This window comes from Denticeps clupeoides, chromosome 15 (genome assembly GCF_900700375.1).
Source record: "Denticeps clupeoides chromosome 15, fDenClu1.1, whole genome shotgun sequence".
NCBI lineage: Eukaryota > Metazoa > Chordata > Actinopteri > Clupeiformes > Denticipitidae > Denticeps > Denticeps clupeoides.
Window position 1 is genome coordinate 21,031,685 of NC_041721.1, and position 140,992 is coordinate 21,172,676.

Genomic DNA, 140,992 nt, shown 5'->3' on the forward strand with positions numbered 1-140,992 from the left:
CTGAAGCTTGCTAGAGAGCGTCTGGATGATCCAGAAGAGGATTGGGAGAATGTCATATGGTCGAATGAAACAGAAATAGAACTTTTTGGTAAAAACTCTACTTGTCGTGTTTGGAGCAGAAAGAATGCTGAGTTGCAGTATGGGGGTGGAAACATCATGCTTTGGGGGCGTTTTTCTGCAAAGGGAGAGTGCTATGAACTGGTGCCAGAGGAACAATCTCCACCTGAACGTCAGCAAGACAAAGGAGTTAATAGTGGACTTTAGTGCCAAGCAGGAGAGGACCTACCAGACCCCTGTCATCAACAGGAGCCCAGTGGAGAGAGTGGACAGCTTCCGTTACCTTGGTCTACATCAAGCAGGACCTGTCATGGTCCTGTCACATCAACACTGTGGTGAAAAAGGCCCGGCAGCATCTTTACCACCTCAGACGCCTGAGAGACTTCAGACTGCCCTCCAAGGTGCTCAGGAACTTCTACTCCTGCACCATAGAGAGCATCCTGACGGGAAACATCTCAACCTGGTTCGGGAACAGCACCATGAAGGACAGACGAGCCCTACAGAGGGTGGTTCCATCAGCCGAACTAATCATCTGTACCAAGCTCCCTGACCTTCAATCTATCTACAGCAAACGGTGCTGCACCAGGGCCAGGAAGATAGTGAAGGACCTCACCCACCCCAACAATGGACTCTTCTCTCTGCTGCGATCAGGGAAGCGCTTTCCCTCCCTGAAGTCCAACACAGAGAGAATGAGGAGGAGTTTCTTCCCGCAGGCTGTCCAAGCTCTCAAAAACAGTACATAAAACTCCAATACACTCCAGCACTTTCACTTTCACCTCCAATCACTCCGGACTCTTTTGCACAAAATCACTTTGCACAAAATCACTTTTCACAAAATCTTTGCGCTTTTTAATTTACTGCTCTTTTTTATTTTAAACATTGTCCTTCACCCTACCAGTTACACATATTTTATGTTAAAGACGTAAAAGTGTAATATTTGGTTATGTTTGCAATATTTGCATATTGGTTCATTGTATACTTGCATCATTTGCAATACTGTGGTCTGTAGTATTCGCAAAAAGCATTTCACTGCATATCATACCGTGTATAACTATGTATGTGACAAATAAAATTTGAATTTGATTTATGAATTCACCCTGTGTTTCATGTTTCACTTCTAATGGCCAGTCATCGAAGGACCCCTACACTCAGAGAGCACAGCAGTGACACCCCCAGAGGCTGTGGAGGTGGACGGTGAAACCACATATAGAGAGAGAGATGCAGTATGGACTGGGGAGGATATGGCCCTGAGGACCATAGCTGGATTCCCGCCAGCAACGTCCTTTGTCTGTGAATACGAATCCCAAGGGGCGTCCTTCCAGCTTCTTGCTCCCATGGGGAGCTGCCACAACTCCCCTAACCTGTAGTGTGCACTTGCCGTTGCCTTCTCATCACTTTCACGTTATTGGCCCCAACTCACATTTCCTCTCCTGGATCCTGCAGCAGTGATAGGGATCCTCACCATGTAAACGTGTCAGGTTATGAAGTTGAAGAGTCCTTCACAATGCAGGTGGCTTTCCAGGTGCGGCATGTGTGGTAAATGTCCGTTACGGAGGGAAGAGATACTACGATGATCTTCTCATCTGTCCTCACTATCCGCTGTAGGGTCTTGCGGTCCGATGCGCTGCAGTTTACAAACCAGACAGTAACGCAGCTGGTCAGAATGCTCTCAATGGTCCCACTATAGAAGGTGGTGAGGATGGGAGGTGGGAGATGAGCTTTCCTCAGCCTCTGCAGGAAGTAGAGACGCTGCTGGGCTTTCTTGGCTATTGAGCTGGTGTTGAAAGTCCAGCAGAGGTTCTCCTCTAGATTAACACCAAAGAACTTTGTGTTCTTGTTAATCTCCACACAAGATTTGTCGATGTTCAGTGGAGAGTGGTCCATCCTTGCTCTTTTGAACACAACAATCATATCTTTTGTTTAGTCCAATTAAAAAACAGATTATTGACCTTAACACCAGTCTGTCAGTTGGACGTCCTCTCTGTACATCGGCGAACTTGATGATGTGGTTGGAACCGTGAGCCAGAAATTTGCATAACCTGAGACAACGACTGGACTGTTGGACAAGGCGTGCACACTGCTCAGTGTGAACACAAAGTGAAAACTGAAGTGATCGTGATACACTGCAGCACAGCACATGGTGACACAACCAAATGTGTCCTCTGCTTTTAACCATCACCCTGAGTGAGCAGTGTGCACCCACGACAACAGCTAGGCCACCACTGCCCCCATTAAGGAATTTTTTTTTTTACACAACGGCGTGGAGGAGCACCTTTTAACCACAGTCCTGACTGGGCCCAGGTGTGTCTCCAGGTGCACCCAATCCTGACAGAGCCCCCCCTCCACGAGCCCCAGTAGTACCATCAGTGGAGTGCCTTGCAGATGTCCTCCCACAAGAGGACCTGGACACTCTGGCTGGCTCCCAGACATGGCCCAGCATGGTGGCAACCGTTTACTGCACCCCCAGTTGGTACTTTCTGCTGGCAGTGCGACCAGCTTCCCTCCCTGCACCGCCTTCTGGGCATGTGCAGCCCCTCCCGCGATGCTGATGACTTGTTCAACGCTGATAACGTCACCATCATCTGTTGTCAGGCTGTAGATAGAACCTGGCTGACCTTGAAACAGGTGTAGAAGCAAAGTCAGTGCTCACCATCACAATGTCTTGAACCCTCGAAGACCGTGATGGTGCACAGTCCGTCATGATGGAAGTCGCCATGATGGAAGTGAGACTCCATATGCTCTCGGTAGTGGGGTTTCACATCTCTCACCCTGCACCAGACAGCATAGGCAGCTGCTTTGTAGACGCTCAAATTGCCGGTTGTGGACTGTTAACAGTCCCTCATGTCGCTCTGGAAAGTAAGGTCGTCCAGCTTGTTCTCCAGTGACTGAACAATAGCCGGCAGGATATTGGGCACTGGGGTGTGGTGCCCCCCGGTGTTTCTCAGTTTTCCAGCGCGGGTGAGCGTTGCGTCAAAATGATGAAAACGTTCATGTGGTTCACATCAGAACTTGACGAAAGATCAATCCCATTTACATGTGTATGGTCAGGTCTATGTGTGTGTGTGTTCAAAATTTCCTTGGCCCAAGTTATCATGTTTAATTCTTTATGATGAATAATAGATTGATTTTCCAGCAAATATTTGGTGAAATTACAGTAACCACATCTCCTATGACCACACCAAGATGTGATGTTGGGTGTAGTTTGATTATGGTGGGCTTTACTCTCTTTTTCTTTTTTCTTATTTGTCACCTATTTGGACACACAATGACATATTTACAGTCTGCCAGTAGGCGTTTTGAATGTGGTGCCACTGAGGTCCCCACACACTGCTCCCTGGGCGCCTGTCATGGCTGCCCACACCTCACCAAGGGTTAAATACAGAGGACACATTTCACTGTGTGCTGTGCTGTGCTGCAGTGTTTCTCAATGACAAAAAAAGACAAAATCACTTTCACTTCACTTTCTCCAAAGCATCACTCTGAAAAAAGAAAAGTCGGTTTTCTCATCCTTCTCCTCTCTATACTACTCTCCATTAACTCATGTACAAATGGACTTCCCTGATCCTTTTTTTCCTGCTGGGATGAGGATTTGAGTTCATTTGGTTTAATCTGCTCTGTCCACGTAGGGGGAAAGTAAACTAATTTCTCACAAGCAACCCTCAGATTATAGGGTTTAAAATAAAACAAATGCAACACATCCAGCAAACATACTGCACTGTACTGGCTGACCACCGGATATTGAGGATTTCATTCGACCTTCTACCACCACAGTGTCGTCATGCCAGCTAATTCCGTCATTCGACATGCAGTCAGGCCTGATATGGAGAGTGGTTCTCAGATGGGAAAACACAGATGAAGTCATCTCTCTGGGGACACTTAATGAAATTGTGTGCAGCCTCAACCCTGAAGCTCCTGAAGACTGATCCCATCCCCCAGTCCGCTCTGTTCAACCCGTCTACTGTCCAACAGGCTGCAGGCTAATCTTCATGTTCATTGTCATATGTGCTTTAGCACAGGAATAGCACAGACACAATGTCACCTGTGCATGTGGCCCTGAATAACCGCTGCTGTCAAGGCATACGTCATCCTAGATGTGTGTGTATGTGTGGGTGCGTGTGCTGGGGAGGTCAGTGAGAAGAGAAGCTTTATTTCATATTGTTGGATTGTTGGAGATCAAGGTGTGTGTGTGTGTGTGTGTGTGTGTGTGCATATCGAGGTCATTGAGTCAGGTCGCACTAATCCCACTTTCTGCAGCCATACGGTCAGTTGTGTTTGCAGAGTTGGCATTAAGGTGAAGTGATTGTCATTGTGATTCCCGGCAGCACACGGTAACAAAACACTGAATTTAACCATCACCCTCAGTGAGCAGTGGGCACCATGACAGGCGCCTGTGGAGCAGTGTGTGGGGACGGGACATTCATCAAGGGGACCTCAGTGGCACATTGGTGGATCGGGCCAGCAACCTTCCAATTACAGGTTCACTTCCTTACTCGCTAAGACACCACTGCCCCAGACCTCCACTGTCAAGTTTGTACAGCACATCAAGACGCAGGCAAGGTTTGGGGATGTGGAGATGACGTCCCTGCTATTTGGCCTTCAATTCCCCCCAAAATTGGTGTATTGCATTTGAAGTCTTTTCTAAAAAAAAAAAAAAAAAGGTAGACCTCTCTCTCTCTCTCTCTATATATATATATGTGTGTGTGTGTGTGTGTGTGTGTGTGTGTCAGATGATGCACATGTCATGCTCCATAGAGTAATATGATATCAGATGGACATGGATTTACAGGACAGTGCTTTAGTTCCTCAGAGAGTTTCAGATGTCTATGAAAAGAGCCCACAGTCTACAACAGCAGATCAGCTTCTGCTCCCTTGGTTACCAGATGAGAAGACAATTTGAGATTTGGTCTTATTATACAATTATTAAATACTTGATTGCTGCTATAGCACAGGCACACACACAGGACCAGGAAGGAGGCAGTTAACATGGCTCATAGGCTTCAGAGTGCTGCAGTGGCTCACTCAGGTCACACATGTCCCCAACGTGCCCTTTTCCATGGACATTAAGTACGTGCGGTATCTTACACACCATTCAAGAAAATTACATGTTGTCCCTGTTTAGTGTACAAAGATATATATATATTTTTAATTTAAGTTTAGTTTGATTTGAGTGTAATTTTACTAAATTCATATTTATGTAAGATTTCTTTAGATTTTTATAAATGCACTATGGTGGGTCTGCTTGACACTGTATTCTGTACATAACCTCTCTTGAATCTTGAAATGTCTGGAGTTCTCATCTGTGGGATGAAAGATTATGCAAATTAGGGTCACAGCTAGCTGTTTGGTGCATGGTGAGGACTGCATAGGTGTGGGTTATGGGTGTGGGTTTGCACAGGATTAAAACTATGTGACAAATTATGACACCAGTTCGGTCCCTCCAGGGCTTCTGCTGACAGGTTGAGGTGCACAATGCTGAGGCCCAGGTTGGGGCATCCATGCCGGGCTTCTGCCTTCAGCAACCTGGGTCCCTCGTACCAAGCATCTGGAACCCCACTGAGCCTCCAGGGTTTCCTCTTTGTCCTCCTGAAACTCCTTTATGTTCTGCCAGTGTCTTTTATTTAAAATGTATTCACCACCTGAAATGAGTTTTTGCAGGATGGGGTGTCTGAATTTGGTGACAACGAGACATGTTAAAAAAACATGCATTGAATAATGAACTGTGTGTGTGTTAATGTCACGGTGCAGTTAAAATGAAAGCAGATGAAATTAGGCATTAACAGCAGACACATTTAACCATGTGATAAAAAATATCTATATGTTTCTGTCAGAGTTATACGTCATTCCAATATGTATCCAGTTCTATTCCCTGGTATTCTGGTATGTTAGATGTGTTGAAAACCTGACTAAGAAGAGTGTGTGTGTGTGTGTGTGTGTGTGTGTGTGTGTGTGTGTGTGTGTGTGTGTGTGTGTGTGTGTGTACATGTGTGTTTGGAAGCATGCATGAGTGTTTGTGTCTGTGTGTGTGTGTGAGTGTGTGTGTACATGTGTGTTTGGATGCGTGCATGAGTGTGTTTTTGAGTGTGAAGGTAGTGAAGCAACATAAACACACATTTACACATTTCTACAGGCCTGTGCAGAGTCTGCGTTGGTTCTTTTCTTGCACCTGGCTGTTACAACACTTTGAGGTTCATAGAGGACAGTCCTGTATTTTGAGAATCAGCATGCTGTATTATAGCAGATTCTTGTAAATTGAATGTAATTGTTAAGACCTTGTCAGTTATTGTGTGTAATAAACCAGGTAGTTTCACTGCTCTAATAATGGATAGTAAAGTGTTGTGGTCAGGAGTGGAGATTGGGACAGAAGGATGGACTGAGAGGGGAGACACTGAGGTAGAGCAAACTGGCAGGAAACAGCCAAGCCACTGATGGAGGTTGCAGTGGATGATGAAGATCCTGAGGAAGAGTGTACAGTGTTTTACATCTACATTTACCAGACGCCCCCATCCAATCAGTAGTGACTGGGACAGTCCCCCTGGAGACACTCAGGGGTAAGTGTCTTGCTCAGGGACACAATGGTAGTAAGTGGGATTTGAACCTGGACGTAGCTTCTATATTTTAGTAACATCTCCCACTGCATCCACAAAGACATATGACCATCATTCCACCCTTTTATCATCTCCTGGTCTTCTGTTGTCAATTAGATTATCAATCTTTTTTTTATTTCACAAAATGTGTAATGATCTGCTTTGTAATAGAATATCAAACCCTCTTTCACTATCTCATCATATATGTAGCTTTTCTATGGAGACAAGATGATCTGACTCTCTGGTCTTCAGGCAGGTCCGTTTCTCACGGAACACTAACTGTAACCCAAAGATGCAGATTCTTTTGGATGATAAAATGTAAATACACACAAATTTAGCATTTCCTGTCCCTCTGCCCCAGGAACGTCTCCTACATGTCCACGTGACTGCTGGAAATGTCCCTGTGTGATGTCTGGATGAAACATCAACCAAGCACCCAGAAATGAGCTTGTGACCTTATGGATGCGGCCAGTGTGTGTGTGTGTGTGTGTGTGTGAGAAGGAGACACCACCTTTGGAGACATCCTTCTCCTGCATGAGACGATGGAGCAGAAGATGTCAAATCTCCGCGTATATCTTCTGACAGTATGAGACGTTAGAGGAGAAAGATTGATGGTTCGTGGCTGTATTTATTAGAAGGGGCGGGGCCTCGCGTCCAGCCCCGCCCCCCGGCGCTCATTCATTCCGCAGCTGGGCACGGCGCGGTGCTGAAGCGGTGCTGAAGCGGTGCTGAAGCGGTGCTGAAGCGGTGCTGAAGCGGTGCTGAAGCTGGCGAGATCTGCGCAGTGAAGCCTGGACAGCCTGGAGAAGCGGGCAGCGGAGCGATGGAGGCGTTTTTTGACGAGGTGAGGAGGTTTTGTAGAAACGCGGCGCAGTTTCTGCTGGAATGCATCACATAATCGATAAGAGCCGTTTATTCCGAGGAGGTGGCTGCACCTTGGATTACGCTCGTTTTTCCGGGAGAGGGTGGAGGTGTCATGTCGTGCGGTGGGTGGAGGGGAATCCAGCGCAGTCAGCCGCAGCCTTCCTCTGCGCTGCGGACAGCGAGCCTGGACAAATATGATGATGATGATGATGATAAATGCAACGACGTCTGAAGACAGACACTGCGTGCATGAAGTCTGTGTGTGTGTGTGTGTGTGTGTGTGTGTGTGTGTGTGTGTGTGTGTGTACTTGGCCCCATTTGTGAGTCCTGTGTGCTGCAGGCCTCACCCACCCATCACCTGAGGGTCTTTTGCTGTATTTATGTTGCTTCACTACCTTCACACTCAAAAACACACTCATGCATGCATCCAAACACACACACACACACACACACTCATGCATGCTTCCAAACACACACACACTCATGCACGCATCCAAACACACGTTTACACACACACACACACACACACTCATGCACGAATACAAACACACATTTACACACACACACTCATGCATGCATCCAAACACACATGTACACACACACACACACACACTCATGCACAAATACAAACACACATTTACACACACATTCATGCATGCATCCAACCACACGTTTACACACATACACACTCATGCACGCATCCAAACACACATGTACACACACACACACTCATGCACGAATACAAACACACATTTACACACACACACTCATGCATGCATCCAAACACACATGTACACACACACACACACACTCATGCACAAATACAAACACACATTTACACACACACTCATGCATGCATCCAACCACACGTTTACACACATACACACTCATGCACGCATCCAAACACACATGTACACACACACTCATGCATGCATACAAACACACGTTTACACAAACACACACTCATGCATGCATCCAACCACATGTTTACACACATACACACTCATGCACGCATCCAAACACAAGTTTACACACACACACACACACACACACACACACACACACACACACACACACACACACACACACACACTCACATATGCATCCAAACACACATGTACACACACACTCATGCACACATCCAAACACATGTACACACACTCATGCACGCATCCAAACACGTTTACACACACACACACACACACACACACACACACACACACACACACACACACACACACTCATGCACGCATCCAAACACACGTTTACACACACACACACACGAACGCATCCAAACACACATGTACACACACACTAATGCACACATATGCACACCTACAGACGGTTCATGCTCTTACATGGGGCATCTCCTTTCAGGACACCTTTTGAGTGTTTGGTCCTGGTAAAAGGGGGCGTGTAGAAAGTTCCAGTCAGGCTGGTATGAACATGTGGACACTGTCTCACATCCTTGTAGTGGTGGTTGTCTGACAGTTGTCTTCCCTGGGATCCTCGTGGTGCCTGTCTGTGGGACAGTGGCATTGACTGTTTGGGTCATCATGACTCAACACTCTACACCTCCTCGCTCCCCCTGGCAACAGTAGAGTGAAATTCTGACTTGACTTGGCTGGGTCCTAGTGCCCACTACAGCATAGATCAAGGCATGGGCCATCTGTAATGGACAGCTGAGAGGAAGGTTATGAGGGCCGTTTAGGAAATATTTCTGACTTTTGTTACACAAACACACACACATTCACACAGGAAACTGACAATCATGCATTTATACTACTGAATACTCACACACACACACACACACACACACACACACACACATATATATGAAACGCTCACACAGATACAGGTGAAATACTCTTTTGCAGCAACAGAGCAGCCACACACACTCACTAAGTCACAATAAACAATTACCAGGAGGGGAGGTATAGTACTACTCTACAGTTATGAGTCTGTGTGTGTGTCTATGTGTTTCGCGTGAGTAGTTGCTCTGTGCTGATTGTGTGGAGCTGCCACTGGAGATGTTTGACCTATTTTCCATTTCCAGTGACTCTCAGCTCATTGCCAGCAGGAAAACTGCATCACTTTCACAGACATTGTGAGGAAGCTCTTTCAGTTCTATGGGGGGGACTGAAACCCAACTGCTTTTTAGATGGAATTAGGATTGCATTAGTATTGCCTGTAATATATGGAATCAGATTTGTGGCAAAATTTTGAAACAAAACGTTCCTAATATCAAACGAAAATATGACGTTGAAATGTAAAATATTTTTATTCATTTTCATTTTTACTTGTGAGACTTTCAGTTCCGCTGCTCGTTTTTACAATTTCACTGCTGGTTTTTCAGCTCTGCCCCACTTTTGGAACTCTATCACTGCAGCATCAGCTATTAGCTATCACATATGGATCATATCATAATCAGTGCATTTAATACAATAGTCACAATTAGTTAATCGTGCAGTTGATCGTGTGCACAAATCTCATTCCATATATGATCACAAATGGCTGTTACTGCTGTGCATGTGCATCTCGCAGTGATAGGGAATTATAGCCAATAGTGAAAATGAAAAAAAGCGAGATGTAAGCAAAAACATACGCTGTCGTTTCAAAATGTTGGCACAAATCTGATTCCATATTAATATACATTGATCATGAAAAGTGTCTCTATGTTAACAAATGTATACTGTAGATATGCATTTAAATAAGTGTAAAGGGTTAACAAGGTTAGCGGCCAACATCACACTTCTTCCTCTTGTAAGTCGCTTTGGATAAAAGCGTCTGCTAAATAAAGTAAAGTAAAGTAAAGTACTTCTTAAGTTACCACCTATCTACATGTTTGAGAGGAGGAACTAACTACCCATACTGCCATTGTGTTGGTGTGTAAGTACTTGTGATGACTTCCAGTAAAAAGGGAGGGGTCTGAAGACCTAACTGAATGCTCTCACACAGCCACATTTTGTCAATACTTTACATGCCCAGTTGTAGACCATGGGTGGGTCCAGTGAGTACACACTCATCACGTCCATCTTGACCCCCCTCTCAAGGCAGCTTTTGATTACCGAATCGTTGTCAGAGCCTTAGTGGAACGTTAAGAATGTGTCACGCCGTTCATCTTAGAAAGTTTTAGGAAGAAATAGAAGATCAATCATTTGATCAATCATAGCAGCTGCTATGTTACACAGCGTCGGGGTTACACAGCGTCGGGCGTTACACAGCGTCGGGCGTTACACAGCGTCGGGCGCTACACAGCGTCGGGCGCTACACAGCGTCGGGCGCTACACAGCGTTGGGCGTTACACAGCGTTGGGTGTTACACAGCGGTGGGCGGTACATGGCGTAATGCATTACACAGCGGTGGGCGTTACACAGTGGTGGGCGTTACACAGTGGTGGGGGTTACACAGCGTCGAGTGTTCCACAGCGTCGGGTGTTCCACAGCGTCGGGTGTTACACGGCGTTGGGCGTTCCACAGCGACGGGCGGTACATGGCGTAATGCATTACACAGCGGTGGGCGTTACACAGCGGTGGGCGTTACACAGCGGTGGGGGTTACACAGCGTCGGGTGTTACACGGCGTTGGGCGTTCCACAGCGACGGGCGGTACATGGCGTAATGCATTACACAGCATCGGGCGTTACACAGCGGCGTACATTACACAGCGTCAGGCTCTTTTTACTCTTAGCACAAAATATCTGCTGTTTTTACTTTTTTTGCTTTATACATTGATTTTCACTCATTTGCACACCTTCATCCTACCTGTTACACATATTTTATGTTAAAGATAACTGTGACAGGCGTTACAAAGTGTCACATAGTGTCTGGCATTAAACAGCGACAGACGTTAAACAGCAACGGGGGTTAAAGAGCGGCACGTGTTACACAGTGAGGTGCGTTACACAGGTGCGTTAATACACAGTATTGGACGTTACACAACGATGGCCATTACACACCGTCGGGCATTAAACAACGACAGGCATTACACAGCGACTGGCATTACATGCCGACTGGCATTACACAGCGTTGGGCATTAAACAGCAATGGCCGTTACAGAGTATCAGGCAATACACAGTGTGGGGTGTTCCACAGCACGGCCATTAAACAGCGACGGGCATTACACAGTGACTTGTGTTAAACAATGACGGGCGTTAAACAGCGACAGTCATTAAACAGCGTGTTACACAGCAAGGGACGTTACACAGCAAGGGGCGTTACACAGTGACGGGTGTTACACAACAATGGCTGGTTACACAGTGACTGGTGTTTAACCACGATAGGCGTTATACAGCGAAACGAACCAGAGGGCCACCACCATCATAACGATCTTCAAATTGACCTGTAGCATTTTAATGGACATGCAATGTACACCACACTAGACCAGTATCTCCAAACATGGACAGATGCTCTATACTGGACTTTCCCACCTTTACAATTGCGTTACTTTTTCTCTTCTTGGACAAATCATCACAAACCCTGCACTGACACCATTTGCAGGCTCACTCTACACTGGAAGGGGGTCCCACTCTGTATCACTCCTTGTCAAAGCCAATTGAGACATACTATATATGATTTTTTTGGCTATATAAGAAATAAATGTTGTTGTTGTTACACAGTGTCTGGTGTTACACATTATGAGATTAGAGACTGGACATTGCAGGGTTATGCAAAATGTATGGTGGTTGGCTGAATTGGCATTTGTTTTTGCAATCACATTGGAGGGATGGACAAATTACAAAAGTAGGGCAACAGTGATCGATCTTGTCTCTCCTTCAAAATTGATGTGGTCTTCCAGTAACTTCACTTACCTGCTGGAATCGGGGTCAGGATCTATGCTTCTGAAACCAAAGGGCAGAGTTTACATCACTGCACTCAGCTTTGTAGACATCTACGTCTGGACTACTGCCTGTCCCAGGAAGTTCTACAGTAGTCACCACAGCCACATAGACCCCTCTCATGTCCATCTGTCACCATTGGCCCCTAGGCATATCTGTCATTCCCAGAGGCAGGGTGTAGAGTTCTTGAAGTTCCACTTTGCTTTTCCGGGAGAATTCTTGCCGGGATTGCAAAATTCCTGACCTTGACTTCATTTGTGCTCCTGCTGCTGGAGCCATTTTCCCGATTCACTTCCATATTGTTGAATTTAAGAGCTTTTCAAGTGAAAGAAATTCTTACTTACTTACTTATTGCTTACTGGTTGAACTTTTGTCAAGAAATTAAGCATTACAATTTAATTAGATAAATGAAAAATGTTAATAAGCAAACCGTGGCCTCGTTGTGTGAGTTTATTCAGGATTATTTTATTGTAATCTGGGATAAGCGACCATGGACTAATTAGTCCCCTACTCAGTGCTGATGGGATGGCAGAGCAGAATCTGTTATCCGTGTCATTAGGATGGGCTGTAGATATGTTCTGGAGCTACATGCTTATTCTAATCTTCACCCAGTAAGGAGAGAAAAACTTTTCTGACCCAGTTACAGCCACTTCTGGTATGGATCATTGGTGTGAATTAAACCCCAAGTCTCTGCGGGGGACATACAGCATGAAAGATGGACATAATTCACAAATTTCTCACCTCATGGTTAAAGCAGCAGATGCGAGGAGCGTGGGATTATTGGAGCCCTGACACATTCACTACGTTCCACTGTGTGGAGGAGAATGAGGGTTAACACACACTCATACACACTCACAGAGCGTATCCCACCATGTGAACCATATGTTGCTCTCCGCATTATCAGCAGCAGGAGCCCAATGACCTTTAATTTGGCTGACTGTCTCCCGTCCAGATGCAGGTCTGGTACAGGAAGGATCATGTGACTAAGTTCATTTCTTCTACATGACCAAATGAAAATCATAAGGAAGCAGGAGGCATCTGAAAGTGGGACACAGTGCCAGTGAAAGTTATTTATAGCAGATCTGCAGAACAGCTAGTAGTCACTCACACTCCATTCTCTCTCTCTCTCTCTCTCTCTGTGATTGTACATTTGTTCCTTAGTCTTTAATTTAATACATTTCTGTTACCATTTTGTTTCTAATTTCAAATGAAAGTCCTCTTCGCCCATCAGTCAGTCATCCTTCCCTCCATCTTTAATGCTCCAGCCACCTCTGAGCAGGGTCCTGTTTTCCTAGTTCTGTCACGGGATGGATGCTGAACGTATCGCTTAACTAACGTACAAAGAGGTTGACATCACTATCAGTACAGGTCAGAGGGAGCAGGACATACAGCACGATGACCCCACTGAGACATGATACCAACAGGGCCGCTTCATCCACGAAACAGCAGGTGCACACGTTCCGGATTCTCATCCACATTCTCTCTACGTGCACGATTACCTTCTGCAGAAGTGTATAATACACCCAAAAACCATACAAGAACTGCAGTACGCTGTGTTTCTTCAGATGCTGTTGTAAGGATGGACATCACGGGAGCCTGCTTTTGTGTTGCATAACAGCTGTCTGCAGGGGGAGGTGTGGCATTCCTGTGTCGACGGTTGTGGGTGAAGATTCGGCACCCCTGTTTTACATGCCTTTTGTCTGACGGCAACGTGTGAAGTATCAGCCGTCAGGACCGCCCACCCTCTTTGTCTTCCCCAAATTGGTGACATCAGAAACAACAGGTTCTGATTGGTCAGTGACAACTTCCTGTAGGCCAGTGACAACCAGGGGTATAAAGGTCTGCTCACATGTGGAAAAGGGACTCTGAGCTTTCTTGCTCAGGGGGTTTTCCATCGGAAGCCGGAAGGCTTCTGAGCCTTTCTCTCCCCCTCTTTTTCTCTTCTCCCTCTTTACTCTTTCTTTTTTACATTCAATATTCACATGTAACTACAATAATTATTTACCGGTGTTAATAAATTAGAAACTGTTCATTTTTAACCTATTGTGCCATGCCTCTTTCTGCCAGGTAACATCAAATTGGAGTGGTTGAATACAGTGCTTTGAGTGGAGTGAGAAAGTTTTTCTACACACTCTCTTCTCCCACACCACATGGTCTTTTTTACACTGTCTGTGCTCAATGGTGGCTGATGGGAAGGCATTTTATCCTGTCAGTTATCCTCTGATTGTCTTTGGTTCTTCTCACGTAGAGAAACATATGAACATTTATGATGGGCTCCACCAGCTCTCACCTTTCATCTTCATCTATTTCTTTTTATCTGCTGCAAGAAGTGAGGCCATATTTCTGCAAAAAAAAGAATGGGGGGCTTTAGGTAAACAGCCTAAAGACCCCCATCACACAGCACAAAGATGATAAAAGCAGATGCAAGATTCTAACAAATGAAACACTGAATAGTTGATGACTGAGTGATGTCCACAAAAATACTTTTTTAATACGTAGGCATACTTTGAGGGGAGAGCTGAACTAGTTAGGAGAGATCCCACTCTGGTCTGTTTACCGCTTGATTCAGCTAACCACTGCTCACCTAGTAAACCCACCCAAAAAGTCACAGTTGCAGGTGGAAGCAGAACTTTTCCTTATAGAAAACTTGTTACGTTACGTTTCATCCCAGGGTGTCAGGACGCTGGTGGCGAACGGTGTGGCAGGGAAAGGACACAGGACACATGTGCACGACTTTAAGTAGAAAGGGGTTTACTTTTAACAAAAGCACGACATACTGAAAAACAGGCAAATACATGGTAAATAATTCAATGTCCCGGCGAGGACTAGACACAACAGGAATCCCTACATACAAGCAACAACAGGTGAATACAATTTGGATAAGAGCAGAACCCAACAGCATAAAAAAACTCACAGTACCCCAAACCGTGTTTTACCGGTAGTAAACAAAAATCTTAACATCTTTTATATTTTACATTCTTCTTTTGACTTGATGACAGCTTTGCACATTCTTGACGTTCTCTCAGTCAGCCTCATTAGGTTGTCATCTAGAATGGTTCAATATAATTCCATATGTCCTTCTTCATAGTTTGTAGGTCGTCAGTAGTCATTAAAGAAAATAGCAGAGTGAGAAGGGGTGTCCAAACTTTTGACTTGTACTCTACATTGTAAAAAGTGCTGTACAGATATAAATTGACTACAGAATAAATTGTCTGAAGCAGCTACATGCCTCTCTCTCACCTGTAAGAATGAGGACAGCTGTTACAGATGTGTGTGTGCGTGTGCATATGGCTGTTACAGATGCATGTGTGTGTGTGTGTGTGGTTTTTGGTGAGGTTGTGGAGGACCAAATTTTGATGAGGTTGTGGGGGACCGGGTTTTTGGTGAGGTTGTGGAGGGTTTTAGTGAGGTTAATTTAACTGGAGGTTAGACAGACAATGATGTGTGAGTGTGTGTTTGTGTGTGTGTGTGTGTGTGTGTGTGGCCAGCTGGCTTTTGTTTTGGCATATGCCGCTGCATCCCCAGAGTGGGTGCACTGGTCTCTTTTGTGGACAGTAGCTGTGCTGGGAGGAATGGACCATCTGGCTTTTAACAGGCATGTTCTCCTAGTAAAAACACACATACGCACTGTGTACAATCCCCTCACACGTAAATGTCTCCTCACACTTAAAATATATAGTCAAACACACATTTGCGGCTTTGTCTTTTTCAGAAAGGGTTGGAACTATTGATATGTGAAGTGAAGTGATTGTCACATGTGATACACAGCAGCACAGCACACGGTGCACACAGTGAAATTTGTCCTCTGCATTTAACCCATCACCCTGAGTGAGCAGTGGGCAGCCATGACAGGCGCCCGGGGAGCAGTGTGTGGGGATGGTGCTTTGCTCAGTGGCACCTCAGTGGCACCTTGGCGGGTCAGGATTCGAACCGGCAACCTTCTGATTACGAGGCCACTTCCTTAACCGCTAGGCCACCACTGCCCCCCGCTAGGCCACCACTGCCCCGCCGCTGTGTACAGACATGTGTACAGACATTAGGGCTGGTCGATATGGCAAAAAAAGGTATCACAATATAATTTTGATTAAGACACAAGAAAGAATAAATAGTGTATTAAAATTTGTAACCAAATAGAAAACAAAGCCCAGTTCTTTAGTAAATGAATTGTGCTTCATAGGCTCACATTGTCACCGCAACAAGGGTTATTATCCAGACATTTTACATGGGAAATGGGCTTTTCCTTATGGAAATATGTGTTTTTTAGCAGCTTCAGTGTGTAGGATATAATAAACCCCAGTGATGTGCATGGTGGGGGATCATGGGGGAATAATAGGGAAAGACCAGATGAGAGGCGAGATGCTACAAACAAATTGAGTGTGAAACCCTGAAACCTGAAACACGTCCAGGTCCAAACTCTTTAAGAGCAGATGTGAAGTGATTGTCACATGTGATACACAGCAGCACGGTGCACACAGGGAAATTAGTCCTCTGCATTTAACCCATGACCCTGAGTGAGCAGTGGGCACCATGACAGGCGCCCGGGGAGCAGTGTGTGGGGACGGTGCTTTGCTCAGTGGCACCTTAGCGGATCGGGATTCAAACAGTCCTTGCTTAGCTGAAACTCTTGTTTCCTCTCCATGTTGGGGCAGCACATGGATGTCAGAAGGGCTTCAGTTAAGGTGTCCGATAATGGTGTGAAATTAAACGCTGGTCTAGATAATTGTCAAAATGCGTAATATCAGCTCCCAGGTCCTGACCAGACCAATTATTGGTCGATTGCTAGTTTAAATCTGTTAGCTGTAGAATGCACATGTGCGTTAAGATGGTTTTTAAGTCATGGTGTTGCATGTGTGTTGCTGGGTATATGTATGTGTGTGCTGTATTGATGTTTAACACAGTGCTTGTGTTGCAGGGTGCACGTGTTTGGGTTCGAGAAAAGGAACAGCTGATACCGTCAACTGTCAACTCCTGTGGAGACGGAACCCTCGTTCTTACTACTGACTATGGAGAGGTAGGAAGCACACACCATCACACTACCACACAGCACATGGTTTGTCACTGAGAAACTACATGAATCTCTTAATTTGTATAAAGTGTTAGATGAGGTCTGTCATGACATTATCTGGGTGATTAGGCCTTTTTCACAGTAAGGATAGAAAAAGCAGGATGGGATGACTTTCATGTGATTGCACAGATGTATTTGACATCAGACCTGACAGGTAAATCAGAGCCAGACTCTGGTCAAGAACTAAAGACTCTCATTTCCCAAGAACATGAACCAGAAGATCACAATGTCACAGGTTCAAAACCCCACTTACTACCACTGTCTCTGTAATCAGCGCTACTTAATTTCATTACAAAACTATTGTAATTTGTTACAGTTACTGGGGGAAAAGGATGTAATTAACTTAAATTTGTTACTTGTAAATTTGTTTATATCTTAATACTGTAAACAAATGAATGCTGATATGTTTAATGTTTAATGTGGTGTAGCAGGAACCATGGAACAAATCAGTGTAGCTATAACGATTGTTGATGAGTTGCTGGTCCTGACATGGAACCTATTTGTTCGAATATTGGAGCTGGACTGTTCCCGCGCTGTATCCTGCTACAAAAAGCCATCACTATAAAGTATAAAGATGTTAGAAAAATAAATAAATAAATAAATAAGCATTATATTTATTGCTTTTGACCTTTGCGTTGTGATACGATGCGGCTCTGAAACCTGAAAGAGGTTGAATACGGCAGTGATTATAAACTGACTACAGCAGTTTAATTCAACTCATATTACCGTGACACAATGTGGTAGGTGGTCTGCTGGAGAAATATGTTCCTGCCAGGTGTATTTTACCAGGATGGACATGAGATGGGTGGAGGAATCATAAAGCTCCTCATATTATTCAGTACTTTTGAATGTGAGATATTTGATTCAGCAGTAGTTTCTAACTGTATGGTCATTACGAAGTCTGATTATGTGTTGCCTCTTATTATAATGTCATCAAATGTAATGATATCACAATCTTGGAGTGAGGGTGGATTTGCAGACATGCTGATCTGGCTGGGGTCAGTGGTTCTGACTCACGCTGGCGGGAGGAGGTGGATTGGTAGCCGGTGTGGCTCGAGAGTGAGAGTTGAGGTGAGGTGGGCTGAGGTGTGAGTGTGTGAGAGAGTACACAAGGGTCGCATCATGATTTCAGTCCATTCAGGAGGGGTGTGCACGGAGAATAATCTGACAGAGCGAAGTTAAAAGCCGGTAATTTGCTCCGTCTGATTCGGTAGGCAGAGAGAAGAAATGGGGCACAGGATAGGGTCTTTAGCAGATAACTCATCAGTCAAATGTGGCACGCAGAAAACGGCAGAAAATGCAGAATGCAATCCCACAGACAGGGGTAATAGAGTAACGCATGGTCTAGGGGCAAACAGGGTCGATATCAGGAAGGCGGTCAGGATATTGGCAGTAGCACAGAACCATGAAGAACCATGAACAAGTGACATCATCCTGGAATGCCTCCAGGATCACTGGCCCTCAAGGGCTGAGCACCTCCGTTGAGGACACAACCACTTCTGTGACGCCCAGGGGCTGGATGCACACAGGCGGCGCTCATGTGCCTGATGAACAGGTCCTGATCGCTCCCACCTGAGGCTGAGGACATGGCTGCGGCACTAATGTGGACATTGCCCTAACCTTGTAGTGTTGGTTTTGTTCCTGTATTGGCCTCCCACAACCATGCATATATTCACACACATACAGACAGCAAGTCCAGAGTTTTCATGTGGGTGTTGAGTTCAGTCAGGCAGCTCTGCAGTTTACTGTCCTACTTCTGCTCTCCTGCATCTCATGTTCATGAATATTCACATCCTCTCTCACCCAAAACTCAGCCACTGCTGTGGGTTCCATTAAGCATATGTCTTACAAATGCAAGTTAAATTAGCAGATCAACATTGCGTTTAATGCTGCGTACTTGTCACTCATTCTGGCATGGATCGAACCCTGGCAGAGAACTGGGGATGAAGACAAACATGGCAGTTCTGGCCGAGTTTCAGGAGAAGGAATAGTAATTCCACTGTTCCACTGGTAGTCTTGTGAAACGGAATCTTTAGAAATACACTGGATTCGGGAGAAATCAGCAGGTCAGGTGGCCGTGTGAATTTGGATCTTTAGAGATGTAACTGTGCGCTGGATTCAGGTGAAATCAGCAGGTCAGGTGGTCGTGTGAATTTGGATCTTTAGAGATGTAACTCTGCTCTGGATTCAAGGGAAATCAGCAGGTCAGGTGGTCGTGTGAAATGAGATCTTTAGAGATGTAACTCTGCTCTGGATTCAGGTGAACTCAGCAGGTCAGGTGGTCGTGTGAATTTGGATCTTTAGAGATGTAACAGTGCACTGGATATGGGTGAACTCAGCAGGTCAGGTGGTCGTGTGAATTTGGATCTTTAGAGATGTAACTGTGCTCTGGATTCAGGTGAACTCAGCAGGTCAGGTGGTCGTGTGAATTTGGATCTTTAGAGATGTAACAGTGCGCTGGATTCAGGTGAAATCAGCAGGTCAGGTGGTCGTGTGAATTTGGATCTTTAGAGATGTAACTGTGCTCTGGATTCGGGTGAAATCAGCAGGTCAGGTGGTCGTGTGAATTTGGATCTTTAGAGATGTAACAGTGCGCTGGATTCAGGTGAACTCAGCAGGTCAGGTGGTCGTGTGAATTTGGATCTTTAGAGATGTAACAGTGCGCTGGATTCAGGTGAAACGGGATCTTTAGAGATGTAACAGTGCACTGGATTCAGGTGAAATCAGCAGGTCAGGTGGTCGTGTGAATTTGGATCTTTAGAGATGTAACAGTGCACTGGATTCAGGTGAAATCAGCAGGTCAGGTGGTCGTGTGAATTTGGATCTTTAGAGATGTAACAGTGTGCTGGATTCAGGTGAAATCAGCAGGTCAGGTGGTCGTGTGAATTTGGATCTTTAGAGATGTAACTGTGCGCTGGATTCGGGTGAAATCAGCAGGTCAGGTGGTCGTGTGAATTTGGATCTTTAGAGATGTAACAGTGCGCTGGATTCAGGGGAAACAGGATCTTTAGAGATGTAACTGTGCTCTGGATTCAGGTGAACTCAGCAGGTCAGGTGGTCGTGTGAATTTGGATCTTTAGAGATGTAACTGTGCTCTGGATTCGGGTGAAATCAGCAGGTCAGGTGGTCGTGTGAATTTGGATCTTTAGAGATGTAACAGTGCGCTGGATTCAGGTGAAACGGGATCTTTAGAGATGTAACAGTGCGCTGGATTCAGGGGAAACAGGATCTTTAGAGATGTAACTGTGCGCTGGATTCAGGTGAAATCAGCAGGTCAGGTGGTCATGTGAATTTGGATCTTTAGAGATGTAACTGTGCTCTGGATTCGGGTGAAATCAGCAGGTCAGGTGGTCGTGTGAATTTGGATCTTTAGAGATGTAACAGTGCGCTGGATTCAGGTGAAATCAGCAGGTCAGGTGGTCGTGTGAATTTGGATCTTTAGAGATGTAACAGTGCACTGGATTCAGGTGAAATCAGCAGGTCAGGTGGTCGTGTGAATTTGGATCTTTAGAGATGTAACAGTGCGCTGGATTCAGGTGAAACGGGATCTTTAGAGATGTAACAGTGCGCTGGATTCAGGTGAAATCAGCAGGTCAGGTGGTCGTGTGAATTTGGATCTTTAGAGATGTAACTGTGCTCTGGATTCGGGTGAAATCAGCAGGTCAGGTGGTCGTGTGAATTTGGATCTTTAGAGATGTAACAGTGCGCTGGATTCAGGTGAAACGGGATCTTTAGAGATGTAACAGTGCGCTGGATTCAGGTGAAATCAGCAGGTCAGGTGGTCGTGTGAATTTGGATCTTTAGAGATGTAACTGTGCTCTGGATTTGGGTGAAATCAGCAGGTCAGGTGGTCGTGTGAATTTGGATCTTTAGAGATGTAACTGTGCTCTGGATTCAGGTGAAACAGGATCTTTACAGATCTGACTCTGCTCTGGATTCAGGTGAACTCAGCAGGTCAGGTGGTCGTGTGAATTTGGATCTTTAGAGATGTAACTGTGCTCTGGATTCAGGTGAAACGGGATCTTTAGAGATGTAACAGTGCGCTGGATTCAGGTGAAATCAGCAGGTCAGGTGGTCGTGTGAATTTGGATCTTTAGAGATGTAACAGTGCGCTGGATTCAGGTGAAATCAGCAGGTCAGGTGGTCGTGTGAAACAGGATGTTTAGAAGTCATCCCCAGAATCCTTGCTGGTCCAAGTACTGCTGAGGCATCCATGCTGACATCTTCCCCCACCCACTCATACTTGCTCTTGTCACTGAGGAGAATGAATAATTCAGTGCTTCCCTAGTATGTGCATGACCTACTTCCAGTGCTGGTTTTGATTGGGCCAAAGTGTGTGAGCTGGACAGGGTTCTCCACAGTGCTAAATGGAACCAGTGATGGGTGTAGGAAGGAACTGTAGATGGTGAGAGAGCAGAGGTTTGAGGTGGATGAGATGTTCCATAGCCAGTCATAGGATCTGGCCAGTCAACAGGGGATCAGGGGATGATGCAAACACTCAATAGGGATAATGGAGCTGGTGGGTTCATTCTCCCCCAGTCTTCAGATATGGCTCTTTATCCAAAACTTCATTTTTGAATGGAGGATCTTAGAGACAATTTAAAAAATGCACACACACTGTGCCTCTGCAGTGACTCTGACATGTTTCCATGGAAACGATCATCCAGTTATGGACTAAGCCTGTATTGTGTGTGATTGGCTAATCTCATTTACAGCATTTACAGCATTTCAAGTATGGATTTATGAGCAAGTGCCCAGCTCCAGAACACAGTTAAAAGGGAGCAACATTAAAAAACGTAATAAAATAACAGTGGTTCTGAAACATTTTCAGTTCAACATCTTGAAAATGTTCAAGATCCTTTGACTTTGATCTTTGGTGATGGCATCAGCCATACACTGCTGGAACTGCACATTTGTTAAACGTTGTGGAGAAGCTACATTATAAAATAAAATATCCAATGCCTGTCTGCAATTTTATGTACGGTTATCTCTGCGAGGATGCATCTCACATCCACCAGTGGTGGCCTAGCGGTTAAAGCCACTGTTATCAACAGGAGCCCAGTGGAGAGAGTGGACAGTATCCTGTCATGGTCCTGTCACATCAACACCGTGGTGAAAAAGGCCCGGCAGCATCTTTACCACCTTAGACGCCTGAGAGACTTCAGACTGCCCTCCAAGGTGCTCAGGAACTTCTACTCCTGCACCATTGAGAGCATCCTGATGGGAAATAACTCAACCTGGTTCAGGAACAGCACCATGCAGGACAGGCGAGCCCCACAGAGGGTGGTTCCATCAGCTGAACGAATCATCTGTACCAAGCTCCCTGACCTTCTATCTATCTACAGCAAACGTTGCTGTACCAGGGCCAGGAAGATAGTGAAGGACCTCAGCCACCCCAACAATGGACTCTTCTCTCTGCTGCGATCAGGGAAGCGCTTTCACTCCCTGAAGTCCAACACAGAGAGAATGAGGAGGAGCTTCTTCCCGCAGGCTGTCCGAGCTCTCAACAACAACAGTACATAGTTCCAAAGCAGAAGACACATTTTGTTGTGTCACCGTGTGCTGTGCTGCAGTTTATCACAATGACAATCACTTCACTTTCACTTTTTCACTTTCACATCACGTGTGTGTGTGTGTCAGGATTGCCTGCAGCTGGGCTCCACACCTGACTCAAATCCTGACGCCCCATAAATGCCGGAAGTTTCCGCCCCTTCTGGGTCTCTGGCATTTTCGTGAACTCTCTGCACGAACTTGACCTTGTTTAGTTTTATGTGTTTTGAGTTCTGGCAATCGCCACACGCCTACGGGTTTGTTTCAGTTCTTGATTTATGTTTACTGTTACTGTTTTCGGCCACCGCGCCATTGTTTCTTTGTATTTCGTTATTGTTTGTTAAAATAAAACCCCTTCCCAGTATGTCAAACCTCTGCGCTTCCTTCCCCCGTAAGTCCGTAGTCGTGACAGAATGCCAGAGACCCACCCAAAAGCGCAGAGGTAGAAAGCAGAGGAGAAGAGACGCCGCGAGGGGCGCAGCACGGCGTGGCGAACGCGGACGGCAGGGGAGAGACGCGCCGCCCGTTCTGGTGGAGCGTTTTCTCCCCGAGAAGCCGTGGTACGCGGCGCCGAGTGATGACGTCACCCCCGGGAAACTCCGCGAAACCCGGAAGCGACAACGTCAGCGGGTGAGTGGGCGGAGCGAGGACGTTGGCGTCGGCAGCAGCGAGGAAGTGACTTGGGCAGCGAGCGCAGAAGATGCGACCCCCACGATCTTCGGCATGTCGAGCCAAGAACTCTGCGCTCTGCTGGCAAGGCTCCCCGTGGACTGGGACGACACGGACGACGACGAGAGCACGGGAGACGAGAGTTGGGCTCCGCCCATCGCGCCAGTCTGCGATCGTCGCAAGGTCCGTGGGGACCCACGTCACTTCCAGGGGGGTGAGAAGCGACAAAGGCGGCGTTCCTCCAGTGAGGAGGTGGGCAGCCTCCAGCCCGAATGGCCAGAGTACTGCCCATGGGAGCTTATCGCGCCATGGGTCCAGGATGTCCGCAGGGTGGACGACCCTTGGAGTCACCGGTGGGAGGACACGGATGACGAAAGCGATGATGACGTGGATTTTCGGTGGGCGGTCATTGCCGGGATGGCTCCGCCCAGCGTGTGCGTCCGAGATCATCGCGGCGTCCGTGATGACCCATGTGACTTCCGGGGGTACGAGGTGGACACGGACGACGACCAGGATGACGCCGTTTGGGCAGTCGGTGCCGGGATGGCTCCGCCCATCGCGCCCATCCAGGATCGTCACGAGGTCCGTGGAGACCCACGTCCCTCCCAGCAGTGTGAGGAAAGCTGGTGGAAGAGGGCGACGGGAGGTCGCCAGCCAGCAACTGCGCTGCCGGGACTGCCTCGCAGGGAATCCTCCATTCCTGCTCCAGTCGCCGACCCGCCTTCCCTCTGCCCGGACGTTCCCCAGCGAAATGGCAGCGCAGCACCAGCGCCCACACCTGCTGAAGAAGACGTCCACCCCCCTCCACACCACACACCTACCACCATCTCCAGCGACGTGCCCAGCCCCGTGTGGGACAGCCCAATTGTCCCAGGACCCTTCAGTGGGGCAGCAGACACTGATAAGACCACCACCATCCTCTCGTGTCTGCTTGGGTCAGCATGGGGCTGGAGCGCAGCCCTCTGGCAGCAGGGAGAGACAGACAGCAGTTTTCGGGACTTCCAGCAGAGACTGAGGGCGGAGTTTGATCGGCCAGAGCCTGAGCCAGGGATCGAACTCTGCCCCTCCACCACATCCAGCGCCAGTCAGGATCCGGGGCAAGAAGACCCAGCACTGGCGGGCGACGAGAAGGTCGCGCCTCCCGAGATCCTGGCTGTGCCCCCTGAGGAGGTCCCGGAGTGCTCAGAGAGGGAACTAGACGACCCTCTCTTCTGTCTGTCTCTGTCTGTGTGTGTGTGCGTGGCATATGTGTCCGTATGTCGCCCCCACTTCCCCTCTTTGTGTCCACCAGATGGCGACCCAGCCGCGGAGCCGAACCCCAGGGAGGAGGTTCCTGACCCGAATGTGCTGGTCCAAGGCGAGGTGGACAAGCCCCAAGGTACCCCTAAGTCCAGCCGGGGGGGGTGCTCCCCCAAAGAATTTTTTGGGGGGGTGCAGTTCGGGTTGGGGACTCCTCCTGAGGGGAGGGGAGGTGGGGAAGCGATGGAGCTGGGTCCTCCGGTAGCCAGTGAGGAGGGCGGGCCAGGCATGGGCCTGCGTCTGCCTCCAGAGGGGTGGAGCGCCATAGAGCCCCCGGGTAGGCATGAGGACCCAGCTGGGACAGACAGGAAGAGGGCCTGCTTGTCCCAACGGACGCAGAAGGGGCTAGCCGGATGGTCTGGCAATGCCCCCCCCTTGGCACCAGGGCCGTGCAGCGAGAGGGGCTGCATAGTCCCAGAAGGCACCAGCCTGGGGTGCCTGGAACAGTCGCCGGAGGCTCTGGGACAGTCTCCCTGCGCGGTGCAGGGGGTGACACAAGAAGTGTCAGAGGGGACGTGTGGAGACAGGGCCCACACATACCCAGATGGATCGGCCCTGATTATTGTGTGCAGGTACGAGAGTCCGGGGCCGCCAAGCGGGACCACGCCGGGGAGCCAGGCCGAGGGTCCGGGGCCGCCATGCGGGACCACGCCGGGGAGCCAGGCCGAGGGTCCGGGGCCGCCATGCGGGACCACGCCGGGGAGCCAGGCCGAGGGTCCGGGGCCGCCATGTGGGACCACGCCGGGGAGCCAGGCCGAGGGTCCGGGGCCGCCATGCGGGACCACGCCGGGGAGCCAGGCCGAGGGTCCGGGGCCGCCAAGCGGGACCACGGCGGGGAGCCAGGCCGAGGGTCCGGGGCCGCCACGCCTGACCACGCCGGGGAGCCAGGCCGAGGGACCGGGGCCGCCACGCCTGACCACGCCGGGGAGCCAGCCCGAGGGACCGGGGCCGCCACGCCTGACCACGCCGGGGAGCCAGCCCGAGGGACCGGGGCCGCCACGCCTGACCACGCCGGGGAGCCAGCCCGAGGGACCGTGTCCTCCAAGGGGAGGATACAGCAGGGCAGGAGCCCTGTGGTTGCCGCCGTCCGCCCCGCCGCCTCCACTGATGGTACTGTTGGGGCTCCGAGGACGTAGCCCTTGGAGGGGGGGCTCTGTCAGGATTGCCTGCAGCTGGGCTCCACACCTGACTCAAATCCTGACGCCCCATAAATGCCGGAAGTTTACGCCCCTTCTGGGTCTCTGGCATTTTCGTGAACTCTCTGCACGAACTTGACCTGGTTTAGTTTTATGTGTTTTGAGTTCTGGCAATCGCCACACGCCTACGGGTTTGTTTCAGTTCTTGATTTATGTTAAACTGTTTTCGGCCACCGCGCCATTGTTTCTTTGTATTTCGTTATTGTTTGTTAAAATAAAACCCCTTCCCAGTATGTCAAACCTCTGCGCTTCCTTCCCCCGTAAGTCTGTAGTCGTGACAGTGTGTGTGTGTGTGTGTGTGTGTGTGTTGTGTACATATGTATCTCTTAAGATGTACAGTGATATACGTATATACACATATTGCACTTGAGAAAAACACTATGGAGTACTGGATGTGTGTGTTTGTGTGGTCAGTTGCTGTAGAGCCTGACAGCGGTTGGAAGAAAAGACCTTCTGAATCTCTCTGTCCCACATCGTGGTGCTGCAGCCTGCCACTGAAGGAGCTGCTCAGTGCTTTCAGGGTCTCCTGCATGGGGTGGGAGATGTTGTCCAGCAGGGATGACAGCTTAGCCACCATTCTCCTCACTCACCACCTCCACTGGTGCACAGAGCTGTTTTAACTGCATGAATTAATTAGATTTAAATATTAATTAATTAGTAACATTGATACTAATGAATCACATTTGGAGAGAAAGGATAAAGTATGTATATATATGCACCTTGTTACCTGTATCCCTAATCACAATGAATATTGTCTTCAAACTTCAAACACAGTTCAATGTTCTGCAGTGGTTAATAGTGACTGTGGTTATAGCGAATGCAAAATCTACAAATTTCTTACATTTTTTAGCAGTGTTTGTGAATGCAAAATGACTGTAAATGGGAGTGACTGGGAGACCGCCCCTCAGCTCAGCTGTCAGGTCAGGAGGTCATGAGACATTTCACACATCACTGCTGCTCTCCTAACAGCCTTCAGATTCATTTCACCCCGAGATTCTTAAAAGATTTAATGTCGGACATCACACAGGACAAGAGAAAAAAGAGAGGAGGGACTGGTCTCTCCGATTCGATAACGATTATCAATGCCTCGATATCCATGCACCACGATTTATGTTAATACATACATACATGGTCAGATGATGTTTTCAAATAGAAGAGTTCAGGTTCTTTTCCAAGATGGTGGCCTGTAACCACTAGTCACATTCCAAAATGTCGAATTTCACTGCAGTGCCAGAATATAAAGAAATCCAACGCTGGTGTTATTCTGACATCTTAGTTCAAAACAGAATTCTTACAGAATTCAAAATTTGGGAGAAAATCTAAAGCGCTTTCAGACCGAACGCAGCAGTGCCGTGGGGCTCAGCACTCCCTGCAAGATGATAATATCATGTTGTAGATCTCTGGAAACCACGGGAAAGATAAGTTTTCCCTCCATTCCCGCTTCCTGTGTGTGTTTCAAACTGGCAGATAGAAAACTCGCCCACTTGGATTCTATAGGTCGCGCAAAAATGTGTCACGGCCGCCCGCCGGGTGTGGAACTCCCACCTGGAGCGGCGCTGTAGATCAGGCCGCCACAGTCACTACCGGAACTACTTTTTAACGAGATGGTTTATACCACCGCCAGAAAATCACCAAGCAACGTCATTATGATATAATCGATTATATTCTGCACTGCACAGATGCAATATCATATCGTAATATAGTCTGCATCGTGATGCATTGATTATAACAGTGGTGAGGTGATGATAATTTAAGTGATGGTCAATTGTCAGCTTTCTTGGTGGTCAGGTCATGTGATGTATGTTGCTGAACTGTATTTAAATATAACACCACATTTTGAAGTTTAGTTTATTTGTGTGTGCTGCGCTCGTAGACTTTAGAAAACGGCGCCCATTTGTTTGATTTCTTCTCAAGAAGCTGCGCATGCGTCAAAAGGTCCTTGCACCCTGACTGAGTCCAAAACTGTCATACTCGTTTTTTCAAATTCGTCATTTGGTGGCTCTCCATTGTCAAAAACACCCCTCAAAATATTTGCTACGGATACGAAAAATGCAGAAAATCAAACTATCCGAATACATTTTTATGACGGACGGAAGTTGCAGAGACTGCAAACGTATACAACGTGAGGTCGTATTTATACGACATATGTATAAAACGAAGAATATAGGCTACAGCTAGTTTCTGTGACATACACGCATGCACGCAGCCACGCACACACATCACATGTCTGAGCACCTGTCAACAATGAGAAAACAATTCGCACCGTACTTTAAAGAGGATTATCGCTCTTTTGCGTGGGTTCAAGATCTGTTTGTGTGCACAGCAAACGAGCTATCAATTGATATGCAGGAACAGCTTATTGAGCTGAAGAGTGACAGAAGACTGAAGGAACTCTTTAGCTCCGGCCCTCTTTCATCATTCTGGGCAGCATCGATGCAGGAATATCCTGAACTCTGTGACGTCGCTTTTAAGATTCTCCTTCCTTTCGCATCCACATATTTGTGTGAGGCAGGATTCTCAAAAATGATGCACTCAAAACTAAATACCTCAATTGTGCACAAATCTAAGCAAGGTGGTGTTTTGAACTGCAACTACAATGAACCATTTTTTGGGGGGTGAGAACCCCTGGATTATACAAATAATTTCACATAGAACTTAAATGCAGAGAACACATTGTTGTGTCAATGTGTGCTGTGCTGTTTCACAATGACAAAATCATCATCTGTTTCACAATGACAAAAGTAATTGATAACAGGGGCAGTAGTGGCCTAGCGGTTAAGGAAGTGGCCCCGTAATCAGAAGGTTGCTGGTTGGATTCCTGATCCACACTGCTCCCCGGGCAACCTGTTATGGCTGCCCACTGCTCACAAAAGGTGATGGTTAAAAGCAGAGGACACATTTTGCTGTGTGCATCGTGTGCAGTCTGCAGTGTTTCACAATGACAATCACTTCACAATAAAATAAAATAAAATAAATAGGTTCTGGTCATGTATCAATCCCACCTAAAATGGAGAAAATTTGACTCAACCTTTCTGCTGTGTATCTGTGTGAGCCACACTAAGCATGAGAAGAGCAGAGAATTGTCTCAGGAAATTGTGGAAAAGCAACTACCTCAAGATGCAACATAATCAATAAGTTTACGAGACATGGCTAACCTCCCTGCACGTGGACTGAGGATAATGATGAAAGACTCCAAGTGTTGAATGAACCAGCCCCAATCAAATTCTAAACAAATTCAGCTCAAGCCATCCATCAATATCTGAAAAGAAGGAAATCTATGGCAGGAAACCCAGGAGGAAGCCAACTCTTTCAAAGAAAAATAAAAAAGACAGACTGGAGTTTGCTAAAAATGTACTTGAGGAAGCCAAAATCCCTCTGGGAGAACATCTTGTGGGCAGATGAGACCATTCTACTGGAACGAGGACTACAAAGAAAAGGACTACAGTGTCTACAGTCAAACATGGTGGAGGTTTAATGATGAATGTTTTGGCAATGTTTTGCTGCCTCTGGCACTGGGTCCTTCATGCAAGGCATCATGAAATCTGTCAGGATTTGGGGGTGCAATGCAGTTCAATTTTCAAAGCTGAAGAGAAAATCGGAGACCCCTTGAGTAGGTTGCAGGTATCACAAGCTTGCTGATGGTTAAAGGAAATAGGCGTTGCCTGACTTAATAATTTGATGTGTTCCTGATGCCCTGATTGTGTGCACTTGTTGTAAAGTGTAGAAATGTATCCTCATTGTGTCTAGCCCTTGTGAAAAAAAGTCTTTTGTGTTGTTCTAATGCACATAAAGGAAATAAACATGTGCATACCAACATTTTTGTAAATGCAACTCTCTCTGAGGCCCCGTCCACACAAGAATGGTTTTCCCCAAAACTGTTAAATTTCTGTCTGATCTGGCCTAGCGTCCACATGGAGAAGGCATTTTAAGGCTCCCTCTGAATCACTCAGTAAACTGATCCAGGTGAGTGGGTCACTTGAGTCAGTAACGTTTCCGGCCAGAGGAACTGCCGAATGCACTGGTGCAAATAAACTGTAAACATGAACGTTAACCGCAGTACGTTCGCGTGAAACCACTTTTGTGCTGCACAAGCCATAGAAAAAATGAGTTTCAGAGCAAAGCAAATTGCATTTATAATGAAACGACAAGGTTGCAGAACCACAACGTGTTCTGGAAATAAGATGTGAGACCGGGGCGTTACATCTCCACTTACAGGTGTGGATGGGGAGTTCGGGCCATTCCATGCATCTTTTTATGGACGGTGTTACGTCCCTGGGTGCTCTGTGCCAGAAAGTAGTTATATTTTGTGTGTTGTGTGTGGAGGAATGTCTGATTGCTGGATCTGCCCACGGCCTGGTGGCTAATCTGCTACTGCCAGCACAAGAAGAGGCCTGAAACAGGAAGTCGAGTGTGTTTGTTCTTGTATCTAGTGTTGTATTTGTATGTGCGTGGAACCTCCTCTGTTCGTGTGTATGTAGTTTTATATAGTTGTGTATGTTTGGTTGAGGGGTTTATGGTGGTGTACATAGCACTACTTGGTTTTGGTGCACTTTTGTGCACTTTGATTTGGTTTTGTTCACATTCATTCGCCCCAAAAACCCGTTTTACAGAAAATTGTTCTTTTGTAGAAAGAGAAAATGTATGTTTTCTATAAGCATTCCAGTGTTGACTGTAGTAGTAGCTTTTTTCCATTGCTCCGTAGTCCAGTGCTGACATCACACATCAAAGGCTATCTGCTATTCGCCCCCACAGCAGCACCTTAAAATCTCCCTGGAAAATCTCTCTGTCCGTCACTTTACGCAACCTTGGGGAGTTTGGACAATTCTCTCCTACTCTTCTCACATTTCTAAAGTCTCTCGCTCATGTTGTTTCCTCCTCTACAACATTAGGAGGATTTTTTTCAACAGCTATTCAGATACTTGTTCAATCTCTGGTCATCTCCAAACAGCTGCATCTCTAAAGCTCCTCATACGCAAGATAAAAACCTTCCTGTTTAGAAAATACTTCAACGAAACAGAGCTCTTACCTAGACTTTCTATAAAAAAAACGATCTACAAATGGGGAATTTCAATGATTTAAACCACTTATATAAGAGACTTTGGATAAGAGCTTTTGCCAAGTGATGTCTTTTGCACGTGACCCAATCACCAGTTTACCAGCGATCCTTCAGGAACATCCCTCAAGAGCTGCACTTATACAGTTATGTCTGTCTTACCACCACAATTCACTCCTAGTCAGTCACTCAGATTCTTACAGTCGCCCATTTTTTGCTGCTCCCAATTTTTCAACATTATTAGTAAGTGTTATATATCTGCTTAATATCTGTCATTGATGTTCAGTTCACCTTTCTGTGGCGCTGTAACGGCCATGGTGTCGTCACTGCTGAGCAGGGCTCCATAGACAGAGAAGAGACGCCACTGGAGGAGGCGGTGAACCTTACCCTCAGACCATGGATGTGACAGGTGCCAGTGTGGAATCATAGGATCCCTGTGTCTTCCGAGCTGTGTCCTTAACTTCCCGTTTGGTCCTCAGTTATTTAAATAAATAATCTGCTCCAGATTATTGGTTGCTGTATTTAGAACCCTGTGATTTGTCCAGAACGCCCCCTGCAGTACAGTAAAATACCCACAGCAGAGAGTAGAGATGAGTTGCCATGGAAACCACATATCTCAAACATGACTGTCGCCTGAAATGACACCGTGCCTGGCTCGCCTGTGACTGTGTGAAAGAGAGACTGCGGTTGTGTGACTGATATAAATCTGTGTGTTTGAGAAATGAGAGTGTGTGTGTGTGTGTGTGTGTGTGTGTGTGTGCGTGTGTGTGCAGATCATGTCTTACTGGTGACTTATGATTAATGGACTGAAATGGCCTTGAATGTTACACACACATGTACATGCACTCAGTGCGATTGTGAGACATGATCGTTTCCTCTGGTCCCCTCTTCCCTGACTCGTTGCCCTGGTAACAGAAGACACGTGAGGATGAAGAGCTGTTGGAAGAGCAGTCTCTTCAGATCTACATTGCCCTGGTTTTACTGCAGTCTAATCATCTGACTGACATACATATGAAGGTGTTCAAGCAAAATCTCATTTCACTAAAAAGGTCTTGTATTACACTGATGTGCTCAATTATCTAGTAAATAGAAGAAACTAACTACTGAATCCACTCACATTCCCTACTGGATCCGGTATCTTTATTTTTATTTAAGTGAAGTAATTGTCATTGCATAGCACACACAGTGAAATGTGTCCTCTGCATTTAACCCATCACCCTTGGTGAGCAGTGGGCAGCCATGACAGGCCCCCAGGGAGCAGTGTGTGGGGACGGTGCTTTGCTCAGTGGCACCTTGGTGGATCGGGATCTCTGAATGTGTCATATATTTATTACAGAATGATATTTGCAGAATGATGGATTGTTCATATAAGCAGGTCACCTGAAACTATTCACTCTTAAACATAATAAAATCTCTGTTCTTCATGAAAATAGCTGTAACTTGATCTGTGACTTGAACCTGTGAAAATAATTCAAAATAATTGCATCATAACATTTTTGAAATGATGAATGCTCAGGAAGAACAAACACATGATTTATCATTTAATTTGGTGAGATGAGGAACAAATCAAAATATCTAGACAGTTAAAAGATGACAAACAAGATTCCACAAGATTTGGGTTCATATGAGTATGACGAGGATAACTTCTGAGTAAAAACAGAAGAAATCTATGAACATGTCATAAATTAACTCACACATTAATCTTATTATCGAGTCTCCTCTGTCTCGTAAGAGTTTGATGTTTCTGTGGCTAGTCTAGAAAAACTGGAACTGAACTCACACCATCTCCCTCAGGTGTTGTACCTGCAGCAGGCGGAGGTGGACAGGAACAGGGTCTACCCCATGGACCAGAGCAGCATCAGTGGGGTGGAGGACATGTCCACCCTTGCAGAGCTGCACGAGGCTGCCATCATGCACAACCTGCACCTTCGCTACCAGAAGGACCTGATTTACGTAAGATTCCCCCTCATTCCTCTGCCCCTTCCTGTCTCTTCCCAGTCCATCTTGTCCTGCTAGTCTTTCATTTGAATTCTATTTATCAATAAGCATCAGCATATTTTCAGATAGAAGTCATATATGATTCAACAGAGAAATCTTTTGGCATTTATGAGTTTTGTAAATTATTCAAAATTTGAATTTGCTTTATACTCTTTCTCTCCTCTCATCGTAGACTAATATTGGCTCGATTCTGGCTGCGGTGAACCCCTATAAGATGATTCCGGGCCTGTATGACATGTCCGCGGTGGAGCTGTACAGTCAGCACCATCTGGGGGAGCTGCCACCGCACATCTTCGCCGTGGCCAATGAGTGCTACCGCTGTCTGTGGAAACGGCATGACAGCCAGTGTGTTCTCATAAGGTCAGACGTCCTAGTGGAACTTCCATGACATAACATTCAATGATGCGTAATGCGGAGCAGAAGGTGCTTTCTGAAAAAATCAATCATTCTAGAAGCACAAACATATTATTATACACTTCTGAACAAAATCTGACAAGGTGGTGGGCAGTAACCAGGTTGTAAATAGAGGTTCCAAATGCAAGAAGGGGAACCATGATGTTGCCATGGAGCTCAGATGAGTATGGGCTAAAAGAGTGACGTGTAACCCAGTCTACTTAACCAACTGCACAGTCTGCAGCGCCACTGTTCCTCACCCCAGACCAGGATGGAGCCTCCTCCTCTGTGCTACATGGCATCTCCTTCAGGACCGCACAGGTTAAACTTTGTTTTGCACCGGTATAGACAGCCTGTTAGAACCCCCTTGAAATTTGGGGGTTTACCACTTTTTTTTATAAATGTAAAATGATTTATAATTTTGAGTGAAGTGAAGGTGAAGTGGTTGTCATTGTAAAACACTGCAGCACAGCACGCGGTGATACGGTGAAATGTAGGTGTGACCTCCATTTATGAGGCCAGGTTCGATGTGTCAGATCTGGTTGCTGAATATTAAGACATACCTGTTGTGTGCTTGTGTGTCTAGTGGAGAGAGTGGCGCGGGTAAAACCGAGAGTACGAAGCTGCTGCTGCAGTTTCTCTCAGTAATGAGTCAGAATGCAGCTGGAACTCCACCCACCGAGCGGAGCACCAGAGTGGAGCAGGCCATCGTCCAGAGCAGGTACAGACATCTCACACATCTTATACATACACTCCCAACAACAAAATATATAACCAAATATTTATACATCTGCGTGGTACATGTCAGACCCATATAACATAAACTCTCATATACCAGTACATTTTTAACAACCTGTTCTCTCCAGCCCCATCATGGAAGCATTCGGGAACGCCAAGACGGTTTATAACAACAACTCCAGCCGCTTTGGGAAATTCATCCTGCTGCACTTCTCTCAGAGCGGAAACATTCATGGGGGCTGCATTGTGGACTGTATCCTTCCAACTTACACTCCTGCACAAAGCACCTCTGAGTTTCGTACTGATGATCTTTAACTTCTCTCCCAGATCTACTGGAGAAGGTAAACGGGAAATGAGGGCCGACCAGGAATCATACATTTTCGACTCTTTTTCACTTTGACTGGGCTGTATGAAAGCAGTCTTCTACTGTAACTGTAATCAGTATTCCACCTTTCCCCATGTTATCAGCACTAATCAGTATAATATTTTATCATATTTTTATCAAAAAGATTTTATATGGGAGGGAAGTTTGTAAGAAAGAGCACAAGGTCCCAGGTTCAAACCCCACTTACTACCATTGTGTGTCCCTTAGCAGGAAACTTAACCCTGAGTGTCTCCAGGGGGACTGTCCTTGTCACTACAGGTTGTAAGGTGCTCTGGACAAGGGCATCTGGTAAATCGTTAATTTTGGTCACCTTGTCGTTAATTTCTAAGATATTTCAAAACCTGTCTATTCCGCTTGTGCCACATATATTTAATAAATACATTTTTAATATATAATAAAGAGAGATTATGAGTGTCTTGAAAAAAAAATACATCAGTGTTGTATGGGCTCATGTTATGTAGAAACTTTATGGATTAATTGCTTGTCTGTATTAATATAATGGAATACATTATTGCCAAATGGAAAGAAGTGAAATGTCTTCTAGTAGAATTGGCCTGGAATTGGAAGTGAATGAGTCAAGTCCTCAAAAGTGAGATTGTCATGCTGGGGAGACAGAGGACCCAAGCACAACTGTTTAAACACAAATCAGGTTTCACGTTTAAAAGAGCAGGTTAACTGTATAATCAGGTGAGTTAGGACTCACATCAGGCCAGACCTGTGATGGCTGAATATTGGGAGGCGTGACAAAGTAATGTTAAATTGCTCACATTATTATTTAAGGTAATAAATCTTAATTTGATGTTTATTGAAAGCACAATGTCCATGTCCACATTAATGTTGCAGCACCTACTGGGTGCTGCATGCTCTCTTTTAATGGGTCCTGATCACTCCTGCTTAATTACTATCAGCTTGTGTGATCAGGACCCATGAATCAGGCGCACCAGCTCCCGCTGTGTGAGCCCATAAATGCACTTTGAAAATTTACACACTTTGTATTGTCATCAGAATCGTGTGGTGCGCCAGAACCCAGGAGAGAGAAATTACCACATCTTCTATGCACTGCTGGCTGGAGCTGAGAAATCCCACCAAGGTTAACACAGCACACACACACACACAATGTGTCATTTAACATTTACCATGTTCAGAGGAACTTACATGGCTGTACGTGTGTTTCCTGCAGAGCAGTACTGCCTGTCGGACCCACCTGAGATGTTTCACTACCTGAGTCAGTCTGGTTGTGTGAAGGACCGGAGCCTGGATGATAAACAGCTGTTTGATAGTGTCATGGTACGACAGACGGGCACTATACAAACACACGCAGACAGACACACACATCAACAATATATCTACGTGCATGTCTGATGTGCAGGAGGCGTTGAAGGTGATGGAGTTCACTGAGGAGGAGATCAGAGACATGTTCAAGCTACTGTCTGGGGTCCTGCAGCTGGGAAATGTTGAGTTCATGACAGCAGGAGGAGCACAAATCACCACCAAGCAAGGTATGTGTGTGTCTGTATAGATATGTGTGTCTAGATTTGTGCATTTGTGAGTGTGTGTGTTTGTATATGTGTCAATGTATGTGTGTGTGTTTGTGTTGACCTTTTCTTCCTCTCCCAGTTGTCAGTAATGTGAGTGACCTACTGGGCCTGGACTCTTTCCAGTTGTCTGAAGTTCTGACCCAGAGATCCATGATCCTAAGAGGAGAAGAGATCTGCTCACCACTGACAGTTGAACAGGTACATACACACACACACACACACACACACACACTCACACACAGAGTCATATATACACACACATAGATCATTGTTCTCCTGCCCATTCTGCAGGCGATTGACTCCCGAGACTCAGTTGCCATGGCGCTGTACTCTCAGTGTTTCTCCTGGATCATCATGCGCATCAATCAAAAGATCCGGGGGAGGGACAACTTCAAATCTATTGGAATCCTGGACATCTTTGGCTTTGAGAACTTTGAGGTGAGGCCATCACATTTGAAAAGTTTGGGCAGGGTGAGCAGTAGTCTGCTGACCCACTGAAATTGAAATTTCTATACAGTTGAGACAGGAATTATTAGCCCCCCAGGAACATTGTGGAACATTTTCCTAATCTTCTTCTCGGTCTTCTGGTTCATAGGCGAGTGTCTTAACCACTAGGGTACTACCACCCAGGAAACTAGCTGTGAGATTTTGGGGCGCGTGTGGTTGACGTTGGTACGGGTGCAATGTTATATACATCTGAATATACATGACTGATGATTTTGTGCGATTGGCGTGCCACCCGAAACGGTCCATGAAAGGGGGGAGAAAGTCCATAAGGACAAGCGGCGACTGTTCTGCACTGACGGCTTCAGGCCTTGGCCAAAGCACGGCCCATCCGTGCACCGCATCCTGTCTGCCTTCCACAGCGCCCGCCGCTCCGGTCAGTCTCCGGCACGCCCCTCTGGGAAGTCGGCTCCCTGGATCTCAGCGGGGCGGGGTGTTCTGTTCGGGTCATTCTGTCAAGATGGCTGGACATGGTGAGGAAGGACGACGCATACCCACAACGTCAGGAGACAGGGGTATAATGCATAGTAGATAAGACCAGGGAACATCACCAGACAATGACCTGACGGAGAACAGACACGAACAGTGCAGCTTTATACTATTATACACATGTTATAACAATCAGGAAACATAACACAGGACTAACATGAAACTCCGGACCCGGAGTATCCCCTGCCGGACTGGATCATGACCAACCGGATCAACCAAGCTTAAACATCTGTTGCTGTTTACTTTACTTTAAATAAAGTTCTTATAAGATGTGCTGTCTGTGATTGGCTAGATAGATAAAATAGATTTTTAGCATGAGAAATTGGAGGCATGGCATGAGAGCAAATGAAGACGGTCACATGCTTGTGTCTCATGCTCATTGCGTGAGAGTTGGCAGTCCTGCTCCAGAGAGGAAAATAATCAGATGTCAAACAAGGAGACCCAGACATCTGCCAAGAGGTAAAGAGATTTGAGTTTTGGTCTGAGAATATGCAAAAATCTCCTCGTAGTAGACTTAGGTCGTCACTGGGTCTTCCAACAAGACAATGACCCAAAGCCTACATAAAAATTTCTTCAACATGTCCTCAAGGATACCAAAGTCACGATCCTGGAGTGACCTGCACAGAGCCCAGACCTCCATCCTACTGAGAATCTGTGGCAGGTGCTCAAAGTGAAATACCATGCTCGGAAACCATGCAATTTGGACCAGCTAGAAGAATTTGCAATGGATGCATGGGGCACAATCCTTCAGGATAGCTGTGCCATCCTAGTAAAGCACCAGATTAGTGTCAGTTGTGGTTCAGACAGGTTATACTACTGACTATTAATATCCAGGGGGGTTAATAATTTTAAATTTCAAATTTTTGTCCTAATTAGTGGACATTGTTATTTATACAGTATTTTAATCCAAAAATAACAAACACTTGTTGTTAATGGTCATGGTGAAATCAGGAGTGTTGTCTAACAACCATGAGCACAAAGACACACACAGACACAGTTCTAACATCACCTGTCTTGTGGTTTTTGCCGTAAAGAGTGTGGCTCTAATCATTTTTTTTATCCTTATCTGTACACATCGATCCTATTCATTCAAGTTTATGACCATTTTAAAATTCCAAACTGTCAACAATATTGCATTTTGCTGTGTGTGTGTGTGTGTGTGTGTGTGTGTGTGTGTGTGGGACAGGTCAACCGCTTTGAACAGTTCAACATTAACTATGCCAATGAAAAGCTTCAGGAGTACTTCAACAAACACATCTTCTCCCTGGAACAGCTTGAATACAACAGGTATTGTGCTTATATGTTGGTGCATGGATGCATGTGGAAAGGCAAATAACTTTTAATAGTTTACCAGATGTCCTTATTCAGAGCGAGTTACACTCAGTAGTTACATGGACAGTCCCCCCCTGGAGAAACTCAGGGTTAAATGTCTTGCTTAGGGACACAATGGTTGTAAGTGGGGGTTGAACCCTTAGTGGTGATCTAGCAGGTAAGGAAGTGGACTCTTTGGTAGCGTCCCCACACACTGCTCCCCGGACACCTTTCATGGCTGCCTGCTGCTCACTAAGGTGATGGTTAAAAGCAGAAGACACATTTCGTTGTGTGTCATCATATGCTGCACTGTTTCACAATGACAATCTTTCATTTAAAACCTGTAACTTCTAGTTCTTACCCATTAGGCTACTAGCACCTTATATAGGCTGCCATGAGCATATTTTCCTATACATATGCAATTTACGGTTAATAAAACTAAGATTTAAGGTTTTTTAAAGAATTTGTACAGGAAAAACACTCAGAGAACTGGTTTATGTGTCAAATAGTATATTTCACACACTGCTACATCCCACAGCCCGGGGTGTGAGCAACTGTAATGTGTCTCATTGTCTTTCTCTCTGTCTCTCTGTCTCTCTCTCTTGTAGGGAAGGTATCCAGTGGGAGGCCATAGACTGGATGGATAATGCTGAGTGTTTAGATCTGATTGAGAAGGTGCTGTCCCATTCTGACCACCAATTTGACCTGTAATATCAAAATATCTTATACAAGATCTTTGGATTTGAATTCAGAAACTAGGAATGCTGGCGCTGATCAATGAGGAGAGCCGTTTTCCCAAAGGCACCGACTTCACCCTCCTGGAGAAACTACACAGCCGGCACTCAGTGAGTTTCATTTACACACACACACACACACACACACACACACACACACACACAGTTCCCTTTAAAAATTAGACTTTTCCACATTTAATGTGACCTACAATCTGTACAATAACTGAACTAGGGGACAAACTATTACAAGACACCTCATCAAAACCACACGGTGAGATCTCTAGCAGACCTCCCGAACACAGACTGAGGTCTCCTTTTAAATTGTGTGCCCGCCAATCATACAGCAGCGGGCGGGACTGGTAGAGAGGAAGCCCCGCCCACTACAGCAAACACACACACACCAAAAATTAAGAGCGACATACACAAAGGTGGAAACATATGGTCAGAGGACACCGCAATGTAACAAGGGTGTGAGGGTTCAGAGATGGTCTTTTCTGTCTGTTCCCTATGTGTGGAAGTAGGGCAGCCATGATTCTTTCTGTTTGCAGTTCTAACACTGCATCACTTCCGATCTTGTGTGGTGGCTGCTCCAGATGGACTGCAGTAGTCAGCAGTAGTACATCCACCAGCCGCTCATCCTTGTGAATGAGCCAAAACACATTTTACACATGCTTAAATTAACATTACACATGTGTTAAATTAATACACACACACACATGCTTTGGATGTAGATGCAGTCTGAACAATGATAATATGTAATGGATGTTGTTTCTCTCGGCAGACAAATCCTTACTATGTCAAGCCCAGACTTGCTGAGTATCAGTTTGGCATCAAACACTATGCAGGAGAGGTAAAAGCCTTGTGTGTGTGTGTGCGTGTGTGTGTGTGTGTGTTAAGAATGAATGGAAGGCCATCTGGCTAGATTGTTTTTTATAGCTGACATCTGAAGTGTTTCTGTCTCTGTCTTCTGTCAGGTGTTGTATGATGTGAGGGGAATTTTGGAGAAGAACAGAGACACATTCAGAGATGATATCCTCAATATGCTCAAAGACAGCAGGTAAAAAAACACACACACACACACACACACACAATTAATGAAAACAACATGTCTGTGTGTGCATTAATATCTGTACATGTATGTGTGTTTCCCAGGCTGGATTTTATCTACGATCTGTTTGAACAAGTGAGCAGCAGGAACAGTGAAGAGACCCTAAAGATGGGTACTGCCCGCAAAAAACCCACAGTCAGCTCACAATTCAGGGTGAGAAACACACACACACAACCTTCTGAATTAATATACACAGCGTGCACACACAAAAAACATAACCGTTCCTGTTAACATAGGTGTTCCTGATATTGAGTTGTTTGGCATGCTGTGTAAAATGGTCCTGATTAATTCTCCTGTCTTACAGGACTCATTACATTCCCTAATGGCAACCCTGAGTGTGTCCAACCCTTTCTTCGTGCGGTGTATAAAACCAAACATGGAAAAGGTGGGTGTGTGGGTGTTGAAGTAGAAATCTGAACTTTTTGGAAGAGAGTTGAGTTGCATTTGCAGTTCAGCACATGGACCAGTAGAGGCATGATGTACATTCAGGTGCTGAATCTGTCCTCCCCAGAACCACACCGTGTTTGACCCAGACGTTGTTCTGAACCAGCTGTGCTATTCAGGCATGTTGGAGACTGTGAAGATTCGCCGTGCAGGATTCCCCGTTAGGCGGACCTTCAAGGATTTCTTCATAAGGTGGACAGCCATACACACGCACACAGTTTGGTATTTTTTGTAGATATGATGAGTGTGTGAATGGATGCCTGTGTGTATGTGCATTTTTTGCAGGTATAAGATCATTTTGAAGGATAAGGTAGCTGCTACTGGAGATGACAGGAAGAAGAGTTCAGACCTGCTTATGTTGTATGACAGAATTAAGAGAGAGTGGCAACTAGGAAAAACCAAGGTCAGAGAATTCACACACTCAGGCACTCACACAACACATACACTTAACTAACTGGCCATAACCTAATGAATTTTGCCTCTAGAATAGTCATGATACATTGAGGCATGGACTCTAGTAGACCTCTGAAGGGACGCTTTTTTTGCTTCTTCCCATAGTGCATCTGGCAGTCTTGTGAGCAATTCACACACTGTTCACATCCACATGTTGTAAAAAATTTTGACTCTGGAGAGTTTTACTTTTAGACTTGACTGCACCTTTTTTTGAACAGTGGATTATGGTATTTTAATTTCACGTTTAGAGCGGTAGGTGGGCATCAGGGGTAGAGATCAAGTACAGATCAAGTCTTATTTGAAGGATCAAACTTTCTGTGTCCATCTGGGTAACCATGTGTCTTCCTCTGCTCCCCCTCCCTGTGGAGACAGTGGTGGCCTAGTGTGTAAGGATGTGTCCCCATAATCAGAAGGTTGGTGTTTCAATGCCGAACCACCAAGGTGCCACTGAGCACAGCACACGCTGCTCCCCGGGCTACCTGTCATGTTGCCCACTGCTCACCAAGGGTGATGGGTTAAATGCAGAGGACACATTTCATTGTGTGCAGTGTGTGTTGTGCTGTGACAATCACTTCACTTTCACTTTTTCTGAATGGTGTCCCCCAGGGCTCAGTTTTACGTTCTTTTCTTTTTCTTAAATACCTACTCCTACTTGGGTCTATACTTCAGAAGCATGGTATAGATTTCCACCTCTATGCAGATGACTGCCAGATCAATTTCCCTCTATATCACCTTTACTAAAATATCTTGAAGACTTAAGGGGCCTGGCTGTTCTATATCTTTTTTAAATGTAATGATGATAAACAGAGGTAATGGTGTTTTGGTGTTACACTGAGACCTCCAACCTAGAGTTAGGCTCTTTGGCTCAATATATTAGGCCTACAGTCTCTAATTTGGGGATGAAAGTGGATGCTGAGACAAATTAAGACTGTGATCAAATCTAGCTTCTTCCAGTTCAGAGAGTTGAGTAAAATCAAGCCAATTCTTTCTAAGCAGCATTTTGAGTTCATTACCACCTGGATTGATTAGTGCAATGCGCTTTATATGGGGGTTGGTGTGTCCTGTATCACCCAGCTTTAAACGGTGCAAAAGCGACTTTTTACTGGCACATGAAAACATGACCACATCTTACCGGTTTTATCCACGCGTCATACTTTTTACTGTTAGGATTCACTTTACAATTGTTTTATTTGCTTTTAAGGCTCTGAATGGTTTTGCCCCTCGAGGGTCAACTGGTCATTTTCTGGGGGTGTGTGCACGTGCACCTGCAAGAAAGTGTCCTGCATTTGGGGTTGAGAACATTGGCAACCCTAGTCCTAGGACTGAATGTTAAAGTGCTTTATAAAAATAAATGGTAAAATGTGATTCATCAAATTAAGAAAACTATCCATAAGATGGACCAGACCGGTCCGGAGCTATACTACACAGACACAACTAGCAAGGTCTTACTATCAGTAGTTTTTCTTTGAACCACTTTCGGTCCTGAACACTACAGTTTGATAACAACCTACAAGAACTGCAGTGTTGGTGGCCCTTATTTCACCGGTGTCTGGATCTGTATGTTTCAGGTGTTTATGAAGGAATCTCTGGAACAGAGGTTGGAGAAGGACAGGGATGAGGTGCGGCGCAAAGCTGGGCTGATCATTCGGGCGTACCTGCTCAGATACAGTGCCAGGTACTGATGTCTGCTTGTAAATGTTGAAAATGTATACAGGAATTTTATGTTCTTGTGTTGTTGTTGTTTATGTGGTTTACAGAAAGGCGTATAAGAAAGCCAGAGCTGGAATCATCACCATCCAGAAGAATTACCGTGCCTATTTCTGGAGATGCTCATTTCTACAGAAACGCTCAGCCACACTGGTGCTCCAAAAGCACTGGCGTGGACAGCGGGCCAGGATCAAGTACGGCAATCTCCAGAAAGAGAAGGACAAAAGGAAGCAGCAGCCAGGGGGCCCTAGTACACAGGGAGGAGAGGAAAAGGCAGCTGGAGGTTCTGCATCTCAGGTAAAGTCAACTTTGAGAGCAGTGGTGAACCGCCGGTGATGTTCATATTTATTCATTAGAATCCAGCTGATCCTAAGCAACGTCATGCAGCAGCTATCAGCTGTTCAGACTGCCAAGGTAGAATTGACTTTGCTATGATGTTGCACATCACTGTGGGGAATACCTGGGTTCTTTTGCATATTTATGAGGTAAGGAAACGAGGTGCCACACACTGCTCCCTTGGTGCATTTCATGGCCGCTCACTGAGGGTGATTGGTTAAAAGCAGAGGACACATTTCATTGTGCCACAGTGTGCTGTGCTGTGTTTCATCCTGTCACAGCGGCAGCAGGAGAAATAGGATGCAGTCAAACAAAAAAAACTTACTTAAAACAATACATGTCAGACAGGGTACAGACATAAAATGACCTGATGCCCACGAGATACGAAGCATTTCTAATCCTTCGTCCTGTGTCTCACTCCTCAGGCTACCAGCAGCAGTGAAGATGAAAGTCGTCAGATGGAGGAGATTCTGAGGCTGGAGCTGGAGATTGAGCGCCTGCAGAAGCAGCGCGAGGATGGTGTGTCTCAGCTGTGTGAGAGCTCCAGACAGGCGCTGCGCTTGCGCCGCGATGCGGAGATCCTGCGGCTGAAGAAAGAGGCTTCACGCGCCGCCACCCAGTTCCTTGACCTCCAGGACTTCAACGCCAGTGATGGGGCCGCTATCCCTCCGCCAGGCCCTCCGCTGCCTCCCGCATCTTCCACCGCCACGGCTGCAACCTCCGCAGCCGGCCCAAAGACAGCCGAAGAAGAGGTGGACGAGGGTTTCCATGCCGACGACGAGTGCATCCCTCTGCCCGACTTTCCACCACCAGCTGAGGTACCTATCGACCACGAAATCTTTTCTAATGTCCCACCCCCTCCAGCAGCTTTTGCAGAGGGCATGGTAGCACCCCCTGTCCCTGATGGAGGTCCTCCAGGAGCTCCTGCACCACCACCACCCCCTCCTCCTCTCCCTGGGGAGCCAAAAGCAGAGCAACCTCCGGCCATCGATACAGAAGAGGCCGATCGCAGCAGCAGGCTTACAGCAGCAGAGTCACTGCCCGACACGGAAGAGCCCATCTACAGCATGCCAGCGGACACCGAGTCCGACTACGACCAGGACGAGATGGAGGAGGCGCAGGGAGGGGGGGCAGATGCCACCAGCACTGCCGCGGAGGAGGAGCAGCGCAAATCCACCTGTACCAATGCCAGCCTTGACTCCTACAGGGGGAGTTCAGATTCAGTGAGTACAGAAACACAAAAACACAGAAAAGATCCTACAGCACCAGTGAACCATCCTACAGAGGCTATAGGTGCAATTTCTGTTTTTTTTTATCGATTACGATCCTGTGTGGCACTTTAGCCTCATAAACAGCTACTTACATGAGACCTCCTTGAAGGGGTTTGTTGCTGCCCCTGTCATGGCTGCCCGCTGCTTACCAAGGATAAATTATGGATAAATACAGAGGACACATTTCGTTGTGTGCACTGTGTGCTGTGCTGCAGTGTATCACAATGACAATCACTTCACTCTCACTTCACTTCCTTAAAATGAGGTATCTATGTCCTGAGGACACAGAAAGACTTTAAACAGTTGGGGGTTCTGGATTCTGCACGTTAGTGGTGTTGAGTAGGTCAACGTAAGACCCCTTGGCTTTGTGATGGGGCACAAATGAAAATTTCCCTGTTGTTGCATGGTAGCAGCAGCTCTTTAATTATTTAATATAATTAAAGCAGGAGTCCTGATACAGGACGGTATTATGAGATATATTATTTTTTACTGTTCTTCCATTTTTCATTCTGTCTGCAGTACGTGGAAAGTGATGATGAGCATGATGGCTACGTGGACACAGATGAAGAAGTTTCCAATGGCAAGGTCACCCTACTGAATGGCAACAGCCCTTTGTATTTCCACAGCTATCTTTACATGAAAGGTGCATCTACATATCTGTCTCTGCTACGTATGTGAAAATGCATTGGCACAAAATATAGTTTACTCGTTACACACAAAACCTTTTAAAATTGGTCTTGTCTTGGTCTTGACTATTTGATCTCGGTCTTGTCTTGGTCTCGACGCTATTTGGTCTCGTTCTTGTCTTTGTCTTGACTATTTGGTCTCGGTCTTGTCTCGTTCTAAACTTTGGAGCGACTGATAGCCAGTGTGGGGGTGGGGTTGTACATCATCTACATTCACAGTCACTTTTTGGAAAAATTGGTCAGGTATCTGGAGAGAAAGCACCATAAAAAGTTAACTACAAGTTTGTTGACCAGCTCTACTTTTTTTGTCATCAACCCCCTAAAACTGACCAAAAAGTCATGTATGCACGCATATTACAGTAGTTTGTTCAGGGGGAGATATTTAGTTTTTGCAAGCAGCTAGCTCACTACTACAGAGCCTCTAAAGTATGAAATATCCAGTTATCTTTTGTGCACATGTTTCTGTACCATGGTCTGTGGGCACAAGTTGAGGACAGCTTCTATAAAATAGCCAGAGGTAGAAAGAGTACTGAAAAATGTAATTAAGTAAAAGTATCTTTACTTTGCTTAAATTCTACTCAAGTAAAACTAAAAGTACTCATCTAAAATCTACTTAAGTAAAAAATTACTTAGTTAGTTACTTTCAACAGCACTAGTCATTATTATTGAACATTTAGGCGGTATAATGTGCAAACTATGTTCAGACCACCCCATAAAAGTTGTAGTTGTATGATCCAACTTAAACTACAACTTAAATTACAATAAAAAGAGAAAGTAAAGTATCCTTCAACAATTCCATATTAACAAACTGTGCTTTTTGTTCTTTCTATAGCAAACCGTTTTTACTGACAAATGAGCACACTGACTGCAGATATAAGAAATGAAATAAAGCGCCCTGCCCCACAGAATACTACAGCATTAGACTGTAAAGCTCTTGTTCAGACAGAGCAATGTTATGTATGGAAAGTGCATCCGGAACGTATTCACAGCACATCACATTTTCCACATTATGTGGTTATGTTGCAACCTCCTGTTTTTTTTCAACACACGACAAGCCATAATGACAAAGTTAAAATGTTTAACTTTAATTAAAAATAAAAAACTGAGAAAGCACAGGTACATAACTATTCACATCCTTTGCCAATGAATTGAGTTCAGTAGCATTCTGTTCCCCTGATCATCCTTGAGATGTTTCTGCAGCTTCATTGGAGTCCACCGGTGACGTGATTTGGAAATGCACACACCTGCCTATATAAGGTCCCGCCGTCGACAGTTCATGTCAGAGCACAAACCAAGCAAGAAGTCAAAGGAATTGTCTGTAAACCTCCGAGACAGGATTATCTTAAGGCACAAATCTGGAGGAGGTTACAGAAAAAAATCTGCTGCTTTGAAGGTCCCAATGAGCACAGTGGCCACCATCATCCATAATTGGAAGAAGTTCAATACCACCAAGACTCTACCTAGAGCTGGCCTGCCACCTAAACTGGGCCTTTGTTGGGGTGGTGACCAAGAATTTGATGTTCACTCTGTCAGAGCTCAAGATTGGACAGTTGAGAAACATTTAGAAGGACAACCTTAGTAAAAAGCACATGGCACATGGAGTTTGCCAAAAGTCACCTGAAGGACTCTGAGACCATGAGAGACAAAACTCTTCTTGGGACACTAGCCAGGATAGAGGGAGAGATAACTGCAGCAATGTACAGAGACATCCTGGATGAAAACCTGCTCCAGAGCGCCCTTGATGGTTCATATTTCAGCAGGACAATGACCCTAAGAACAGACAGCCAAGGTATCAAAGGATTGGCTTCAGGACAACTCTGAATGTCCTTGAGTGATCCAGCCAGAGCCCAGACATGAATCCATTTGAACATCTCTGGAGAGATTTTAAAATGGCTGTGCACCAACACTTCCCATCTTTCAGAGGTGCTGCAAAGAGTAATGGGCCAGACTGGCCAAGGATAGGTGTGGCATCATATTCAAAAAGACTTGCTAAAGGTGCATCAACAAATTATTGAGCAAAGGCTGTGAATAGATGTTTTAATGTTGTTAGTGGATTATTATCCTCTGTTTATGTACTATGAGTACAGTTTTGGCCTTTTGTGACCTGTACATGTATCTTTGTGTGGTTTGAACCTTAGCTGGTCTGATGATTCCCTGGCGTCGGCGCTGGTGTGTGCTGAAGGACGAGACATTCATGTGGTTCCGCTCCAAGCAGGAGTCTCTGAAGTCCGGCTGGCTTTATAAGAAGGGCGGAGGTCTATCCACGCTGTCCCGCAGGAACTGGAAGATGCGATGGTTTGTGCTACGTGACTCCAAGCTGATGTACTTTGAAAATGACAGCGAAGAGAAGCTGAAGGGCACCATTGATATCCGCTCAGCCAAGTATGAAATCTTATCTTTTCTGTCTCGGTTCTCCTGGCGTCTCACATGATTCTCAGAGTTCTGATCTACAGTGCGTGTTGTGCTGTTGTCAGGGAGATAGTGGACAACCACGAGAAGGAGAACGCACTGAACATTGTGACTGATGAGAGGACGTACCAGGTGTTTGCTGAATCACCAGAAGATGCCAGGTAGGATTGGCTCATGATTGGCACACTTGTCATCCCATCACATCTAAAGCTTTTCTCTCTATCCCTTTTAGTGGCTGGTTTAATGTGTTGAGTCGGGTGCACAGTGCCAGTCCAGAGCAACTGTTGGACATGTCCCATGAGCAGGCCAATCCCAAGAATGCAGTGGTGAGAGTCAGTGTTGGATCTGCATTTGTTGACCAAACATAGAGTTCCTCTGACTTCTACTCCTCCTACTTTTCTTGCAGGGCACCTTGGATGTTGGGCTGATAGACTCTGTCTGCGCCTCAGACAATCCTGACCGGTAAGAGAGTCAGTATTAGAATCATCTTGACCGTGTCCTCTTTATTTGGCCCAGTAGAATATGGTTGGAGATCTAATAACAGGTTTATGGACATATTTACTATCTAGAAGAATCTAAATCAATAATTGCAGAGTATGCAATGTCAAAAACAGGTATGTCAAATGTTCATTTAAAAGCATTGGGTTCTGTGCACACAGAGAAATACAGGTACACACAGGGTACAATATTAAACCTCCTGGTACAAAACTGTTCCTTTCAGTTGATTGTACCTCAAAAGGTCAGGACAGGTCCTTTGCGATACCATGTTGTACCTTTAAAAGAACATGATTTGGGAAAGTACATTGTTGTACCTATTAACCTGCACCACATGGAAATAATCCCAATTAACCCCAATGTACCAAGAAAAATGCTTGTAAATTGCCAGATTTCAGCTGCCCAATAGTGGATCTGACCAATTTTTCCAAAAGTGACTGATGTTCGTAATGAAAGTAATTTTTTCACAGAAGCATAACACAACTAAGGACATAGCAGTGAATAGCTCAGTGTACTAAGAATCTGTGCCTGTGAGTGGAAGGTTGCAGGTTCGAGCCCAGCCTCCACACGTCTGTGGCTCCTTATGCAAGATCTTTAACCCCCAGCTCCCTGGGCAACACAATAAGTGTGCTGCAGACCACTACATCATACGTATATGTAAATATGATTTTAAATTACAGTCTTCACAGGTACACAACTGTGCCTTAAATGGTACAGATGACTGAAGTACAAAAAAAGTATTTGCGGGGATAGGTACATTATTGTTCTTCATAAGGGTACTGCCCCAGCGACAAGCATTTGTACCCATATAGGTACACAGTGGTACACCGTTTCTGTGTGTTTGTGTGTGTGTGTTCAATCAGAAATGGACAGCAACATTTTTAATTTATATTGCAGCGATAAATACAGATACATTATTATTTTAGTTATGTCCTGCCTGGCTGAATAAAATGAATCGTTTGTTTTTGTTGCTTTTTGTCCCCCATTGTGACCACAGGCCCAACTCATTTGTGATAATCACTGCAAACCGTGTCATCCACTGCAACTCAGACTTGCCTGAGGAGATGCACCACTGGATCAGCCTGCTGCAGAAGCCCAGGGGAGATACAAGGAGTGATGGGCAGGACTTCCTGGTCAGAGGTAAGGTCATACTGGATGACGGAATAAAATGAGTTATGTACTGGAAACACCCATTCTTTTATAGAAATATGCGACACACAATGTATACACAATGCACACAATTCTATACACTATTGTACAACAATCACCCCCGAATGCCATGAAAAGAAACAATAACTGGAACAATTCTAGTTCTGTAGAAGTCTGAGATGTTTTATAGTAACAGACTAAGGATGCATGTTGTATGTTTTAAGCAGAGTAGGTTTGAATAAAAAATATGATTGTATACTGCTGAGACCTTTAGGACCAGGGATAAGGACAAATGAGCTGCTTATACTAATCCTCACATCCTCTTTGACCTTAGAAGCGATATGTAGTGTAATTTGTAGAAATCTTGAATGTAGTAATCCATACACAATCCATAGTTTGCATGTTGCAGGTAAATAAGTTTGCATGTCTTGATTTACATTGTCTGTCAGGCTGGCTGCATAAGGAGATGAAGACGGGAACCAAGAGTACCTCCCTGAAGCTGAAGAAGCGCTGGTTTGTCCTGACCAACAACTCTCTGGATTACTTCAAATCCTCAGAGCGCAGCGCTTCCAAGATGGGCACACTGGTACTCAACAGTCTATGTTCTGTGGTTCAGCCAGAGGAGAAGGTCTTCAAGGACACTGGTGAGTCCAGAGACACCTCTGAGCTGGGCTTGCTGAGCGCCCTCTACAGGACTCCTGCAGTTTAAAGCTGGGCAATATATACCACATACTAAACATATCATTGTATGTCCAACTCCAAGTGTCCTGTTCAGTATAAATCCCAAATTAAAATCATCAGGCTGCACGGTAGTGGTTATCTCTGTGGCTTTTACATTTTTGTAAAGAAATGTTCTTCATTTTTTATCAACATCAAATCATAAAATACTCTCTTTTTGATATCCTTCAGGCTACTGGAACATTATTGTACATGGAAGGAAACACTCGTACCGCCTCTACACCAAGATTCAGAATGAGGCCATGAGGTGGACTTCAGCCATCCAGGGCGTCATCGACAACAAGGTTCCCATTGAAACCCCAACCTTGCAGCTCATTCGTGACATCAAGGTACTTCCCTCTGATGCAAATCTGACAATCTGATAGGGTTGGTGTAATAAAATATAGATGCAGCAGCACATTGAATGATATTCTGGCTCATTACTCTCACTGATTCGTGTACCTTGTTGACCTCTGACCTCTGTGCAGGAGAGTAGTGTGAACTCTGAAGCAGTCGAGCAGATGTACCGAAGAAACCCCATCCTCAGATATACCCAGCACCCACTTCATTCACCCCTCCTGCCCCTGCCATATGGAGAAATCACAGACAGTCGTAAGTGAAAGGTCAAGGGTCACCGTAAATCAAGCCTAACCGTACTTCTTTTTTCTGTGCCCTATGGAATTGAACATTAATTTCAGCTCTTTTTTCATTCTTAGTCCTTTACTCTCCCTCTCTCTACGTCCCTCTCTTTGACATTTGTAGATGTTTAGGCTTCGTTTAGCTTTGTTAGCTTCAGCCGGATTCACCTGATTTAATGAGACTGATTAGCAGGGCTGACCTGGGATTCTGATGCTTTGCTGTCTGTTTATCTTCATTTCTCTACTACAGTTCAAAAGGAGAAGGGCTACACCAGCCTCCAGGATGAGGCTGTGAAGATCTTTAACTCCCTGCAGGAAATGGAGACTGTTTCTGACCCTATGCCCATCATCCAGGGCATCCTGCAGACATGCCAGGACCTTCGCCCGCTCCGTGATGAGGTCTACTGCCAGGTCATCAAACAAACCAATCACGTGCCTCAGCCCAATAGCCCAGGAAACAGTGCTCACTGGCATCTGCTCACCTGCATGAGCTGCACCTTCCTGCCCAGCAGAGCCATTCTACGCTACCTCCGTTTTCACCTCAAACGGTATCTTCACCCTCCACGTCTCAGGGGTGCTTCCTGAAACTGAATGAGGACACATGGGTCTGTTTTTTCGTCTACATGATGTGTTTAGGCCTTCTTCTTATTTCTGTCATCTGTCAGGATTTCTCAGCGATTCCCAGCCACAGAGACAGAGAAGTATTCCCAGTTCATTGGGGAGTCCCTAAAGAAGACCAAATCCAGAGAGTATGTGCCATCTCAGGAGGAGATTGCTGCCCTGATGCTGAGGCAGGAGATGACTACCACGGTCTACTGCCATGGAGGAGGTTCCTGCAAGATTTCCATAAACTCACACACAACAGCTGGAGAGGTAAAGCAGTCTCACAAGTATTCCCCAAAACTTCCCAAAGCCGTATACATGATGAGACAGACCTATTTTCTGGGTGTGTAGGTGGTCGAGAAGCTGATCCGAGGCCTGGCGATGGAGGACAGCAGGAACATGTTCTCCTTGTTTGAGCACAACAGGACCACTGACCGTGCAGTTGAGAGCCGCGTTATTGTGGCGGATGTTCTTGCCAAGTTTGAGAGGTAAAACGTGCCTATAACAGTGCAGACAGATCCTTCAATGAATTTACAACATGAAATAAGATCGCAAGCATTGCTCATTTGCTGATATGCCAGCCGTTGTGGCAAACGTTTGGTTTGCTGTTGTGTTTAAAGGTTGTCAGGCACTAAGGATGAGGAGGAGGAAGGACCCTGGCGCCTCTACTTCAAACTCTACTGCTTCCTAGATGTAGAGAGTATGCCCAAAGAGGGCGTGGAGTTTGCCTTCATGTTTGAGCAGGCGAGTTGTAGAAATGAACACTGACCAGACCGTAAGGTTCTGAGATCTGTGCAGTCATCTTTCTTCTATTTGACTTTGTCAGGCTCACGAGAGTTTGATCAGCGGACATTTTCCTGCCCCTGAGGAGACTCTGCAGCACCTGGCAGCGTTGCGCCTGCAATATCTCCATGGTGATGCCAGTCCACGCCTCAGCTGGAACCTGGCTGGTGTGTACCCTGTGGGGCGCCTACGCACGCGAATACTGCAGTCCACCAAAGGAGGCGTAGCTGGTGCTGCCGGGGGAGGAGTGGGAGTCTCCGGCGGAGTCGGAGCAGGACACACATTGGAGCGGAGGAGGACGAGCTTCCTGGACGGAACGTTGCGTCGAAGCTTTAAAACGGGCTCCCTGAAGAAGCAACGTGTGGAGGAGGAACAGATGCTGGAGATGTTTGTGAAGGAGGAAATGTCAGCTACCAGGACCAGTGTGCTGGAGAAATGGCCAAGGCTGCAAGGGATACCCCAGCACCAGGCCATGCTTAGTTACATGACCATCATGAAAGAGTGGCCTGGGTATGGATCTACGCTGTTTGATGTGGAGGTGAGGGTGGAAAAAACTCTGTAGGGTTAGTATTGGCCTGGAGATAGTCCAGGCAGGTCGCCATGTGTCTTTTTATAAGCAGTAGCTTCCCTCTGGCCACTCTACCATACAGGCCTGATTGGTGGATTGCTGCAGAGGTGGTTGTCCTTCTAGAAGGTTCTCCTCTGTCCACAGAGGACCTAAGGATCTCTTACAGAGTGACCATTGGGTTCTTTGTCACCTTCCTGTCTAAGGCCCTTCACAGAAAAGGATGTGAATACTTATGTACATTTACTTTCTCTCTCTCTCTTTTTTTTTTTTTTTTTTTATAAATTTGCCAAAACCTCAAGTGAACTTTTTAACGTTGGCATTATGGGTTGTTTTGTGTAGAATTCTGATAAAAAAAAAAGATTTGTTCCATTTTGGAATAAGGCTGTAATATAACATTATGTGGAAAAAGTGATGCACTATATGGATGCACTGTACTTGGATTATAAAATGTAACACTTGGCTGACATGTAGTGGTGATATCAGTCAGGATTTTAAATCTGCTTAAATCCACCATCTGTAAAAGAATGGCATGCTTGCTCCTCTGCAGTGTAAAGAGGGTGGGTTCCCCCATGACCTGTGGCTGGGTGTGAGCGCAGAGAACGTCTCGGTGTACAAGAGGGGAGATCCCAAACCGCTGGAGACCTTCCAGTATGAGCACATTGTCTTTTTTGGAGCACCACAGGCCACCACCTACAAGATTACCGTGGATGAGAGAGAGATGTTCTTCGAGACCCCACTGGTATTCTCATGTCCTTCTTTTTAAAAAATACTCTGCTCCCCGGGCGCCTGTCATGGCTGCCCACTGCTCACCAAGGGTGATGGGTTAAATGCAGAGGACACATTTCATAGTCATGAATTACATTAACCACGACCGCACATCTTTTTTTACTTTGATTGTTCTTGTTTTTGACAGATAACGTTCCTAAATGGCAGTTTTTATATTCATAATTGATTTTAATATCTGTATTTATATTATAAATAGTGACTGATCGGTGTGTTTCTTCTTCAGGTTGGAGAGATCACAAAAATCATGAAGGCTTACATCAACATGATTGTGAAGAAACGCTGCAGCCTCATGTCTGTTTCCAGTTGCGGTAGTGCCTGGGTCAGGTGATTAACATGGGCCAATCGCCTTCTGTCTGGAGAAACAGAAGTGGACACATCCACCAGCTGCCCATTTGATGTTTAAAAGGGCGCCGGAATAGAAACATGCACAACCTTATCCTCCTTTTAAAATGCCATGGAACTGTTCCTGCTAGAAATCTGAGTCTCCCTGTTACTAGCACCAATGTGACCCCATGTACTGCCAGTTTTCTGACCAAACACGCCACCATTCCTCGCTCTGTTTCCATCCCACAGAGGTGCCAATGGTTAAAAACGCTGAATAGAGCAGGCAGCAGGTTAGGTTTGTGAGGTTACAATTGTTGGCTGTCTTTATTTTGTGTTCATTTCAGCATGTGTGTGAATGTTTCTGAACTTGCTGTTATACCGTCCTCACACCCAGAATACACATCCTCACATAGTTTTGTCACATTCTTTATAAATAGATTTTTTTTCTTTGTGATATGATGCTGTCTGATGAAACATCCAAAAGGTAGGCTTCACAGACAAAACGACAGCAACCATATCGCTAACCACAATGACACAATCCAGGACTTACAAATGAATGCTGAGCCATACAAGAGAAACAATGAAAACAATACAAAAGAAAAAAAAAATTCAAATACAATAAATAGATGTAGGACATATATTTTATGAACACCTGATATCTTATGGCATGTGATGCATATGATATAAATGATTTATTTATGTCTACAAGGACCCAACTGCCTTTGCGGGGACTGTGTATGAGTGTCTACTCCCTCCTAGAGGCGAAGAGCAGTACTGCAGGGCTTCTCGAGGACTTTCCCTTTTAAAATTGTTTATGGTGCAAGAGTAATCAGTGTTTTTTTCATGATCTTTATTTAACATGATCGGAAAACAATTAGGTTGCTCTCGTTTACATTTTTGCAGAACAATAACAGTTATTACAACTAAAACTAGGAGCTGGCTACTTTAGCAGTGCAAAACAAGAAATAAAATCCAACAAATCAACGGTTAGCATACTAATACATCATGTTCATTTTTTTAAATGAAAGCAAAGTCCTGCACATAACTACTTAAAATAAATAACTGTCTTTTTCACCATCACACTTCTCATTTACAACCGAACAGCCCTGTGCAAGTCCAAATATGCGTATTTTTTCTGTTTCTTTTATAGTAATTACTAAAATATTAATCTCCAATATCTCTCCAATGTATTGTGTAATTTTGCTGTTTGATATGCGCCCTATATTTGTGAGTGTAATGCAAGTTTTGTGTCAGAGGTTAATGAACCTTATACTGAAAATGAATGGAAAAAAGTAAAGGAATTTAAAGGAATCACTGCTATTGCATTTTATCAGGCTACATGTGTTTGTGGGTGGGTGTTGTCATTTTGTTTGAATTAAATCAAGTGTAATAGGAGAATTAGGGGTATACTGTGTGGGCACTGTGATGTCGGCGTGAGAGATTCTCCTGAGAGAGACTGAACTGCAGGCAGAGACCAGTGGCGTCCAGCTCGGCCCACTCAGGGCTCAGAGCTCTGACCTTTTAATAACCTCATGCCACAATTTTTCTGTTTCTGTGGCCCGCATTATACCGATCTGGAATTTATCACTGATCTCCATCTGATCAAGCCCTAATGGCCAGTGTTTGGTGGTGCTATGCATCTGCTGAGTCTACTTCAGTGCACACACACATTCACTCGTGGTTCAGTCTCTCTCACTGGCACTGAAGTCCCAGTACAGCTGCAGGCAGCCCCAGGGACTGAAATCTTCCCAAATTGTTCTTCAGTTCCTGCAGTATGCATCATAGAGCGTTTACTTGATGACAAAGAGAGAAAATGTGATCATGTTTTTGTAACTGGCTTTACAAAAATGGTTTAATAAATTATTGAAATTTGAATTGAATGATGGAAGTTTGTCCTGTATAAGAATTTCTTAAAAATAACTGGGCGATGGTTGTGAAATGAAGGCTAATTGGAAAAAGGTTAACATCATTTAGCGTAACATTTGACTTCACCGTTGAAGCTTTTGGCAATCAATGATCAGGCATTAACACAAGTCAAAATAAAGGAAAAATGTTTTATGAATAATATTCCTGTCAAGTGTAGCTAGAAGGCTACAGCTTTCTACCATCTAGAAAATGCATGTCAGCATAGTGATAGCTCACAAATATAAACATTTCACATTTTTACTCTGCAAAACATGTATAATGAATCTCATGGTTTATATAAGAACGATGACTATCAAGCCAAGGAACAAGTTTGCACCATAAAAAAGAAATACGGCTAATCCCTGAAGTACATCAGAAAGTTGAACTCATCATCTGGCTCAAGGTAGTCAGCAGATCCGAGTACGGGCTTAAGAAAGAAGGTTAAGAAGAAGAGCAGCAGTCAAAGCAATGCAACCTTGCCCAGTGGATGCAATGAGTGAACTCTCCTGGAAGGGGTTCCGAAGCACTGAATCACGCAAGTGGAAATCTTATTTAGAGAAAGGAGTAGAAGATGCTCTCATTTACCTGGTACACCGGGCTTTCACTCACCTGGACACAGGAAATGGGACTTCTACAAAAGCAAACTGCCAATGCTACTTAAGGACAAGATTACAGACTACCTGACCTCAGTATGTGTGACTGTGGCATTGCAGGTAAAACACCGTGGTCATGTTTACCCTGTTCACCTCAGACCTCCAACACAACTCGGGAGTACTGCCACGTGCAGAAATAAATATCAGACCATTCACAAATATACAGTACGGGCCAATACGGACACGCCTTCTCATTCAATGTGTTTTTGTCAGGATTGACAGCACCTGGACACATCACCTGTGCCCAATCAGAACAGCTTATAAAAGGCATCAGTGGCGGCGACATTTTTGTGAACTCTTTAGTAAACTTGACCTTCGTTGTGTACCTGGCAACTGTTAGATGAGTTTTGAGTTCTGGCAATCGGCACACGCCTGCGGGCTAGTTTTTGTTCTCCCCGTTATTTCTCCAGTTTTCGACCATTGCGCCGTGTTGATTTGCGTTTGTTAATAAATCCTTGTTTTCAGTATGTCCCGTCTCTGCACTTACTTACCTCATCAGCTTGCCGACGTTACAGTTTTCTTTATTTTCATGACTATGTACGTTGGTAGATTCTCACTGAAGGCATCAAAACTATGAATGAACACATGTGGAGTTCTGTACTTTACAAAAAAAGGTGAAATAAGTGGAAACATGTTTTATATTCTAGTTTCTTTGCTCTGATTACTGCTTTGCACACTCTTGGCATTCTCTCAATGAGCTTCAAGAGGTCGTCACCTGAAATGCTTCTCCAACAGTCTTGAAGGAGTTCCCAGAGGTGTTTAGCACTTGTTGGTCCAGCTCACCCCAAACCATCTGGACTGGGTTCAGGTGACTGTGGAGACCAGGTCTCCACTTTTTGTTAAGTACAGAACTCCACATGTGTTCATTCATAGTTTTGATGCCTTCAGTGCGTTTTTTTCCCCACAGTAAAACTCGGAGTGGAAAGTAAAGTTATTTTACGTGAGACACGTCGCGTTTTTTCCACAGTAAAACTCGGCGTGGAAAGTAAAGTTATTTTACGTGAGACACGTCGCGTTTTTTCCACAGTAAAACTCGGCGTGGAAAGTAAAGTTAATTTACGTGAGACACGTCGCGTTTTTTCCACAGTAAAACTCGGCGTGGAAAGTAAAGTTAATTTACGTGAGACACGTCGCGTTTTTTCCACAGTAAAACTCGGCGTGGAAAGTAAAGTTATTTTACGTGAGACACGTCGCGTTTTTTCCACAGTAAAAGTCGGCGTGGAAAGTAAAGTTATTTTACGTGAGACACGTCGCGTTTTTTCCACAGTAAAACTCGGCGAGGAAAGTAAAGTTATTTTACGTGAGACACGTCGCGTTTTTTCCACAGTAAAAGTCGGCGTGGAAAGTAAAGTTATTTTACGTGAGACACGTCGCGTTTTTTCCACAGTAAAACTCGGCGAGGAAAGTAAAGTTATTTTACGTGAGACACGTCGCGTTTTTTCCACAGTAAAAGTCGGCGTGGAAAGTAAAGTTATTTTACGTGAGACACGTCGCGTTTTTCCACAGTAAAACTCGGCGAGGAAAGTAAAGTTATTTTACGTGAGACACGTCGCGTTTTTTCCACAGAAAAGTCGGCGTGGAAAGTAAAGTTATTTTACGTGAGACACGTCGCGTTTTTTCCACAGTAAAAGTCGGCGTGGAAAGTAAAGTTATTTTACGTGAGACACGTCGCGTTTTTTCCACAGTAAAAGTCGGCGTGGAAAGTAAAGTTATTTTACGTGAGACACGTCGCGTTTTTTCCACAGTAAAAGTCGGCGTGGAAAGTAAAGTTATTTTACGTGAGACACGTCGCGTTTTTTCCACAGTAAAAGTCGGCGAGGAAAGTAAAGTTATTTTACGTGAGACACGTCGCGTTTTTTCCACAGTAAAAGTCGGCGTGGAAAGTAAAGTTATTTTACGTGAGACACGTCGCGTTTTTTCCACAGTAAAAGTCGGCGTGGAAAGTAAAGTTATTTTACTTGAGAGTGGCCACGCCCCCAGAGCCGCTTCCATCTTCCACGGCTGGTTTCCGCTCCCTGGAATATCTTCACTTCCACGGTGCTTCCAGAAGTACTCCTGTATTTATGTACTTTATTCGGAAGTTCGGGATATTCTCCGTTTCCTGAGCCGGACGAGAAGAAGGAGAGAAGAAGGAGAGGAGAAGAAGGAGAGGAGAAGAGAAGAAGGAGAGGAGAAGAGAAGAAGGAGAGGAGAAGAGAAGAAGGAGAGGAGAAGAGAAGAGGGAAGTTGGAGGAAGCTCTTCTTCCTGCTCGGCGCCGTGGTTGGACCGCAGCGGGCTGTAATCCGCCGGGAGGTGAGGGCCATGTTCTGTTTTCCCAGCCACGGAAATAACTTGCACAAGTTTGAGTGTGGAACCTCTTATTCCAGAAAGCTCCGTATTACTTACTGTAAGTTGGACGGGGACTTTTATCGCCTCTTTGTTTCTTCTTCTTTTTGTTCCTTTTCACGTCCATTTTCTCTTTATTTTTGTCGTGGTTTTCCAGGGACAGGCTACATATTTTAAGAACCATCCAGTATAAAATGCGCATGCTGCATCGTGCCAGGATCTTCATGGTGTCGGAAATGAATAGTTTGAATGTGATTCCAGTGTTTATGTGCACGGTTCTATTTAAACTATTTAAATGCCACAAATGTCCAACTCGACTGGCTGCACATTTTATGGATATTGGTCTTTAAAAGCTTTCATATCCCACTTGTGTCTCTGGTGCTTGGTGTGGAATATGCATCTTGTGGAATTTATATATATTTCCCCATATTACTAAATCTGTGGCATCCTACTTGACCTTCCTCTTCTCCTCCTGTCTGGTAGCTCCATCTTCAGTGTCCTTCTCCCAACATACTCAGCATCTCCCCTTCTTTACCTCCAAACCCCCCCGCTCTGCCTGCTGTCATTCCATCAATGTCACCGTCACCATCCCATGTAATATTGCTTTCTTGTCTTGCTGGTGGCCAGCTGCCTGTCACTAATAACTGCTGTTACTCTTCTCCACCTATTCCACCGTGCATGTTCTCTCCTCTCTTCTACACTCCCCCCTGCTTCTGCTCCTTCACGAGATCTCCTCCTGACCATCCTGCTGTCCTCCCTCATTCACACACACACACACACACACACACGTATTCTCTCAGTTCTGTCTTCAGCAGATCTCCACCTCTCCAGGGTCTCTTCCACCTGCGTCCCATTTTCACTGTAGAGTCACCATAGTAAACTATAAAGAGCTCAGATCTGATCCTTGTTATACCTTCACTACAGATGTCATTATTGTCACTGCACCACTTTTACAAACTTCTCTCTACTCCTGACTTCTTCTACAAATGATTTCTCCAGTTCACAAAGACAGCGCAGGTCTTACTGACCATCTCTGTACTTCTCAATCAACACCCTGAGAGCAAACATGGCATCTCTTGTGCTATTTTCTGGGTCAACTCTCTGTACTCCTGTCCTTTGCCTTCTTATTATTGACTATCCCACTACTTCACCAACCTCTCCTATCCTGGAGGCTCTCCTGTACTTTCTCATTCCACCGTCAGGTTTCCTTCTCCTCTTTCTTCTATTTAGACATCCCACCAAGCACCTTTCTGCCACCTAGTGCCAGTATTAACACCACCATACATCTCCCACCCGCCTGTGTACTGATATGTACTGATAACTTTCATCATCATGACTCCTTCACATCAACTCATCAGCTCCAGAACATATACAGCTCACAATAACACCCTGCCATTCCCCCATGGTAGAAACCAGTATATCTGGCCTTACTTCCATTTTTCATCTGGTCCCTTACTTCTACTCTCCTTCTTCCTCAGCTCCAGCCTTGCAATTTCTCAGCCGATCTGGTAGGAAAGTTGTCTGGTTGTCTGCATTCTCCTAGCTGGCATGTGCATTCACCATCACAGAATGCATGTAGAATTGTAGTAAAATTACGTCGCCCAGGGGGTCAGAAGACCAGAAGAGGCATGACTGACTGTATTAGGCGGGTGGTGCTAATGTTATTTTTGACTTACTGTAAGTAAATACTGTAAACGAGTTTTTGGTTGTTGAAGTGTTGTTCATTGTTTGGGAGTAACAAGCATTATGTAAATTATTTACTATTTTAATTACATCTTAATATTGTGTGCAAAACCTTGCACATATGCAGAAATAGTGGTGTGCAGTCGTGACCATTTTTTGAGACTCAGTCAGAACCAGTCCTCAGCAGTCCAATCCCTGTACTTTTTGCAGAATATCTGTCTGTCCTGAGTGTTTTTCTAGGAGAGAGGTGGCTTCTTTGCTGCCCTTCTTGACACCAGGCCATCCTGGAAAAATGTCTTCCTTTCACTGTGTGTGCAGATGCACTCACACCTGCCTGCTGCAATTCTTGAGCAAGGCACCCGATCCTGCAGATGAATCATTTTTAGGAGACGGTCCTGGCGCTTGCTGGACTTTCTTGGGCACCCTGAAGCCTTCTTCCCAACACTTGAACCTCTCTCCTTGAAGTTTTTGATGATCTGATAAATGGTTGATTTAGGTTTGATCTTAGTAGCAGCAATATCCTCGCCTGCAAAGCTCTTTTTATGCAACACAAGGATGACTGCACATGTTTACTTGCAGGTATCCATGGTTAACAGAGGAAGAACCGTTATTTCAAGCATCCAGTCTGCTATTCTATCTCAATCAGCATGGCAGAATGATCTCCAGCCTTGTGCTCCTCAACAATCTTACTTGAGAGGGTCACTGAAATGATCTCAGCAGGGCCTTTTGTGGCAGGGCTGGACTGCAGTGGATTTTTTTTTTAAGTTCATTTTCATGGCAATTTATCTGATCACTCTTCATAACTTTCTGGAATATATGTGTGGTGAGAAATTTCCCGTCTGGGGAGCTGCAATAAAGGAAGTCAATTGAATTGATTATCCGAGTTTATTTTACCATGGCCATGGGGGGAACTCGTAAGAGAACTCCCACCGTTAGTAAGTTCACAAGCATATTTATACCACTGTAGGTAATGAAGCTTCGTCATCGGCGCCTGGACAAGGACGCTTGTTTGGAAACCATCTTAGCCTTGTACATCACCAAGGTGTAAAGTGAGATACAGTTGTTTTCTGGCTGTTCCATGACCAAAGGTGAAACACGTGGAGTGTCTGGGCAGACTCGGATTCTTTCTTCTACATATGCACATTGCCATAGTAAAAAATGGAAGCAGCAAACTAAAACTATTTGTCATTCCCAAACCTTTTGGCCATGACTGTATTTGCATATAAAAATCCCTGTGAGGCATATGTTCATATATAGAAATGAACAAATGCAACTTCACAGGACAGGATTTACTTCCGAAACACAATACAAGTACATGGCAGGTACACCGATGATGTAATACATACCATGACAGGCAGCGACACACTGCAAACAAGGTCCATTTATCCTACAAACTGCAGGGGAGAACGATTAGGAAATCAGGGACACGCAATACAAAACCCGCTCTGGAACGCAGGACCGAAGCTTCTCACAGTACATTTCATTTGGCAGACACATTACAAAAATTACAAAAGTAATGAAAGGTAATTAATTACACAACTTATACATTTGGTGACAGGGGAACCCAATGCTCGCTGTGCCTGGTCATACAACCTTGAATCAGCCTTCAAGTCTGTGCAGTTGATTATTTCTTTGTTTCAGAATGGCTCCTGGCTGTCTCTGTTGCGTCAAATATGTCATGTTCCTCTTCAACCTGCTCTTCTGGGTAAACCACTTTATTCCACTAATTTCGTGTGTATATATATGTGTATCTAAAGATCTTTTCTGACTGACTGACGTCATGCCCTTGTGTGTGTAGCTGTGTGGATGTGGACTGCTGGGGGTGGCTGTGTGGTTGTCTATTGCTCAGAGCAGCTTCTCTGCATCCATCTCCTCCCTGTCTGCTGCCAACCTTGTCATCATGCTGGGCATGGTTGTCATGGTGACTGGTTTCCTGGGTTGCCTGGGTGCTGTCAAGGAGAACAAGTGCCTTCTGCTGAGTGTAAGTTTGTAGGACCATGCTGGGCTAATTACACTGTAGATTTATTGTATGCTGCTTCTTTTAGATGTAATGAGACATTAGATGGAATAACACATTAATAAATATCTTTCTCTCTGTCTCTCTTTTTAGTTTTTTATTGTCCTCTTAATCATTCTGTTGGTGGAGCTGATTCTGCTCATCCTGTTCTTTGTGTACACCGATAAGGTAGGACTCTGTAAAACGTGTATGGTGCACCCATCAGCATTAATCTAACCACTTCCTAATCTTTAAATGCATTATTAAAGTACCTAAAGAAACCTTGTTCTTAACACTATGACATGTCAGGAGCTCGTTATTCTGTTCAGGAAAATATTACATTTCATTTATTAGGATTATGTTCTGGCGTTGCATAAAGTGAATTTATATGCAATTTTGATTCCTGTGGTGGATCTAGATTGGGTATCATGGCAGCCACAGAGAACCAGGGATAATGAGTATTTAATTTTTTCGTAGGTGAGTGATAACGCCAAGGATGACTTGAGGGATGGCCTGAGACTTTATGACGCACACAACAATGTTGGGCTCCGCAATGCATGGAATATCATTCAGGCTGAGGTTTGCTTTTTTCCAACAGCAATTTAAATCCTGATAATTCACATTATTTATGTATTTTCAGTGTAGCATGTTGAACGTTCTTTTACAGTGGGAATGTTGTGGAGTGATTGGGTATACAGACTGGCATGATGCCCTTCAGGAAAAGAGAGTCCCTGATCTCTGCTGCCAACAACACTACAAGGAGTGTGGCCGCAACTCTTCCAGTTCACTTTGGGCACAGGTATAAGAACAGGACAGGTTTGTAGGTTGTGATGTCACCAAATACATGTAATGGCATGTATTCGTGTTACTTTGTACAAGGCAGTAGAGTATAGAATGCTGTGATGGTGATGTGATGTGTTTCTGCATCTCACGCAGTCCTTCAAATGCACTTGTGGATGACTGTCAATAATAAATAATGTTCATATTGAAATTAATATGCAACATTTACTTTACTAATTAACTATTTGTGGGTATTACAGAAGAATAATATGCAAATAATGTTAGAGTGCAGCTATTTTTAATTTATTTGAATTTGTTCTGTACACAAATTTAGCAAAACCACATCCCATGTTTTCTATAGGGCTGTTATGAGAGGGTGGAGGAGTGGCTGGATGACAACAAACACCTCCTGGGCACCATAGTGATGGGTGTACTGGTCATTCAGGTAATGGAGACCAGATGAAATTCTTGAAAGTCTAATTGTGCTGGTGTCTTAAATGTTAAAATGGAATTAAAACAGTAATTTCAGAAAAAAGAATCAAATCAGGTTTGAGTATTAATTAATCAGCATGTAGTATTGAAAAAGAAAAAATCCAAAACCTACAGATTCCCTAAATTCTCCTGAACATCAGCCACATGTATTTGATCAGTTTCTTAATTTCTGGATTTACTAATTTAGATTTTGCTACTATGCAGTTATTTTTACACTTTGGTAACTCATTACTGATTATTAATTATGTTGCCTAAGTAGAAAGTGAAGTGATTGTCATTGTGATACACTGCAGCACAGCACATGGTGCACACAGTGAAATGTGTCCTCTGCATTTAACCCATCATTCTTGGTGAGCAGTGGGCAGCCATGACAGGCGCCCGGGGAGCAGTGTGTGGGGACAGTGATTTTGTAATTCTGATAACTATAATTAGTGACTAGTATGAAGTCTTTATGCTCCCAATCATAAGCCTTCACTCTGAAATAGCATTCACCTTGTAATCAATTTTATTCTTAAAACCTTTTGCAATTCACATGGCTTTGATACATGTCTTGGCTGCAATTTCAATTCTGTTCAAATTTACAAATGGAATAGGAAAGGGAATTTACATTATTCAATTTTTAAGGATTTAAAACCCTTTCTGTATTCTCTTTTTGCAGTTGTTAGGAATGGCCTTCTCCATGACACTCTATCAACAGATCCACCGTGTGGAGAAATATGATGCTTAAGCAGACATATCCCACAAAATGAACTACAACTTTCAAAATGCATCACAAATTTGTTCATACTTATAATTTTGGTTTGGAGAATGTATTGTTAAAAAGAAAGAACTGAAAAGAGTGAACAATTTTATGTACTGAAATAAAACTATGCTTACTTAATTTATGCATTGTTTTATTGCATAGTTAATATTAATGATTTGCTGTGGGAAGGAGAGAACGTTATTTTATTATATTAGACCTATCTGTACACTGACATGCAGTAATTCATGGCACAGGATCATAGTCAATTACATTTTTAACTTTTTTTTTTTTTTTTATTACAAAGGATTGGTTTCTTTTATCCATTTATAACATGTATTGAGATTGAAAATCCTGTGTGAGAGTCCTTATGTAAAATGCTTGTAAATAAAGTATTTTTGGTATTTTATGATTTTTGGTATTTTCTAGATTTTTTGATGTGTATGAATGTATCTTTGCCCCCTTTATTTTAGGCTCTCCTTTATCTGTTGACGTGGTGCACCTTTCAATGTGGAACTGTTTGACCTGTGATTTCACTTGTGGGGTGGTAGTAGTGTGGGGATAGCATTAAACCCCACTTGCTACCACAGTGTGCCTGAGCACTCCATCACTGCAAAATATACACCAGGAGATGTAACACACACACACATTTCTTTAAATCCATGTGAACTGTGGGGACAGGCAACTGAAGAAGCTGCTGATGCTGTTCTAACATCACAGGCAGGACAGGGATGGCGTGTTGGTCCACTCAGGCCATACAGATGTCTGTGGACCAGAACCAACCTTCACAGGAACAGCTTCTTCCCTCATCTATAAAACTATCTTTCATATCTACTTTTTCTACCTCGTGTTGTCTCGATTCTGTATTTTCTGCACGTCTATAAATAGACATAAATAGACATAAGTATTATAAATCTTGTATATGTTGCTCTCCATTGTATATTGTATTGTTTTGTACTGTGTTGCTTCAGCCACACCAACGGCCGGAACCAAATTTCTTTTGTGGGGGGTTAATTTGGCCAATAAGCACTATTCTGATTTCAATTCAGATTTCTATTTGCAGACATTGTCCATCTATATATCTTTTACTGCCATTAGGAGTACTTAAATATAGACAACAATAAAAAAAGAATTCATCTTAATGTGATGAATGTAAACATTAGGGTATTCCGCCGTCTGCCTGTGTTGGTTTAGACCAATGTGGACCTGCCACTCGCAATATGGCGTCTTCTGCAGCGGAAATGCGCTCAATTTCTGTTTCCGGTCTGAGCCCCGCCCGTTTCCTCCATCCTGGCATTCGACTCCATCCTGGTCCTTCTGAAGAACCCGGACTGAAAACAGGAAGTAAGTACCCGATCAAACCCCAAATTCCCTTCGCCGTGGAAGACCTCCGTGCGGGCCGCTGAGTCGGAGCCTCCGAGCGGGATTTTATTTCTCGGAATTCATGCGAAGCAGGGAATTCTGTGGCTCCACCGCCAGTGCAACATGGCGCCGGATTTTCTTTTCATTCTGTCTTGCTAGCGTTAGCTTATGCCGACATACTCTGAATTACATGCAGTAAATTTCTTTTTTTGTCTGGTAAACCTTTAAAAGCGGGGTTATTGTTATTATTATTAAATATTGAAAATGCATACATCAGTGTAATTTTTTCATAATGTTTTTTTTATTAAAATTAGTGTATGTTTTTTGCCACAACCGCGTAAAATGCACAGGAACAAACACACAAACCAGTAATTTATCATGATTATAATTTGTTTTTTTCGTAATATACTTTATATTTCGTAATATACGTAATATACTGTTTTGCTCTTCTAGTGTTCTTTTATGTATTAAGTGTAACAGATGACTTCATTTAGTAAAAAAATACAGTAATTTATAAATTATGTAATCTTGTGCTAGTAATGAAAAGACTTATAACTAAATATTTCCCCTTAGATTTTAAGGGACATTTTGTGCAAAATTGAGATACACATATCCAATAAAATCTTTCTCTTGGATATGCATAAGTTCCTAATAGAATTATTAAACACGCAGAAGCAGTTGGTGCCACAAAGGAGCTTATGGCTATTTCTGATATTTAAAATGTTGTTCACGATGTAAACTGCCATCCATGTATTTTACAATGTTCTCACATCAAGATCTAAATATGGTCATTGAATCATGTAAAAATGGTCTTAAACAGACATAACTTTCATTTAACAGTAGAAATATTTAATTTCTCATGAGCAATTTTTGAAGGGGGCACAAATAATAGTCAAATTAACAGTAGGGGGGACAATAAATTGATTTACTGACGTGCTTAAATAAACCAGTGGCAGTTGAAGCTGTCCTTGAGGCACGTTTGCCTTCTCTTGTAGACTAACAAGGACCTGCTCATACTGCCCTAGCACAGCTATTATAGCAGAATTAAATACAGGACACAGAGCTTTCAGTGGAGTGATGGTAACTGTGTCTCTTCAATTCTCCTGACTGGTTGGAAATAATAATACATTTATTTATAAAGCACATTTACAAAAACAGAAAGCTGTTCGCCAAAGTACTGTACAGGGTGGGCCATTTATATGGATACACCTTAATAAAATGGGAATGGTTGGTGACATTGAACACATTTTATAAGTGGTCAGACACTTGTAAATAACTCATGAAAGAATAAAGTTACGTTAAAACCATTGTTTTTCTTGTGAAATTACCAATAAATTTGATGTGTCACATGACCCTCTTCCTATTGAAAAAACAAAAGTTGGATCCAAGGTGACCGACTTCAAAATGGCCACTATGGTCACCACCCATCTTGAAAAGTTTGCCCCCTCACATATACTAATGTGCCACAAACAGGACGTTAATGTCACCAACCATTCCCATTTTATTAAGGTGGATCCATATAAATGGCCCACTCTAAGAAATATACTCTGAATAAAACAATGGGTGAGGATAAAATTAACATCAAGCGTAAAATAAAGAAATGAAAATTTATAATAATAATAAATAAGAATAAAAAAAATGCTGGGAAAAGGATGCCTAACTGATGGACCCAAGAAAGGCCGTCCCGGATCGGATCATAGGGGGGAGTGAGCAGCCAGCATGTGTGATTAAATTGATGCAATGTGGACATAATGCACATAGAGGGCTAATGACTACCTCCACTGTACTTTCCTGCCATGTTGGTATGCAGTGGCACAATCTGTTGAATGTTGAATCTGTTGGTGGGCTTATGAGGTCTGGTGGCTTTCTTCCAGTTTCTAAAGGCTGTACTAACGAAATCAGGCAGCATCAGGTCTCTGACCTAAAGTGGTCTGGTTTGAAACACCATTGCTGCAGTGAAAACATAAGACTCTCTTCACTGATGGACTGTAATGTAGCCAATACTGATGCTGGCCTACAAAGCCAAACATGGAGTAGCACCATCCTACCTCACAGCCCTTATTACACCTCACACTGCACCTTGTATACTCCGAGCCTCCAGTACTGCTCGCCTGGTCCCTCCATCTCTGAAGGTAAAAGGAAGATGCTCATCTAGACTCTTCTCCGTCTTGGCCCCTCGGTGGTGGAATGAACTTCCAGCTCAGTCACTGAGCACCTTCACACGGCATTCTCTTTAGAGAATATTTAGATGAACTTGTCTGACTTCTGTATAGAATCTACAACAGAGTGAATAAAAAGATTGTATTCATAGTTGGGTTGCTAGTTAACCAGAATTGATCTCTTCATCGATCGTAACTTGAAGTCGCTCTGGATAAGGGCGTCTGCCAAATGCCTTAAATGTAAATGTATGTTAGACTTGTTAAATTGACAGATGTTCATCTGCTAAACAGCCACAACTCCAAAACCATCGTCCCATCAATAAAAGCACAACACATTCACCTGACACTGTACATCTGGTTGACCCTGCTCTACCTGTCCTTTAATCATTTTTGCCTCCTTTGCCTGTGATTGATATTGTGACATTAGTATTTCCATGTTAGTAGCACCATGTTATATTGTCTAGGGGGGTTGGGGTTGACATGTCCCCTCACATTTTCAATTGACCAGTAATGACTTGACCAGTTACCCTGCTCTGCCAAAAACACACCACATATCTTTTAATGTAATATTGAATTTAATATTAACTGATGCTGTGAATACTTTCTCTAGTCTTATATAACCCTGCCAGAAGACGTCATAACATAATGAGAATTTAGATCAGGGGGACTAAACCGCTGTATGGTCGGGAACACATAGATTGACCACCAGTCCTGAACCTTTGGGATGAGATGGAGAAGACTTTCTGGTTGGTTTTTAATTTCACTGTGAATGCATTCAGTAATCCTAATCCAGATGTACATTTGAACATTTTGTGATGAATCTGAATTTGTATTCATCAATTATAATCATCTTTGTATGTGCTTTAAACAAGGTTTTCTGAGCTGCAGGATTTTCATTTATTCGTTTTTATGTATCCACTTTAAATAATGGTGGCGATGGTATTTATCTTTAATATCAACAGGGATGTTGAATAGAAGAAGAGTTGTTGCATGTTTGGATTATTCAGTCGGTTGGTAAAGAGGTGCCCCGGAGGTCCTTACAGATGTCCTTTCTTCAATCTGTGTCATGCAGCAATTTGAAAGCATTCTGAGAACATGTAGGGCCTGGAATGCACCAACGTGTGTTTGCTCTTTAGAAAGAGTGTATCACAGATTTGAGTCTTCTGCATTTACGCTGCACGTTCTTGCAGGTTGTTAGTATGAACAGCAGTGAGGATGCTTCAGCCTCTGTGACTTTGGAGGAATCTGTGAACACAGTCACCCTGACTCCGGACCCCGATGGCAGCATCATACTGCACTGCCCCAGTAATGGTGAGTCTAGGAATCATATGTACTTCAATTTCTAAATACTTCATGGTTCAGCCGCCAAGGTGCCACTGAGGTGCCACTGAGCAAAGCACCGTCCCCACACACTGCTCCCCGGGCACCTGTCATGGCTGCCCACTGCTCACTCTTAGTGACACATTTTGTTGTGCGCACCGTGTGCTGTGCTGCAGTGTTTCACAATGACAATCACTTCACTTTCACTACGAGGTTCTTTAATGGAATCATTTTAGCGCCCAAATAAGCATGTTAACACAAAGGCGTGTCTGGGTACTTTTGGTTATTGATTTCTGATAGGTTATTGTAAATTCACAAACTAAACAAAATGGACAACCATGTGGACCATAACATTTCTGCTTTCCTGGCTGCAGAAAGGTATGTGAGTCATCACAGTTGAACCTGTCACCATTTCACCTTTGACCCAGGCGGGGATGATGCTCTCGAGGTCGGTCCGGAGCAGAAGAGGGTACGGATCTCTGCAGACACCCAGAACCCAGTCCCTCAGTATGCAGTGTCCAACCACCCTGGTGAGATGTTCCACTGATTCACATGAATGATTTGTGTTAGGGGCAAATTTCCGGATTTCCTGTATAAAATGTGTGTGTGTGTCATTCTAGAGCAGGACGACAGCTTTGAACTTACAATGACCACAACAGAGATGACTGAGCTGGACCAGGAAGAGGTGACACACATTCAGGTTGTGTAGAACATTTAATAATTTTAATTAAATAATATTAGCGTATACATTGTCTGTCAGATTTTGGCTTTGTCGTTGTCATGTGGCATACTTTAAAACTGCAATGCAGATAGTGCAGGATGGAGACTCTGGCTCGACTCAGAAAGCAGATGGTGTCTCTCCAGTGAGTCAAGCTTGGTTTACCACTAAAGAAGACAAGGACACCCTGGCAAATAAAGGTATACAAATACAGGGCGATGCGACAGGATGGTGGGACAGGAGACAAAAATATTTGTGATTGCAGACTTGTGTGTCTGCAATATTGGATGGTGATTTAATAATTTATTAGTGTGAGTGAATTCTCAGTTTTCCAGGTTTTTATTAATTGTTCAGGTCATTATTACTGAAGAAAATTGACAATCCATGGAACCATAGCAACATTCTGAAACAAATTATGTTAAGAATAAATCCCAAATTTGGCTCCTGGAACACTTACAAACACACACACACACACACACACTCACACATGCAAACACTTCACTACGACTTGTGTTTGCAGGACACAAGTGGAAACAGGGCATGTGGTCTAAGGAGGAGATCAGTATACTGATGGGTAACATTGAACGCTACCTGAAGGTATGAATCAGCTGCTAGAGATGATTATCTGTATTAATAATAATAATAATAATAATATCTCTCTGTAGGAACACTTGTCCTTTTCCTGAAGTTAATCCCCATATTCCTTTTCCATCATGTTGGTGGCTTATATTCTTTTAGGCTGTTTTACGATTACAAGGGTCTCATGTCTTTACCGGTCGTCAGTCATAATTGGTAATTATTTTAATGAGGAAGAGTTATCAGTGTGGATACATGTTCCTCTTTTTAGGGTCGGGGGATTCAGGACCCCACGGAAATCATCTTTGAGATGTCCAAAGATGAGAGAAAGGATTTTTACCGCAGCATTGCATGGGGGCTGAACCGCCCACTGTTCGCTGTGTATCGCCGGGTCCTGCGCATGTACGACAACCGCAACCATGTGGGCAAGTGGGTCTCAAAAGCACGACCACACTCGCATGAGGCATGCTTTAAAGTTCTATGTACAGATGACCTATGCTACACGGCTACAGATACTACAGATGACCTATACTACATGAACCTGAAAATGGTAAATAATGCTAAATGGACTCATTTGGAGGTATTTGTCATCTTTCCGTAGGTACACACCAGAGGAGATTGACAAACTGAAAGAGTAAGGCTGCTTCTTTCTTTATCATGTTCATGCTGTTAATGTGTGTAGGCGTACGCCTGTCCGGTGGACAGCACCGTGAAGACACCTTTCTTTTTCTGCGTAGCCTCCGGACGAAACACGGCAATGACTGGGCTACAATTGGAGCAGCTCTGGGTCGGAGTGCCTCGTCTGTGAAAGACCGTTGCAGACTGATGAAGGATACTTGCAACACGGGTAATATGCTCCACACGATACTCCCAAATATCACTGAACTGAACAGAAATCTTTATATTATTAGATATGTGTGTGTTATTGGTGCTGATTTAGCACTGATGAAATCAAGTCTATTGCTCACACATTCCAGGAATTTTGTCCTCTGTCTTTTGTTACGTGTCAAAGGCCAAAATCCGGCAATGTATCACAAAAAAAATGTTTCATCTTTGTCCACTTATTTTAGGTAAATGGACTGAAGACGAAGAGCGCCGATTGGCAGAGGTGGTGCATGAGCTTACAGGGACAGAAGCAGGGGATGCTGTAACCCAAGGAGTGTCATGGGCATCAGTGGCAGAGCTGGTTGGCACCCGCTCAGAGAAGCAGTGTCGCTCAAAGTGGCTCAACTACCTGAACTGGAAACAGTGTGGAGGCACCGAATGGACAAAAGAAGACGACATGAATCTGGTGCACAGGTGTGTGTATGTGTGTGTATGATGGGGTTTTATGTGTGATCGATATGTGAGTGTGTGTGTGTGTGATGGGGTTTTGTGTGTGATGGAGATGTGTGTGTGTATGTGTGATGCGGTTATGTGTGTGTGTGTGTGTGTGTGTGTGTGATGGGATTGTGTGTGTGATGGAGATGTGTGTGTGTGTGGGCGTGTGTGTGATGGGATTGTGTGTGTGTGTGTGTGAGATGGGATTGTGTGTGATGGAGATGCGTGTGTGTGTGTGTGTGTGTGTGTGTGTGTGTGTGTGAGATGGGATTGTGTGTGATGGAGAGGCGTGTATGTGATGGGATTGTGTGTGATGGAGAGGCGTGTATGTGATGGGATTGTGTTTGATGGAGATGCGTGTGTGTGTGTGTGTGTGTGTGTGTGTGTGAGATGGGATTGTGTGTGTGTGTGTGTGGGCGTGTGTGTGATGGGATTGTGTGTGATGGAGATGTGTGTGTGTGTGTGGGCGTGTGTAGGATTGCTGAACTCGGGGTGGAGGATGAGAATGAAATAAACTGGGACATTCTGGCTGGGGGCTGGCAAAGTGTTCGGTCGCCTCAGTGGCTACGCAGCAAATGGTGGACCATCAAGAGACAAGTGTCCAATCACAAGGAGCTGCCCTTTTCTGGTGAGCAAGACTGATCTTTTAAGTGATCTTTTTTTACTGAATGAAGGCATTTTAATTATATTAAATATAGCCAGGTTTTAAAATTGCCTGAGCACAGACTGACTGCTATAATACCTTCAAACTAAAATTCACTTTTAAAAGCTGACATTTACATTAACAGTATCCAGAGCGACTTACTATCAGTAGTAGTATACTCAGGGTTAAGTGTCTTGCTCAGGGACACTTTGGTATTAAATGGGGTTTGAACCTGGGACTTTGTGAACTGGTTCAGAGTCGAGCTCCAAATGTAAAGACCCGTGTGTGTGTGTGTGTGTGTGTGTGTGTGTAATGTAATGTAATGTGTGTGTACACAGTGCTGATAAAGGGCTTACAGGATGTGGTGGAGACCCAGTCATACAGTAAAGTTCTGCTGGTTGGATCTCGACCTGGAAACTCGTCACCCCCACTTACTGCCCTGCAGATCCCAGTTCAGATTCCAGTACAGATTACACACGTCTGTAAGTATATAGTAATACATCATGACACGCCCGTCACTGGCACAGCAACAAATCGCCCCATGGTGTGATGCTCAGTAAAACCTCCATGTATCATACTGCCAGGGATTGGTGTACTTGGTATTTGGTTGCCACTAATTGGTGTGTGTGTGTGTGTGTGTGTGTGTGTGTAGCGGACATCAACAGTAATTCTCCAGACAGTGAGACAATCACTCTGAATCAGGGAACTTTTGAACTGCTTCCTGTAAGTTTTCAATACCCTCACACACACATCCAAGTCCAATTTATCAGCTGAATAAATCATAAATATACACTGCTCAAAATAATTCAGGGAACACAAAAATAAGACATCCCAGATCTGAATGAATAACATATTCTTATTAAATACATTATTCTTTATATAGTTGAACGTGTTGACAACAAAATCATACAAAATCAAATGTTATCAAGCCATGGAGATCTGGATTTGGAGTCCACTCAAAATGGAAAAACACACTACAGGCTGATCCAGCTTTTAAACAAGTCAAAATGAGGTTCAGTAGTGTGTGCGTTTCACCAGCATATGGCCTCACAAGGGGTCTGAGGATCTCATCTTGGTACCTAATGGCAGACAGGCTACCTCTGGCGAGCACATGGAGGGCTGTGCGGCCCTCCGAAGACTCTGTATCATGTGACCACTATAGTGAAAGCGCCAGCAGCATTCAAAAGTGACCAAAAAATCAACCTGAAAGCCTAGGAACTGAGAAGTGGTCTGTGGTCACCACCTGCAGGACCATGCCTTATTGGGGATGTCCAGCTAATTTACTTTTTTTTTTTTTGAGCAGTGTATATTATGTATTCAGTTGGGGAAACATAATGAAATATTTAGGACGGATTTAACTGGATAATTTCTCTCCCCAGTCATTCCATCTGCAGCCCACTGGTACTCCAGGCACGTATTACCTGCAGACAGGAGCCAATCAGAGTCTCCCACTGACACTAACAGCCAATCCTACAGTCACGCTGAGCGCTACTACCTCACCCACTTCTTCTGAGCAGATCATTCTGCACAGCCTTACTGTGAGTGGCTTCTGGTCCTTAACCTGCTTAGATAAGATCAAAAGGAATGGAAATGATATTTGGAAACCAGTCAATATACCAAAATGGATATTATTAATAAACTGGTGACCTCCTGTTTTTTAGATAGTTACCTACACCAACAAGCTTAAGAGAATAAAATTGAATACATGTCTCTTTAATAGTATACAGTCACACTGATGAAACAAAATAGTATAATGTGCAGCTGATTATAGCATCTTGTTCAGTTTAGGCACTTTTTGTCTTTCAGTGTGAATATAATGATTCATCTTATTCAATTTCACCCCTTTCCACTCCTGATCCACTTTTGGGTTGTTAAGGCCGACGGGCTGAATGAGAATATGACTGTACAAATGTCTCATCCTGGGGTCATCATTCAAACTATGAGCTCTGACATCTGTGCCACTGAGACTGTGGACGAGGCGGAGCTTGGTGACGGAGCACAGGCAGCAGGAAAAGTCACTTCATCAAAGGGCTCCACAGAACCTGACGAGCTCACTCTGACGCTGGCCAGCAAGGTATGGAGCCTCCCTTTCCAGTTTCGCATGAAGACAGCGTTACTGCATGTTGTATTAGAAACTTAACATTTTATATATATATATATATATATATATATATATATATAGAGAGAGAGAGAGAGAGAGAGAGAGAGAGAGAGAGAGAGAGAGAGAGAGAGAGAGAGTCATATGCGGGAGTCATAAACCTCTAATGCTGCCTTTTTTATATATATATATATATATATATATAAAATAAAAAAATAAAGGCAGCATTAGAAGTTTATGACTCCCGCAGGAGTCTTTCTTCCACCAGCTGTCCCTGGAATAAAGCAGCTTTCTCTTGTCCCTGTTCAGTCGCTAGGATCCCCCGCAGTGGATTCTGGGATGGAGGAGGGATCGGTATTAGTTGTGCCCTCCACCAGCAGCTTTATTCAGACAACTAATGGCAACAATATGAGCAGTGAGACTGTCCTGCCTGTGGGAACCCTGACAGGTTTGTGGTGACCTTTTATGTTTTTTATGGTTCACAGTTTTATTGAAACATGTTTGCATTTCCCCACACAGATCCCATCCTTCAGAATCAGGAAGAGGGATCTGACTGAAGTCTATCTGGGATTTCTGTACCATCACAGCCCCACATCCAAAAGCATCATTTACTTTGTCAAATGCAGGGTGGCCTTTGTAGTCCAGCTGTCCAGGCTCTACAAGTCCACCCAGCAAGACTGAGCACTAAACACACAATACTGAAGCAAGCAGCTTGCCTATTGCCATTCTGCTGGAGTTTTTTCAGAAGTCCTATTTATGACACTAAGCACTAGTTTATCATTGTATGTATGTAAATACATTGTATAAATGTAATGTTTTGTTAAGAACTATTTACGAACTGTTGGTATGAGAGGAGAACCATTGCCTGGGGAATTGTTACATATGATGTTCTCCCTGCTTTGTAGCTGGCGTTTGCAGATGGATGGTGTCCATGTCCAATTGGAATGAAATATATTTGAATTCAGATCGAAGTTTATTTGACCTGACATGAGCCTGCAGTAGTCCCTGGCATATGGAAGAGGTCAGCTAGTGAACAAGTTGACCTTGATGTATAGGAAGCAGAAAAATGGGTGAGGAACTTTGACAAGGAGCAAATTGTGATGGCAGTATCATAATATTGTTCATGGTATGTCCTGGTATTGATGCATGGGGCGTGCAGGTTGCTCCATATCATCTGGTCCAACAGAAATCAGCTGGTTCTGATATGGAGGACATGGAGCTGTTTCCACTGTCCTGTCCGGCCTATTTTAAAATTGCATGTAAAAAAGGTCACAGTAGCAGTTTATTATAATAAAAATGCCCTTAAAACTAAAAGAGTATTCAGTTGTCACTGTTTTCTGCTGTAGCTCATCTCGACGTCTGGATGAAGTTATAACAGCCCTTCTGCACTCTATCACACACAATACACTTGAACACGGATCTAATCGATGAAAATGTTACAGAAATGATGGTGTAGTTCTTAATAAATCGCATACACACAATAAAAAAAAACAAAATTAATGACAAAGTAACTTTGGCAACAAATCTTTTTGAAGTGATGAAAATGGGACGTAAATGCTTGTTATGTGACAATAACTATAAAATATATCATGTAATTTTGCTGACAATAAAAATTTTACTAAATATGGTTTACAAGATAAAACTTGTACTAAAATGTCTGTAAATGTTTGTAGACAAAGATTTAATCGTTTAATCTCATTATTATATCACGGTTTCTGTTTCCTGTATCTCCAGTCTGGTCACACAGATGATGTCACCAGATAATTGTCATGGGGTTCTTCTGATGGGTCGGGGATTGTCTGGGACATCCTGAAATATATATGATTTGGATTTGTCTCTTCAGGGTCAGCTTCAGTCCTGTATTCCAATCACAGCCTTGTCAGCCAATTTATTTTGTGCAGTCTGTGTGTGTATGCATGTGCATGTGCGTGTGTAAGTGTTAGATTTGTCTGTAATATTTTTTGAACAAGAGGGTTTTCACCTGCTTCTTAAAAGTGGTGGTAGTCTCAGCTAGTCGTGTGGAGGAGGGCAGGTTGTCCCACCAGCCAAGGACAACAACGGAGAACAGAGATGATTGGAATCGGAGACCCCGTGAAGAAGGAATTTTTAGTCTCCTTTCATTTGCAGATCTGAGAGAGCGTGCAGGAGTGTAGCTAGGTAGTATTGTGTTGATGTAGGAGGTAGTATTGTAGCTTCTGTGCAGGGGTGTAGCTAGGTAGTATTGTGTTGATGTAGGAGGTAGTATTGTAGCTTCTGTGCAGGGGTGTAGCTAGGTAGTAGTGTGTTGATGTAAGAGGTAGTATTGTAGCTTCTGTGCAGGGGTGTAGCTAGGTAGTATTGTGTTGATGTAGGAGGTACTATTGTAGCTTCTGTGCAGGAGTGTAGCTAGGTAGTATTGTGTTGATGTAGGAGGTAGTATTGTAGCTTCTGTGCAGGAGTGTAGCTAGGTAGTATTGTGTTGATGTAGGAGGTAGTATTGTAGCTTCTGTGCAGGAGTGTAGCTAGGTAGTATTGTGTTGATGTAGGAGGTAGTATTGTAGCTTCTGTGCAGGGGTGTAGCTAGGTAGTAGTGTGTTGATGTAAGAGGTAGTATTGTAGCTTCTGTGCAGGGGTGTAGCTAGGTATTGTGTTGATGTAGGAGGTAGTATTGTAGCTTCTGTGCAGGAGTGTAGCTAGGTAGTAGTGTGTTGATGTAGGAGGTAGTATTGTAGCTTCTGTGCAGGAGTGTAGCTAGGTAGTAGTGTGTTGATGTAGGAGGTAGTATTGTAGCTTCTGTGCAGGAGTGTAGCTAGGTAGTATTGTGTTGATGTAGGAGGTAGTATTGTAGCTTCTGTGCAGGAGTGTAGCTAGGTAGTATTGTGTTGATGTAAGAGGTAGTATTGTAGCTTCTGTGCAGGGGTGTAGCTAGGTAGTATTGTGTTGATGTAGGAGGTAGTATTGTAGCTTCTGTGCAGGGGTGTAGCTAGGTAGTATTGTGTTGATGTAGGAGGTAGTATTGTAGCTTCTGTGCAGGGGTGTAGCTAGGTAGTATTGTGTTGATGTAAGAGGTAGTATTGTAGCTTCTGTGCAGGGGTGTAGCTAGGTAGTAGTGTGTTGATGTAGGAGGTAGTATTGTAGCTTCTGTGCAGGAGTGTAGCTAGGTAGTATTGTGTTGATGTAAGAGGTAGTATTGTAGCTTCTGTGCAGGAGTGTAGCTAGGTAGTATTGTGTTGATGTAAGAGGTAGTATTGTAGCTTCTGTGCAGGAGTGTAGCTAGGTAGTATTGTGTTGATGTAGGAGGTAGTATTGTAGCTTCTGTGCAGGAGTGTAGCTAGGTAGTAGTGTGTTGATGTAGGAGGTAGTATTGTAGCTTCTGTGCAGGAGTGTAGCTAGGTAGTATTGTGTTGATGTAGGAGGTACTATTGTAGCTTCTGTGCAGGAGTGTAGCTAGGTAGTATTGTGTTGATGTAGGAGGTAGTATTGTAGCTTCTGTGCAGGGGTGTAGCTAGGTAGTAGTGTGTTGATGTAAGAGGTAGTATTGTAGCTTCTGTGCAGGGGTGTAGCTAGGTATTGTGTTGATGTAGGAGGTAGTATTGTAGCTTCTGTGCAGGAGTGTAGCTAGGTAGTAGTGTGTTGATGTAGGAGGTAGTATTGTAGCTTCTGTGCAGGAGTGTAGCTAGGTAGTAGTGTGTTGATGTAGGAGGTAGTATTGTAGCTTCTGTGCAGGAGTGTAGCTAGGTAGTATTGTGTTGATGTAAGAGGTAGTATTGTAGCTTCTGTGCAGGAGTGTAGCTAGGTAGTATTGTGTTGATGTAAGAGGTAGTATTGTAGCTTCTGTGCAGGAGTGTAGCTAGGTAGTATTGTGTTGATGTAGGAGGTAGTATTGTAGCTTCTGTGCAGGAGTGTAGCTAGGTAGTAGTGTGTTGATGTAAGAGGTAGTATTGTAGCTTCTGTGCAGGAGTGTAGCTAGGTAGTAGTGTGTTGATGTAAGAGGTAGTATTGTAGCTTCTGTGCAGGAGTGTAGCTAGGTAGTATTGTGTTGATGTAGGAGGTAGTATTGTAGCTTCTGTGCAGGAGTGTAGCTAGGTAGTATTGTGTTGATGTAGGAGGTAGTATTGTAGCTTCTGTGCAGGGGTGTAGCTAGGTAGTATTGTGTTGATGTAGGAGGTAGTATTGTAGCTTCTGTGCAGGGGTGTAGCTAGGTAGTATTGTATTGTATTGACGCAGTTCCATTTACAGCCCTGTAGGCGACCATAAAGGATTTGAACTCAATGCGAGCAGCTACCGGGAGCCAGTGGAGGGAGGTAAGAAGAGGTGTAACATGGGTGTATTTTGGCTGATTGAAGATGAGACGGGCTGCCATATTTTGGATCATCTGGAGTGGTTTTATGGCGGCTGCAGAGGCTCCAGCCAGGAGAGAGTTACAATAGTCCAGTTTGGAGATGACTATTGCCTGGACGAGGAGTTGCGTAGGTCTAATCCCACGCATTGAGTGTGAGACACATGTACTGTTCTCACACATTTCCACACTTTTTTTTTAAGGTTTACCACATACTTTCATATCAAACAATGAATGCATAGTGCAGAGAATCTGAAAACATGCACATTTTTCTCACTATGGAACAAGATCCTCTCTCTTACCAGCCAATCAAAAAGTAAAATACAACACAACCACCAATGTAAAGACATCCTGGAATTCTTCGCGTTATTCTGCTATTAGTCATATTTCATTATCACATGATGACTGGCATATTCTCACATAATAATCATCTCTCTCCAAATAGGCTAAATGATTTTATTGAATTCTCTGTGCCATGTATCAAATCTTTTCTTCCAGACGTCTGAGCAATAAATAACAACAACGGCAATAATACAATTATTAATGTGGTTGAGAAAGTTGGCAACCCTACTGATGGTTTAGCAGATGGCTGGGAGAAAATGACCAACAAGTGGAAAAGAAAATGTGTGTCAAAAATCATGGTGTCTTCTGTGTCTGGAATGGATGTCAAGCATTCTTCAGCCTTTACGGTAACAGTAATATAATAACAAGGTAACCTTGTTTTAATTAAGAAAATGTTGTTTTCATCTGTTCTACTAGGTACTAAATAAAAAAGGAATTAAGATATGATTTTAGTTGACTGAAACTTGACTAAAATTAGTATGGATATGACAACTTGACACTAGACTAAACTATACTAAAACTAAAATTCAAAAAGGCCCCCAAGCACAACTTTAGTGGGTGGGATCTTGCCTAATCGCACATTTGAATCAGTGTTCTTCTTCCAGCTATTGTTACACTTGCTCCTCCGTGGGTGTGGCCACCTGCCCCGCCCCTCTGAACAGGCTTGTTAGTCGCGCACCTGAACCGGCCGCTTCAGACCATTTCTACACAGACAGGTTCTCGCGTTCCTGTGAGTTCCAGAGCTGAACAGGATGTGTACAAGGTTCTTCGTTCTTCTTGCCCTGCTGCTGCTGTCCGGAGTGATGATCTTCGCCCAGAGACCAACGCCAGCAACGTCTTCTCCACCCACTTCACATGCAACCAAGTCGCCATCCCCTTCATCATCCACATCTTCATCCTCATCTGCAGCACCGCCCACGACTTCCACCACCACAGCCTCCACCAGCCGGGCTACTCCTGCGCCCACCTCGGCGCCTGGTATTGGTAAGACTTTCAAAATGAACTCATACTCAGGAAATGATTTCTTGATTGATGATGACAGCAGCTCTCTCTGTCCCTGCAGCCTGTGAGACTAAGAATGGAACAAGCTGTGAAGAGTGTCTCAAGAACGTGACGGTGGGTTCCTCTCATTTCCCAGCAGCCGCTGGGGCCCTTTGGAGAACCGGAGCTTCTGCTTTTCACCTCATTTCTGCATGCTGGTGTGAGAAAGCCAGTTCAACCAGTTGGGCACGTTGTGAATGCAGCGCGTTGGTTTGATGCTTCATCTGTAAATTGCTTTGTCAACATGAGATGAACTTCTGCATTCCGTCGGAGATGAACAACAGGAAGTGGCTTTAAACGGGGCTCAAATCAGTACAGAATATGTGGATGAGAAGGCATATCTGAAAGCTTGATAAGAATAAAATCAACATGTGTTCTTCTGCAGTGCCTGTGGTGTGATAAAAGCAAGACGTGTATGACGTACCCCAGCCAGACCATCCTGCCGCCCCACTCCCTCTGCCCACTAGACCAGGCCCGCTGGGCGCTCTGCACAGGTAACACCGTCAGGAGAATAGACCAACAGTGATGAACATGGCAGGACCTTTTTATTCCATCATGTGCGCACATTTTCTCATCCCATAATCTAGTCAACTTCCAGTCCCTCATCATTGGAATATCAGTAGTGGCTGTCATCCTCCTCATTGCATTCTTCATCTGTCTCTTCTGCTTCTGCAAGTGTGAGAATGCAGGGTGAGTACACACACACACACTCAGACACGACCATCAGCTGATCTGTTGCCGGAAGAAGGAGAGAAAGTGGGGATGAATGTCCACACTCGTGTGTTCAGAAAAGGAGAAAATGCGACTGCAGAGTGACTGTTACGGAAGTGCTGAAGATGATCTTTTGAGCCATTTTACCCCCCTTTTTAAGGACCTAACCGCTTATTCACTCATATTCACCCCCCGTTTTCAATATTTCTGCCTGCTGATGTGCCAAAATGGCAAAACAGATTTTAGTGTGTTTAGTCTGATTGTGATTCTGCATAATGGTGAATTGATTGAAAAAAGCAGAAATCCGGGTGATTCCGTAGACTTGCGTTGGACCTTCAGCCCTTCTGAAAGCTGGTCCCCTCTCTTCTCTCAGGTCCAGTAGGTTTGAATCTAAGATGCAGAGGCATGCAGATAAGAGGAAAACCAAGCAGGAGACGAGGTGAGCGGCACTGACCCACATTTCTACATGAAAAGAGGTCAGATGGAGCTGTGGGCAGATCTTCTTTATTAATGTGCCGTCTACATGCAGGAGAGCAGAGATGAAGATGAGACATGATGAGATCCGGCAGAAGTATGGTGGGTTTTTGTCTTTTTGATTCCCCTTTATAACGTCCATCCATGAAGTTTGGATGTCCACTCTCTGTAGGACTATGTGCTGTAGCTCCCTCTGCTGGTAGAGGATGCTCAGGGAAAGACCTGATGATCCATAAAAGCCTACTGCCATTTACACTCGAAATCCATTTGACTTCCTCAGGGCTAAGCAGAGCAAGTCCGTACTCCAGGTTTGAGAATGACAGCTGAAGCTTCATGCAGAAGGCCAGCATGAGGACACACGAGCAAGTACCCGAAGAAAAGATCTGTGATATGTGTCACTGTACAGGATGACCATCTTTCTTCATGGATGTTAAATTATTGTACAGGCTATTGGTGAAGGGATGTTGGGTTGTCTGTGAAGGCTGATTTCTTATTCATAAATATTCTATTTAACTATAATACTTGGATTTAACTGTTCCTTAATTTATCTATTTTAGTAAAAAAAATCATGAAATTGAAATGAATAATATAATAAAATAACCATCTGTGTCACATAGAATGTATCAAGAATATTTAGTTTCTTGCTTACACACTCCAAGAGCCAATTCACTATTTTACTTACTAGAGAATCTCAGTGACCTGCTGTGAACTGTATCTGTGAAATAATTCAGAATATTAATGAGACTCCAAACACTTTGGACAACCAATATGACACCCAAAATAAGGATGTCATTTGTCTCTCTGGCACCCCTGCAAAGCCTACTGGGTAATTTAGATTAACCTCGTTGGTTTATTGGTTATACAGTTCACAGAGCATCTTTACTCCCTGTGGTATTGTGGCTGGACTACTGGATAACCAGGATGCACCCATGTCTGCAGAATGCCCTGATCAGGGACATTGGGTGCAAGGCTGAGGGTCAGCCAGGGCGGAGCACACACACAACTCACCTAGTCTATATGAATGGCAGGAGGAACCCGAAGAACATGGAGAACACAGGAGAGCATGACACCTCCCCACACACAAAGCCAGAACTGAGCCTGCATTGGAATAAAAGCAGAACTTGGACAGTCCAGGTCTCCCAGTCCTTTTCTGGACCTGCTGGGGTGCCCTGGGCTCCATAGACTGTTGAGCAGGAACTGGGCACTTGATACAGTAAAGCTGGCGCCAGGATCTCTGTGGATAAAAGCTGTGGAATCGGCTTTGACCTTGGCTGTTCCTAAAGTGTGACTTTTGCATATATTTAAAATTGACATGTGGACTGGAGACCTGAGGAACACCTTCCTCCATTTCTCGCTTTGTCTCACTAAACCGCGTCCTCATGATGTGCTTTGAGAGACTCCTCAGAAGCAGCCTCCCTCGCTGTATAGAGCCGCTGCAAACAGGCCCACCGAGGACAATTCCACATCCTCCGGCCTTCCAAGACAAGAGAAACACTCAGCAGAGAGGATGCATTCTCGCTGTCTGCTGTCCCGTCCAACAGATCAATCTAGCGTCTTCTAGCCTGTCCTACACACACCAACTGGGACTCTGTAACGCGTCTGTAACTTCAAATATTAAATCTGGAACGTTACACTTTTGAGTTGTAGTTTTATTTATATTGGTTAAACTGTATAAATGATTGTCACTGCAGCACAGTATACTGTCACAGTGAAACGTGCCCTCTGTATTTAACTATCACCCACACTGAGCAGCGTGGCACCCGGGAACGATACCCTCATCAAGGGGACCCCAGTGACAACCTTCCATTTACAGGTCTGCTTCCTTACCCACTAGGCCACCACTGCCCCAGACTGCCCCTTGTTACAGTGCAGATGGTGTGTTGAGTTTAGCAGATCTTAGCTAACTGACATGAAGAACTGTGTAAAAATGTACCTAAATTCTTTAAATAAATGTAGAAACAGCAGTTGTCAATGTTTAATGAACTTCTAAACCAGTTTTAATTGAACAAAACATCTAAAAAGCAGTTTGGACCTATCTTGAAAATGTGACTTTGTGAGATGATTGAACAGCCTGTCTATGGTCCTGCAGTGGCTAGAAATGGCGGTCGGTGTAAAGAGTACTTTGGTCATTCTGCTTCACTGTTCAGAGAGCAGCAGCTCAGACGGTCGGATCTGGAATTTGTCCCCTTATGACGTCATATGGAAAATTTGTATTATTCTGGAAAAAGGCCGACATGACTTCCTGTCTGCACCAAACATTGTGGTTGGTGGATGATGTTGATGATGTCATTTCTGCGAATGATCCCTCAACTTCTCCTCCTCGTCCCGCCTCTCTCCTCCGCATATAAAGCTACAGACGGTGAAACGGTGCATCATGGGAAATCTCATCGTGGGACTGGAACAAAGTGGCTGTAATTCTGCACCAAGGCTGGATTTCAGAAAGAGACGCCAACAAGACCGATATCCATCCCACTCCTCTGTATGTGCCACTGGTAAAACTGGTAAGACCGTGAGGATGCGGTCAAGGGAGGCCACTGATGCTCTACAAGACTGTCTGGAGATGACAGACTGGGACACTCTTTGTGAGCCTCACACAGCACGTCACAGACAATATCAACTTCTAACCCTTCTCTAACCCTAACCCCATCAGCATACCTGAAGTGACCCAACCTCCTACCACCACCACCACTACTACCCTCAACACAAACATCCAGATGATGCCATCATCTACATGCTCCACCGGGCCTACAGCCACCTGGATAAGCCTGGATCAATTCCAAGGATTATGTTCTTTGACTTCTCCAGTGCATTCAACACCATTCAGCCACCCCGTCTGGAGGAAAATCTGTCTGCTATGCAGGTAGATGCCCCACTGGTCTCCTGGATCATGGACTACTGGTCAGACAGACCACAGTATGTGCAGCTGTAGGACTGTGGTCTGACACTGGTGGACTTCAGCTCCAACTCAGTGGGCTGCCACCTGCAGAAATTCTCTGATGACTCTGCTGTTCTCGGATGTGTCAGGAACGGTGATGAAAGGGAATAGCGGAGTGTGGTGGACTGGTGTGAGCTAAATCAGCTGCAGCTCAACGTCAGCAAAACAGAAGAACTGGTGGCGGACATGAGGGGGTCAAAATCTACAGTCACCCCAATATCCATCAGGGGAGTGGAGGTGGAGATTGTTCAGGACTACAAGTACATGGGGGTCCACTTGGACAATAAACTGGACTGTCACAGAATGCACTGGCCACATACAGGTTGTACTTCCTGCGTAGACTAAGGTTCTTTGTGGTCTGTAAATTTGTGCTACGAATGTTCTAGGATTCCATAGTGTCCAGTGGCATGTTCTATTCTGTGGGAACAGCATGAAAGTAGCTGATAAGAACGGGCTAAACAAGCTGATCAACAAGGCTGGTGCGTGCTGGGAATAAAACTGGACACACTGGAGACTGTGGCGGAGCAGAGGATGCTGGGAAACCTGCAGTCTATTATTGAAAATACTGATCACCCACGGCACAGTGCTGTGGAGGGGCCCTAACGGCACAGGAAATCCTACCTTCCCACAGCTATCAGACTTTTTAACTCACCCCTCTGCCACTCGCTCTCCCAAGAAGTGGCCCTCTCTCTCTCTCTCTCTCACTACCTGTAAGTCTTTAAACAACATGGGGTTGTGCAACATGATCCTTCTGCTGATGTTCTTCTGTGCAACTGTCTCCTGTTGCTGTTTTTTTACTGTGCAATAACTAACTTATTGACTCTTAACTTTTAACTCTTACATAATGTGCAATGCTGCTTCATGAGGAGCACAAATTACAATAAAAAGCAATAACGTGATTATAATATACACAATGGTGCAGGAAAATCTTCCATTTTTAAAGCATCAGTTGCAATCAAATCTTGTACCAGGACATATTTACAATGGAAATAAAATTCTTGTGGGGGAAACTAGATACCAACCTGCTGTTGCTTATTTCTAAAATAACCAAAATATTACATCTGGTGGAAATTGTTCGCGAGTGGAAGCCGTTCCGCGCCATTGTTCGGCGTGGATTTCCACACTCCACGGCGGCCGTGTGGTCGGGGGAGGCGCCAGCTCGGCGTGAGCGAGTATTCCATTAAATGCGCGCCCACGTGTGCGCGCGCCCGCTAAGGAGAGGTCACGTGACGCCCGTCCAGCCAATCAGCAGCGGCGAGGACGAGCTCAGGCGCGTTCACGTCGGCAGAGAGAAGAGTGGAAGGAAGACGGGAAGCGCGTCCGAGCGTCCGAGGTGTGAACAGCGCAGATATTGAAGCTCGGCGACATGTCTGAAGAGAAGCCGAAGGTACGGTGGCGGTGGCGGGTGTGGCCGTGTTCGTGTTGGCGGCGTGCGGGGCGGGTGGACGGGACGCCCGCGTTCTCTGCGGGATGAATGCGCGGCTCTGCAGCAGGACGCGTTTTGTAAAGCGCGCCGCCGAGGCCGCGGGAGCGCGCCGAGCTGCTGAAAATGCGCCATTGTTTGGCGCAAACGCTCAGCTCGTCCGCAGCGGAATGCGGCGCTTTGTTTGTGCGGCCATTTGGAAGCCCCGCGTTAAAATAAAGCGCCACAACGTGCATGTTTCTCCCGCAGGAGGGGGTGAAGACCGAGAACGACCACATCAACCTGAAGGTGGCCGGCCAGGACGGATCGGTGGTCCAGTTTAAGATTAAAAGGCACACGCCGCTTAGTAAACTGATGAAGGCGTACTGTGAACGGCAGGTGAGTTCGCGTCCAGTCGGGCCTGCAGGTGGGACGCGGCGCGGGGTTCTCCATGTCTCATGTCTGGCTCTGTCTCTGCTGGTAGGGCTTGTCAATAAGGCAGATACGGTTTAGATTTGATGGGCAGCCCATCAATGAGACAGACACACCGGCACAGGTAAATCCCGCTCTTTGCATTAATTTTGAATAATATATATATATATGTGTGTATGTATGTATGTATGTATGTATGTGTGTGTATTTATTACATGGAATCGTATTTTAAATTGAACTTTCTGCTTTCAGTTGGAGATGGAAGATGAAGACACGATCGACGTATTTCAGCAGCAGACTGGAGGCACCTGCTAAATCTTTTCCTTTTTATATATATATGTATAAAAATTCATCACCCTAATTCTCCCACTGACTGGACGTAAGATTTTTAATTGGATCACTTTGTTCAGGGACTGCAGGGGCGTGACTTTTCTGAAGTCTGGCCGTTACCGCATCACAGAATGTGGACCAAACCCCAGAGATGGTACTTTGATCAGTTCAGCATGTCAGGATATTCTCTCTCTCTTTCGCGCACACACACACACACACACACACACACACACAGGTCCGTGTTTTGTTTTTAAATGTTGTTTTTTTTTTTTTTCCTCTAGGGGTAGACATACTTGTTTTAAGACCAAGTTATTCTCATGCACACAGTTTCTATCAACAGCTACCCAGTGTTGTGGTGAAATCGAATGGCATTGTATTGGGATTGTTCGTTCCCGCCTTGGTTTTCCAGGAGTGTCATTGCTGAGTGTGGAAGGGTGCTGCGTTGCCTAGTTTCAACAGAAATGCTTCTATACTCCCTTGGCTCTGTTCTGATTTGTACATTTATTTGTTGTCCTTTAATACTGTAAACAATAAATATAGTTTGGTACTCAGATTACTGGTTCCGTTCCTACCTGTTCCAAACCAACTTCCTTCTACAGGCAAGATGCTGTCGCCAAGGCAGAACATGCAAGCCCCCTAATCAGAAGGTTGCCGGTTCGAATCCTGATCTTCCAAGGTGCCACTGAGCAAAGCACCATCCCCACACACTGCTCGCCAGGCGCCTGTCATGGCTGCCCACTGCTCACCAAGGATGATTGGTTAAAAGCAGAGGACACATTTCACTGTGTGCGCTGTGCTGCTGTGTATTAAAAGTGAAGTCACTTCACTTTTTATTTTATTCAATTCAAATATGTATATATAATGTGTGCACACATTAAATTAGCATCTTATTGTAAAAATGCTACTATTAAATAATTGGCTAAACATTGGCTGCCAGTGTTGTGTGTCTATGTAATACTTTCTTATGTGACTATGTGTAACTATGTAATGTTTCTAATGTAGCTGTATGAGGGGGTATTTGAATCGATTTTTAAATACGGCATTGAGTGCAATGCTGGTTGCGCCTGTGGTGCAGTACCCCGCTGCGCCTGCGGTGGTGCTGCTTCCACCCTTCCCAGCAGCCGGAAGAGCGGCAACACTGTCCCCCCTCCCGACTGCGCTCTCCTGGCGGTGCTCATGGCGGGGACGTCTCTGAAGAGGCTGATTGTGGAGTATAAACGTCAGTAGTGTCCCTTCCCGTTTCATTTTCCGGCCGCGGTGAAAATGGATAATGTCTTCTGTTTCTCCCGCCTGTGGTGCAGTACCCCGCCGCGCCTGCAGTGGCGCTGTTTCCCCCGTTCCCAGCAGCCGGAAGAGCGGCTACGCTGTCCGACTGCGCACTCCTGACGGTGCTCATGGCGGGGACGGCTTTGAAGAGGCTGATGGCGGAGTATAAACGTCAGTAGTGTCCCTTCCCGTTGCATTTTCCAGCCGCGGTGAAATGGGTAATGTCTTCTCCTGTTTCTCCCGACAGAGCTGACGCTGAACCCGCCCGAGGGCATCGTGGCAGGTGACGTGCGTTGCGTTTTAACCCGCGTTGCTGGCGCTGTGTTTTTCTGCGCTCGCTGAACTGCCTGCATGTGCCCACAGGTCCCGTGAATGAAGAGAACTTCTTTGAATGGGAGGCGCTCATCATGTAAGTTCTGGCGTGGTGATGGACCTTCTCCTGGATCGCATGGCTGCATGGCGTCCCTTACTGCCAGCAGCATGTAATCCAAGACTTTATTTACCCTGCTTCCAGGCTGCATCTTCAACACAACGACGTTTTTAATATCAGACAGGAACATTTTAATAAATACGTGGATGTATTTGAATGTTTTTGAGTCCTCGACACGACTATTTTTATACCATTCTGTACTTTAGCAGTACTGCAAGGTGGTAGTAGCCTAGTGGCTAACACACTCGCCTGTGAACCTTAAGACCCGGGTTCAAATCCCACTTACTACCATTGTGTCCCTGAGCAAGACACTTAACCTTAAGTTGCTCCAGGGGGGACTGTCCCTGTAAATACTGATTGTAAGTCGCTCTGGATAAGGACGTCTGATAAATGCTGTAAATGTAAATGCTTTACTCCGGAGCTGGTAATCAGTTTGTTTCGATATCTGACGCCTAGTGGACTGAGTAAACAGTTGTTTGTAATATTTCGGGTTTAATGATTTGCATGTGTTGATTTTAAGTTGTGTAGCGTTAGCATAGCCCCGCTAGGCTCGGATCGTCACGTCATCGGACGCACATTCGTATTTACAATTTCTAGCAAACTTGGTGCGTCTCTAATGTAAATATGGGGTCCTCCAGGTGGCCAGGGAGGGGCTGCCCGCTGCAGTGCCTGTTGAAAATTGCTGTAGGCTGATGCGAAACTGCAATTTAAGTACCGATAGTACATTTAAGTATTGATTGGTATCTGAGAAAAGTTTGTTATTGGGAGGTAAGATAAAATATCTTGTTTATCTTGTGAGGGAACTTATCGTTGGTGCGCTCTCCTGGTGCCCATGATTCCAGTGCAGTGATAATCATCTTCTTTTAGATAATGTGTCCTCATTTGGGGACTGTGTGTTGCCAAGCACAACAAGGAACCAGTCAGAAGCTGTGGATCTCTGGCGCATCAGAGGAGCTGGGTTGACCTGGCCGTAATCAGAAGTGACATGGCGCATGGCTGATGAAGTGGAAGAACCTGCCTTTTGAGTGTGTGTTGACAGAGAAGTGTTGGGTGGGCTGGCTGGTGCAACGTGTCCCCACTCCTGATGGCGTGACGCATAAAGAGATCAATAAACTCCGCACTGTCAAAAAGTGTCTGGCAAGTCTGATCTCTATCAGGAAAAAGCAGAATCTTTTGCGCTTGAAAACCTGTGTAAAAAGCTGTGTTTCGTTCTTTATTCATTGTCTCGTCTTTTGACCTGTTTCTCAGGGGACCAGAGGACACGTGTTTTGAAGGTGGCGTGTTTCCCGCCATCTTGAGCTTCCCATCAGACTACCCCCTGAGTCCCCCCAAGATGAAGTTCACCTGCGACATGTTCCACCCGAACAGTACGTGCATTCATCACCCTCTCCTAATTCTTCCTACTTTTCACGTTGGACCACAGTTAGTTGAAATGGTTTCATGTGGTCTGAAAAGGCATTTACGAAAAGCAATATCTTAGTATTGATCTTCAGGACAGTATTATAAATCCAGATTCAGCCTGGGTAGTCAGTAGTAGAAGACTGACTGCTGCAGTGCTGCGGAAGTGTGGCTCGGACAGATCGTTCCTGATGGTGCGGAGATCAGGAAGACTGGGGCCTTATCAGTGCAGGGTCCGTGTCGCCTGGCCTTCAGGGCAGGAGATAACGTCGGCAGCCACTCTGCAGCTTTGATGCTGGGTGGTGGGAGGAGGATGCTGAAGGACCAGGCTCTCATCCTGCAGCCGGTGAAGACCCGTTCTGAACTTGGTAATCTGAAAAGGAATCAAATAGGCTGCAGATTAGGATCTTATGGCAACAACAGGGTTTTTTTTTGTTGTACTCCTTGTATAATATCTTTTGTGCATATAAACTCAGTAGGCCTTGAATACAAACCTTTGACAGTGTGAAATAAAAAGTGATTTTCAGTACTTTCTGTCTAGTCTACCCAGACGGCCGTGTGTGCATCTCCATCCTGCATGCTCCAGGGGACGACCCTATGGGTTATGAGAGCAGTGCTGAGAGGTGGAGCCCGGTCCAGAGTGTGGAGAAGATCTTGCTGTCTGTGGTCAGCATGCTGGCAGGTCAGTGGGGAGTAATTTGGACCACAGTAATAGTGACATCTCTGACATAGAATAAAAGTACCTGGCACCATGTCTCGCTCCACAGAACCCAACGATGAGAGCGGCGCTAACGTCGATGCCTCCAAGATGTGGCGTGAGGACCGCGAACAGTTTCACCGACTGGCCAAGCAGATCGTGCGCAAATCACTGGGTCTGTAAAGGCCGGCAGGCCCAGACATGGACTTCCGGAGTTTAAAAAGCGATGGCTTCCTTTCCGCACTTTATTCCTGTTTGTGTGTGTGTGTGTGGTTACTACGTGTTTACCGGTGCGAATGGAGAATGAGGCCGACACCCATCACCTGGACATGCTGCTTTTCGATTTCACCTGTTACAGTCTTTTACATAGACAAGTGGCCCAAAGAAGAGTTGGACAGGTCATGTGTCACAGTGTGATTAATTAACAATACAAATCATTCAATAAACTCCTCAGTTGTCCGTTGTGCATGTCTGCCACTTCTGAAGCGTTTTCCTTCAAAGCAACTCTCATCTCTGTTTGCTTCAGCCTACTCTAGAAGTCATTATTGTCCAAGAAGTATTGAGCGGATTTTGTTCCACCCCAAAACAGATGGATTGATGCAAGTTACACCTCCACGATTGTGCCGCACCTTTACATTCATCCAGAGTGACGTCAGTAATGACAGGGACATGATGTCCATCTTGGCTCTGCTAGGACTCAGTTTTACACAATGTAAAGTAATAACTACACAATCAGAGATGCCGTAGACGACCTGAATGAAGGCCAGCCTCACCATCCTCGGCTGGGGCTTTTACTTCAAGACCTTCTTCAGTTTCTTCTTCCTGTTCTATATAAAAGATCACATTCATTAATTAAAATTCACACATGCTACAGAAGATCTGACTGGAGGAGGAGAGATTCTGGCACCTGATTCTCCTTTCCCCTCTTCCTCATCATCCCATTTCAGCCTTTCTCCGCCCCCCAGACTTATTTAAATGAATGTACCTGCCTCACTTCTCAGATCTGCCTGCTGCTCTCCCATCAGTCTTCATCATTTACAGCATGGCCTCCAGCAGACTGGCTCCTCTTCCTTGGTACTCAGGACCAAAAATGACCATGAGCAGGGGTCTTCTCTGAACTTTAAACAGAGCTGCTGTGTGTTTGTGGAACATTTTAGTAACATGGGAGGGTCTTGGGCTGTTCTGAGAATGTTCCTACAGCTTCTGCTCTTCTACAATTCAACGTTCGTGGCAGTGGCATGGAGACCCTGCACAGGTGAGTCTTCTCACTCCTTCGTTCATCTGTTGAACAGTTGAATGGTAAAATCTTCTAGTTTCAGTGGTTTATGTCAGAGGATCACCATCTTGTCACTGCTTCTCAGCATCTGTGTTGTGTTGCACTGTACTGTTTGGTGAAGCTACAGCTGAATTCCTTATTTGAACTGATATCAGACACAGCAGCAGCTAGAAGGGAGAGATGAAGTTAATTCTTATAGTTGGGATTATTTTAACATGAATTCCTTTGTGTCAGGCTTGCAATAAATATAAAGATAAACCCTACTTGGTGACCCTACTGCTGAATGAAGATTGGAATGTGGAATTAATTCAACACAAGGCTGAATGAGGAGACTTGTCTTCTAGAATGTCATATTTACATTTTACATAGACATATTTGAAATATCCATCATTAAAATTCTTCACTAGGACCCAAACTGCAAATGCCATTAGTTTTAATAACTATTTAATCTAAATATTTCCTAAAAAGGCCAGTGGAGGGAACATAGCAGTGGGTAGAGTGGGAGAATTTGGGAAGTTGCAGAAGTGTTACGGATCAGATGGAGCGGTCAAGAGGTCAGACCAGCCAGAAGTGAGTTACAGCAGTCCAGTTTGAAGATGACTGGTTATTACCCCACTATAAATTAAAGAAAAATTATTATGTCAAAACAATTATTGTTACTTTGATAGGTTTAAATGAAATAATTTACTGTCAGCATTATTAATACCTTTAAGCATTACCGTAACCCTTTACTATATATTTATCTATGGATCAGTTCCTGAAGTTTATATTGAGATAGTGTTCCACAGGAAGACAAGTGACCAGACCTCTGCAGTGAAATCGCCGAGATCGTTGTAAGAGATATACTGTCACTCCTCTCCACTTTTTTTGCCTGGTTGTGGATGGACAGCAGCTGTCCACCTCCAGTAAGGACACAAGTCTCATAATTTCTAGATGAAAGCAGTTCAATTTTACTGATTACCACAAACAAGGGCACAGAGGTCTGAATATGGCAATGGCTGTCAGTGGTTACTGGGTCCCTTAAATGCATTTGAAATAGATTCAGATCACTTTACTGTTATTCATTCAGTACAATTTCAGTGTTGAATTACATTTCAAATACATCAATTTACCCCTACCACCTACCTCAACTCACCCATTCATGGAAATGGTATTCGCTGATGGCAGCGTCCTATCAGCAGAAGGATGCATCCTATCACACTGCAGAAATGGAAAATGAATGGAGACCCAAAATAAGTGGAGGACGTTGCTTTGCTCAGTGGCACCTCAGTGGCAGTTCAGGATTCGAACCGGCAGCCTTCCAATCATGTATCTGTTTCCTTATTTGCTAGGCCACAACTGCCCCTATGGTATTCTTGCTGATTATATCTTATTTTAAGTGAAGTGGATGCAGAAATAGGTCCTTCATGCTGTTGACCTGTCCATCATGTTTCAAAGACCATATGAGGAAAAATGTAGTGGTGTTGGAGAGGTTTAGAGAATGGGAGATACCTGAGGCCACAGTGACCTTGATAATAATCTTTTAGAATAATTTGTGATGTACCTTTCACAGCAATGTGCCATCTGTGAGTCCATAGAGACCTTGATATTATTAATTCAATTGTTGGGTTTGGCATTGTCCCTGAGTCAAGAGTGAGTTGTGACGTTTACAGGAGGACATTTACAGCATTTACCCAACACCATTATCCAGAGCACCTTACAATCAGCAGTTACAGGGACCTAGTGGAGTTCATACCTTGTTGAACCAGGGTGATTTTGTCCTGCGTACTCAATATTAGGCCAGTGGGTCTGTTGAGATGGCAGCAGAGATATTTTTGTTCACACTCCCAATAATGGAACACTGATGTCTTGCTGCAGATCTCTTCCCTTTGGACCTGTTGTCACATTCGCTGCCACAGGGTGGCCACGCCCTCAGTGGAGTCCATACGGTGCAAGCTGAGGGAGCACGAGGGGTGCATATGACCTCCCCCCTCAGTTTCCCTTCATCCCAGGTCTTCGTCAACTGCCTAATGTTCCCACATGAGTTCTCCATCATGGTCACTCTGAAGACAACTTGTTCTGCCACAGAGGTACAGTTTGTACAGATCGCATGACCTAATTTTACTTTATATCCCAGAGTTACATGACCAATGCACCAGTCAGAATGTATTCATAATACAAGCACCAGAGACCTATACAAGGTTCCATTTTTATTTTATTACTTACTGTGAATGGGTGCAACATGTAAAATACGCATAACCAAGCATTTTATAATGAGAACTGAAATTAAATATTGGCTATTGGTGAAATATTGGTGCATTAAATGAATGACGGTATATGCCATTTGAAACATTTTACAAAGATATAGTGGTTAAATTGATGTGTTGACCTTAAATGTAAGATACAAATATACTATTATTTGATGGTACACTGTGAAGGTGAAGTGATTGTCATTGTGATACACAACAGCACAGCAAACGGTGACACAATGAAATGTGTCCTCTGTATTTAGTGGGCACCAGGACAGGCGCCCGGGTACCAGTGTGTGGCACCTCAGTGGCACCTTGGCAGTTCAGGATTCAACCAGCAACCTTCTGATTACATGTCCGTTTCCTTATTTGCTAGGCCACCACTGCCCCTATGTGATTATTGCTGATTATATCTTATTTTTAGTGGTTGCAGTGGATGCAGAAATAGGTCCATGCTGTTGACCTGTCCATCATGTTTCAAAGACAATATGAGGAAAAATGAAGTGGTTTTGGAGAGGTTGAGAGAATGGGAGATACCTGAGGCCACAGTGACCTTGATAATAATCTTTTAGAACATTTTGTGATGTACCTTTCACAGCAATGTGCCTTCTGTGAGTTCATAGAGACCTTGATATTATTAATTCAATTGTTGGGTGCGGCATTGTCCCAGAGCCAAGAGCGAGTGGTTCAGGGTGAGGTTGAGATGTTCAGCCAGACATTCTTCTCCCAACAGAAGAGAGAGTATCTTCTCTCCGTGGTCCAGGAAGAGAAGAAGCAGCTGCTTCTAGGCCTCCGCTTCTCTGAAGAGCAGCTGCAGCTTGTGTACCACAGTCCCAGGGGCAGAGAGAGACTGTCCTTCCAGCGGGTGTGGCTGGCAGATGGCCACTGGCACACTCTGGTGCTGGCGCTGAGTGGGCACCATGCTAGCCTGACGCTGGACTGTGGCGTGACCCTGGAGCTGTGAGTCCAGCACACATGATTAATGCTGCCTATGGAGGTATTTGAAGTATGTGCAGTAGTGTGTGTGTGTGTGTGTGTGCAGGTTCCATGATAGACCGTTTCCAGCTGATCTCAGCACAGCTGGTTCTAGGATCCATATTGGAAGCCGCAAGCTCTGGAGCGGGATGTTCTCTGTACGATTTCTCTCGATTCCTCTCTTTACACACACGTCCTGTCTCTTGTCTGCTTGTGTTGATGAGTGACGTCCTTACAGGGGCTGCTCCGACAGCTGGTTCTGCTGCCTGGTTCTGATGCCACCCGCCGGGTCTGCCCTGCAGGGAACCCTCGCCTGGCAGAGCTTGCAGTGCCACCCGTTCTGAAGGACCTGCCAGGGCCTCCAGATGGTAACATCTAGCTTCACTGTGTCTCTGTATGCTGCCTTGAAGCTATTCCCAACTGGAATTCTCTTTTTTTAATGTGTGATTAAATCATTATGATGTGCTGATCATGGTCAACGTCATAACCACCTGATGGGTAGATTTCTGCACAGACGTTCAGGTGCAGGATGGAGGCAGCTGTACGGAGGTGATGGTCAGCAGGATGCAGAAGGGCTTCTTCTTCTTCATCCATGGAAACACAGCCTTGATCTCCATGCTGAAAGGTATATCTCATTATTTTACATTCAGCTTTTCTCTTTGGTTTTTGTATAAATCATTAATTTAATAGTATTTTATTGTTTCATTATTTCAGTTATGTAACTACATTGAAAGTTTGTGAAACATTCAGAATTTGACCATTCCAGGACAGAACATTTTTTGAATAACCTGATTATGATGAGAATCATTGTCTTCCTGCATGACCAAGTCGCCACCATCTTTGGGGCAGTGGTGGTCTAGCGGGTAAGGAAACGGACCTGAGATCGGAAGGTTGCCGGTTCGAATCCCGATCCGCCAAGGTGCCACTGAGCAAAGTACCGTCCCCACACACTGCTCCCCGGGCACCTGTCATGGTCATGGTTAAGAGAAGAGGACACATTTTGTTGTGACACCATGTACTGCGCTTGCTATGTATCACAATGACAGTCACTTCACTTGTTTTATGCTGGTATACAGGAAAGGAACATCTGGATTATGTGGATGGTCACCAGGACCTCTACACCAGCTCTGAGACGTATGGTTTGGAAGTCTTTCAGATCCCATCGGTGGGTTTGTTTGCAGCCATGGCCCACCGGTCATCCAAACCTGGTTCGGGCATCTACAGGTGGCGAGATGGCAGGTTCGAGCTGCACCAAAACATCACTACATTTGAGGCTCATTCCTGGAAACATTTCATCATTGGCAACAAGGTGAGAAAGGGAACATTTTGCTGCATTTCACAAGCCTGATTGCACTGTGGAGTACAACTTTTATACAAAAGAAAAAAAGATTTGCATTTTAAGGATTGTAAAAGTTTGTAAAAAGACTTCATTTGGAGCCATTCGAGGCGTTTGGTGCATCTCCACATCATAAAATGTAAATGACTTGTGCAATTCCAGTCATGCTGATGGAGTAAAACACTTTACTGCATGAATTACTCAGTATACAACATGCAATAGCAATTTAAGAATTTAAACGTATGTATCATAGAACACCCTACAAATCACGGCAAAAACATTTGTATTTTAAAGAGTACATTATGCTGCACCATCACCTGAGGAAAGGCAAAAACAGAAAAACCCAACAAGAATTAAACCAGCGTTTTGTGAAAAGATAAGCCATAGCATGAAATAGAAAGAATGCCTAGAAGTATTGTGCTTTTAAATCTCTTGCTTATGTTCTATGTCAGGTCTTCCTGGTGGTCTCAAACTCCCGAGGCCCGGTGAGCAGTGGGAAGGAGGCATCGGTCATCTACAAGTGGAGCGATAAGAAGCAGAAGTTCCTCCGCTACCAAACGCTGGAGACCTACAGTGCCCGGGACTGGGAGGCCTTCCATATCCAGAATCAGGCCTTCCTGGCTGTGGCCAATCACAGGAAGGGTATCCTGGAGAAGCTCTTCATTTCCTGTCCACATTCTGACCATATAGAGAGGGCCTGTGATTCCCTCGCACATCATGCTTCATGTTTGCTTCATTGATCAGACTACACAAATTCAGGCTGACAATGACCTTGATGAAAAGTCCAGCATGTCCAATCTTTTTGTCATGTAGCTCCTACTTTGTCAACTGACCCGTGTTTTAACCCAGCAACACAGAAGTACATGAGGAGTAGCTGGTGAAATATTGCTTGAATTATAATTGAAGGTCATAGTTTGATCTAATTTAGATGATCATGGTCTCCTGTGTCTGTCATAGGGAATGGTGAACACAAAATCAACAGTGTTATTTACAAATGGAACCCAGGCACAAGGGCATTTGAGGTCAACCAAACCATTCTGACATCAGGAGCGTATGACCTGGAGTTCTTCACGGTGGGGCCATACCACTTCCTGGCAGTGGCAAATGCTTTTGATGGCACATCCACTTCTATTGACTCCACCATCTACATCTGGTTGAGGGGAGCATTCCAGCACTTCCAGACCATCAGGGTATGGGCTTTGCTCTAAAATGCATGGTCATAAGCAACAATGATGATGAACCTGTTAGAAGTTTATTCAAATCATTGTTAAAACAGCTCCACTTTCTACAGCTATCACTTTCATAAGGCTTTTGATTTTGAATATTATATTGTTGAAGGTGCAGTTTTCCTTGCGGTGTCAATAATCTTCATGTGTTGAGGTTTCTGAGGCCATAAATCCATTCAAAGTATTAGCTCAATCACCGAAACATCAGACTCCAGTTGTGAATGATGAGGTTGAGCTACTCGGAACTTCCATCGCTTCTCCCTGTTCCTGATGTTCAGTTTCTATTCCCTGAACACTGAAGGAATGGAACATGAACAAGGCTGAATGAACATCAGAACCGCTATGATCTAATCAGTGCTGGTGTGGTTTCAGTCTAGACTTATCTTGATGGGACATCACTGGATACTATGGAACTTAGCAGGCTAAAAATAGACAGATTCCTTTATTTAAATGTCATACTGGTTGTATGATTGATAGGGTGTCATTGATAAGATGTAAATCAGTGTACGGTCACTTGCTTTGGCAGGTGTCAGCAACCACAACCGGTTAGAAAGAAAGTGAAAGTGAAGTGATTGTCATTGAGATACACAGCACATGGAGCCGTAAAAAAGACCATGTGGTGTGGGAGAAGAGAATAGAGTGTGTAGAAAAACTCTTTCTCCCTCCACACAAAGCACTGTATTCAACCACTCCAATTTGATGTTACCTGGCAGAAAGAGGCATGGCACAGTAGAGGTTAAAAATGAACAGTTTCTAATTTATTAACACCGGTGAATAATTATTGTAGTTACATGTGAATATTGAATGTAAAAAGGTACCAAGTTTACAGAGAAAATAAAAATGAGAAGAAAGAGTAAAGAGGGAGAAGAGAAAAAGAGGGGGAGAGAAAGACTCAGAAACCTTCCGGCTTCCGATGGAAAAACCTCTGAGCAAGAAAGCCCAGAGTCCCTTTTTCCACATGTGAGCAGACCTTTATACCCCTGGCCTACAGGAAGTTGTCACTGGCCTACAGGAAGTTGTCACTGACCAATCAGAACCTGTTGTTTCTGATGTCACGCCCCCGGTGCCTCCCATTTGGGGAAGACAAAGAGGGTGGGCGGTCCTGACGGCTGATACTTCACACGTTGCCGTCAGACAAAAAGCATGTAAAACAGAGGTGCCGAATCTTCACCCACAACCGTCGACACAGGAATGTCACACCTCCCCCTGCAGACAGCTGTTATGCAAGACAAAAGCAGGCTCCCGTGATGTCCATCCTTACAGAGCACACATGGAAATTTGTCCTCTGTATTTAACCATCACCCTGAGTGAGCAGTGGGCAGCCATGACAGGTTCCCAGGGAGCAGTGTGTGGGGACGATATCTTCATCAAGGGGACCTTGGTTCAGGATTTGAACTGGCAACCTTCCGATTATACGTTCGCTTCCTTACCTGCTAGGCATCTGATAAATGCTGTAAATGTAAATGCTTATGTCTTGAAATAGTGCCATGAAGATCCAGACTATGCTTCCTCTCTGAAAAATACAACACTCACTTGCCTTTATATAGTCTACTGGAAGGTAGAAAAAAAGAATCATGTTCACATTGTTGTACACAATAAAAAAAAAGGAAATATTCTTATTAAATACTTCATTCTTTACTTCATTCTTTATAGTTTAGTGTGCTGACAACAAATCCACACAAAAATGAGATTTTCCTTGACAATTTTTCAACCCATGGGTACAGTGGAAAAACACACTACAGGCTGATCCAACTTTAAAACAAGTCAAAATGAGGTTCAGTAGTGTGTGTGTTTCATTACGAGGAACTCGAGGCCAACTTCACCAGCATATGGCCTCACAAGAGGTCTGAGGATCTCATCTCGGTACCTAATGGCAGTCAGGCTACCTCTGGCGAGCACATGGAGGGCTGTGCGGCCCCCCAAAAGAAATGCCACCCCACACCATTACTGACCCACTGCCAAACTGGTCATGCTGGACGAGGGCCAGTGGTGAATTTGCCAATCCTGGTGTTCGCTGGCAAATGCCAAACATGCTGCACAGTGTTGGGTTGTAAGCACAACCCCCACCTGTGGACGTCGGGCCCTCATATTGCCCTCGTGGAGTCTGTTTCAGACACATGCACATTGTTTTTCTGCTGGAGGTCATTTTGCAGGGCTCTGGCAGTGCTCCTCCAGTTCTTCCATGCACAAAGGCGAAGGTAATGGTCCTGCTGCTGAGTTGTTGCTCTCCTACGACCCCCTCCACATCTCCTGATGTACTGTCCTGGTAGAACCTCCATGCTCTGGACACTACACTGACAGACACTATTCTATTTGCATATCAGCATGTGAAATTTATTATCAATAAGTGTTGCTTCCTATGTGGACAGTTTGATTTCACAGAAGTGTGATTGACTTGGATTTACATTGTGTTACAAGTGTTCCCATTACTTTTTTTAGCAGCTACTGGTAGTGGGAGTGTAGCAGTGGGGTGGTGTGGGAGGATTTGGGAAGGGGCTGCGACATTCTGTATTAGTTGTAGAGGCCAGATGGCATTCAGAGGTAGACCTGCTAAAATGGAGTTACAGTAATCCAGTTGCTTATGCTTGTATGTTCTCAGATATGAAGTCACTTTTACAAAGTTTTATTTCAGCACATTTTTACACTTTTCACCAACCAACATTGTGCCAGGTATGATGAATGCTAGGCTGGTCATGAACATCAAAGAAAATGTGATTTAAAAATTTTTTTATGCAAAAGAGCTGATTATGAGCAGAGAAGGTGAAACGAATAAATGACACTCCCACATTGAAAAGCCAAGCACTTGATTTGTTTCTTCCCGGTGTGCCAACAACCATTAAAGAGTGGTGAGAGCTTCTGGTATTTTTAAGGTGGCATGGCTGTATGCTTGTTCTAAGCTGACTCCATTGCTTGGTTCTTTTAGACATTTGGGGCAACAGATTGGGAGATGTTTCGAATTGGAGACAGGGTCTTCCTGGCTGTGGCCAATGGTCACATGCTGTATATGCACGGCAAAAGCCTCTATGCCATCAACTCCACCATCTATGAACTGGACCTGAATGCTCAAATGTTTCTCAGGTTTCAGGACATTGGCACTTACAGGTGAGTGATGTTTGAAACATTAAAGACAGTTCTTGTATGTTTATTGTATGTTTACCAGTCCTGTGGGTGAATAATTTGGACTATCTTCAACAGTGCAGTGGACTGGGAGTTCTTCACCCTGGGAGATGAGCACTTTCTTGTGGTAGCCAATTCATATAATGGACTGTCCTACTCCTTAAACAGTGTAATATACAGGTATTCCAAACACTGTGCATGTTATTTTAAATATACTACTGTCTGTTTATACAAAGAAAGGTCATGCATTGTATTTCAGTACATACAGTATTTTCATAATCAATGTACCCACACAAGTCAGTGAGTTGTATGAAGTTGCATTTGTGAATTCTGTTGTATTTTTGGCAGATGGCAGGGTTATGAGGGTTTCGTCCCCATCCACTGGCTCCCCACCATTGGCTGCAGTGACTGGGAGTTCTTCTCTACAATGGAGGGATCTTTCTTGATGTACTCCAGTGCCAGGCAGTCATTTACCAAAGTGTTTAAGCTGAAAACCCGCTGAGTGGAGACTGGAACCCAAAACCCTACTGACCGGCTGCATTCCAGCAGGGGGAACTGTGAATGACTGGCTAGGGAGCAATGAATGCTTTGAAGTCATGTGATTTTTCCTGTTTTTCTATTCTGGTGACATCACTGTTCTGTGTATTTTGAAAAAATGCCCCATTTGGATGTAAAATATGCACACAGGATTTTACAAAGGCTGATTTATTTGGAATTCACTGGTTTTGTTTCAGCAAATGAGAAAGTTAGGGGCTGATTTATTTATAGAATACACACACACACACACACACACACAAACATATATATATATGTAAATAAAATATCCAACTTCAATTTTTGCTCATGTGAGGGATGTTTTTGATGTTGTTAATATACTTTATTATGTCGGCCAAATGAATTCATCTTACACCAACAACGAAATGAAAACAGAATGGTTCATAAGCAACCTGGCGGTAGTTGGTAAAAGACTACAAGTACCACAATGCACCGCGGCGCCTGCCCGCATGAACAACATGGCCGCGCTCTGAAACATCATTGGTTCTGTTCGTTTCGTTTTCTCTGCCTTCTTTTGTGGATTTGCGGTGACCGAGCTGGTGCTGTGTGTCCGGAACCATGTGTTTCTGCTAGCTGCCCCCCGCGCCGATGTTGTCAGCTGGGTGAGGAGGCTACAGCTCGTCCCCAGGTTTGAGCTTCGCGGCCGGCCAGTGATTTGGTCCGAGGTCCGAGGGAAGCGGGCTGCTGGCGGGACCTGCTGTGAGCGATGCTCGTCCCTGCGCAACGCGCTCGTCCCACGCCGAGCCCGGGGGTCGTCAGCAGGGAGCTCGGGAAGACCAAGATGAGATAACGAGAACTGAGCCGCGTCCAGGAGACCACACAGACGAGAAGAGATATCGCGAGATTCAAAGCCACCTAGACGTGCGTCATGTTCGGAAATCTGTTCGAGGGAGAGGAGGAGGGCTTCTCCTCCGAGGCCAGCGGCCGCAGGGTCTTTAAGGGGACGGAGGTCGAGCCGCCGCCACCCCGAGGCGCCCTTCACCTCAGCGGCATCAGGAACCAGGGCGGCACCTGCTACCTCAACTCCCTGATCCAGACCCTGCTCTTCACCCCCGAGTTCAGAGGTCAGCAGCAGCAGAAGCACATTCAGCAAACAAAAAAAACCATATTCAACAAAAATCTCTCTCTCTTCACAGAGGAGCTTTTCAAACTGGGACCAGACGAGCTGGGAGACCTGGCGGAAAAGAACAACCCGGAGGCCAAGGTGGGTGTCTGTTTACCTCTCTCAGCGAATCGTCCTCTTTTAGGACAATGTCCGGTCCTAAAATCTGAGAATGGCCCTCTGGGGCTGTCTGGTGATGGTAGCCCGGCGGGTGAAACCCCACTCACTAAATTCAGGCTGAACCTATGATGAAAATGACACGCCTCTCGCATCTTCTAAAGTGGGACAACTTGAACATTCGGTGGCGGCCCTGCTGTATAGATAAGTTCTATACATGTTCTCCTGCGGGTGGGTGTGCACTGTACCGTGTGTAAGTGTTATATGGTGTGACAATAAAAGCATAATTTGATTTCCTAACACTTTTTAAGCCATTTAACATTTTTAAACTGTGTTACTCATTTGGTGGAAAATATCAGTGAAATATTTACTGAAGTTCAGGTTTACAGTGTAATGGAAGCCGGTGGAGGAGAAGACTGATCGTAAGTCGCTCTGATAAATGCCGTAAAGAAGAGGCATGGCTAGGGGAGTTGCCTCGAATATCACTCATCTTCATAAGATACAGGATACGTCCATAATCGATGCAGTGCAGAACATGACTAATTCTATAATAATGATGTTGCTTGGTGATTTTCTGCCAGCGGTATAAATATTCGCATTAAAAAGTGTAGAGACTGTGGCGGCCTGATCTACAGAGTACACCGCCGCTCCGGGTTGGATGTTACGTAGAAAACCTACAGGATGCATCTATAATTGAGGCCTTGATAATAGTAATTGAATCTTGAGCCCAGTGGAAGTTCAAGCTCTAACGTCCAACCTTTATTCTGAAATGAGTAGTGTGTGTTGCGGTCTGGACACTGGGTCTCTCTGCGGTGCCCTCGTCCAGTGGTTTACAGGGGGTGTGTTTGCAGGTCCGTGTGATTCCGCTGGAACTCCAGAGGCTGTTTGCTCAGCTGCTGCTTGTGGACCAACAGAGCGCCTCCACTGCGGACTTGACCGACAGCTTTGGCTGGACCAACAATGAGGTGTGACGTCGACTTCCAAAAACTCTGGTTTCATCGTGTTTGTTGTGCCTCAGGCTCTATGGTGTCCCCTGCAGGAGAGCAGTCAGCATGATGTTCAGGAGCTCAACCGCATCTTGTTCAGTGCCCTGGAAAGTTCTCTGGTGGGCACGTCAGGCAGCAGCCTCATCCACCGCCTGTACCACGGCACGCTGGTCAACCAGATCGTGTGCAGGGAGTGTGCCAGTGTCAGCGAGAGGCAGGTGTGTATGCAGGGAGAGATCGTATCCAGCTACAAGTTTATAGTGTGTAAATGAAGAATAGTTGAAATGATTATGCATAACATTCTTATAATGAATATCTTCCATTATCAACTCAAATAAAAACGTTACTTCAAATAAATCATATTTGACTCTTTACCTTTTTAATTTATTAATTTATTATGTCAAATGATAGATTTCCATGACATTAAATTGTAATTTTTTTTTGTATGTTATTGAGATGTGCAGCTTTGGCGTCATTCTGAAGTTTGTACATGTGCATGTCGAATTTCTGTTTTTAATGTTGCAGTCAATACTGGATACAAATACGAAACACATCCTTGTAGATCTGTAGTTGCAATTAATTCATAGACGTATTAATAAATGTCTTGTAGTTGAGTACTGTATTACTGAGGAAGTGAACTTGTGACAGGCAGCATGGTTCAATCGTACCCCGTTCCTAACACCCCTCCCTGTGTTGTATAGGAGGACTTTCTGGACCTTACTGTGTTGGTGCGTGGCATGTGTGGCCTGGAGGGGGCGCTGTGGAGCATGTTTGTGGAGGAGGAACTGTTTGAGGGGAGCAACCTGTACCGCTGCAGTAGCTGTGACCATCTGGTCCAAGCTGCCAAGGTTTGTCACACACTCACACATTACACATTCGCACACTGTTGGGGTGGTAGTAGCCTAGCGGGTAACACACTCTCCTATGAACCAGAAGACCCAGGTTCAAATCCCAAGTTGCTCCAAGGGGGGGGACTGTCCCTGTATCTATTGATTGTAAGTCGCTCTGGATAAGGGCGTCTGGTGAATGCTGTAAATGTAAATGATCAGCCAGAACATTAAAGCCAGACGAGGGTCTGAGCAGATCAGAACTGGTGACTACAGAACAGGACGACAACCCGATACCATAGAGCACATTTAGAGTTGTTTTGCAGAAACAGTAAAGCACATTTTATTGTACCTTTAAACAGTCCCTCCAGGAATTGACAATTAACACACATTCAGCCAATCAGCCTGAAGTATTAGCGTTTTGCACACCTTCGTTTTGCTTCATTTAAACGTAATCAGTTTTATTTCTGTGTTAGCCAAGGATCAGCCAAGGATCGTGCTGAACAGTGTTCTGCTGGAAAGTGGCGTGTCCCTTCCTATCACTCTTATTTCAGCAGTTTCACGGCAACTTTCCCAAGAAAAAGACAGCAATGTTTAAAAGTGTCCTAAAATCCTGCAGGGGCACTGTTTCTCTCTCTCTCTCTCTCTCCAGTCTGCCAAGCTGAGAAAGCTGCCGCCATTCCTGACCATGTCACTGCTCAGGTTTAATTTTGACTTTGCCAAGTGCGAACGCTACAAAGAAACCGGTTGCTACACCTTCCCACTCAGCATCAACCTTCGTCCCTTCTGCGAGCAGGTAGGTCCTCAGTCCGAGTGACGGCGGGGAAGATGCGCCATGTGTGGAGAGTGGATGTCACAGCCATGCAGCTGACGTCTGTGGACAACATGGTTCTCCCGTGTATTCACATTCAGTGCAGTGTGCTGAGAAGAACCAGTGGTTTAGCAGTGAACCTTTCTGTGGTCTCCATATTTCTAGTTGGTGTTAGTACTTGTCTGGGGTATGAAAATGAGATTGACTGTAGTATCAAAAGGAATTTTTATTTTGGACTAAATGTTTGGATGCAAAAATATAAATCCTGTGTAATGAAAATGATCCAGTTTAAGTGCTGCTTTTCCCAATGTCAATGTCCTCAGACCAGCGCGCCCGACTCCGACTACCAGTACGAGCTCTTCTCAGTCATCATACACAAGGGTGGTTGCTACGGTGGACACTACCACGTCTATGTGAAAGACATCGACCAGCTGGGACACTGGGAGCCTGCAGTGAGTGTGTGTGCGAGACACCGAGAGCAAATCCCATTTATCTGAGACACCATAGTCACTGTCACTCTTAATGGTTTCTATTTGATCAGGAAGAGGAGGGAAAAACCAAGACCCAGAAGAAGGAAGCGAGAGTCTGTGAACAATCACTGGAGACAGATGATCCATTGTCTCTCTTCAAAGCCATACTGACTCAGGTACGTACAGTCTTCACCCGCCCCAGAGCGACCGCTCTGACCTCGCCCATACAGCGCAGCACATATCTCCACTATTTACATAAACTGACATGGTGTCTCCAGGCTGACTGACAAAAAAAATTCTTGTTTTAGGAAAAATCCACAAGTGTTCTCGTGGACCAGCTGGGTCAGAGACTGATGGACAAGATCGGCTTGTCTTGGAATAAGAAATTTCGGAAACAGTATGGACCCATTGGGAAGGTTGGTTTTTGGTTTTGCCTTTTATATACAACAACTAGATATCACAATTTGCTTATTAGTTGAAAGTGACGTGATTGACATTGTGAAACACTGCAGCACAGCAAACGGTGACACAATGAAATGTGTCCTCTGCTTTTAACCCATTAGTGGGCAGCAGTGTGTGGGAACAGTGCATTGCTCAGTGGCACCTCATTGGCACTTTGGCGGGTCTGGATTCAAACTGGCAACCATCTTATTACGGGGCCACTTCCTTATCCGCTAGGCCACTACTGCCCCACAAATTATTAAACGAAGTTATTCAATATTCAATTCAATATTTTTATTAGTCACATACAAAGTTATAACATTATGACACAGTGAAATGCACCCTGAACCACTCTGTTTTCATTGTGCTTTGTTAAGTAATAGTTAAATAAAAAAGAATAAAGGGGAATAAGGCTAGTACAAATGAGTAAAAAAAGTAGGCAAGCTATAATGCAAGCCTGATATTATGGTCATTGAGAACATGTGACAGTAGACACCATGGGTAGTGGATATGTATTCTGCTAAAGTTCATGGTGTATAGATTGTGCAGTGACCGGTGTAACAGTACAGATTGCACTAAACAACAGTGAAGATTCAGATGGTCTGGTTGGGAGTTGTAAGGTGGTGGTGGCATGTCCTGGTTCAGCATCCTGATGGCCTGAGGATAGTCCTGGCCATTGATAGTCCTTGGCTGATTTTAGGTTCTGGATCAAGCTGCTGTTGGGGTGTGTTTGTCCTTTAATATGGCCCTGGTCCTGCATCTCTTGGTGTAAATCCCCTGCTAAGATGGAAGAGGTGACCTGCAGCAGCGTTCCGCCACATGGATCACCCTCTGTATGGCTTTGTGATCCTGTCACCAAACCATGAAGTGGGGCTCTGTGTCAGGATGCTCTCCACAGCGGCAGTATAGAAAGTCTTTAGGGTGTCTGGAGACACTCTGAACTTCCTCAAATGTCTCAGGTGGTACAGGTGCTGTTTAACCCTTTTGGATCTGATCCTGGATGTGTTAAGACCATGTCAGGTCCTCTGAGATGTGGACACTCAGGTACTTGAAGCTGCTCACCCTCTCCACTGGATTCCCACTGATGTTCGGAGGCTTGTAGTCCAGTTGTTGTCACCTGCGGAAGTCCAACACCGCAGTGAACTGTGTACACACCCATGCTAAGCTGTGTTGAGGGTGAACACCCACACTCACAATCTTCTGTCAGCTTCTATCTCCTTTGGTGGCCTAGCGGTTAAGGAAGCGGCCCTGTAATCAGAAGGTTGCCGGCTCGAATCCCGATCCGCCACTGAGCAAAGCACCGTCCCCACACACTGCTCCCCGGGCGCCTGTCATGGTGACCACTGCTCACTCAGGGTGATGGGTTAAATGCAGAGGACAAATTTCACTGTGTGCACCGTGTGCTGTGCTGCTCTGTATCACATGTGACAATCACTTCACTTTAGTCCGCTGGCAACTAGTGTTGAATGCTGAATGCACATGGCTGAGGTTGGGGAGCAGGACGTGGGAGATGGTGTCCTCTGTAGACCTGTTGTAGACCTCTGCACTTTGCCTATGTTTACTGGTCTCGGGTATCTGGACGATGGTGGACTGTTTAAAGCACGTGGGGTGGTCAACATAACGTCACGGTCATGGCCACCAGCAGGGTACAGCGTGTGGCTGTGTATTGTCTCTGACTGCCACGATTGGTCAGGCTTAAAAGTGTTGCATAATTGTAGGTTATTAAGCCTGATGATGCCTGGGCATGAAATAAAAAGGGAAACTAGATAAAAAGGTGCCCACTCTGCATGGAACAGTATGGAAGGCATCTGATAACAGAAGAACTTTACTTCCATCTTCTTTTTAGATCTAGTTAATTAGATAAAGTGTTACGTTGTCAGACTCTTTTTCTTTTTATTCCAGTTTCTGCAGGACCACCCAGATGTTTTCCTGCTGGTGTCCAATGGGACACGTGTGACCCTTAAGGTGACCTCTCCAGCAGTAAGCTCAGCTACCACACCAGAAGAAAGCGCTCTGAGTAATGCAGAGGCTGACCAGAATGGGCATGAGGGTGGAGTTGGACGGGGCACCTCAGACTGCAGCCACTGGTTCGACCTGAATGACTCTGCGGTCACCGCCATCCGAGCTGCTGACATCGAGAAGCAGTTTGGTGGGAAGGAGAGTGCCTACATGCTGTTCTACCGCAGAACCAGCCTGCAGAGGCCATCGGAGGGTATGCAGTCCAGAAAAAAGGAGGCTTGCGGCCTTTGTTTTGGGGGGTAAATGCTCTTTATGTCTGTCTGTGCAGCGTTTGGGGATGCAGGGTATGGAGTTCCACCACACTTGCTACAAATGGCCAACGAGGAGAACAGAAAATTGCAAAAGAAAAGGTGAGTGTGGGCTGGCATACATTACAATGCAAATAGAATTCTACTTAAATTGCCAAATGATCTCTAGAATGGAGACTTGTCTGTGATACTGGGAATTAAAAAAAGCAGATGTTGATAATACAAGGTCTGGACACGTCTCAGTTTAATTTAACACGTCAGATTCTGCACAGCTCTGTAGTCTCTTCCTTTTACAAAAGGATGAAGGGATTAATTACGTTATTTTGAGAAAGCTATTGTCGTTAGACATTTATAAGATATATATTATTTTTCACCTCGCTGGTGTTGAAAGATTGAGATTTTCTAGGGATTTTACCCTAGAAATGGAGAAATAGAGACAGCACTGGGTTTTTGATTGGCTAAGGGTGTCACACTCTGGGTTAAATTACAGTTATTATTAATTAACAATTAACTCTTAATTTAAACTACAGACAAAGTACTAGAACCAATGTGGAACTAGCTGAAATTATATTGAAATAAAATAAAGGATACTTTGGACATGGACATTCATATGCTTTACTTTTGCATTTAAGTGTATGGTGGCAAGAAAGTGTATGTGAACCCTTTTTAATTTCATGATTTTCTGTATTAATCATAAAAATTGCAATCAAATTTTCATCGAAGTCAAGGGTAGTAACAAATTAAATAATAACACAAGTTGTCCTTATTAAGAATTGTCCTTGAAATTAACCCCTGGCATCAATAACCTCCTGTATCTGTGGACCAGACCTTCCTTTTTTTTTTTTTTTTTTTTTCCTCTACAGCCATTCTGTTGTGGACTTGCTTCCATGTTTTGTGTCATTGTCCTGTTGTGTCATCTAACTTCTATTTTGGAATTCATCTTCACCTTAATGATCAGGTCCTGGTGCAGCAAATCAGGTTAATTTTTTTTATACCAGATGTTGAGCTGCATGATCCTCCTATGCAGTTGTGGCCTAGCGGTTGAGTAAGCGGCCCCCTAATCAGAAGGTTGCCGGTCTGAATCCCGACCTGCCAAAGTTCCACTGAGGTGCCATATAATCTTAGTTTCATCAGGCAATTAATGTGTTAATGTGCATTTTTACAAACTTCAAGCATGCAGCAATGTCCTTTTTAGTAAGAAAATGCTTCCTTTGTTGTGTCCTGCCAGAGACACCCTGTTTGTTCAATGTTATACATGCTGTAGATGAATGAACACCAGTTCCAATTATACATTCAAACCTCTGGCTTTCACTCTGGGCTGTTTCTTTGTCATTGATGAGTCTTCGTTGTGCTCTTGGGGTCCTTTGATTTGGCCCCAGTTCTTGATAGAGCAGCTACAGTGTCTCCATTTGTAGATTGTTGGCCTGTACACTTGTGAATTTACTTTGTAACTCTTTCCAGCTTTACGTAGATTTATGTAAATTCTTGATGGTAGATCCTCTGAAAGCTCCACCTGGCACTGGTGCACCGTGAACATGCTGCAAGTGCATTGCCCCGTACCACCTATGTGTCTCTAATTACCAACCAACCAAGTTTATTTGTAAAGCACTTCAGTCCTAGGACCCAAAGTGCTGTACAGAGAATTGAAAGATTTTACAGTGTGTCAAAAACCAAAGACTTAAAATGAACTTACAGGGGCAAGTCAATCCACAGTCTCTGATCTGAAGCAGCAAAGGTGCGATCCCAGCAACTGACCAGTTGACCTTAGAGACCAGGAGGGTGTGTAAGGCTGTAAGAGCTCAGAGAGGTGGGGAGGGGAAGACCATTAAGAGCCATAAAAGCAAATAAGACATTTTCTAAATGAATCCTAAAATGAACACGTAAGAAATGAAGCGTGGATAAAACCAGCACGATGCACCAACCCCCATGAAAAGCACATTGCAGTAATCAATCCAGGTGGTAATGAAAGCATGGATTAGTCTCAAAGTGCTGCTTGATTTTACTAAACTGTGTGAACTGGAAGAAGGTAGATTTGATCACAATTTGGCAGTCAAACTTAAGGTCAGCATCCACCTTTACCCCTAAATTAGAGACTGTTGGCCTAATATATTGAGGCTTAACTCAAGGTTTGAGGTGTCGGTGGAACACCAAAAGACCATTACCTCTGTCTTATCATCATTACATTTTAAAAAGATTTTAAAAAACAGCCAGGCCCTTAAGATTTGAGTAAAGGCGATATAGAGGGATATAGATCTAACCAGAAGATATATAGATATAACCAGTTTAAGAACACAAGGGGAAAGTACAGTGTCCAGTACAGTCTGGCAGGTGGGATAAAACCAAGAGCTCATCTCCTCAGTTTCACTTTATAAAAACGGAGTTCTAAAACTGAGTTCTAAGATCAAGATCCAGTGTGTGTCCATGTTCATGAGTTGGAACAGACACATTACATAAAATGGGCATATAAGGACAACACGTGAATATTAAAATCCTCAACAATAAGAACTCGATCATAACAAGGCAGAAGATCAGCTAACAAGTCTGCAAAGCCATTCAAAAAAGGCTTATTATATTTAGCAGGTGGTTAAATCACTGCACACAGCACAGTGTGCGAGCAGAGCAGTTCCACAAACTCAACTCAAAGCTGGTCAATGAAGATGCTTCATTCCTCCTCCTCGAAGCCAAAGTGAAGTGATTCACAATGACAAACATTGCAGCACAGCACACGGTGACACACAGCGACCATCACCCTAAGTGAGCAGTGGGCAACCATGAAAGACGGTGCTTTTGCTCAGTGGCATTTTGGTGACTCGAGATTCGAACCGACAACCTTCTGACTGGCCACCACTGCCCCCTCACTAGTGATCTAGCGTTCTCTGAGATTGGTGGATCCACGTCTTTTGAGGTCCTGGAAGCGCATCTCCGGTTCAGCAGATTGAGTGGATTAGTCCTGCGCCAGTGGGGAGGAGGAGAGCCGGGCCCACCAGCCAGGAGTAGACAGGCTCCAGCAGGCGAGGGGAATACGTAGACAAGGCAGCTTTTCACATTCCCACAGGAGAGGTGCGGAAGTGCATTCCAAAGAAACTTTTAGCCTCACTAACTGACCACTAAGTTTACTTTGGCCAGGGAGGTGGACTCTCCAAGAGAAGCAAAGGCGACTGGGGCGTCTTTCACGGAAAACCGAAGGTCAAGCGGTGTTTTTACAGAGTAGACATTTCCAATGAATCCCAGCAGAAGCAAACGGAGCATTAACACTGTCACCAAGTTAATCGTATTGGCTTCTTGTAAAAGTGAATGATTGCTAGGACTGACACAGTAGGTAATATTCTGTGCTTTTTGTAGAGAGGAGTTTGAAACCAGCAGTAACAGTGTTGAGGTGCGTCTGCATCTCGCTCCTCACTACCAGCTCATTGACTGTGCGCTGCACGCCGTGGGAGATGCTGCCAGCGCGGTCATCACCGTCGACTTTGACCGCCGCAAAACTGTGGGAGACCTGCGTCTGGCCGTCTACCAGGTGACGTGTCACGTCTCTTTTTATAAATCAGCCGCCGAGTCAAACGATGCCTGACCTCCTGCCAATGTGCGCAGATGCAGGAGCTGTGGGAGGGCGATATGGCTCTGACTGCGGCCAAGAGTCTCCCTGCCGGTCTGCACCTGTACCAAACTCTCACAGGTCGCCAGTGCACCACTTGGATTTATTCCTTATTCATTTACTCAGTGATGAGTTGTTACCGTTTTCTTGCTTTCACTTGAATGACCGCAAGCTGCCTCTTTTTGTGTGTGTTTGTAGATGACCAGCAGTCTCTCTACAGTGCCGGTGTCTACACCGGCTCTGACCTGTTCGTGTGGAACGGGAAAGAGGTGAGGAACATATGCGTGAGGTGATTTTCACGTCTATAATAAATGAGCAGATCTGCCTTTTGACCATCTAATGGTCTACGTCATCCAAGCGAGTGGACCATGGCACCACCCTGACCCCGCGGCACCCTGTGCGCAAGGAGGCGGGCGATCCGGGATCCATGCTAGGCTAAATGCTAACCACATTCGTTTATTGTGCTCTTTGGACAATAAACCTGACTACCTCAGACTACTTCTAACCTCCCGGGAAGAGAGAAGACATTGCTGCGTTCTTATCTTCACCGAAATTTGGCTGCACGATGGGAACACTGATTCCGCTCTCCAGCTAGACAGAGATTCCTGTGTTCTGCTCATCTCTGTGCACTGTTCGGAGCTCCTAGAGGTTTTAGCAGTCAGACGTAGACCGTGATCATCATTGCAGTATACATCCTGCCTAGCGCTAGCAATAATGCTAAAGCTAGAACTCTACAACATCATCAGCAACCTACAGATAGTCTACCCCGACGGCTTCTTCATAGTACCTGAAAATGTCAAACCAGCAACCTTCTGATTATGGGGCCGCTTCCTTAACCGCTAGGCCACCACTGCATAGGAAGAACATGCAGCTCAAGGACCGAGTTTGTGATGATGCATGGTGGACAGAAGCTACATCGATCCATACTCCCTGTCTGTGCTCATATTACTAAGGCCCCATTAACAAGAGAAGGTTTTTCTTAGAAAATGGGAAGTTGATTTTGCCAAAATAGGACTCAAACCATGAATACATGAATTTCACTCTGGTGTAGTTTTTCTTACATAAGTCATAAGGTCATAAGCGGTTTGAACATTCTCAGCGACTGTGCTGTTCTGACCTTGAGGGGAAATTAATTCCACCACCGAGGGGCCAAGACAGAGAAGTGTTTAGATGAGTGTCTTCCTCGTACCTTCAATGGTGGAGGGAACAGGCTAGCAGGCATTCAGAGGTAGACCTGCTAAAAGGGAGTTCCAGTAATCCAGTCGTGACATTACTAGGGACTGAAAGTATCTGGATGGCCTGTGTTGATAGATAAGGGTGGATATGGCTGATGTTGTAGAGAAGGAAAAAGATTGGTGATGTGAGTAGAGAAGGAGAATTGGTTGTCTATAGATACTCCAGGGTTGCGTGCAGTTGCTGAAGGAGATAGCTACGAGTTTTTCAGGTAGATGGCAAGATATTGATGTGAATCTACTAAAATGAATATTTGTTTCATTTTGGTTTGATTTAGTTTTAGATGATTGGCTGCCATCCAAGATGAAATATCACGTTAGACATGCAGAGATTTTGGAAGTGACGTACATCTGAGGAAGGAAAAGAGAGGTGTTGGGTCGTGGAGTCTTTGGCACTGGTACCACACAAGAGGTTTTCCAGAGCTCTGGAACTCTCCCCAGCCACAGACTCAGGTCTAAAATGTGCTCCATCACCACACACAGTTGATCTGAGCAGGACCTGATGACCCTTGAGCTGATGCCATCTGGCCCCGCTGCCTTTTTGGCTTTTATCCTCCTCCATTAGTGAAGTGATTGTCAATATGATACACAGCAATCACAGCACATGGTGCACACAAAAATTCGCTTTGCTTTTAACCCCTTTTTTCTGTAAATTGTAAGTTCAATCTTATCAAAATAATCATGTCACCTGAAGCCAGCAAATAGCCTCATTTTCCTGTGACACTTTCTCAGGTGGGAGGAGTCGCTGTTCACACCGGTCCTGAATGGGAGCCTGTGTTGCTGACTGTGGTCCGGCCATCAGATGACGAGCTGGAGGTCCCGGGAGGAGCCTCCGCGGCTACTGACAGCTTGGGGATGGTACGCTCCATGCGGGGCTTTGCCAGTGGGGCCACACTGGGGATGGTACGACAGGCCCTGGGTCCCGAGGAGGCGCTGCTGTGTCAGGAGACGAGTCAACCGGGAGCTGGTGGAGGTGGCGCCAGTGGCTGGAGAGTGTTCCCCCCACAGGACATGGAGAGAACCCTGAGGGAGCTGCAGATCAGGGACGGTGATGCACTGCTGCTGGTGGAACCACACACAGTCAACAGCAGGTAACTCATATACACACATACGGTACTGTCCAAAAGTCTGGACACGCCTTCTCATTCAACGTGTTTTCTTTATTTTCATGACCATTTACGTTGGTAGATTCTCACTGAAGGCACCAAAACTATGAATGAAAAGAAACTAGAATATAAAACATGTTTTCAGTTATTTCACCTTTTCTTGTTAAGTACAGAACTCCACATGTGTTCATTCATAGTTTTGATGCCTTCAGTGAGAATCGACTCGAACGCAGCGACAAATGCAGTAAAACAAGTTCAACAGAAGGGCTCCATTGGCAATTTCCAGGAATCCTGCAACACAACCCAAACACAGAACAAAAACACACCAAAACAGCAGAACGTAACAGTCGTTTTTTTGGGGGGTCTGGGTAGGGACCCCTTTGCCAGTCGGGGTGAGAAAATGACACTGATTAGTCCGCCGCTCTTTTCCATGGCCGCTCTGTGATTAACACCCGCTGCCGCTGCCACTGGCGCTGTACTCAGACTAGCCGCCAGTCTTTTTAACTAGAAAACCAGCAAGCAACGTCTTTATGATAATTGATTGAAAATTGTTTACATCTGCATTGCTGTGCATTGATTATGAGAATAATTTCAACTTCCTACTACAGCATTTTCAGTCTCAGTGGAGATATGGTGACCGTGACCACGCCCTCTGACTGCCGATGGCTGCTGGTAAATTTCAGAGAAGGGGAGGCTGAAGGAGGGGAGGAGGAGGAGGAAGAGGAGAGAAGGAAGAAGGGGAGGGTACCTGCCTCAGGAAATATGGTGAGTAGCACACATGCATCTGGGTAATCTATGGCCATATGAATGGAACTGGAATGTTGCACAGAATAGTGGAGATTGGAAATGTTAAATCATGGCAACCTGTGTGTGTGTGTGTGTGTGTGTGTGTGTGTGTCCCAGCTGCTGTCTGAAGTGAAGCTGAAGGCAATAGAGGAACTGCAGTTGCAGGAGGAGCTGAAAGGTAAAGTCCAGCATTGCATCACACACTCATGTATTCACACACTTAAACTGGCTCGACTTTCCCTTTGTAGGAGTGGAGTGTTGCTTGAGACAGATTGATCGCTCAGGGAAACTCCTGCCTCCAGGTGAGACATGAATGGACAAACGCGCACACAGATAAACTGGTGGACAGGAAGTGAGCCCATTGTGTTTGTGTGTGTGTGTGTGTGCAGTTTGTGAGGAAGTGACTGTACGGGATGCAGGTATTAGGCTGATGACCTGTCTCTCTCTGTGTGTGGGACCTGCTCCCAACCCCAACCAGGTCAGTTTGTCCCTCTGCCTGATAAATCATTGATCAATGTCGTATTCAGTCCATCTTTTTGATGTGAATGTGGCATGCCTACCCACTATGCATCATGATCCCAGGATTAATGTCGAGTTGGACCCATTTTGCTGCCAAACCAGTGTGTCTGTCAGTAGCAGATCAAAAATCTGATATTCATTCATGCATGATATTGACTTCTCCATTCAGTAGTGCCCCACCTTGTACCCTCCTGTCAGTAGTGACCATAATTAGGAGTACCGTGCGGTTATGAATAGTGAGTGGGTGAATTCAGTACATCAATAACCCTTTACCTTAAAGCACAGTCTGTAAACGAAGCGTGTAGTGGTGATTATTTCCTCCGTTCTGCAGCTGTTCCTCTACTTCAGCGTTGGCACGATACCTTCCGCTGGCACGGAGATGGAAATCATTGTGGATAAGATGCTCACAGTGAAGGAGGTGTGTGTGTGTGTGTGTGTGTGTCCTAGTAAATTGGTGCTATTCTTCTTATTCTTCTTATTATATAAGGGGCAGTGGTGGTGACAAATGTATTACTGAGCTGTTCGTATTGCATCCGTTATGTCTGAGTTGAGTTTGTGATAAACTGGCAGTGTCTTCAGTGACAGATTTCAGTTAATCCAGAAATTTCTGCTGTGATGTGTGTTCCCAGTGTCTGAAGGAAATGCAGAGGCGAGTGGGACTGGAGGGTGAGTCCCTCACTGAATGGGGTGAGTTGCTTTGTTCACGTATGTTGTGTCTCAGTTCATTGTGCACATGTGTAGGGGAGGCGTGGCACCTGCGGCGGATGGACTGGTGTGAGGAGGTTGGAGATGCCCTGATGGATGAGGTGAGGGGGGATTGCATGATTTCTACATTGTGTTTATCCTGTCAGTGTAATCTGTCCATGCCCGCTTCAAATCATCCCATCCCAAGTTAGGGGATAGTGACGGCCATTCCAGAACTTTCTCCTTCTTCCTCTGCCTTTGTAGCTTTCAAACTTTTAATTTGTCTTGTTGGAATATCCAACCCCTCGTAACTTCAACTTTGTGACTGTGAGTGCAGTAAGGGCTTCTTCCTCATCACCCTGCCATACAGACGGTTTTTATGTAAATAGTATTGAACCAACAATCTTTATTTTCAGATCTTTCGAGTTGCTTTGAGGATCCCATGGTCACTCCCACGGTCACTCTTCAGTGGAGAGTCAAATAGAAGCACAACTTGCAATTGGCCACATGAAATAGCTTTAATACACATTTAAAACCTGTCTATGAAGTTTAAGGCTCAATGTGAGGTTGCAAGTGATCCGTATTGAGCAGTTATATGGCTTTCCACATTTTTGCACAGCCACTTATTCATATTTGATTTGATTTCATACATTTAAATACTGTGCCACTAAGAATCTAATCAGGTGGAAAAGACAGGCATACCACTGCCATCCTTTTTGGTGAAAGTCAAAAGTAATATGCGGGCTGAGAAGGGTTTATAAATGGGTTCATGTGACAGCAGCACTTGTTCCTCTTACTTGTGTGGTGGTTGGTCCTTGCGGTGAAACACACCCATTCTACTGCTTTACAATGACCCAAACGGCTTTATTTCCTCAGAATGCCACTCTCCCTGAGGCCAAAGTGTGCCACGGTGACACGTTGGTGTTGACACCAGGTCAGCTCCCACCAAAGGTACCTGCTAACCGCCTTTCCTTGTTTCCAGTAAGGTGCAGAGATCCACATTCTCTGCTCAGAATCATTTAGAATTCTGATTGTAACATCACAGAAGTCACCATTTCTGGAATGCAGATTTGTCATTGCACAACATGCTGTTCATTTCTCCAGTGTAGACAGGACATTCATCTAGATAGCCGATGAAATGATCATTATTACAGCTACTCTCTGCTTACTCCCGGTTCATCACCTGCAGTAGCGTTGAGCATCTAGTTTAGGTTTGGAGCCCTGATCTCAGTGTCGTCATCTTCGACTCTCGCAGGGTTACCTGAAGCTGTCGGTGTGGAGTTACGGGGATTTGCAGCCCGAGCTGAACCACGTTCTTGAAGGCCAGGAAGTGGTGATGGAAGGTGAGGTGTGTCATGTGATTGCAGGTGGATTTATGTTGTGTAATTGAATCTGCGTTTACTGCAGAGTGGTTGGGGGTGGAGCTGTGGCATGTTGGTCAGGTGGAGATATCAGAAGAGGCTTCCCTGGACGATCTGAAGACTCAGGTAATGCATGAATCTGCCAACACTCTGGCTGTGTTTGTAAGGAACATTTGAGCACAGTTCTGTGTGTGACAGGTGATGACACTGCCATCGTTGGAGGGTATATGGTTGCCCACACCAGCATTTCTGCGTGTGTGGTTGCTTGAGAGACGGAAGCTGGGGAAGATCCTGAGCGGGAATCAGCTGAGCCTCAGGTGCATTTACTTCTTCTCGTACGAAACTCTGTCCCTCAATACACACAAGCCAATATCTTGAGGTTTCATTTTGCCTCAATACAACTTCCTCTCCTGACAGGAAGCTTAAGGTGAAGACAGGATCAGAGGTGTGTGTGCAGAGACTCCTGAAGGAGGAAGATCTCGGGTAAGAAGTCCCTGTGCACTTTGCTCTTCAGTAAGGCTGAAACCGCAGTGCATGGTTTGATGTGGATCATCTTCACTCATCCTCAGGCCTAGAGACCTCCTGCTGCGGGTACAGATGGGCGTGCCAGGGGAGCGCCAGTACTACCCCTGGGAGGAGCTGGTTTGGGAGGCTGGTTGTGACTCCTCCCCCAGGAGTCTCCGCCTCACCCTGGCTTCACACTACGGCCTCTCCCCTGACAACCTGCTATTGGCCAAACGCTTTCCAGAGAGCCACTCCTGGATGCCCATGTCCTCATGGGTGAGTTAGTCCTGGGTGGAATTTCAAACCCGGGTCTCAGACATTCTGTCCTATTTAATGTCATTTCATGCTGTTTATATGTTGAGACCTGTGTGAAGCGCATTGCTAGCTGTAGAATAGACTGGAATTCCGGTTTTACCACTCTAATCTAATCTTGGTGGCCACATTAGACCCAACAAGTCTCAAAGCGGAAGAAGAAGAAAAAGAATGATAACCTCCAGGGTGCACCTTTTTACCTGAAAGATGGTGACATCATTGGTGTGAAGGTAAGAGGAGCTGATGTTAGTTCAGCTGATGTCAGTCATGGATGATCCAACTGAAGCCACATCTGGTGTTGTGTGCATCTCAGAACCTGCTGGTGGACAGTAACAGGGACTTCAGCACACTGGACGATGAGCTGGGACTACACAAAATGAGAGAGGAGGAAGCAAACCACAGAAAAATGTGAGTCCAGGGTTCCGTGCCATTATGTGCATCTGGTTTATGGGATCTGGCCCGTCCTGGGTCATTAGGTGCAATTAGTCACATCATCTGAGCCTCTTTTCCATAGTTGTCTCTGTCATCGTTTTCAACTTTGCTATAATTCATATTTAATCTTAAGAGTTAATTGTGATTATTCATTTATTACATATTTTAATAACTATTGTGACCATGGTGACTGTATTGCATTTGTTCTATACACCAGGTGTCAAAGTTCAGGCCAGGAGTCCAATCAGGACACAGTGAGAAAGGCAGGTCCTGGAAGGAACAGGAAACCAGAGGTCGCCTTGTCAATCAATGTGGGCATGTTCAGATAACCCCGCCCCCACACATGCACAAGGGACACCATCCCGATCCGGGGTCACATGGTCAGCCTCAGATGGTGGCCTGCTCTCAGACCATAAACTATGCAAGACTCAACCCATCTTCTCTCACAGGCATCACAATCATCACTCGTTTCCCGCTGAAGGAGGAAATTCCTCTGCCTTGTGACTGATTCAGGTCGTTTACTTGTGATGCCTTAACGCGGTGGAGTTCGGTTTCTACCTCCTGCCTGCACCCATCTACACACGTTTCGCACAGAGAACTTGCTTTTTGTTGATTCGACCATGTTTGATTCTTTTTTTTATGATAACTGATTAAAGGTTACCCAGGGAATAATACAGTCATTACGGGGGTGCTGTCTGTCTGCTCCAAATCTCCTTCATTTTCTCTGCCTGTTTTCTCTTTGATTTTATGCAGAATAAACCAGGGATACGAATAAACTGCCTGCAGTCACATGCTGCATACATGCTGCATACATGCAGGGTCAATAGCCGACAAACCATCAAAGCTGAAGCTAACTTGACTCTACAGCCTGGCGCACGAGACGGAAGAATACATGAAATGTGCTTGAATCATGACGGCTGAATGTTCCCATATTTCCATATCTAGCAACAGCTGAACAGCAGGGTGAGCGCTGCCCAAAGCTGCCGATTATTTGACTTCACTTTCGGTTTATCTGGTGATTCTGAGGATGAATTGGTAACTAGGAGCAGGTTCTGGAATACATTTGCAGCAAATCATAAGCACCTGAGATGAGCGGTGGGAGGACATTTTCCATGTGTTGTAGACTGGTAGAACATGGAGAAGGTCCACCTTCTCAGAGGTAGACAGAAGGACCTAAACCAGTCCAGTCCAGTCTGTTGTGCAGGACATTTGACCTGAAGAGGTGAGGGTCTGGTTCCTGAGCTGCTTGAACTTGCTCTATGATTAATACTTTTATCAAATTTGTCATTTTATTGGATGTTGCATTTTGGGTTTGACCTTTGTGATGTTATGATTTTTTACATTAATTTTTGAATTAAATGAAAGTTGGCTTTATTATATGTCATGAACAGCCAGAGTGACAGAATGATCTTTTGGGAATTGGACCCCACATCATAGAGACCCTGGACTGGAGTATTAGTTACCATGGTAACTAAGCAGGGATTCATAGTTCAATGGAGAGCAATTCAGATCAATCAAAACCCAAATTACAGTAGAATATGAACTAGTAAAATGTAGGGTCAAGAATAAACAGAAGACATCTCATTTGGACTTTATTTGGTTTGCTTTTTATATTTACACATATTTCATCTCTTGAGCGTGCGCCGAGGGTCTCGGCCGTTGTTTACGGTGATGTGTTTAGCTCCACCACCTCCATACGTCACCGAGGAGCCGCGCCCAGCACCCCGACCTCCTCCACCACATGGGCCTGGAGATGGGGAGAGGAAAAAAAACTACATTGCAGTAAAATACTATTTTATAAATCTAGAAAATATATGTAGCGATCAGCGGACTGTACTTTGTGTGGATGTTGGAGGCGCTCCATTCTGATGCAGGAAGTTTTCCTGTGACTCTGCTCTTATCTGGGGTCAGGAATCACATGGAGTTAGTTCCAGCCACACGTGAACGGAGGTGTGACCATGGGAAACGGTCACCTGCTGAGATCTTGCACTGTCAGGCTTGTTCATCTGGTTCATCAGCACCAGCACGTCACTGCTCGGTTCACTAAAGTTGGGTACCTCAGAGAAGACCATGCAGAATCTACAACCATTAAAAATGGAGAAGACGTGTGAAATCTCTCCTCATAAGAGCACCACTGCGGTGGTCGAGGAGAGTTCCTTACTCGCCAATCTTCTGCAGGTCTCCAGCCCGGCCGGTGTACAGCGTGAGGCAGCCCTTCCACAGCGAGGCGTACCTAATTAGAATAAACCATTAACCATGTCATTTGAAATACATTCATTAAAATATTTCAGTGGCACTAGGTGTCATGCAATATCAAATGAATGTAATCCCTGAGGTGCATCTCCCCTGCAGATGATGTACATTTCCGAGTGAAAGCCTACAGGAGACGGTAGAACACCGTACCCTTTTGTAAGGCGGATGATGTCACCAGGCTGGATTAACGGTCCCACATCGTCCCACACAGATATGGTGATGCTTCCGCTCCGGTCAGCCACCTTGCAGGACCGGATCTCGTGGCCATCCTTCGTTTTAGTCACTCTTCCTGCCAAAATGTGCAATTTCCCACTTGTGGGACTAATAAAGGTTGATCTTATCTTAAAAGCAAACACCACATACTCAGCGATGTGTGACACTGAATATTAAGACAATGTGAATATCCTAAAGATGGACTCCTGAAACATAGAAAGATCAGCTGATACAGGAGTAGCAGACCACTCATCTGCTATTCCCCGGCCCCGTTATTCATCTACAAATACTGTACTGCACATTACATACACGTTACTCCTGTCCTGCTCATCAGACCCTGCAGGCACCTGCAGTGACACTGGCGGCCGCTAGAGGTCAGTACGTGCCTGCAGCGACACTGGCGGCCGCTAGAGGTCAGTACGTGCCTGCAGCGACACTGGCGGCCGCTAGAGGTCAGTACGTGCCTGCAGCGACACTGGCGGCCGCTAGAGGTCAGTACGTGCCTGCAGCGACACTGGCGGCCGCTAGAGGTCAGTACGTGCCTGCAGCGACACTGGCGGCCGCTAGAGGTCAGTACGTGCCTGCAGCGACACTGGCGGCCGCTAGAGGTCAGTACGTGCCTGCAGCGACACTGGCGGCCGCTAGAGGTCAGTACGTGCCTGCAGCATAATGAAGCAGTTTTCACATGCGGCCGATTTACTCGCAGCTATTATTCCACAGGACGGTGAAAAACACGCTCGCGTACTCACCAATTTCCAATACGATGAACACAACGCTCACGTTTCTCAAACCAGCCTTAATATCTTTGATTAAAAAAGTTGATTCGACCGGGATGTTCGTCATTTTCTTGCTCGCATGCCTGTGTCACCAATGTTTGCAGTGTTAGCTAACTCAAATGAGCAGCGCAAATCGCGATTTATAGTTTAACCACCAATTTAAAAACCACGCACACCTGTGACCGCGACCTTGCCGGGAAATCCGGGGAGAACACAACCCTTCTACGGGAGGATATTATAATGGATGTAATGGATATTATAAAAAACCGCTGCTTGTCTATGACTCGGTTTATAGTCGCTAAAAATGTATAATAAAATGCAACGTTCCGTTTTCAGTGTAATGACAGTACGTGGCGCCATTTCATGTTATTTAGCAGAAATTCCTGGTGTCGCGGGGTGTCTTTAATCAGTGGTCCTACAACGCCGTCCAACATGCCTTTTTCCACTGCATGCTGCATGTAAGTCCACATTTGTAAAGTTCCAGCAGGGTTCCCCTCTTCGGGAGATGAATGCAGAAATTCTGCCACCTGGCGGCTGTAATCTGAAAACCGCGCAAGAAACGTCGATGTGACGCACCCTCGGGAAGGAATAAAGTACACAATCCGTCTCATGACGCGCCGGCTCCGCCACGTCTGAGCTCCGGAGTCTCGGTGTCCGGCCACATGACAAAACTCACAAAACTGCGACCTGAGTTGGAACTGCTGTCCCGGGTTCAAAACGTCAAGCCGTCACGAACAGGATTCGAACCTGTGCGGGGAAACCCCATTGGATTTCGAGTCCAACGCCTTAACCTCTCGGCCACCGTGACTGTGGGAACGCATGCGCGCTGCCTTCTTATTTCAACATGGCGCCCTGAGAAGTATGGAAGGCCGTACTGGCCATAACTCGCCTGCACTTTAACGCGTGGGTTTACGCTAAAAAGGCATTTTTATGACAGAAGGAAGCACCTGAGCCAGAGCGTGGACGGCTGTGATAGATTATATCCAAGTCCTTATGTTAGTTGTAGGGATAAGAGAAGAAAGTTAAGGTTTTGTCATTCCTTATGTTGCAGGGGTGTCTGAAAAGCTCAGGAGGATTTTCAACAAACACAACCTCACTGAGACAGAAACTGGTCCATCCCAAGGACAAAACACCCAGACACAAACAGAGTAATGTAGTATATTCAGTCCAATGCCGCGAGGAATGTACAGATCTGAACATAGGAGCTCCATAACGCGTGGCTCATCAGGACAGGACTCAGCATCCATCTAGCCCGTAGACATCAAACGAGTGGCCTTTGTCTTTCAGATGTAAGTTAGAATTTTGGACCGGGAAGCTGATTCAAAACGAGGTGTAAGTGAAAGTGAAGTGAGTGTCATTGTGAAACACTGCAGCACAGCACACGGTGACACAACAAAATGTGTCCTCTGTATTTAACCATCACCCTTAGTGAGCAGTGGGCAGCCATGACAGGTGCCCGGGGACCAGTGTACTTTGCTCAGTGGCACCTTCGAACCTTCTGATTACTGGGCCGCTTCCTTAACCGCTAGGCCTTAGACATAATCTGTCACCCACGTACAATGCAGTTCTTTCACAGTCATTCACACTCTAGCTCAGTGTCAGTGTCAGATCGCACCATCCATCGATGTTTGAGCCAAAGTGGACTTCATGGGAGACGACCAAGGAGGACACCATTGTTGAAAACAAATAATAAAAAAGCCAGACTGGAATTTGCCAAACTACATGTGGACAAGCCACAAAGATTCTGGAAGAATGTCCTATGAACAGGTGAGACAAAAATTGAACTTTTTGCCAAAGCACATCAGCTCTATGTTCACAGACGGAAAAATGAAGCATATCAAGAAAAGAACACCGTCCCTTCTGTGAAACATGGAGGAGGCTCTGTTATGTTCTGGGGCTGCTTTGCTGCATCTGGTACAGGGTGTCTTGAATCTGTGCAGGGTACAATGAAATCTCAAGACTATCAAGGGATTCTAGAGAGAAATGTGCTGGCCAGTGTCAGAAAGCTTGGTCTCAGTCGCAGGTGATGGGTTAGACATTTTGTTGTTTGCACCGTGTGCTGTGTTTCACCTCAATCAAGCCCTGACCTCAATCCTATTGAGCATCTTTGGAAAGAGCTGAAACATGCAGTCTGGAAAAGGCACCCTTCAAACCTGAGACAACTGGAGCAGTTTGCTCATGAGGAGTGGGCCAAAATACCTGCTGAGAAGTACAGAAGTCTCATTGACCGTTACAGGAATCGTTTGTTTGCAGTGATTGCCTCAAAAGGTTGTGCAACAAAATATTAAAGTTAGGGGTACCATCATTTGTCAGATTCAAGTTATTTTTGTGACCATTTTGAGTTTTTCTTTAATTGACTGAAGGGTACCAACAATTTTGTCCACGTGTGTATTTGCCAAAGATAGTTTCATTCATGTGAATTTCCCTTCACCACGTCCCCAAAGAGAACAAATGGCGTGGCGCCCTGGAAGGAACAATGCAATCACAAATGCTTTTTTTCGACTTAAATAAATGTATGTGATGCATAAATGTCAGTGCAAATCGATACATCTGCGCAATGTTGTCATCGTTAAATCAAACACTCGAACAACAGATCTTTTGATTGGCTATAAACATGGAGACATTTGATTGGCTACTTGGTATTTGTGAAACGTGCTCCATCAGGGTAGTCTCAAAAATTCACAAGAGTACTCACAACTATATAGCGTGATTTGTAAATGCAGGCTTACTAGATTGTTAATAATTTGTGCATCATGTAAATGTATTTTTGAATCAAGAAATGCATTTGTGAACTGTGTTACATTTATTTGTAAGTCATAAAATATATTTGTGAATCTTGTTACATTTGTTGCTGAATGAAGATATATATATGTGAACTTTGAATCTTAAGTGTCTCCATAGAAATGAACCTTCTCATTTTATTTTATAAGTGGCTTTTCGACTTTTCAGTTTAATTTACAACAGAATGATAATTGAATCTCATACACTGTGAAATCCAGTGATTCGGTTTCTTCTGATTATTGCTTATGCCCTAAAAATGAATACAGGCTTATTTTCTTCCACAGATTATTCCAAAATGTATAGAAATTCGACCAGGACCAGAAAACTGGTTTAAAGTAACTAGGACTTTTTTCCCCCACAATTATTTTCCACCTCATTCAGTTCTAAATGGTGCTTCCTCATTTTAAACTGAGAGAGAAATATTATTTCTGCCTATGTAAGGAGTAGTATATTAAATGTATTGACCTGGTTGGTCTTCTGTGGCGACCCTTAACTGGTTAATACATTTTGTAGGTGTTCTTGTGAAGGACGAGTATTTTAAGAGGAAATTGAAGGATTGGGATGGGGGATGGATGAGAGTTCTGTGTTAAAACCAGCACAGCAGATCAGACATGGGATCCTGCACAGCTCACTTCATGCATTCATCTGTGAAGCAGGTTATCTCCCTTATAGTGGGGTGTAAGAAGACTAATGTTTGTAGTCAGAAATGGGTGCTGTTGCACATCCTGGCCACAGAGGCACTGTGGTGCTGACCCAATTCAGCTGTTCCCTGGCTGGAGTGCATCTGAAATGATGAGAAGATGCTCACCTACCTGGCATGTTGTTCCTCCTGAGGTCTTAACACAGAACTCTCATTTTTCTGAGAGATATTAAATCTAATTCTAGCATCTGTGCCTGTTATCTGTTTCAGTTTGCTAATAAAGTTCACTGTTTTGTGCCTTGTACCCTAATCGTTTAGCACCAGGTTCCGGAGAAACGTTATATGTACACTATATACTCTCTAACATTTATATAGCTGAAATGACAATAAAGCTCATCTTTATCCTTTTGTGCCACAACTACTACAACTCTCTTTATTTGGGTACCACCTGTCTTCCGTTGCTTTAAACTGTATATGAGCAACTCTTGTATCTTGTCATTGTATTTAATTCATATATGTATTAGTTTACCATATGACACTGTTGTCTTATAATTGTGCTTGTATAAATTAGTTTGCCTTGCCTTGCTTTTCTATATCTTTGCCGAATCTCTTTTAATTTCATTCTGTGCTATTACACTGTTTAAGAAAGGCAACATAACATGACCTGCAGTGAAGACAGAAGGACACTGCTTAGAGACAATCCCAAATAAAGTCTGTCAATTTCATTTTTCAGCTATATTTTTGCAACAGCTCTTTCACAAATAATACACCATTGGGAGTGTTGTAGATGTTGCATGTTACTAGGTCAAATGTCTGGACACCAGTTCTGGTTTCATGTTGGGAAAATAACATTTTTAAAATTTGTACAGAGCAAATAAAAATGTTGCTTCTGGATCCCATATGATCCAGCTTGTGCTAAGCAGCAGCAGGGGCAGTAAATGTGTAGGAACTCTGTGTTTGCATGATTTGTCTGGTTCATGTAAACCCTTATCCAGAGCTCCTTACAGTCAGTAGTTACAGGGACAGTCCCCACCCTGGAGACACTCCGGGTTAAGTGTCTTGCTCAGGGACACGATGGTAGTAAGTGGGCTTTATACACCCCATATGGGGTGGTAGGCACGTTTACTACTGGAATGTACTGATATCAGATGTAGTTCACACATAGAATGATACAGAATAGGTAGCGCAAATAAACTAAATCAAGCTCATAAATGAGGAGGCCTGTAAGGAAGTACAGCATTTTGAACGATTCTTTACATCCATTAGACAAAAGGAAGTAAACCACATTTAAACTCTTTATTCTTAAAACAGTGGAATCAGATGTCACAGTGGCTCTAAATAATCTGCCATTTCAAAAATACACAGTAAGAGGAGCATCTTTGGCTTATGGCCGAGTATGCCATCTGCAAATACATCATTTCTTTTAAAGGCTGTAGTGTTAGCAAAGAATTAAGATTGTCTGAGAAGATCGTCTGTAATTCTGACATATCCTTACAATGTAAATACTTTTTCTATATTAAAGGTATTAATATTGTTCCTATAGAACAAGTACAGTCTCCACACCACCCCAGAGCATATCAGAATATATTTCATTTCATATCTTTGGTTTAATACGAAGATGGCACACTTGAATACACATTTCTTTTATGCAGATTCATCTTTAAATTGCGTGAGGGCTGCTCTAACACATGAAGATGAATAATCTCCAACTGTCCAAGTGATGCATGTCTATTTACACTAGAAGTGGGAGTAATATGGGGAATTATATAGCACCAATCAGTTTGCCAGTTGATGGATTTTCTCTTTCTCCATTCACCTCATCACTTGTCCATCTTGTTTGCTTATCTAAAGGCTGGATGCATGCTGTTCCAGATAGCTGTGTGAAGTTCCTGCAGAACCTCCCCAGGTAGAGCTGGACCACTGGCCACAAAGACTGATCTTAATTTTCCATGACCGTTTCTCGAGGTCTAATAATGAAGTTGGCGGGTTTCGTTTCTGCCAGGTGCTACTCTTGCTGAAGACCTGCGAAACATACAACATGGCTGAACTACTCCTGGCATAGGAGACATGGGTATTATTCATTCCCACAAGCACTGTCTGTTCCCAAAGAGATGGATTGTGGGCTGGAAAAAACTGTGGACAAGAGGTGCCAACAGAAAACCTGGAGCATGGAATAAATGGTGGCAGACAAGATGTTCTGGAGCCTACAATTCAGCAATGAACACTTGCAAGACATAACAGCGTGGTCAGGGAGAGTTCTGGTTCAGCATTTTTGCATGACTATATAACAAGAAGCAAGATACACATATCCTTTATATCCAATATAACGCATATTAGTGAAGAAAGGCATTTTGTGTGTGTTCTATATGTGAGAAGAATGTGGGCTTTTCCACTGCTGCTGTAGAACATGTAGTGAGGTGTTCACAGACATAAACAGATTGGCTATCTAGGAGAGGAGGACCTAACAAAATAACTCTATATGACGGATGAACCACTGCACTACATCTTCTACAGCACTGGGGGAACAGAGCATGTGAGACGTATACGGTGGGAATATTACTCCACAACCACAGTATCTTCCAATGTTGCCTCCACAGCAGGGCTCTCTTTGTGCTCTGCAGCTTCCTCCATCACCTCCTCCTGCTCATGGCCGTTGCAGGATGGCTGGAGAGAAGATGCATCCTGTGGCAGCGTTGCAGAGAGCGCATACTCCTGATTCACCTCCTCCGTCACGTCGAGGTCAGCCACAGCAGCTTCAGATGAGGCTGGCTCCTCTGTTCCTGGGGCAAGCTCAGGATGGAGCTCCTCCGTTCCTAAGGCAAGCTCAGGATTGAGCTCCTCCATTCCTGGGGCCAGCACAGGATGGAGCTCCTCCGTTCCTGGGGCCAGCTGGGGATGGAGCTCGGTGAAGGACACATCCTTGTCGGGGCTGCTGATGGGGGCTAACTCAATAGAAGCCACGGCTGAGGGAGATACCTCAGTTGGAGCAACGGAGGTCTCAGGGTCGGTGTCTCCCTCCCGGTGCTTCTTCATGCTAAAGCTGAGTGGGGAGATCTTGAAAGAGGAGCTCTTGGAACTGCTGTTCTTCGGGTGGTTGGACGTCAGGCTCTTCTTGATCTTGTCACGTTTCTCTGGGGGCACAATCCTGGTGCTGATCTTGTTCATCTTCTTTTCAATGTTTTGGCGGGAGAATGCTTTCTTCAGGCTGTCCACCTTCTTCAGGCTGGAGCGCTTGATCTTCTCTGCACGAGATTTCTCAATGCGATCATCTGTGAGGTCTAGCACACCCAGGTTGTCATCCTCCTCATCCCCATCAGGGCCCAGCTCCTCATCTGAGGACAGGTTGATGGTATGGAGCCCTTCCTCTTGTGAACGGTTTGCATCCACTGCTGGGTTTTCGTCCTCATCACGGGGAAATGGAACGGGATCCTTCACGAACACACTGGATGGGATCTCGTTTTCCTCCTGAGATGGACAAAGCAGAACCAGGAATCTCATTAAACATTACATTTTTTAAACAACACACGGTGCACACAACGAAATGTGTCCTCTGATTTTAACCAGAACATGAGTGTGCAGTGGGCACCATGAAAGGCGCCCGGGGAGCAGTGTGTGGGGACGGTACATGTGGCACCTCAGTGGCACCTTGGCGGATCGGGATTCAAACCGGCAACCTTCTGATTACGGGGCCGCTTCCTTAACCGTTAGACCACCACTTTCATGGCTGCCCTTTGCTCACCAAGGGTGATGGTTAAAAGCAAAGGACACATTTCACTGTGTCGCCGTGTGCTGTGCTGCAGTTTCACAATGAAGATCACTTCACCTTCACTTCAACTGGGCAGCTGATCCTGTATCAGACAAAAATGGGACAACAGTGATTTAACATTCAGCTGATGTTACAAGAAGGAGTGAAAATGGTTCAGTCCAACTTCTTGAGACATCTTGCTGCCATTATTTTCAATGTAAGCTTATTCTGTTCTGTTTGATATGTTTTCCATGTTCTATTGTGAACAAAATATGGATTTATGAGATTTGCACATCACTGCATCCTCTTCTTCTTTCCAGTTCAGGAGGTCAGGATCTCATCTGGGCTGCTGAGCCTAAATCACAGACAATTTAAAGGTTTAGGGATTTTGATTGTCAGCTCAGACACAGCAGAGTTTGGTTTTTATCTAACCAAAGATAGTTTGGTTGACTAATATATCCACAAAGCCCTATAAGAGTTGAACCTGTTTCCCTCTCAGCAGAACAGCACAGTGAGATCTGTTCAATCTCCCCATCACTTCAGCCAGGAGCAGAGCCAAGCACGACAACCTAATGGCTGCGGCAAAACACACTGTTGCCATGACAGCCGGCACACTGGGAACCAGTAGTATGTTAGACTTTTTACGTAGCGCACAGAAACCGTGCCGGTCTGTCGCTGGGGAACTGCTGCTCTTCAGAAGGATGAAGCAGGAGTTCAAAAGAACCTTTTCCATCAGAGCAGCACTCAAATTCCTTCAAGATCATTTCCACCCAAGTTGGAGCTTTTAAAAGGGCCTGGCCTGCTCACTCTGAAACATTCTGGGAACCTCTGACATGCTTTCTCTTGGCTGCTAGTGCAGGCTGTGTAAGGGGTGTAAAAGTGTGGTAGGTTTAGGGTAGCAGGCAGGGTCACTATCTGGGCCGTCCACTTTATAAACAGTAAAGGGACAGGTTGGACATGGAACAGTGACACACGAAATACGCACATGCTATTGCACTTGACCTCCATCTATACTACTGGAGAACAATGGGAGGGAGGGGTGAGGCAGAAAGATAAGGAGAAAGAAAGGGGGTTGTTTTTGGGTGGGGGGGTTTGGTCAGGAGAATTTCCACTGGACGATGGCCAAACACAGGCAGGAGGGAGCATCTCATTGTGGACGTAGTGGAGAGGGGAAACCTTATCCATGAATACACACACACACACACACACACACACACACACACACACTCTTTATCAGAGCACTCATGCAACAGAAATGTGCACCAGAGGCCCACTGGAGAGAGAGAGAATTTCACATTACATAAATATATACTCTCTAAAACACACACACAAACACACACACACACACACACACACACACACACACACACAGTGAAGTGACTGTATATACAATACAGTTAAAAAGGGCCATTTAGAAATGTCCATGAAATTATATTGAATAGAAAATATTACAATTTACATTTATGGCATTTGGCAGACGGCTTTATCCAGAGCGACTTACAACGATGCAGGCAGCTACAGCGAGCCAGTGGTGGGAGTGTAGCAGTGAGGTGGTGTGGGAATGAATACGAAATACAAGATGAATACGAAATAATCCTTGACAAAGTTAGCAATAATTATGTAGTCAAATCCACACTTTCTACTGTTTCTACTTTAATCAGTGCAACAATATTTCTAATAATCAATTGGCCTTTTAAACATTTACAGCATTTACCACATGTCCTTATCCAGAGTGCCTTACAATCAGTAGTTACAGGGACAGTCCCACCCTGGAGACACTCAGGGTTAAGTGTCCTGCTCAGGGACATGATGGTAGTAAGTGGGGTTTGAATCTGGGTCTTCTGGTTCACAGGCGAGTGTGTTAACCACTAGGCTAATACTACTTCCATTAGTGAAGATGTCATTCTTCTGGAAAGTTGGACTTATTGCTACATTGATGTAGGCGCTCCATTCATTAACATTTACCACATTAAACATATCTGATGACTACAATATCAGCAGTCCTGGTATTTTAAAGGAACTTTCATTTCCATACAGTACATAATTGATGCAGTGCAAGCCGACCATCTCCCACAGGGTGATGATTTATTGAATTAAAACCAGTTCAGTTATTTGGCGTAACACACTAAGAGTCTGAACCCCATATCTCTCTGTGGAATACCAGAGACATACTCGAGTTGCAGTCAAGACCGTTTTGCAATGTTTAAACCAAGAACAACACATTAAAAAGACCAGAGAGTATCAAGAACAAGACACTGACGAAACTCGAGACCAAGAAATACTAAGGCGAGACCAAGACCAAAAATGACACGGTCCAGGGAAGATTTCACAGGAGACAGTACTTCTCAAAGGGACCTAAATATATTTAAAACCTTTTGTCGTTTGCATTAATGGGTGTATCGATGGCTTCTCATGAAAAAATATTTGTCAGAATTACTACAACACAAGCAGTGACCCGAGAGTTATTGGGGGCAATTTTATAAAAGTTTTAAAAATATTAAATAACTATCCTAAACATACAAGATAAGGATATTTTTTCATTTCATGGCACTTAAGGGGCTCTGTAAGTAGTGATCTAGCTACTTTTATTTGCAAGCAGATTTAGGAGGTACACCCCCCCCAGTTATCAGTGCCAAACAGCATCAAGACCAAATGGAGTGGAGACCAAGACAAGACCACAAAAAATTGGTCCAAGACCAATCTCGAGAACGTCAACACTTTTGTGCAGGCACTAAAAGGACAAGGTGGGTGTTGAGTCTTATCTCAGTGCTGAAAAATGTGAAGGTCTTCAAGCACACATGCACACACACACGCACACACACACACGCACACATGCACACGCACGCACGCACGCACACACACACACACAGGTGTTTAAAGTACTTTTCAACAATTAGTGTAAGTGTAAAGACTTTATTTTCATTGCACAATCATACAACAGTTCAACAAAATTTAGGTCCTGCCCCCCCCAGTGCAAAATGCCATAATCAACAATAGAAGATATTTAAAGGTAGTCAGAGGAGAATAATGTAATAAGTACAAATCTTTACAGGAGAGTGCAAAAAAAGTGAAATGAGTGAGGAAGCATACTGGTATGAATTGTAGTAAATGTAATGTAATACTAGAGCAGATGCAGTGTGTATGTTGCAGGTTATGTGTTTGAGTTAATGAGTTCTATTGCCTGTCCTTCATTTTATTTGTTCTTGACCTCAGCGTCCTGAATCTGTAGTGACGTACCACACAGAGATGATATATGTGGAGATAGTTTAGTTTCAAAATTAACGAATAAATATCACACCACTCACAGATATATTTCATAACCTACAAATGAATGTAACACAGTTCAAATAAATTTATGTGATGTACAAATTTCAGTGCAGTTACATTTATTCACAAACCCATAAACCTGCATTTACAAATCATGGTATATATTTGTGAATACACTTTCAGTAGCGCAATGTTGGCAACATTAAATCATCGAACGCTCGAACATCACTTGATGTGATTGGCTATTAACTTTGGAGACATTTGATTGGCTTCCTGGTATTTTTGAAATGTGCACTGTCGTGGAAGGTTAAAAAATCCACAAATATATATTTGTAAGTCATGAAATATATTTGTGAATTGTGAAACTAAATTATCTCCATAGCAATATGCCAGCACACCACCACCGTAACAACTAAAGCTTCAGGGATCTTCAAATGGAACATAAAGGACATCATAAAGGACACGTAATGTAGACCATGACACTGGACTAAACAACTACTCTGCTGGACTAAAACCTACTCTGCACTGACCAGGACCTCCAAACATGAACATGCTCTATCCTACACTTTGGACTTCTCCACCTCTACAACTGTAGGACTTTTTCTCTTATTGGACAAATCATCACAAACTGTCACCACTTGCAGGCTCACTCTATCATGGAAGGAGGTCCCTCTCTGTATCACTCCTTCCCAACATCTCTTCCTTTCTATTTTTCCAAGGAGTTTTTCCTTGTGTGCAGAAGGCTCAAGTGTGGGGGTGTCAACTGTAGGGCCTGTCAAAGCCCATTGAGACATAGTGTATGGGATTTTGGGCTATCAACAGATCTGAAAGCGACATTGCGTTCTCTCAGCAGGTCCTGGACGACTTGATCCAGGGTTTCTGGTTTGAGTGCACACGGATATGTTTGTCCAACGTGACACTGTCTACACAGAAGTTAATGTAGGAGAGCACAGATGTGGTATGTCCTAGTGTTCAAACCAATCTCTCGAACCAATCCTGCAGCTGATGTGTCACGTCCTCTGAAATGTTGGGGGGGCTCTCCTCCTTACTGTAGTGTATGCAGGAATCAGTAGTAGGGACATGTGGTCAGACAGGCCCAGGTGGGGTAAGCGTTTAGCTCTGGAGCCACCCTGGATGTTGCTATAAGCTTTATCCAAGGTGTTCCTACCTGTTGTACCACAATTAATATGGTGTCCAAATCTGGGAAGCCCTGTCTGTAAATCAGCATAATTAAAGTCCCCAGCTATGAAGTGCATTGCTTCTGGGTGAGAGTTCTGTTGGTCACCCATGGTTAGCATTAGCATCCGGTGGAACATATACCGCCGTTGCCATGACAGGTAGATAGACTGGTCCAAGTCTCTGCATTTCTGCACTAATCGTCATTTACGTAGACGGATATGTCCCCTCCTCTCAGGTCATCCATACAGTTTGTAATTGACCTGCCGTTGGTCATGAAAGCACTGGGTTTCTTGGTTGTCTCTTGGTCCTCTTGGTCTTGCTAACAGGGAGAACCGTCCACCATCCGTCTTTGGGGATATCGTGGAGTTTGTGATGTAACACTTCCACCATGACATAGTCCCAAACCAAGAAGACCCAACCAGATGGTGGTGTTTCCGAGTGAAACCGTGTAAACTCATACAGCGAAGCACCTGAGTGGGGAGCAGTAAGCCGCAGCGTCTACTTGTAGAATCGATAACTTGTAGACAGGATGACTGAAAGCAGAGTGAAATGCACCCCAGTGTCACAAATCTCACCCTGAAGCAAAACATGGACCAATAACCACCTCAATAGAAAATGTAAAGTGCAGATTCCTTCCCTGCAAAGTGAAAATACATATAAAACATGATGCATTATAATGGATTATAAACAGCGTGTTGCACGCTTTTTGCTCTAGGTCCACCCTAGGCTGTGTGTGGGCGTGGCTCCTAGTGTATTACTTTTTGCTCTAGGTTCAGGCTATGTGTGGGTGTGCATTATAATTAACATTCTAATCAACTAGATCCAGACTTTTATTTCCAAATCGACTTTTTCGCAGAATGATTTTGTCAATCAGTGTCAGTGGGTTGGACCTATCATCCCGTATCATCTATTAGTTTTCCTGGATACCTGCTGGCCTAGTCAAATGCAAGCATACAGAGAGCTGAAATTTACAACATAAGACAAGTCAGATAGGCAGTGCAGCACCAAACAAGTAAAACTGTGACTACGCTCCAAAACAGCAAAAAGGAAGTAAAAGGAAGATTTGTTGTTATCCAACATCGCAAGAGCATTCATAAAAGTATCATAGAATGTGTTAACGTGACTGTCCAGGTTCAAGAAGTTAGAAGAAATATGTATAGTAGCAAGAATGGAAGAGAGGAGTATTAACATGTGTACACTTGGTCTGAGGTTTTCCAGGTTTTGTCAGGGTCATGACTGAAGCTGCAGAACACGGCTGTGAGGTTCTCTCCACCCCTCTGCTCATTCGAATATTTCTATGTGTGGCCTGTACCCCATCACACTGACTCAGTCCTGAAATCACTGCTTTCTCCAGTCCGAGTAAAGATGGAACGTGGTGATAGGTGATAAGATGCAGGGAGTAACCAGAAGAGAGAGAGCAGGACACACTGGCTGATAGCAGAATTCCAAACTTTGTGAGGACATAATCATAATCATTCTCATATTCACTAAGGCAAATTTCACACCCCCATTTAAATGCTGTAGTTGAGAAAGAGTATGAGTGCAGAACTCAAGATATTTTTTGAATATTCTCTGGTGTGTGAGGTCAGAGTTTTAATTGCTAATTAGCAATTATCTGTGCAGATAAATGCTTGGAAGGCAAACAATCATTTACAAATGAAATATTATTCATAAAGTAAATGCAAAACCACTTCAGTCCAGATGTCAGTGGCCAGGTGGATTATGGGAGATGTCCTATTTGTCCCACTTTTCCACCTCTACTCACACTCTTATACAGCATACACACACACACACACACACACACACACACACACACACACACACACAGTAACAGCACACACAAGAGTAAGTGTGTGCATGCAAACACACAGAGGGGGAGGGAAGGAGCTCTATGCAGACAAAAGCTGTCATTGTTCTTAATCCCATGACTGAGAGTTCTGGCCGGGCGGCAATGCTGACACAGAGAGAGATGAGAAGTTACACTGCGTTCGTGTAAAAGTCGTGGTATATACACTATAGAAAAAGAATGTCCTTGTTACAGTAAACGGGGTAAAGGATTGGTTGATCTGGGCCACGGGATTCTACAGAACGGGGTGATGCACAAACACACACCAGTTCACACAGAGTTCACCAGCTAAACCCCATTCCAACACACACGAACAAATACCGGGGCCACATGTGAAATGTGACACACACACACACACACACACACACACACACAGTCAACCTGTGTACATGCGGCGTGCTGAATCACACAAGACAAGTCCATTTGAAATGAGGTGCTATCATTCATTGAGATATAAACTATAAATCTATCAAAATATCTAATAACTGTGTGTGTGTGTGCTTCTGGGAAGGCCTCTGCATGCATGGAGAGTGTTTTTGCAGATCTTCCTTCCTTCCGAGCTCTCCTTCACGCACACACACACACACACACACACACACACACACACAGCGGGGTAATGTAGTCGGACGATAGATAGCCTTATTAGGGCATGGTTGGGAACGCTGGGTAAAACTCTGCTATCGGCTGCTCCAGAGGCGTTGGCTTGGGAATCAGCAGTCAGAGGAAAAACGGACCGGCGTGCCAGGCACACGTAATACAATCCATGTGTGGCAAACTGCGATCAGAAACGGGTGAGGACGCTCTCGCCTCCTTTCTGTTTACAGTCACTGGGCTCGACCAAGACGCCATTTGTAAAATGTCAATAAGAACGCGTACAGTGACTGACGGGAGTTCCTGCTGCTTCCTGGAACTCTTTCCAGAACAAACGAAAAAGGGCCAGAGAGCAGCGGACGAGACAAAGAGACAAATCTGGCTTTTCTGGAAGCGCAGCCTTTTGGAAAAAGTTAACCCCCTACACGAGCAGGCTCCGCCCACCTGGTGAATGAGCAGTGTGTGTGCGTGTGTGTGTGTGCATGTGTGTGTGTGCGTGTGTGCGTGTGTGAGGAAGAGACAGTTTGCCCTCGGCTGACGGGCAGTTTCCAGGTGCAAAAGATGTGTGAGATTGGTGCTCTGACTGGACCTGTCTTCACACACACACACACACACACACACACACACACACACACACACACACACAGATACAGACACACACACACAGACACGCACACACAAACATGCACACACACACACACACACAAACATGCACACACACACACACGCACACATACACACAATGAAGCTGAAATCACCAACTCCAAAGAACTGAGAGGTCACCTCAGTCTGTGTGTGGAATGAGGAGAAAATAGAAGGGTGTGGTCATTGCCGTTGGAGTGCTGAGTCTCAACTGCTGAAAACTTCACAGCAGTGCAAGATTCTAAAGTAACTTCCCCACATTCCTCACCCGCCCCGAACTACCACCCCGACCCCATCACTACCTCTCGTAACGTACCCCGCCCCGAACTACCACCCCGACCCCATCACTACCTCTCGTAACGTACCCCGCCCCCGAACTACCCACCCCGACCCCATCACTACCTCTCGTAACGTACCCCGCCCCGAACTACCACCCCGACCCCATCACTACCTCTCGTAACGTACCCCGCCCCGAACTACCACCCCGACCCCATCACTACCTCTCGTAACGTACCCCGCCCCGAACTACCACCCCGACCCCATCACTACCCTCTCGTAACGTACCCCGCCCCGAACTACCACCCCCGACCCCATCACTACCTCTCGTAACGTACCCCGCCCCGAACTACCACCCCCGACCCCATCACTACCTCTCGTAACGTACCCCGCCCCTGAACTACCACCACCGACCCCATCACTACCTCTCGTAACGTACCCCGCCCTGAACTACCACCCCGACCCCATCACTACCTCTCGTAACGTACCCCGCCCCGAACTACCACCCCGACCCCATCACTACCTCTCGTAACGTACCCCGCCCCGAACTACCACCCCGACCCCCATCACTACCCTCTCGTAACGTACCCCGCCCGCCGAACTACCACCCCGACCCCATCACTACCTCTCGTAACGTACCCCCCCCCCCGAACTACCACCCCGACCCCATCACTACCTCTCGTAACGTACCCCGCCCCTGAACTACCCACCCCGACCCCATCACTACCTCTCGTAACGTACCCCGCCCTGAACTACCACCCCGACCCCATCACTACCTCTCGTAACGTACCCCGCCCCGAACTACCACCCCGACCCCATCACTACCTCTCGTAACGTACCCCGCCCCGAACTACCACCCCCGACCCCATCACTACCTCTCGTAACGTACCCCGCCCCGAACTACCACCCCGACCCCATCACTACCTCTCGTAACGTACCCCGCCCCCGAACTACCACCCCGACCCCATCACTACCTCTCGTAACGTACCCCGCCCCGAACTACCACCCCGACCCCATCACTACCTCTCGTAACGTACCCCGCCCGAACTACCACCCCGACCCATCACTACCTCTCGTAACGTACCCCGCCCCGAACTACCACCCCGACCCCATCACTACCTCTCGTAAAGTACCCCCGCCCCGAACTACCACCCCGACCCCCATCATACTCTCGTAACGTACCCGCCCCGAACTACCACCCCGACCCCATCACTACCTCTCGTAACGTACCCCGCCCCGAACTACCACCCCGACCCCATCACTACCTCTCGTAACGTACCCCCGCCCCGAACTACCCCCCCGACCCCATCACTACCTCTCGTAACGTACCCCGCCCCGAACTACCACCCCGACCCCATCACTACCTCTCGTAACGTACCCCGCCCCGAACTACCACCCCGACCCCATCACTACCTCTCGTAACGTACCCCGCCCCCGAACTACCACCCCGACCCCATCACTACCTCTCGTAACGTACCCCGCCCCGAACTACCACCCCGACCCATCACTACCTCTCGTAACGTACCCCGCCCCGAACTACCACCCCGACCCCATCACTACCTCTCGCTAACGTCTACCCCGCCCTGAACTACCACCCGACCCCCATCACTACCTTCTCGTAACGTTACCCCGCCCTGAACTACCACCCCGGACCCCATCACTACCTCTCGTAACGTACCCCGCCCCCGAACTACCACCCCGACCCCATCACTACCTCTCGTAACGTACCCAGCCCCGAACTACCACCCCGACCCCATCACTACCTCTCGTAACGTACCCCGCCCTGAACTACCACCCCGACCCCATCACTACTTCTCGTAACGTACCCCGCCCTGAACTACCACCCCGACCCCATCACTACCTCTCGTAACGTACCCCGCCCCGAACTACCACCCCGACCCCATCACTACCTCTCGTAACGTACCCCGCCCCGAACTACCACCCGACCCCATCACTACCTCTCGTAACGTACCCGCCCCGAACTACCACCCCGACCCCAATCACTACCTCTCGTAACGTACCCCGCCCCGAACTACCACCCCGACCCCATCACTACCTCTCGTAACGTACCCCGCCCTTTAACTACCACCCCGACCCCATCACTACCTCTCGTAACGTTACCCCGCCCCGAAACTACCACCCCGACCCCATCACTACCTCTCGTAACGTACCCCGCCCCGAACTACCACCCCGACCCCATCACTACCTCTCGTAACGTACCCCGCCCCGAACTACCACCCCGACCCCATCACTACCTCTCGTAACGTACCCCGCCCTGAACTACCACCCCGACCCCATCACTACTTCTCATAACGTACCCCGCCCTGAACTACCACCCCGACCCCATCACTACCTCTCGTAACGTACCCCGCCCTGAACTACCACCCCGACCCCATCACTACTTCTCGTAACGTACCCCGCCCCGAACTACCACCCCCGACCCCATCACTACCTCTCGTAACGTACCCCGCCCTGAACTACCACCCCGACCCCATCACTACTTCTCGTAACGTACCCCGCCCCGAACTACCACCCCGACCCCATCACTACCTCTCGTAACGTACCCCGCCCTGAACTACCACCCCGACCCCATCACTACTTCTCGTAACGTACCCCGCCCCGAACTACCACCCCGACCCCATCACTACTTCTCGTAACGTACCCCGCCCCGAACTACCACCCCGACCCCATCACTACCTCTCGTAACGTACCCCGCCCACGAACTACCACCCCGACCCCATCACTACCTCTCGTAACGTACCCCGCCCCCGAACTACCACCCCGACCCCATCACTACTTCTCGTAACGTACCCCCGCCCTGAACTACCACCCGACCCCCATCACTACCTCTCGTAACATACCCCGCCCCGAACTACCACCCCGACCCCATCACTACTTCTCGTAACGTACCCCGCCCTGAACTACCACCCCGACCCCATCACTACTTCTCGTAACGTACCCCGCCCCTGAACTACCACCCCGACCCCATCACTACCTCTCATAACATACCCCGCCCCGAACTACCACCCCGACCCCATCACTACTTCTCGTAACGTACCCCGCCCCGAACTACCACCCCGACCCCATCACTACTTCTCGTAACGTACCCCGCCCCGAACTACCACCCCGACCCCATCACTACCTCTCGTAATGTACCCCGCCTGGGACTAATTCTACCACCTTGACCCCATCGCTATTGCTCCTAACGTATCCCGCCCGGGACTAATTCTACCACCCGACCCGTTACTACGGCTCGTAATGTACCCCGCCCGGGACTACTACTACCACCCCAACCCCATCACTACTGCTCGTAACAAAACCCGCCCAAGACTAATTCTACCACCTTGACTCCATTACTACTACTCTTAACGTACCCCGCCCGGGACTAATTCTACCACCCGACCACATCGCTACTGCTCGTAACGTAACCCGCCCAAGACTAATTTTACCACCTGACACGTCACTACGGCTCGTAACATACCCCGCCCGGGACTACTACTACCACACCAACCCCATCACTACTGCTCCTAACGTATCCCGCCCGGGACTACTACTACCACCCCGACCCGTCGCTACTGCTCATAAAGTACCCCGCCCGGGGCTAATTCTACCACCCGACCCGTCGCTACTGCTCGTAACGTACCCCCCCGGGGCTAATTCTACCACCTCGACCCCATCACTACTACTCTTAACGTACCCCGCCCGGGGCTAATTCTACCACCTCGACCCCATCACTACTACTCTTAACGTACCCCGCCCGGGGCTAATTCTACCACCTCGACCCCATCACTACTACTCTTAACGTACCCCGCCCGGGACTAATCCTCCCACCCGACCTCATCGCTGCTGCTCGTAACGTAACCCGCCCAAGACTAATTTTACCACCTGACACGTCACTACGGCTCGTAACGTACCCCGCCCAGGACTACTACTACCACACCAACCCCATCACTACTGCTCCTAACGTATCCCGCCCGGGACTACTACTACCACCCCGACCCGTCGCTACTGCTCGTAACGTACCCCGCCCGGGACTAATTCTACCACCCGACCCGTCGCTACTGCTCGTAACGTATATTTACGATACTGTGATCTTCCTGGATATAACCGGACCTGCACACCACACAGCCCCAGACCTCAGATATCACTCCCACTCTCTAATAATCTTGTACTGGTTATCTCTCCTGGAACTTCATCCAGAGTACAGCACCACACACACAAATGCACAGCACTTC

General features: G+C 45.2%; 10 protein-coding genes and 1 non-coding gene across 22 annotated transcripts in view; 8 read left to right on the forward strand and 3 right to left on the reverse strand.

Annotated features, from left to right (window-relative positions):
- The first annotated feature begins 7,130 nt into the window (after window positions 1–7,130).
- Window positions 7,131–55,620, forward strand: LOC114764463 (unconventional myosin-X-like). Its single transcript, XM_028954134.1, has 40 exons — window positions 7,131–7,485; window positions 17,254–17,352; window positions 32,968–33,126; window positions 33,344–33,531; window positions 34,151–34,285; window positions 34,431–34,555; window positions 34,630–34,643; window positions 35,693–35,777; window positions 35,868–35,974; window positions 36,057–36,186; window positions 36,305–36,423; window positions 36,517–36,663; window positions 38,405–38,505; window positions 39,138–39,204; window positions 39,282–39,374; window positions 40,045–40,113; window positions 40,238–40,320; window positions 40,416–40,524; window positions 40,676–40,756; window positions 40,883–41,007; window positions 41,101–41,218; window positions 42,837–42,943; window positions 43,026–43,272; window positions 43,737–44,534; window positions 45,102–45,225; window positions 47,407–47,650; window positions 47,743–47,838; window positions 47,910–48,003; window positions 48,084–48,139; window positions 49,170–49,312; window positions 49,771–49,965; window positions 50,231–50,388; window positions 50,527–50,650; window positions 50,927–51,224; window positions 51,342–51,549; window positions 51,631–51,767; window positions 51,900–52,023; window positions 52,106–52,600; window positions 53,178–53,369; window positions 53,640–55,620. The coding sequence occupies exons 1-40, from the start codon at window positions 7,465–7,467 to the stop codon at window positions 53,742–53,744; spliced, it is 6,120 nt and encodes a 2,039-aa protein (XP_028809967.1). The 5' UTR covers window positions 7,131–7,464; the 3' UTR covers window positions 53,745–55,620.
- Window positions 55,621–58,276: 2,656 nt separating this feature from the next.
- On the forward strand, window positions 58,277–64,726 carry LOC114764464 (tetraspanin-9-like). Its single transcript, XM_028954135.1, has 8 exons — window positions 58,277–58,591; window positions 61,949–62,012; window positions 62,106–62,288; window positions 62,418–62,492; window positions 62,781–62,882; window positions 62,971–63,102; window positions 63,445–63,528; window positions 64,234–64,726. The coding sequence occupies exons 2-8, from the start codon at window positions 61,950–61,952 to the stop codon at window positions 64,300–64,302; spliced, it is 708 nt and encodes a 235-aa protein (XP_028809968.1). The 5' UTR covers window positions 58,277–58,591; window position 61,949; the 3' UTR covers window positions 64,303–64,726.
- An 861-nt stretch (window positions 64,727–65,587) lies between these two features.
- Window positions 65,588–75,829, forward strand: dmtf1 (cyclin D binding myb-like transcription factor 1). Of its 4 annotated transcripts, none has more exons than XM_028955234.1 (17): window positions 65,588–65,658; window positions 69,026–69,146; window positions 69,584–69,685; window positions 69,776–69,855; window positions 69,965–70,073; window positions 70,394–70,470; window positions 70,721–70,878; window positions 71,051–71,083; window positions 71,187–71,296; window positions 71,520–71,748; window positions 72,246–72,397; window positions 72,751–72,894; window positions 73,065–73,135; window positions 73,792–73,950; window positions 74,289–74,486; window positions 74,820–74,958; window positions 75,030–75,829. In XM_028955234.1, exons 2-17 carry the CDS (start codon window positions 69,035–69,037, stop codon window positions 75,065–75,067), a joined length of 1,911 nt encoding a protein of 636 aa, XP_028811067.1. In that variant the 5' UTR covers window positions 65,588–65,658; window positions 69,026–69,034; the 3' UTR covers window positions 75,068–75,829. The 4 variants fall into 4 exon arrangements, with proteins under 4 accessions (XP_028811067.1, XP_028811068.1, XP_028811069.1 ...); XM_028955235.1 differs by having other exon boundaries at window positions 69,776–69,840; XM_028955236.1 differs by having other exon boundaries at window positions 69,781–69,855.
- Window positions 75,830–79,380: 3,551 nt separating this feature from the next.
- pttg1ipa (PTTG1 interacting protein a) lies at window positions 79,381–82,010 on the forward strand. Its single transcript, XM_028955238.1, has 7 exons — window positions 79,381–80,154; window positions 80,234–80,286; window positions 80,597–80,705; window positions 80,799–80,901; window positions 81,296–81,361; window positions 81,452–81,498; window positions 81,677–82,010. Exons 1-7 carry the CDS (start codon window positions 79,923–79,925, stop codon window positions 81,721–81,723), a joined length of 657 nt encoding a protein of 218 aa, XP_028811071.1. The 5' UTR covers window positions 79,381–79,922; the 3' UTR covers window positions 81,724–82,010.
- Window positions 82,011–85,561: 3,551 nt separating this feature from the next.
- LOC114764753 (small ubiquitin-related modifier 3) lies at window positions 85,562–87,048 on the forward strand. Its single transcript, XM_028954649.1, has 4 exons — window positions 85,562–85,718; window positions 86,004–86,132; window positions 86,218–86,289; window positions 86,418–87,048. The coding sequence occupies exons 1-4, from the start codon at window positions 85,698–85,700 to the stop codon at window positions 86,478–86,480; spliced, it is 285 nt and encodes a 94-aa protein (XP_028810482.1). The 5' UTR covers window positions 85,562–85,697; the 3' UTR covers window positions 86,481–87,048.
- Window positions 87,049–87,603: 555 nt separating this feature from the next.
- Window positions 87,604–90,749, forward strand: ube2g2 (ubiquitin-conjugating enzyme E2G 2 (UBC7 homolog, yeast)). Of its 2 annotated transcripts, none has more exons than XM_028953933.1 (7): window positions 87,604–87,714; window positions 87,797–87,932; window positions 88,009–88,044; window positions 88,125–88,170; window positions 89,440–89,558; window positions 90,176–90,271; window positions 90,357–90,749. In XM_028953933.1, the coding sequence occupies exons 2-7, from the start codon at window positions 87,890–87,892 to the stop codon at window positions 90,467–90,469; spliced, it is 453 nt and encodes a 150-aa protein (XP_028809766.1). In that variant the 5' UTR covers window positions 87,604–87,714; window positions 87,797–87,889; the 3' UTR covers window positions 90,470–90,749. The 2 variants fall into 2 exon arrangements, with proteins under 2 accessions (XP_028809766.1, XP_028809765.1); XM_028953932.1 differs by having other exon boundaries at window positions 87,616–87,714; window positions 90,131–90,271.
- A 157-nt stretch (window positions 90,750–90,906) lies between these two features.
- On the forward strand, window positions 90,907–101,283 carry tspeara (thrombospondin-type laminin G domain and EAR repeats a). 3 transcript variants are annotated; one of them, XM_028953927.1, is made up of 12 exons: window positions 90,907–91,541; window positions 93,420–93,631; window positions 94,524–94,750; window positions 94,833–94,923; window positions 95,004–95,133; window positions 95,280–95,390; window positions 95,842–96,074; window positions 96,554–96,743; window positions 97,059–97,291; window positions 100,251–100,429; window positions 100,523–100,624; window positions 100,793–101,283. In XM_028953927.1, the coding sequence occupies exons 1-12, from the start codon at window positions 91,262–91,264 to the stop codon at window positions 100,944–100,946; spliced, it is 2,142 nt and encodes a 713-aa protein (XP_028809760.1). In that variant the 5' UTR covers window positions 90,907–91,261; the 3' UTR covers window positions 100,947–101,283. The 3 variants fall into 3 exon arrangements, with proteins under 3 accessions (XP_028809760.1, XP_028809761.1, XP_028809762.1); XM_028953928.1 differs by having other exon boundaries at window positions 95,914–96,074; XM_028953929.1 differs by having other exon boundaries at window positions 95,947–96,074.
- A 147-nt stretch (window positions 101,284–101,430) lies between these two features.
- usp40 (ubiquitin specific peptidase 40) lies at window positions 101,431–119,228 on the forward strand. Of its 5 annotated transcripts, none has more exons than XM_028953925.1 (31): window positions 101,431–102,063; window positions 102,136–102,203; window positions 103,070–103,183; window positions 103,258–103,422; window positions 103,906–104,052; window positions 104,684–104,827; window positions 105,166–105,300; window positions 105,384–105,488; window positions 105,621–105,728; window positions 107,656–107,965; window positions 108,041–108,122; window positions 111,363–111,534; window positions 111,609–111,693; window positions 111,811–111,881; window positions 113,577–113,935; window positions 114,559–114,715; window positions 114,854–114,914; window positions 114,985–115,038; window positions 115,126–115,214; window positions 115,587–115,673; window positions 115,885–115,921; window positions 115,997–116,061; window positions 116,816–116,890; window positions 117,195–117,282; window positions 117,347–117,426; window positions 117,499–117,617; window positions 117,718–117,783; window positions 117,870–118,080; window positions 118,251–118,346; window positions 118,430–118,524; window positions 118,766–119,228. In XM_028953925.1, the coding sequence occupies exons 1-31, from the start codon at window positions 101,868–101,870 to the stop codon at window positions 118,875–118,877; spliced, it is 3,753 nt and encodes a 1,250-aa protein (XP_028809758.1). In that variant the 5' UTR covers window positions 101,431–101,867; the 3' UTR covers window positions 118,878–119,228. The 5 variants fall into 5 exon arrangements, with proteins under 5 accessions (XP_028809758.1, XP_028809759.1, XP_028809755.1 ...); XM_028953926.1 differs by having other exon boundaries at window positions 105,166–105,294; XM_028953922.1 differs by having other exon boundaries at window positions 115,885–116,061.
- Window positions 119,229–120,127: 899 nt separating this feature from the next.
- On the reverse strand, window positions 120,128–122,604 carry nabp1b (nucleic acid binding protein 1b). 2 transcript variants are annotated; one of them, XM_028953931.1, is made up of 7 exons: window positions 122,367–122,604; window positions 121,764–121,873; window positions 120,952–121,090; window positions 120,710–120,781; window positions 120,522–120,627; window positions 120,386–120,449; window positions 120,128–120,295 (listed from the first exon to the last, which is right to left on the reverse strand). In XM_028953931.1, the coding sequence occupies exons 1-7, from the start codon at window positions 122,399–122,401 to the stop codon at window positions 120,174–120,176; spliced, it is 648 nt and encodes a 215-aa protein (XP_028809764.1). In that variant the 5' UTR covers window positions 122,402–122,604; the 3' UTR covers window positions 120,128–120,173. The 2 variants fall into 2 exon arrangements, with proteins under 2 accessions (XP_028809764.1, XP_028809763.1); XM_028953930.1 differs by lacking the exon at window positions 121,764–121,873 and having other exon boundaries at window positions 122,227–122,604.
- trnas-cga (transfer RNA serine (anticodon CGA)) lies at window positions 122,517–122,598 on the reverse strand. Its single transcript has one exon. It is a non-coding gene; the product is annotated as a tRNA-Ser (tRNA).
- Window positions 122,605–126,492: 3,888 nt separating the features above from the next.
- The window catches only part of cavin2b (caveolae associated protein 2b), a 15,792-nt gene continuing 1,292 nt past the window's right edge, over window positions 126,493–140,992 (reverse strand). Inside the window, exon 2 of the mRNA XM_028955538.1 lies at window positions 126,493–128,676. Within this exon, the coding sequence (XP_028811371.1) occupies window positions 127,768–128,676 (909 nt within the window). The 3' untranslated portion in view covers window positions 126,493–127,767. The remainder of the gene's footprint in view (window positions 128,677–140,992) is intronic.

Bases quoted from the DNA above. Each gene is read 5' to 3' on its own strand.
- LOC114764463 (XM_028954134.1), top strand. From the start codon at position 7,465: ATGGAGGCGTTTTTTGACGAG. The intron at 49,313-49,770 runs GTAAGGTCATAC...ATTGTCTGTCAG, and splicing joins GCAGGACTTCCTGGTCAGAG to GCTGGCTGCATAAGGAGATG. The intron at 50,651-50,926 runs GTAAGTGAAAGG...TCTCTACTACAG, and splicing joins TGGAGAAATCACAGACAGTC to TTCAAAAGGAGAAGGGCTAC.
- LOC114764464 (XM_028954135.1), top strand. From the start codon at position 61,950: ATGGCTCCTGGCTGTCTCTGTTGCGTCAAATATGTCATGTTCCTCTTC. The intron at 62,013-62,105 runs GTAAACCACTTT...TTGTGTGTGTAG, and splicing joins TCTTCAACCTGCTCTTCTGG to CTGTGTGGATGTGGACTGCT. The intron at 63,529-64,233 runs GTAATGGAGACC...CTCTTTTTGCAG, and splicing joins TGGGTGTACTGGTCATTCAG to TTGTTAGGAATGGCCTTCTC.
- dmtf1 (XM_028955234.1), top strand. From the start codon at position 69,035: ATGAACAGCAGTGAGGATGCTTCAGCCTCTGTGACTTTGGAGGAATCT. The intron at 72,398-72,750 runs GTGAGCAAGACT...GTGTGTACACAG, and splicing joins CAAGGAGCTGCCCTTTTCTG to TGCTGATAAAGGGCTTACAG. The intron at 73,136-73,791 runs GTAAGTTTTCAA...TTCTCTCCCCAG, and splicing joins GAACTTTTGAACTGCTTCCT to TCATTCCATCTGCAGCCCAC.
- pttg1ipa (XM_028955238.1), top strand. From the start codon at position 79,923: ATGTGTACAAGGTTCTTCGTTCTTCTTGCCCTGCTGCTGCTGTCCGGA. The intron at 80,287-80,596 runs GTGGGTTCCTCT...GTTCTTCTGCAG, and splicing joins AGTGTCTCAAGAACGTGACG to TGCCTGTGGTGTGATAAAAG. The intron at 81,362-81,451 runs GTGAGCGGCACT...GTCTACATGCAG, and splicing joins AAAACCAAGCAGGAGACGAG to GAGAGCAGAGATGAAGATGA.
- LOC114764753 (XM_028954649.1), top strand. From the start codon at position 85,698: ATGTCTGAAGAGAAGCCGAAG. The intron at 85,719-86,003 runs GTACGGTGGCGG...TTTCTCCCGCAG, and splicing joins TGTCTGAAGAGAAGCCGAAG to GAGGGGGTGAAGACCGAGAA. The intron at 86,290-86,417 runs GTAAATCCCGCT...TTCTGCTTTCAG, and splicing joins AGACAGACACACCGGCACAG to TTGGAGATGGAAGATGAAGA.
- ube2g2 (XM_028953932.1), top strand. From the start codon at position 87,890: ATGGCGGGGACGGCTTTGAAGAGGCTGATGGCGGAGTATAAAC. The intron at 88,045-88,124 runs GTGACGTGCGTT...ATGTGCCCACAG, and splicing joins GCCCGAGGGCATCGTGGCAG to GTCCCGTGAATGAAGAGAAC. The intron at 89,559-90,130 runs GTACGTGCATTC...CTTTCTGTCTAG, and splicing joins CGACATGTTCCACCCGAACA to TCTACCCAGACGGCCGTGTG.
- tspeara (XM_028953927.1), top strand. From the start codon at position 91,262: ATGAATGTACCTGCCTCACTTCTCAGATCTGCCTGCTGCTCTCCCATC. The intron at 96,744-97,058 runs GTATCCTGGAGA...TGTCTGTCATAG, and splicing joins TGTGGCCAATCACAGGAAGG to GGAATGGTGAACACAAAATC. The intron at 100,430-100,522 runs GTGAGTGATGTT...TATCTTCAACAG, and splicing joins CAGGACATTGGCACTTACAG to TGCAGTGGACTGGGAGTTCT.
- usp40 (XM_028953922.1), top strand. From the start codon at position 101,868: ATGTTCGGAAATCTGTTCGAGGGAGAGGAGGAGGGCTTCTCCTCCGAG. The intron at 111,694-111,810 runs GTCGCCAGTGCA...GTGTGTTTGTAG, and splicing joins CCTGTACCAAACTCTCACAG to ATGACCAGCAGTCTCTCTAC. The intron at 117,427-117,498 runs GTAATGCATGAA...TGTGTGTGACAG, and splicing joins TGGACGATCTGAAGACTCAG to GTGATGACACTGCCATCGTT.
- nabp1b (XM_028953930.1), bottom strand. From the start codon at position 122,401: ATGAGACGGATTGTGTACTTTATTCCTTCCCGAGGGTGCGTCACATCG. The intron at 121,091-122,226 runs GCATGTTGGACG...ACATTTTGGCAG, and splicing joins GCAGCATGCAGTGGAAAAAG to GAAGAGTGACTAAAACGAAG. The intron at 120,628-120,709 runs GTAAGGAACTCT...TAATGGTTGTAG, and splicing joins GACCTGCAGAAGATTGGCGA to ATTCTGCATGGTCTTCTCTG.